Source organism: Perognathus longimembris, chromosome 19, assembly GCF_023159225.1.
Source record: "Perognathus longimembris pacificus isolate PPM17 chromosome 19, ASM2315922v1, whole genome shotgun sequence".
In the NCBI taxonomy this organism is placed as follows: Eukaryota; Metazoa; Chordata; class Mammalia; order Rodentia; family Heteromyidae; genus Perognathus; species Perognathus longimembris.
Window position 1 is genome coordinate 43,896,102 of NC_063179.1, and position 143,378 is coordinate 44,039,479.

Sequence of the window (143,378 nt, forward strand, 5' to 3'; positions counted from 1 at the left end):
CTCGTAGGGCGGCCCTGGGGTTGAGCCTGGCCCCCAGCCGGCTCGGTGCCTTCTGGAGCCAGGAGGTCTGAGGCTCTTCTCGACGGCCACAAGCCCACAAGCCAAGGAGCTGTGGCTCAAGAGATGGAGCGAAACCTCAGGCTTAGGGCCCAGGCCCTGAGTTCAAACACCACAACCGAAAAGAAGGAAAGACAAAGCCAGACACTGGAAGCGGAGCATACGTAGCTCAAGTGGTGGCGTGCAAGGCTTTAAGGGAAGGAAAAGGAAAAGCTCAGGGACGGTGCCCGCGGCCCAAGTTCAAGACCTGGGTAGGAAAGAAAGACATGGCCAGAACAACGGTGTTGTGGAGGGACTTCAGGTTGACTCCAGGTCAGATTAGAGCAGAAGCCCACTCCATCTTCACTAAGCCCTCCCCCACCCTATCCAGGGAAGCTCCCCTTTATTATGATAAGCTATGTAGATTGACCACCTGAGGCCTGGGAGTTTCAAGGTTAAACCCGTGCCCTCCTAGGAGTAGGCGCATCCACCTGCATCACGTGAGCCCCGCCAAGTCCAAGCACCAATTCTAACTAGAATGACAGGTTAGTTCAAACACATACTATGAGACGGACTGTAACCCTATTGGCCACCTGCTTGCGGCCTGCCATGCTCTCTAAGTGCTGTATCCTCATTGGCCGCCTGCGTGTGGCAAGTGTGTCTGTGATGTTTGCCTTATAACCAGGCTGGAAGGCCACATGGTCACGCGGTTCCAGCACACATGCGGGCCTTCCCAGCTCCCGAGTCTGGGCCCTGATCCTGCACACGTGGTCGGCAGTTTCGGCTTCCAAGTCTGGGCTGTGACCAAGGCCGGCTTCCAAGTCTGGGCTGTGACCAAGGCCGGCTTCCAAGTCTGGGCTGTGACCAAGGCCGGTCGGTTCACTTTTTACTTCTGCAATAAATCCGACTTTTTGTCATCTTGTAGCTGGAGACTGTGTTATGGACTCTTGGGGGAACCAGAAATCCCCTCTTGGGACCCCGTTTCATTGTAGCGAACCCCCACTCTACTTCAGTCTCCACAAACACTCCTGTCAACAAAGATTTGTGGTCAACTGTTGGGCTCAGTGGCCACCCCTGGTGCCGAGAGACACAAGGAGAAACTGCTGGAATGGGGGGGTGGGGAGGGGGAATGGCCAGCAATGGACTTCTATGTTATATCCAGGAATAAAGTGCCCCCCACTTCTCTCTCCACAGAGAAAACAAGGCACATGGGGAGGACAGTCTGGAGGGCGTGCACATGGCTGTGCTTGTTACATACGGCTTGAAACTCGGGCATTTGTGCTCTCACTTGGTTTTTAACACTCAAGGCTGGTGCTCTACCATGTGAGACAAACCTCCACTTCGGGGTCTGTGATGGTAAATTTGAATGTGAGTCGTACAGGGGCTTTTCTGCCAAGTTGGCAAACTGCAATCCTCTTATCTCAGCGCGGGTAGCTAGGATTATATATATGCATGAGCCATTGGTGCTGGTCTGTGCTTGGTTCTTATATATTAAATTTCATTACATAAGGAAGGAAAAAACAAAAAGCAAGCAATATTTCAAATGTGTAAGGAAGTCACTTCTTATTCTTGCAAAATCAAAATAACTTTATTAAATTCTTGTTATGAATAAATTCCTCCAGTTATACTTTTATACAAAGTACAGACTACATGTTTAAAAAGTCACCAGTTAGCTAAGAAAATACGTTCAGTTATTTAAAAAGAAAACACAACAAGTGGTATAAAATAACTTTTATTTACATAATTTATATCTATAGAACATAACGGCTTTCTTTAGAACAAGAAAATTTACAAATGACAGGTATTGCTTCTTTTGTCAAAGATGTCGTCAAGCAAGTTACTATACATGGTCACTTCTATTTAATATGGTGGTAAACAGTAGATACTAATCTTTTCATCTGTGCGTCAATCACTTATCAACAATTATAGACTTTTAAACCATTACATTGGTCACTTGGATCTAAGTGTTCAGGAGAAAAGGACAAGAAAAGATAAAGACTTTAAATCACATCTCTTTTAAGATTTATAAAATAAATTATTTGCAACATCTTCCTTGCATCAATTAGACTTAACAAATCTCTTCTACCTTGCAAGGTGAATATACTGATTAAGCTTCTCTTTCTCCAAAGATCTGTTTTAATGATCTAACAATAGGAAAATCTGTTGACTAATTGATTCTCTGAACAATGAATAGCCCTGTATTCTTGATGCAGTAAGAAGTTGCATCTTCAAAAAACCAGAAAATTGGTTTATTGTATATGAACAAGAGACAAGTGGACAAAGAAAAAAAAATACTATAAAGGGATAAACAATAGTTTAGTCATAGCAACCTAATATTCCAACTGACATTACTGATATAATTAATCAAAACAAGTTGTTTCAATTTTACAAAACCTGTATTAAAATAGCAAAGTGATTTACTATCGTGATTTTTGTGACATAAGTCACATGTGATAAATGTATATTTATTAGTTCCACCCAGATTTATAAGCTGCCCCTTCGTGACAAAAAAAAAACCCCAAATACCATAAATTTCACTAGAAGGCAATCAATAAAAAAATAATGTTCTAATCCCAGATTTCAACCAATTTGCATCTCTATTATACCTGCTGAATCATATCCTCTTTTACTAAAGAACTTGAGAAAACTGGCCAACCACTTGTTCAATATACAAATGCTAAAATTTTCAGTTTAAAATGTTTTCCCATTTGAAATACTGATGATTTCATAATGCATTCCATAGCTTTTAGGCACAACTGACAACTTCAATAACAAGTAACTCATACATAAAGACAGCAGCACCTTGTGGTTTAAAAAAAAATACTGTTGAGGGGAGGAATCAAATTTAACACACAATACAGGTGTCGCTAGTTAGTGAAGTACTCTGCTTTCACATGCTACTGAAGGACTAAAAGCACTGGACTGTTGTGTCTATTACCCCCCAAATATGTTTCAGAAAAAAAAAAAAAGTTTCCAACTCCCAAACCAATGTATCAAAGGATTTTTCAACTAAATCCAAAATAAATATGCTCTTTGAGAAATTTTCATTGAACTGAAAATTTTACTTGGGTAGATTTCATACATCTATATGTACACACATGTAGATTATATACGTAAATCAGCAAATCTCAAAATTATTAAACACTTAAATTCATATTGATGATAATCACTGACATTATAAAATCTTTTTAGCTTTTCCTTTGTTTTTTTCTTTTTTTTTTTTTTTGGTGCCAGTCATGGGGCTGAGCTTTTATGCTCAAGGCTAGCGCTCTACCACTTGAGCCACAGCTCCATTTCCAGCTTTTTGTTGGTTTAATTGGAGATAAGAGTCTCACAGACTTTCCTGGCACAGCTGGCTTCAAATCATGATCCTCAGATCTCAGCATCCTGAGTAGCTAGGGTTACAGGCGTGAGCTACCAGCACCTGGCTCATTTTAATTATCTTTAAAATTAAAGAAGGAAAAGAAGACAAACATTAATTGTTAACAGTTCTTTACCCACAATCTGAGACGTGAAAATTAAACTGAATATCCTTTAAAATAAGAAAATTTTAAATAAATAAAGCTCTTTGATCTGCTATCTTATAAATAAATTTAAGTACTGCCTATCCAGTTAGTAATGTTGTATCACCAAGAATTAGAAAAATACGTATTCTCAGTCACACAAATAGCTGACAATAGGAAAATTTCTAACTCTGTCATGCTAAAATGGAGTTTCAATCTGCTTTTGTGTCCTTACAGGCAACTGAAAAGGACTTCAACATATCTCCAGAAAGCAAATTAAAAACAAAAAGTTTACAAAAGAAGTTCACTACACATTAAATACAATCAAACGCCAAATATGTCAGGGCTGTGATGTATACACGTATTCACAACATTCCCATAGGTCCATATGCTCCATTATAGGAAGAGTCAAAATGTAAACAAGAGTTGCTATTTCTGTCTAAAAGAGCAGTCTTTTTTTTTTGTGTGTGTGCTGGTCCTGGGGTTGAACTCAGGGCCTGGGCACTGTCCCTGAGCTTTTCTGCTCAAGGCTAGTGCTCTACCACATGAGCCACAGCTCCACTTCCGGGCTTTTTGGTGCTTAATTGTAGATGAGTCTCAATAGACTTTCCTGCCCAGGCTCGCTTTGAAACGTGATCCTCAAATAGCAGCCTCCTGAGTAGCTAGGATTACAGGAGTGAGCCACCTGCGCCCGGCAAAGACAGCAGTCTTAATTACTTGCTAATTTCCAAAATGCTGAATCAATCAAAATAAAATTCAGCAATATTTTTCACTGATTACAAAAGCTTCCAACGAAGCTTACTATATATTCAAAATTAACCTAAGTTAAAATAGACAGTGATATGTTTTTCTCAGTACTGCATTGACTCTAAAACTCCCAAGCTTAAAAAAGAAAGAAAAAAACAAAACCAATTATTTTATACTATTTCATCCATTTCAATGAATATATCACCAAAGAAATATTCTGAGACTGTGGGTGGCTCATCTTCAGGTGCCCGTTTTTGGCCACTTTTACATTCTCCTTTTAGTGAGGGTTGATCACTAGAAACCTAAAAAGGTAACAAAAATAAATATTGTATAAATATTTATATAACTATTACTAGTGAGGGCTAGGGATGTAGCACAGTGGTATGTGATCGCCTAGCATGCACAAAGCCCTAAGTTTAATCCACAGTCCTGGAGAGGGAAAAAAAAGATATATAGTCCTAAACATAGTATTTCAAGAATATTTGTAGCATTAGTTATAATAATAAAATTGGATGCAACCTAAATATATTATACTGTAACAGGTGACTCAGTGTTATAGTGTATCTATGATAACCTACTGCACCTTAATTTCAATTAATTTTTCGAAACATACAAAAACAAAAACTGTGTATCTGATTACACTTCTTTTATTATCTTTTTTAATTTATTTATTTATCACCAAAGTAATGTACAGAGGGATTACAGTTTCATACGTACGGTAGGGAGTACATTTCTTATCAAACTTGTTACCTCCTCCGTTTCTTTTTATTATCTTTAAGTAGGTGTACAAAGGAGTTGTTAAATAATGAAGCAGGTTATGAAGACAATATATCTTGATCAGTGTCACCCTTTTCAATATTCTCATTGTACTCTGTATGCCTTTTTCCAGTGAAGACCAAAGCTCTACTACTTGAGCCATATCTCTACTTCCAACTTTTTGGTGGTTTACTGGATATAAGAATCTCGCGGACTTTTTCTGCACTGCCTGGCTTCGAACTTTGATCCTCAGATCTCAGCCTCCTGAACAGTTAGAATTATAAGTCTGAGCCACTGTCAACCAGCTAAAACATTCTGAAATCTATAAAATTAAAACATTTAATCTGGTATAAAAACAAAGTGACACATGAAAGAGAATAGTGCTCAAAGGAAACAGCATAAATCAAAGAGATGCTATATTAAAGATTATCACAATCATAAATCTGTAAAAAGAAAAATTGCTGGCATTGTGGCTCAAGTGGTAGAGCACTCATCTAACAGGCATGAGGATCTGAATTGAAACAATAGTACCATCAAGAAAAAAAATAAGATAGCTACTTAGTGACACAGGAACCAACACTGGTATAAACAATCTCGCTACATATGGAAATAGTGTCTGATAAAAGTTACATGTTAAATAAAAATAAATTCTAAATGAGTCAAAGACTTAAATGACATTAAAATAGTAAAACCGACTATAATGTAAAAGGTAAATCACTCTTTTTTTTGCCGGGGGGGCGGGGGGGGGCCTAGTCCTGGGGCTTGGACTCAGGGCCTGAGCATTGTCCCTGGCTTCTTTCTGCTCAAGGCTAGCACTCTGCTACTTGAGCCACAGCACTACTGCTGGCCATTTTCTATATATGTGGTGCTGGGGAATTGAACCCAGGGCCTCACGTTTACGATGTAAGCACTCTTGCTACTAGGCCATATCCCCAGCCCAGTAAATCACTTTTATTTATCCTAGGTGAAGAGGAGAGGGTATCTTTTCAAATGACCTGAAGTCAGAGCCATCAGAAAAAAGATTCCTAAATTCACCTAAATAAAAGCAAAAAATGTCTGCATGGCAAAAGCATCTATAAAATCAAAAACAAATGACATGTTTGGGATTAAAGCTGTAACCTGTGTCAGAAGTGGGTGTTTTCACCCATAGTAACTACAAATCGAAAAGAAAAAGATAGCCCATTTTGTCAAATGACATGAACAGGTGTTTTACAGAAATACAACACAAATGACTCAGACACGATCAATCTCACATAGTTAAGAATATGTAGTTATTAAAAAAAAAACTCCATAAGGACTCAAAAGAGAAAAGGACTGTTAACACATTAGTGTGAGAAAAAGAGACCCTAAGCATAGAAACTGATACATTTTCCCTGGAAAATAATCAGGCAGTAATTACCTAAAGAATAATCACTGCTTTTCACTAAACAATTCATTTCTAGGACTATGGATATATGTGCAAAATGATTCATTTCCAAGTTAGCTATTAACATATTTTGTTGTTGCTTTGCAGAGCCCCATTCATGCTGGGCAAACACTTTATATTTCAGCCGTGCCCCGAATACTAATAAAACTTTACATCAACTCTGGATCAAAGCCAGGGACTCAAGCATGCTAGGCAAGCTATATACCCCCTACCCCCAGACCTGACACATTACTTCAAATAGTTATAGACAACCTAAATGCCTATGAATGGAAGACAAATAATACAAGATGGTACAACCAAATAATGAAATCCTATGTAATCATCAAAATAATGCTAGCCAGGAGCTGGTGGCTCATGCCTGTAATTCTAGCTACTCAGGAGGCTAAGATCTGAGGATAATGGTTCAAAGGCCAGCCTGGGCAAGAAAGTCTGTGAGACTCTTATATATACAATACACAATTAATCACCAGAAAACCAGAATAGCACTGTGGCTCAAAATGGTAGTGCTTGCCTTCAGTGAAAGAGCTCAGGGACAGCACCCAAGCTCTGAGTTCAAGCCCTAGCCCCAGCACCAAAAAAAAAAAAAAAAAAAAAACCCTCAGCTCCTCCTGATAGCCTTCCAATTGCTGGGCTTACAGGCATATAAAACCCTATACACAAACCCTATACACCCTATAAAACCCTAAACACAAGCTATAAATAAAAAATAAATCAATAAAAATATATGAACAAAACCACAAGGGAAAGTAACCATACAAAAGAAAAAAAACAAGTGCAGAATAAGCAATGAAATGCGAATGAAACTAATGAAATGGTATTTCCACTCCTCCTCCACCGTATTTGGTAGAAACTGGAATTAAGAGGAAGCACTTCTATCTAGATAATGTAAGCACGGGCATCATTAGCCTGGCACTGCCACACTGCTGGGAAGTACAACTGTCCTGAAACGTTATTTGGCAATGATAGGTCATAGACACAGGCTCGCTGCTTAATATTTGCATTTAGTGGACAGAAGTGAAATACATACAAATCCTAGTTTTATGGCTCCTGAATTCTTAAGAGAATTAGGATATTTTCCTAGTGCAAATAAAATGCACACAGTGCTTCATTTTGCTTCCGAGTTCCATGATTCTTTGCGTTAAAGGACCAGCAATTAAGTGTCCATTGATGGCTAGTTCAATGGTTCTGTGGGAAGCTAGCTCTAACTTTCTAACTCAATACAGTACCTTTATTTTCTTCTGACTGAGGTTTTGATAAGGAAGAAATGGATAGAAGTTGCTATGAAGTAATTTCTGATAACCAAATGAAAATAAAAATACCAGGTTTTCTCTAGGTAAGTATTATATGCAACTCATTTTAACAATCAAACATAGGAGTTACCACATACCTGAGCTGCTAAACTGCCAGTATTCTGGGACTGAGTATTAACAGTTGTAAGCACATTGGAGGACTCTTGATGTTTTTTGTGGTCTTCTTTAAGTGTACTCGACCTTTTCAAATTTCGTCTTGATATAGGTATAATAGGTTTTAGGCGCTTCTTACTATGTAACTGAGTAGATTCATCAGGCTCCACACTATTCTTTGGACATATTAAAGACAAAAATCCCAGGGGTCTTCTACCAGGTCTAAAAAATACAAACATAAAAATATTCAAGAATATCTAGTAAGACAAATGTTTTTTTCTTTCTTTCTTGTTTTTTGTTTTGTTTTGTTTTTGGACGGAGGATCTCACTGTGGGAACTAGAGGTATAGTTCCAAGTGGTAGGATGCCAGTCTTGAGCAAAAACAGCCGAGAGAGAACAAGAGGAGTTCAAGCTCTAGTACTAGCATAACTCCCAACCCCCCATCCTTCTTTCATACTATTTTTAGCACATAAAGACAGGACTTCATGAAAGCTAGATAACCAAAACAATACATTGTGATTACATACGACTGTTTAAGATGCACATGTCCTTTATCTTAGTGGATACCAGTGCATACCAGCCCCTGCAACTCATCAGTTTACAGTTTTAACACTGCTAATAAGCCAAGAATTGTTGATAACTCACAAGATTGGTTTCTGGAGTATGAAAAAAACTATGGAAAAAGTTGACTTTAGGCCTAAATTCCATTTATTTGTATGGAAAGAAAGCCATGGTGTACCTCATTAGTATAGTTCAAGGGAAGAAAATTAAGGATTATTTGGAAATTTAATTTTAAAAAACTTTGAGAACTGTCTCTGACACTAGCTCTTCATTTTACATCATCCACATGTTACATTAGTTTCTAATATATAACAAAATATAAAATAATAAAAATAATTGCTGGACAATATGCAAAAGAGGGTACCATACCTTCTAAGGATTATCTATCTAAAATAGCCAAAGCTTCAATGCATTTACTTATGGAATGCATTTATCTGGAACACTATTGTGTTTTCTTTGCCAAAGTGTCTTCCCTTTACATTGTTGATGAAGGATATATTTATAAGACACCAAACTCAGTACTGAACTTTATAATGTCCATTTCATCTAGGCTGTACTTAATGAATGACTCAGGGGGACACTTATTAAAGAGTTGCTCACGATACCTGGATAGTGGGGCTTTTGAAGGCAATGCTCCTTTATCTATCTGTTCAGATTTAGAAGCAGTATTAGTTCTTTCTTCTTTATCAGACACAATCATTTCATCTTGAGGCAACTGAACCATGCTCCTTTCTGCACAAAGATCTCTTATATTGTCATATGGAATAGATCCTGTATTCTGAAAAGTTGGCTCCAGTTGTTCTTTTTGAGGTTCTTGAGTTGTATGTGTGCTTCCTGAGGCAGAAAAAATGCCTTTCCCCTTGTAAGACACCCCTTAAGAAAAAAAAGAGCAAGTCATTATATCAAAATAAACACACTCAATTCAACTGCAATACTTGAAAGAAAAAAAAACATAGTATTCATTACAGCACTCCTTTAGTAAGAGAAGGCTAAATTATAATTAGGGGAGCTAATTGGATTAAAAATATCTAGTTAGAAATTTTTTAAAAAGAATATCTAGATAAAAGCTATGACAACAGCTTCTGCAAAATAAATCAATATATAAAATAGCCCTATTCCTGTTTGATATGATATGTCCTCCCCTTTCCCCCCACAAAATCCGTGAAATAGCAAAATATTTCCTTAAAAAAAAAGGCTCCTTAAAAATGTAGAAGTGCTGGGAATGTGGCTTATTGATAAAGTGCTTGCCTAGCACACATAAAACCCTGGGTTCAATTCCTCAGCAGCACATAAACAGAAAAAGCTGGAAATGGCACTGTGGCTCTAGTGGTAGAGTGCTGGCCTTGGCAAATAAATAAACAAACAAACAAACAAACGAATGAATGAAATGAATAAGGGCCATACAGGAGCTGGGAATATGATCTAGTGGTAGAGTGCTTGCCTCATATACATGAAGCCCTGGGTTCCATTCCTCAGCACCATATATATAGAAAAAGCCAGAAGTGACGCTGTGGCTCAAGTGGAAGAGTGCTAGCCTTGAGCAAAAGAAGCCAAGGACAGTGCTGAGTCCCTGACTTCAAACCCCAGGACTGGCCAAAAAAAGAAGCAAAATCAACCCAAAATTACAAGTAGTAACTCCTGAGGATGTATGGTATTTTGAAAAGCCAAACCCCCAGATTCTTTAATACTCAAGTCTAGCTAAAGACTTCCTTTCCATAACTAAACAGTAGACAAAGGCCAAAGCAGAAATTAAGTATGACAAAATAATGAGGAATTTGCTAAATAAAAACTCATTTGTATAATCTTAGCTACTCAGGAGTATGAGATCTAAGGATTGGAATAAAACCTAGGCAGAGGAGTCTGAGAAAATCTTAGCTCCAATTAGCCAGCAAAATAACAAAAGTGGCTGGGCACTGGTGGCTCACACCTGTAATCCTAGCTATTCAGGAGGCTGAGATCTGAGAATCACAGTTCAAATTCAGCCCAGGTAGGAAAGTCTATGAGATACTTATCTCCAATTCGTCACCAAAAATATAAAACAAATAAACACCGGAAGTGGAGCTGTGGATCAAGTGGTAGAAAACCAGCCCTGAGTTCAACGCCAGGACCAGCAAAATAGCAAGGACAGAACAAGTGTATGCATATATGGAAATGCACAATGAACCTCTCTTGTACAACTAATGTATGCTAATAGAGATCTTTTTAAAAAATAATTATTTAGCATCTAATTTATAAAATTCAAATACTGAGCTATATAAGCCAAATTTCCCCATTAATTACAGGATGAAAGGAGCTTCTTTGGCTATAAATGTGCTAAGGTCTAACCTTAGCAAGAAAGAATTGTTCATAACAAAAGTGTTATTTTTAGAAAGAAGTGAGATGCATTAGAAATATTCAGAAGAACAAAGTAAAAAGTCTAAAGTACTTAGTAAATTGCAGCCATGTAAAGTTTCTTTCACTCACCTGCTTCCCGACAAACATCTGAGTCCTTTGAACACACCTGTTTGTAAAAAATGTACAAAAATATTTTAGAGGGCTGGGGATATAGCCTAGTGGCAAGAGTGCCTGCCTCGGATACACTAGGCCCTAGGTTCGATTCCCCAGCACCACATATACAGAAAACGGCCAGAAGCGGCGCTGTGGCTCAAGTGGCAGAGTGCTAGCCTTGAGCGGGAAGAAGCCAGGGACAGTGCTCAGGCCCTGAGTCCAAGGCCCAGGACTGGCCAAAAAAAAAAAAGAAAAATATTTTAGAAATTCTCCTAGTAAATAAAATTGAAATTAAATTGTCCTCTTCCTTCCTTTCTTTCCTATAAAGGGCCACACATCTTATAAGAACTCAACCATTTATGAAAAGATATTGCTCCTAGTATTTAAACTGTTCCTGAATGCACTGTAAGGGGCAGAGCTTCCAAATGCTATTTACCTCAGGGACAATCCCGACATCAACTGAGCAGCAACCCTAACACAAAAAGAAGTCAGGGACAGTGCTCAGACCCTGAGTTCAAGCCCCAGGACTGGCCAAAAAAAAAAAAAAAAACATAACAACATGATTATTTTATATACACATACAAAGATCTAAAGACCAAATGAAATATAGAAACAGCTATGTTGTGATTTGCCATCTCAGTTGCTTAATGGTTCTCTTACCTCAAAAGTGTGTTCTTGACAATCAGCTTCTGAAGGGAGTGAACATTTTTTGGCAGGAGGAACATAATCACTTTCATCATATCTGCAATGAAATCTCTTCCTAGATATAAGATCCAAATTAGCAGGAGGCTTTTCAGAGTCATCTCTTCCACAATTAGATAAACAAGTGGCATCTTGAACAATGGAAGTTACTGGTAAATTCAAACTGCATAGGAAAAACATACATGTAAAACCAGGAAGTCAGAAAGTTTTTCATGAAATTCAAGTCTGCAGAACCAAAACTTCAAAGCAGTAAAGCAATGGCCATAAAATAAAAATGATAACTTGAGGTACATTCACACCCAAAGAATCACAACTTAAATTACACAATATTGAATTAAATCTGAGGTATATATACAGTATTTCTCTTATCAGTAATATTAAATTTTCTTTTCTTTATTATTTGGTGGGTGTTAGAGCTAGTCATTGAACTCAGGGTCACATGCTTGGTAAGCACTCTACCCCTTGAGTCAAATTCGAGTAATAAACTTGCAATCTAAAATGTTCCTTCGTAATACATAAGGCTTAAATTTCTAATAAAACTTGATAAACAATTGTTTTAATAGTCAAGTTAACTTAATACTTCTACAATAAAGAATTCAAATGAAAATATCAACAATATATAAAAATGGAGGTGAAATGAACAAAGATGAAAAATGTCATAATGAAACTCAATATTTTGTGAGATTAATATATACTAATGAAAAACTTTTTTGTTTTTCTTTGTGTCCGTCGTGGGGCTTGAACTCTGGACCTGGGTGGGCACTGTCCCTAAGCTCTTCAGCTCAAGGCTAGTGCTCTACTACATTGAGCCACAGCACTACTACCCGTTTTCTGGTAGTTAACTGCAGATAAAGTCTCATGAACTTTCCTGCCCGGGCTGACTTTGAACCGCAATTCTCAGATTTCAGCCTCCTGAACAGCTAGGGTTGCAGGTGAGCCACCATCGCCTAGAAATGAAAAACTTTTTAAAAGAACGCATAGGTGGTGCCTATACTTATTACATATTATATATGTGGTGGCTCACATATATAATGCTAGAGACTTAGGAGGCTGAGACTTGAGGATTGCAGTTCAAAGCCAGCCGAGGCAGGAAAGTCCCATGAGACTCTTACTACTAATTAGTCAAAACAAAACAAAACAACAACAACAAAAACCTGCTAGAACTTGTAGGCAGGGAAAGGAGGGGAAATCTAGGGGAAAGCAAAAAAAGGAGTGACACGGTCCAAAAAAAAGAAATCCAACAATGCCTAATAACAATAAAATTGTATATGCATATATGTATATAGTTTATTTGCTTTTAAAGAAAAACTGGGAGTAAAGCTGTGGTTCAAATAGTAGAGTGCTCGGGGGCTGGGGATATAGCCTAGTGGCAAGAGTGCCTGCCTCGGATACACGAGGCCCTAGGTTCGATTCCCCAGCACCACATATACAGAAAACGGCCAGAAGCGGCGCTGTGGCTCAAGCGGCAGAGTGCTAGCCTTGAGCGGGAAGAAGCCAGGGACAGTGCTCAGGCCCTGAGTCCAAGGCCCAGGACTGGCCAAAAAAAAAAAAAAAAAAAACAAATAGTAGAGTGCTAGCCTTGAGTACAATAAAAGAGGGACAACGCCCAGTTCAAACTCCAGGACTGGCACCAAAAAAAAAAAAAAAAAAAAAAAAAAAAAATACCAAAATTACTTCTAGACAGGTACCTGTGGCTCACATCTGTAATCCTAGCTACTCAGGTAGCTGAAACCTGGAAGTACATGGTTCAAGGTCAACTAGGGCAGAAAACTACACAATTCTCCATCTCCAGGAAAAAAAAGTCCAGCTAGAAATGTAATTCAAATGGTAGAGAGCCAGCTAAACAAGCAAGCCAAGCAAATGCCACACTGTTCAGTTCAAACTCCAGCTGCACCTCAAATACTGTTACAATGGCCATACTACCAAAAGTGATCTATAAATCTAATTCAATCTCCAAAAAAATACCTATGACATTCTTTATAGAAAAAGAAAAACACAACAGACACCTCACACCTGTAATCCTAGCTACTCAAGAGGCTGAGATCTGAGGATCATGGTTCAAAGCCAGCCCAGGCAGAAAGTCTGTGAGACTCTTATCACAACCACCAGAAAACATGAAGTGGTGCTATGGCTTGAAGTGGTAGAGCACTAGCCTTAAGCGAAAGAGCTCAAAGATATCACCCAGACCTTGCATTAAAGCCCCATGACCCACAAAGAAAAGAAAAAAAAAAAAAAAGAAAGAAAGAAGAAAAGGACAACTATAAAATTTGTATGGCAACACAAAAATATCCCAAACAGCCCAAGCAATCCTAAGCAAATAAAATGCTGGAGGTATCTATCACAATACCTGATTTTGAAATGTACTACAAAGCCATAGTAACAATATCAGCATATAAAACAGACAAAAATATAGAATAAATACAATAGAGGTCCCAGAAATAAAGCCACCCATCTATATCCAACATGCATGAAAAACAAAAACAGCACCTTTGACAAATAGTGCTGGAAAAACTGCATATTCACTTGTAATAAGACCTTATAAGACTAGGGGCTGGGAATATGGCCTAGTGGTAGAGTGCTCGCTTTGTACACATGAAGAAGCCCTGGGTTCGATTCCTCAGCACCATATAGATAGAAAAAGCCAGAAGGGGCGCTGTGGCTCAAGAGGTAGAGTGCTAGCCTTGAGCAAAAGAAGCCAGGGACAGTGCTCAGGCCCTGAGTCCAAGCCCCAGGACTGGCAAAAAAAAAAAAAAAAAAAGACTAAGACTAAACCCCTCATCATGCCCTGTACAAAATTTAACTCAAAATGAATCAAAGATCTTAATGTAAGATCTGAAATTTTCAAAGTACTGGAATAAAACACAGGAAAAATACTTCAAAATAAGCATCCACTTCCTAAGTAGGAATCTAGTGGTCCTGAAAACAAAATGAAGAATTAGCAAATGTGATTATACACTAAAAAGCTACTGTATTAAAAAGAAACAATCACAGCCTGGGAACATGTCTTAGTGGTAGAGTACTTGCCTAGAATGCCCAAGATTCCATTCTTCAGTACCATATAAACAGAAAAAGGCGGAAATGGCACTGTGGCTCATGTGGTAGAGTGCTAGCCTTAAGCAAAAGAAGCTCAGGGACAGCACTCAGGCTCTAAGTTCAAGCCCCAGAACTGGCAAAAACAAAATAAAATAAAGAAAAAAAAGGAAATAATGACAAGGGAAGGGACGACACTGGCTCAAAAGAAATGTACTCTTTATATATGACTTATGTAACCCCTCTGTATATCACCTTTATAATAATTTTTAAAGTCTTAATTTTTTTTAAAAAAAGAAACAATCAACAGAATAAGGAAACAGCCTAAAATGTGAGAAAAATCTTTGCCAGTAGCTAGGATTACAGGCGTAAGCCACTGACTGGCACCTTGCTTCAAGCTATTTTGGGAGATGGAGTCTGGTGAACTTCCCAGCTCACCTCAAACCACAATCCTCTAGGTCTCCGCCTCTCAGGGAGCCAACCCAGGTGTGAGCCAACGACATCAGCATCCTAATCAGTTTGCTTTATATTCTTTACCTCAAGTCACTTCTTCCTTCAGCACTCCCCGATTTGACCAGTATGGGTGCTGGTAGTAGAGGGTTTGGCATTAACTGCACAGAAGCACCAGTAAATTCTTGTGCTTCACTGGCTGGGATTTCCACCAGAGTTAAAATGACTGTTTGTTCATCATCTTCATCTTGAGGGATATTTGTAAACAGATTCACTATAAAAGTTTAAAAATAAAATAAAACTAAGACACAAAATTATTCTTTTCAAAAAATGAAATCTCATGACAACTTATCGTCATAACTAAAAGACTACATTTATAGCCTCTACTCCAGAGAAGTAGTATCACAAGGTAAGCATGCTATATCATAGAAACATTTGTAATTCTAAGTAACAAAGCCGATACACAAAACATTTCAAATTTGCCATAGACTGAAAAATAGAATAGTTTTATATTTTTTTTCAGTTAAGCATAAAAACAGCAGCAGGCTGCTTCACTGAAGCAGACTGTCTTACCTGCTAGGTCTTGAGGATTGGTTACATTCTCCTGTTGGACTTCTGGAATACAAGGTGGTGCACACTGCCATAAAAATTAAGAGTAAGGTTTGAAAGTTTTCCTAAAAACTGAGTATGTAGTAAAAAGTTACTGTTTCAAAACTTATTAACTTATCTTAAACACACATAATTCTCCATGTCCTTGAAATACTGTGCCTTAATAAATTTATGGTTCACTGAAATAAACACAAATGGAAAGAATCCCAACTAAACGGTTAAGTGTGTACTTTATAGGGTGATTTTGGACGTGTCAAAATAGAGACTGACTCCTCACTGCTGGCACAGCAGCCACTCCATAAGCAGGTGATAGGTGAATGACGATAAACACTTATTCCCAGTATGCTTCCCTTAAGTCTGTTTCCCACAAAACTGCTAATATCCTAATTATAGTTCTCTAGTCCTTAAAACTGCAAAACTTTCATTTTGCAACTAATAATGTTGATAATTGATTCAGGAAAGAGATATAACAATGGATACCAAAAGTATTGGATGACAAATTGCTAGATCTCACTGGCCAAATTACTAGTACAAAATAGAACAGATGTCCTTATAATGAAGTAACTGGAAAGGCAATATGCTAGTCAAGTGATCAGTTAATGTCAGTAATATCAGTATATATACTTGATCTGATCTAAAAAGGAGGAAGACGTGATATCACTATTTAGAGATCTTGCACAAAAACTGAATTGGGGGGCTGGGGATATGGCCTAGTGGCAAGAGTGCTTGCCTCGTATACATGAGGCCCTAGGTTCGATTCCCCAGCACCACATATACAGAAAATGGCCAGAAGTGGCGCTGTGGCTCAAGTGGCAGAGTGCTAGCCTTGAGCAAGAAGAAGCCAGGGACAGTGCTCAGGCCCTGAGTCCAAGCCCCAGGACTGGCAAAAAAAAAAAAAAAAACTGAATTGGACATGAGTAGACAGTCAAAAATATATTCAGACTGCAGACTAGCCAGCTCCATCAAAAGTGCCAACTTCACACAAAAGAACTACCTACAACTAGAGAAGAGTAAGAAGAAATAACCATTAAATGTAAGGTAGCAGCTATTATATGGGGTCCTCACTTTAAGAACAAAAAGGGGATAATGGCCATGATTAAGACAACTGGAGGGGCTAAGGGTATGGCCTAGTGGCAAGAGTGCTTGTCTCGTATACACGAGGCCCTGGGTTCAATTCCCCAGCACCACATATACAGAAAACGGCCAGAAGTGGTGCTGTGGCTCAAGTGGCAGAGTGCTAGCCTTGAGCAAAAAGAAGCCAGGGACAGTGCTCAGGCCCTGAGTCCAAGGCCCAGGACTGGCAAAAAAAAAAAAAAAAAAAAAAAAGACAACTGGAGACATTTAATGGAAAACTGCCTACTGAATAATGTTATTGAATCATCAATGCTAAATGGCATGGTAACATTGACTATGAAAATGGTACGTCCTTGTTCTTATTAGAGATGCATTATTTATGAGTTAAGAGGCATATATAAAACTTAAATGGAGCAAGTATTTTTACAACTTTCAACCTAACCACACAGATGAAGACCAGACAGGAAAAATAAAACAAATGAGGCTAATTATTAACAATTAATGAATATAAGAAAGAGGTATGGGTGACTTCTTAAAATTCTTGAAAATTTTCAGAAAGATTGAAAATAAAAAGCAAAAATTTACAAGTTGGGGGTAAGTCTTAAAAGTCTTTCTATGGGACTGGGAATATGGCCTAGTGGCAAGAGTACTCGCCTTGTATACATGAAGCCCAGGGTTCAATTCCCCAGCACCACATATATAAAAAATGGGCAGAATTGGCACTGACAAAAAGAAGCCAGGGACAGTGATCAGCTCAGGCCCTGAGTCCAAGACTGGCAAAAAAAAAAAAAAGAAAAGAAAAAGTCTATGTTGTGTCTGCAAGCAACATTTTCAATTTCAGGTCTAACCACATTCTTTTACATGCTACACCTATTTTATTTTCCTTCCTTCCTTCAATCCTTTCATACTTCTTATTTTCCTTCCTTCCTTTCCTTCTTTCTTTTCTTCTTTGCCAGTCCTGAGACTTGAACTCAGGACGTGGGCACTATCCTTGAGCTTCTTTTTGCTCAAGGCTAATACTCTACCACTTGAGCCACAGATCTACTTTCAGCTTTTTAGTAGTTCATTGGAAGTAAGAATCTTACAGACTTTTTGCTGCTCAGGCTAGCTTCAAACTGCAATCCTCAGATCTCAGACTCCAGAGTAGCTAGAATTACAGTTGTAAGCCATGGGCACCCTAGATCTACATCTACTTATTTATAATGCAATTTCCTCTCCCGTTAACCCCTAATTGATACTTATTCCTCAAGAGCAAGCATTTTCCCATTTAGGGAGCCTTTTAAGGAAAATGTGAATGCCTAGGCCACATTCACAGATTAATATGGCTATGTAGAGGACAATTCTCCTACAAAATTCTCTCTCACTTACCAAATGAGTTACCATTCACTCACTACTTTGTCCAGTACCTTTCAATATCAGACACAGAGTACTGACATCTCAATAAGCACTGTGAAACAAACAACTCAGATTTAGGAACTAAGATGAAAAACACAAATTCTGTAAGCTTCAAAACAAATCTCAGGGCTGCGAATGTGGCTTGGTGGTAGAGTGCTGGCCTAGCATGCATGAAGCTCTGGGTTCAATTCCTCAGTACCACATCAACAGAAAAAGCTGGAAGTAGTGCTATGGCTCAAGTGCTAGAATCGAGCAAAAGAAACTCAAGGGACAGTGCTCAGGCCCTGAATTCAAGCTCCAGGACTAGCAAAAAAAAAAAAAAGAAATCTGAGTACATTTTGTATTACTATGCTTCAGAGATAATAATTAAAATTTTATCATAGGGGCTGGGAATATGGCCTAGTGGCAAGAGTGCTTGCCTCATATACATAAGGCCCTGGGTTTGATTCCTCAGCACCACATATACAGAAAATAGCCAGAAGTGGCGCTGTGGCTCAAGTGGCAGAGTGCTAGCCTTGAGCAAAAAAGAAGCCAGGGACAGTGCTCAGGCCCTGAGTTCACAGCCTAGGACTGGCCCCCCCCCCAAAAAAAAATTATCATAATATTCTTTGGTATTGTTTTGTTTTTGCCAGTCCTGGGGCTTGGACTCAGGGCCTGAGCACTGTCCCTGGCTTCTTTTTTGCTCAAGGCTAGCACTCTGCCACTTGAGCCACAGCGCCACTTCTGGCCATTTTCTGTATATGTGGTGCTGAGGAATTGAACCCAGGGCTTCATGTATGCAAGGCAAGCACTCTACCACTAAGGCCATATCCCCAGCCCTCTTTGGGTTTTTTTTTTTTTTTTTTTTTGCTGGTCCTGGAGCTCAAACTCTGAGCTTGGGCAATGTCCCGAAGCTTCTTTTTGTTCTTTTTGTACCACTTGAGTCATAGTACCACTTGGTTTTTTAACTAAAGATAGTAGTCTCACAGACTTCAAACTTTCCTGCCCGGGCTGGCTTCAAACTGCGATCCTTAGATCTCAGCCTCCTAAGTAGCTAAGATTAGAGACATAAGCCGCAGGTACCCAGCCATAGTATTATTTTATTGTGTTACCCATGCTGGCTTCAAATTCCTGAATTCTGTGATCCTGCTGCCTCCCAAAGACCTTCCCAAATAGCTAAGACTAAAGGCATGTGCCATAACACCCGGTTCACAGTGTTTTCTTGGTAAGATACTACAGGAAATATAGTGATGATCAAGAGCCAAGAAAAGGCAAAGAAGGGAACTATTTTAAAACAAAAACAAAACAACCAAAAAAAAAAATAGGCTGTGCGCCAATGTCTCACATCTGTAATCACAGCTACTCAAGAGGTTGAGATCAAAGGATTGCAGTTCAAGGCCAGCCCAAGTAAGAAAGTCTGTGAGACTCATTTCCATTAACCATCAAAAAACTGGAATTAGTGCCACATGTGGCAGAGTGCTAACCTTGAGCAAAACAGCTCAGGAATAGCACCCAGATCCTGGTGCAAGCTCCACAAACAACAAGAGCAACAACAAAAACAAAACAAAACAAAACAAAAAAAAACCTAGGGAATTATTGAGGTGTTAAAACTATTCAAGGATTGGTTATAGGAATCTGTATATTGGCGCAACCATGTTAAACTACAAAGAACAAAGTATATTGTATGTATATCATACTTTAATTTTTATTTTAAAGTGGGGAAAAATATTTGCTACCCCTTGTTATAGTCTGCATTCTTTTACCTCTGGTGCATGACATGTGAGCATGCTTTCTCCAGTAGAGCCTTTTCTCAAAGTCTCTTCCATAGAATTCTCACAAAGACCCCAACTCGAACCAACTGTATGAGGAACTGTCTCAGGAGAAACAACTGAGGTAACCGACAGAACCTGAGCCACCTCAGCTCTGTCTTCTTCCTCTTCATTTCTGAAAGAAAATTTAATTATTGGAAATCAGGAAACCAGGGAATTCACTTTAGAACTCGATGCATCTGGGATAATATAATTCACCTGTTTTTCATCTATTTTCTGTCAGTTGTGGGGCTTGAACTCAGGGCCTGGCACTGGTCCTTGAGCTCATTTGCTGCAGGTTACCACCACTTTAAGATGCCTCCAGTTTTTAGGTGGTTAATTAAATTTAAGAGTCGTATGGCCTTTTCTGCCTGGATCTTCAAACCGAAATCAGAGTTCAGCCTCTTGATTCGTTACGTTTACAGGCATAAGCCACCAACACCTGAGAGTTTTCAATCTTTTAATGTAACAGAACTTAAAATCAAATTCTTATAGCTGAAACTGAAAACAGAAGATAAACTAAATGTCAAAGACTCTTTCCAGTTTTACCTTTTTGTTAGATTTGCTTCTAGGGGAATACTGTTCTCTCTGACATCGGAGACACTTGTCAATTGGTTCTGCTCCGTACTATTTGCTGTTGTAACTGGCCCAAAGCTTTTATCTTCCAATTCTGTTGCTTTGGGAACATTTTGCTCAGTTTCTTAAATAAAAAATACATTTAAGATAGTATTCAAGCATACATTTAAGATGTACTACAGCTAAAATATGTATATCTTAAAAACAACACATTCTCTCTTAAAAACATCAGGTTACTGTATATGATTCCTTCCAAACATCTCTTAATCCAAAAGTCAGATAATTCACATAGCGAAAGAATAGTCCTTGCCAGGGAGACTTTTCAACATAAGACAGAAAATTAGTAAACCCTACACTGCATATATTTCATTTTTGACTACCAAAGCAACTACTTTCTGGAAATAGTAATGCCGTGCCATAATTTAAAAGAGTATTATAATTTGAAAGTCCCACTCAAAAAAGTTTAGAAGTGACTATATTTGAAGTCTAGATGTTTCGAGGTTTTAGAGAGAAAAACATTACTGATGACAAACAGGAAGAAAAATATTTTTATAAAAAGAAGCAATGATAAGGCACTGGAGGCTTATTAGGCCTGTAATCCTAACTACTCAAGAGTCTGAATTCTGAAGACCACAGTTCAAGCTGAAGAGGTAAAGTAAACCCCATTTTCAGGCAGCCCCCGTTTTTGTTGTCTGTTTAAACTATGAGTAACCCAGGCCACCAATTATCCCGGCTAGCAGGACAAGCTTATTAGGGCCCAGCCAGTCAGGATACTCCCTGCTTAACTCTAACCGCCCCGGAATACCTCGAGCCCTGAGCCAATCAGATTTGTGCCCATATCCTAATCTTGCTTGAACACCTGATTGCTGTAACTTTGGGTTTTTGCCTTTATAAGCTCTGTGAAATCTCAGCTCGGGGCTTCCTCCTAACCTCCGCTGTGGCGGTGGGTAGGACGAGGCCTGAGTTGCAGCTCGCCTGAATAAAGCCTTGCTTTTGCATTTCAGGACATCTGGCTCTCGGTAGTCTTCTTGGGGGTCTTCTCGCGACATGGGCATAACAAAGCCAGCTCCGACAGGAAAGTCCATGACACTCTTATCTCCAATTAACCAGCAAAAAGCCAGAAATGGAGCTGTGATAATGTAATAAAATAAAATAGCTGGGTGCTGGTGGCTCACTACTGTAATCCTAGCTACTCAGGAGGCTGAGATCTGAAGATCGTGGTTCCAAAACAGACCATGCAGGAAAGTCTGTGAGACTCTTATCTACAATTAACCACCAGAAAACAAAGTAGTGCTGCGGCTCAAGTGGCAGAGTGCTAGCCTTGAGCTGAAGAGCTTAGGGACGCCACCCAGGCCCAGAGTTCAAGCCCCACAACCTACAAAATAAAATAAAATAAAAGGACAGCACACAGACTCCAATTTTAAACTCCAGCACCAGCACAAAAAATAAATGAGTAAAAGAAAATACTCACAAATGCTACCATAGGAATGAACCCTAGAAACAAAGTGATAGGGGAATAGTTGAAGTTGCCAGGCTAGAACACATAGCAATATGATTTTATTTAGAAGAAAGCTTAAGAATTGGCAACTTAATAAAGACAGGAGAGTTGTGGTTGCTCAGAGTTGAAAAGAGCCAGAGATCAACTACAATGTGGTGAAAACAATAAACACTACTTAGTTGTATACTCTAAGTTGGGAAACTACATGGTATCAATTATAAATCTCATTAAAGCTGCTTAAAAACACTTTTGTAGGGCTGGGAATATGGCCTAGTGGCAAGAGTGCTTGCCTTGCATACATGAAGCCCTGGGTTCGATTCTCCAGCACCACATATATAGAAAATGGCTAGCAGTGGCGCTATGGCTCAAGTGGCAGAGTGCTAGCCTTGAGCAAAAAAAGAAGCCAGGGACAGTGCTCAGGCCCTGAGTCCAAGGCCCAGGACTGGCACCAAAAAAAAAAAAAAAAAAAGCTGTTATTTGTTAAACTGTTTAGCAATATGATATGGCATGCATACAGATTTGTTCTTCAAAAAATATACATTATAAATGCAGTCACACACATTATGCATGGTAATACACATGGGAATATATACATACCCTATTTTGATGGAAATACTGAGGTTTGAACTTAGGGTGTCCAGCTTGCTAGACAGGCACTCTACCACTTGAGCCATAATCTCCAGTCCCTTTGCTTTTAGTTTGTTTGTAGGGAAATATCTAGCTTTCACTCAGGCTAGCTTCAGACTCCAATCCTCCTGTTTTTACCTCCTGAATAACTGGGATTATTGGTGTAAATCACCACATCCAGCTTGTTTAGAAATGAAGTCTCACTAACTTTTGTCATCGCTCACTCAAACACATGATCCTCAGTGGACTCTCGAGTAGGTGGGATTGTACAGGCGTGTATCACCTCACCCAGCCCTCATGGATCCCTTTCTAATAGACGCTTGTAAACACAGACACTCATCAGGCAAATACAAGAAGCAAAAGAGTATCAATGACTAAACAAGTTAGATTTATGGATATTTCTTTTATAAATCGTTGTACCTTTTTGTAATCTTTAAGATTTTTATATAGAATGTTCTACTGAATATTCCTTTGAAATGCTAATGGTATTTTTTAGATCAATGTAATTTTGCAACTTATGAAAACAATAAAATTTACCTCTTTGATTTTGTTCTTCTTCCCCTTTAGTTATACAAAAATTGGGAACTTCTTGATGAGCATCAAACCTGCTGGTATCTGAAATCTTCTCAAAATTTGCCTTAGGCTCAGCAAAACTACTACTCATTCTTAAACTGCTGGTCACTTGAGAAACTGTATTTCTGGGAGTAAAGAAACATAAGAAACTGATCAATTATATAAGCATTCCCTTGCTTTCTTCCATTGTCACATTCTGTCCAGCACTAGAGCAGGCAATGCACCATCTATTAAGTACCACACTGCATACACATGTTCTCTTTTTCTCTACCTATCAATCTATCAATCTGTCTATCTATCTTTTTTATTTTTGTGCCTATACTGGGGCCTGAAAGGTGTCCCTTAGCATTTTCATTCAACAATAGTGCTCTACCACTTAAGCCACAGGTCCACTTTCAACTTTTTGGAAGTTAACTGGAGATAAACAGTCCCATAGACTTTCTTGACTGAGCTGGCTTCAAGCCAAGGTCTCAAGCTATCAGCCTCCTGAATATCTACAATACCAGGCATAAACCACTGGCACATGCCTCCCTTTCCAAAACAAAAGAAAATGAACACAAAAACAGATTCCTTAAGAAGAGCCTCAAACTATCAATCCTTCTGCCCCAGGTTCCCACACACTAGATTACAGGCACAGTAAATACCCATTTATTAATGCTGAAGTTATACGATACTAAAGGTATTAGGGGGGAAATCTAGACAATATTTATGAAAATTTATAAAAATTAAATTTATTAAATTTATAAAAATCAACTTTTTCAAAGATATACCACAAGACCAATGATACCTAAATCAGACAAATATTAATCAAAGAAATCAGCATGGCCTACTTAATTGAATACTAAAGTAATAAACCTGGTTGGTGTCGTTTCCTTTATGTCCTCCATTAAACCAGCGTCATCTCTAATATTCTGTTCCTCTGACACAATCTTGTCTTCCAAGGATGCAGCAGACCCACTTGTAACAAGTGAGGTAAGCTCCTGATATTCATCAACAGGTTTGTGATTTACGTTATCTGTGCTAAAAGGAATATGACTCCCATCCTCTGAATGAAATATACACACACCTACTGCACACACAAAAAAAAGAAAATTAAAAATGAACTCAACATGAATCAGTATCTGCATAAACTCTTCAAAGATCAGTAATTGTCAAATTCTACATTATTATTACATTAAAGTTAGCTCTTTTTGGCTCTACATTTTAAATTCATGATTGGCTATTTCATGACTAGGTCTTGATCTGTAAAGCTCATGATGAAAATTTATTCTATCTAATAATTACTTCCCTCATCATTCATTCATTCATTCATTCATTCATTTATGCATGCCAGTCCTGGGCCTTGGACTCAGGGCCTGAGCACTGTTTCTGGCTTCTTTTTGCTCAAGGCTAGCACTCTGCCACTTGAGCCACAGCACCACTTCTGGCCTTTTCTATGTATGTGGTGCTGAGGAATTGAACCCAGGGCTTCATGTATGCGAGGCAAGCACTCTTGCCACTAGGCCTTATTTCCAGCCCCCTCATTATTTCTTCGGGAGGTATGGGGTACTACTGTGGTTTATGCTTGCTAAGCAAGTGTTTTACCACTGAAATACCTCCAACTCTTGATTATTTAGATAGGATTTCATGGTTTTGTTGACTTTGTCACTCTTACCATCACCCTGCTCAGTACTGATCTCTGACTGTAGGACTATATCTCCCATTGTCAGCAAAGTTATGGCAGCTTCGGTGCTTCCATCACTGGAACCTTGAGGAAACAAGGAATACACAGAAAAGTAAATCTAGAAATCTTTTTACTTAAAACAGATTGTGCGCATGCGTGTATATGCGTGTATGTGTGTGCACACACCAGTGCTAGAGTCTAAACTCAGGGCCTTGTGCTTCTGCTTAGCTTCTTTGTTCATGGCTGGTGCTCTACACATTGTGCCACACTTCCACTTCCAGCTTTTTGCTGGTGTTTTGGAGAAATTTTCCTATTTGTCTACCTCAGGTCACAGCCTCCTAAGTAACTGAGCATGAGCTCAGGCATGAGGCACTGTTTTCACTCAGGTGTTTACCTTCAGGGATAGGTTTCAATCTCCTCTATACCACTATTCCTTAATCATAGACTAAAAATTATAGACTACAGATTTCAGATTATACACAGCATATATTTTTAAAGCATCTATGCTTGAACTCAGGGCCCAGACACTGTTCCCGGGCTTTTTTGGTCCATGCTAGTGCTCTACCACTTGAGCCACAACTCCACTTCTGGCTTTTCAATGAGTGGCTGGAGATTAAGTCTTACAGACTTCCTTGGTTGGGCTGGCTTTGAACCGTGATCCTCAGATTCTCAGCCTCCTGAGTAGTTAGGATTACATACGTGAGACCCGGGCACTTGGGCTCATTAATTGGCTTTTACTTAATAACAACACTTCCTTCCCATTAAACAATGCCTTCAACAAAAAAATGTTCTCAGGTATGCAGAGCCAGAGGAAATGCCCAGTTCTTTATCTAACATTAAAACTCAACTCACCTGCCACAGTAACATCCAGTAATCTTAATTTCTCATGAAGACCACATATTTAACACATGAATCTTTTTGTTCTGCTCCCTAAGAAACAACCTCTTATACCCGCTACAGTAACTGTGCTACTACAAACAAGAATGATAACCGATTAGCAGATTGATAACTATTACCTGTTATACTCCGAGCCTGTTCACTTGAGACCATTTCCTAAAAGAGGAAAAGATAACAGTAACATCTTCTGTTTCTTCCAAACACATTTCTCAAAAGGTGCTGCATTATATGGTTCTTCCAGAATTTCACTTACCACAATATAACTTAATGTGTAATTATTCATAAAATTCCAGGCATAAAAGACAAATTCTTTTTAATCTTGCTCTGGTTTTGTTTCCTTATGTGCAAATTTTACCTCTAAGCACTGGCTATGTACATCTAACCATACTCCTTCATTTCCAGTTACTCAACTACAGTTAAATCTACTTGCACATAACAGAAATAGTTTGAAGACTGTCCCAATTCTTATACTAAGTGAAATAAAACAAAAATTGTTTTCTTTTTTTTAATTTTTTGCCAGTCCTGGGGCTTGGAGTCAGGGCTTGAGCAATGTCCCTGGCTTCTTTTTGCTCAAGTCTAGCACTCTACCACTTGAGCCACAGGGCCATCTCTGGCCCTATATATATGTGGGTGCTGAGGAAATGAACCTAGGGCTTCATGCTAGGCAAGCACTCTACCACTAACTAAGCCACATTCCCAGACAAAAAACAAAATTAATTTTTTTTCTGTTTTGTTTTTTGCCAGTCCTGGGGCTTGGACTCAGGGCCTGACCACTGTCACTGGCTTCTTTTTGCTCAAGGCTAGCACTCTGCCACTTGAGCCACAGCACCACTTTAAGTTTTTTCTATATATGTGGTGCTGAGCAATCGAACCCAGGGCTTCATGTATATGAGGCGAGCACTTCTGCCACGAAGGCCATATTCCCAGCCCCCCAAATTTTAACAAATGAAAAAGTTACAGAATCAATGTCTACAGAGCTCTTTTATCTGCTCCCCAGTGATGGCGGTGAAAATAATCTTAAAAATAAAATATTTAAAGCCTATGGAAATTTTCCTAAGGGCAAAAACTAAATAATAAACACATATTCAAAAAATACCTATCAAGGCATGTGTTTATTGGCAATTTTTACTTCTGAGAAGTTTCTATTTAAGTTCTTTGCCCATTTATTATTTGGGTTGATTGGGGCGGGGGAGGATTAGTTTCTTTAGCTTCTTGTGTATTTTGAATATTAGGCCCTTGTTGGATATATGGCTGGTAAAGATCCTTGGACAAGAGTGCTTGTCTCTGGACTGGGGATATGGCCTAGTGGCAAGAGTGCTTGCCTCTTATACATGAAGCCCTCGGTTTGATTCCCCAGCACCACATACACAGAAAATGGCCAGAAGTGGCGCTGCGGCTCAAGTGGCAGAGTGCTAGCCTTGAGCAAAAAGAAGCCAGGGACAGTGCTCAGGCCCTGAGTCCAAGGCCCAGGACTGGCAAAAAAAAAAAAAAAGAAAGAAAGAAAGAAAGAAAGAAAGAAAGAAAGAAAGAAAGAAAAGGAAAAGGAAAACAGACTTAACCATAAGAAAGGGCAAAATTTTTATCTTCCTATTAATAGATTCCTACATGAGATACATTATCTGACAGAAAACCTAAAAATATCAAATATTCCTTTAGTCTTTTAAAAGTAAGCAAAGAATTTTAAAAACCATTAAAATGATACTTACAAATGATGATGTATATAAATCCCTTCCTTGCCTCGCTTCCAGAGCAGTCACGTCCATGTTTGGAGGCTGAGGCTCCACAACAGTGAGGCACCCGACATCTGCAACATTCTCGGTGATTTCAAGCTGCCGGAATAAAGGCTCGTCATTTCATTGTCATTATCACTTCATTTCACTTTATATGCGTCAAAGTACAATCTCATTTTCAACTGAATAAGTAACACTGAATGTCACAATGAAAAATAATACATATTCACTTATAATGTCAAAAAGAGAAATATAGTAGTTCAAAATGACAATTTGGCAAAAGTAGTATGTTTAAGATTCTTAAGGAGCCTGTGACTATTATGACCAGTAATGAATTTCTTCCTTTTTTTTCTTTTTTTGTTCATGGGGCTTGAAACGACCAGTAACACATTTCTAAAGCTACTCTTTAGTGTAGGGAACCATCAGCCATTCTCCCCACTTTGTCTCTACTCGGCCTCAAATTCTTTGTCCTATCTATTGAAAGTCAGATAGTGCTTTCTGAAAACTAGAGAAATATGAGCATAGGAACATAACATCCATTAAGATGTATTTGACTGATCCCTCTCCTCAATGAACTCACAATTTAAGAGAAACTCATAATCAACTAGACACTGTCATAAATACTTTAGTAGGTAACAATCCACTCCCACAAGCCCAATGTTTGCATGACTCTTGAAACCTATGAGAGCAGGTTCATACACGTTTACTCTTCATTTAGCAGTCCTACTAGTCAAAAGTCCCGTAACGGGCTGCTAAGTAGATACTGCTATGTTTCCTAAAATATGCACATACCACCTGACTTCTTTAACTATATTAAGAGAAAAAGGAAGGGCTGGGAATACAGCCTAGTAGTACAGTGTTTGCCTCATATACATGAAGCCCTGGATTTGATTCCTCAGCACTACATATATATAGAAAAAGCCAGAAGTGGCGCTGTGGCGCAAGTGGTAGAGTGCTAACCTTGAGCAAAATAGCCAGAGACAGTGCTCAGGCCCTGAGTCCAAGCCCCAGGACTGCCCCCCCCCCCAAATCAAGTCTCACAATCTTGCTTCAAAATATATGTATTATAGTAACGTGTATTCTGATATTTCAGATGCAAAGATAAGGGAAAAATTTTACTATCTAATGAGCCTCAAAAAAAATTAAAAATTCCAATGAATTTAAAGTATTTTTAGCTAGGTGCCAACTCATGCCCGTAATCTACTCTAGAGGACAGATCTGAGAACCACAGTTCACAGCCAGCCCGGACTGGTAAGTCCATGAGACTCTAATCTCCAATTAATGACCAGAAAACTGAAGTGGTGCTGTGGCTCAAAGTGGCAGAATGTTAGGCTAGAGTGAAAAAGCTCAGGGATACCACCAAGGCCCTTAGTTCAAGGCCCACAATTGACCAAAAAAATATATAAAATAAGGTATTTTCACAAAAGTTGTGATTATGTGGGGAAAACTAATAATCTAGACAGATTTTTTTAAAAGACCTAGATCTTTATAAACTATACAGCTTCAATACTTTATGGTTACTTAAATACTGAGATATAATTCATATACCATCTATTGCTATACATACACTATTTTCTGCTTTGGAGATAAAATCTAATGTCTACGGTATGGTAGGCAAAAGCTCTACCACTGAGCTCCACTCCATACTTCAATTTGCCCACCGAAAGTGGACAACTCCATGCATTTAGAAACATCTGCAGGTATATGCAACCATCACCACATTAAATTTGAGAACATTTGCATTGCCTCAAAAAGAAATCCCCTCTTAGACATCACTCCTTTAACCTCTCCTTCATCTCCCAATCCCTAAACAACCACTGGTGTACTTTTGTCTGCACTGATTTCCCTATTTTGAATATTTTATACAAATAGAATCATTAATGTAATCTTGGAACTGCCTTCTTTCACTTAATAATGTTTGAGATTCTCTATATTGCCACATGCACCACTACTTTATATTTCACTATGACTAAAAACCATTCCATCGTACTACAATGCTGGTAACTAGTACTTGAAATCAGGGTTTCATGTTCTAATTCTTGCTTGGCTTTTTTGCTCAGTATTAGTGTTATGCCAAATGACTCACACCTCCGCTTCGGGGGTTTTTTCCTGGTTAACTGGAGCTAAAAGTCTCTTGAATCTTCTGTTTGGATTGGCTTCAAACCTCCTAAGTAGCTAGAATTATAGGCATGGACCATTAAAACCCAGTTTCTATAATGAGTTCTTTTTGGTGTGTGTGGGGGTGGGGGGGAGGTTGTCTGTTTCTTTTTATTGGCTATGGAGCTTGAAGTCTGGGCCTGAATACTGTCCCTGAGCAATCTTAGGCTCAAGGTAGCACTCTACCATTTGAGCCACAGAGTCACTTCTGGTTTTCTGGTGGTTAAGTGGAGGTAAGTCTCACAGATGTTCCTGCCAGGCCTGGCTTTGAACTTCGATCCTCAGATCTCAGCCTCCTGAATAGCTAGGATGACAGGCGCTAGCCAGAGGCGCCAGGCTTATTTTGTTTTGTTTTTGTTTTTGTGTTTTGTGATGGTAGTGGGGCTTGAACTGGGCCTGGGGCTGTCCCCGTGCTTTTTCACTCAAGGCTGGCACTCTACCTTGAGCCACAGCTCCACTTCCAGCTTTTTGATGGTTAATTGGAAATAAAAGTCTCACAAATTTGTTTGCCTGGACTCGCAGCTCTCAATCTCCTGAAAAGGTAGGATTACAGGCATAAGCCACTGGAGGAGGGGGAGGGGGAGGGGGAGGGGAGGGGGAGGGGAGGGGAGGGGGAGGGGGAGGGGGAGGGGGGATGAGGAGGGGAGGGGGAGGAGGGGGAGGGGGAGGAGGAGGAGAAGGAGGAGGAGGAGGGAAGAGGGAAAAGGGAAGAAGAAAGAAAGGAAGAAGAGGAGGAAGAAGAAAGAAGTAGTAGCAATAGTAGTAGTAGATGACTAATGGCTATTGATAAGGATATGAAATATTAAAATGCTTGAACACTATGTGGAAAAAAATACTTTTGCAAAAACCTTACATATAGCCAGGCATCAATGGATCACATCTATAATCCTAGCTACTCAGGAAACTGAGATCTGAGGCTTATAGTTCAAAGCCAGCTTGGGCAGGAAAGTCTATGAGACTCGTATCTCCAGTTAACCACAACAAGCCGGAAGTGGAGCTGGGGTTCCAGGGGTAGAGCTAGACTTGCCTTGAGCACAAAAGCTCAAGGACAGCAGCCAGGTCCTGAGTTTAAGCTCCAGATGGGGGAAACCTTGCCAATAACTTAATAATTCTACTATATATATCCCAAAATAAATAAAATAAATATTACCATGTTCACACTAGCATTATTTGCAATACCCAAAAGTGTCCACTGCTGGGTGAAGGGGTAAATGTGATATACACACATGTGCATACATAACTATCATACCACCTTAAACTAGGAAAGATATTCTGACATATAATACAATTTTAAAATTGAACCTTAAAAATATACTACACAAAATAAGGGAGTCACAAAGAAGACAAATTCTATATGATTCCAATGATTTATATGGTAGTCAAATTCAAAGTCAAAAATTAAAAGTGGCAAGTAGGTGCTGGTGGTTCAGAACTGTAATTCTAGCTACTCAGGAAAATGAAATCTGAGGATCACAGTTCAAAACCAGTCAGAACAGACAAATAAATCCTCAAAACTCTTTTATCTTCTAACCAACAAAGAAAACCCAAAAGTGGAGTTGTGGCTCAAGTGGAAGTGCGGCACTCATGAAAGAAAACGCCAAGCGAGAGTAAGAGATCTGGAGTTAGAGCTCCAGTCACGCACAGCTTATACACAATCCACACCACACCACACACTCACACACCAATGGTGGTTGCCCAGGTCTAGAGAGTAGGAGAAATGGTGCTTTATTATCAGAATCTAGTTTTGGAGGATGAAGAGTTCTATGGACAAGGTGGTAATGAACATCGCACTGAATCGTACATTTTAAATTGACTAATATGGTAAACTTTATGTTACATTTATTTTATAACCATCTAAGCTGGAGAGAGGATGCCAGTACTGGAACTTCAACTATAGGACTACCATTCTTACTTGGTTCTGCCACCCATACCCAGGCTGGTGCAATCTACCACTTGAACCACACCTTCATTTCCCATTTTTTTGTTGTTGTTGGTAGTGGTGGTTAACTGGAAATAATACTCTCTCAGATTTGTTAGCCCAGACTAATCCAAACGGAAATTCTCAGAACTCAGCCTCCTGAGTAGCTGGGAATATAGACACCCGGCTTACCACCACCTTAAAAAAGAAGAAAGAAGCATATTTCACCTCTACCTTCTCTGCTGGTCAAAACAGAGCCTGAGCTTATTAAAGGTAATACCTACCAGCCAAGTATTTTTCAGGCCAGACTACTACATAGTAAGTTTGAAGCCAGACTATATGATAAGCCCATGTCGAAAAAACAAACAAAAAATAATAATAAACCAAGAAAGAAAATATCTAAAAACAATTAATATGAAAAAGTAGACTAATCAGGCATGAGTGGACTCACTCTTGTAACCCTAGTCACTCAGAAGGCTAAGAGTCAAGGGCAGCATGAGCAGAAACGCTTGGTAGACTCAATCATCAAAAATGTATAATTGGCTGAAGCCAAATTCCAGCCACAATTACGGAGGCCGATTTCAAACCCGAATATTAAAAAAAAAAGTGGGGGGGCTGGGGATATAGCCTAGTGGCAAGAGTGCCTGCCTCGGATACATGAGGCCCTAGGTTCGATTCCCCAGCACCACATATACAGAAAACGGCCAGAAGCGGCGCTGTGGCTCAAGTGGCAGAGTGCTAGCCTTGAGCGGGAAGAAGCCAGGGACAGTGCTCAGGCCCTGAGTCCAAGGCCCAGGACTGGCCAAAAAAAAAAAAAAAAAAAGTGGGGGGGGAGGGGTGGGAGAGACAGAGACAGAGAGATTAAGCAGCATCCAAATATAAACATAAAGAAGTTTCTGTCGTTCTTATTATAATGAGTTCCTTGCTTGGCCAGGGTGGGAAGGGCTAAGTGCCTACAAGAGATTATAGTTACTTCCACTGATTCCTTAATTCATTAAGGCCCCAAATCAATCACATTTAGTAATAGATATTTAGAGAATTAACTCTTCAACTCCTCAATTCTTTTTTTTTTTTTTTTTGTCAGTCGTGGGTCTTGAACTCTGGGCCTGGGCACTGTCCCTGAGCTCTTCAGTTCAAGACTACTGCTCTACCACTTGAGCCACAGTGCCACTACCACTTCTAGTTTTATGGTCGCTAATTGGAGATAAGGACTTTCTTGCCTTAGGTGATCCTCAGAATTCAGCCTCCTGACTAGCAAGGATTACGGGCTGAGCCACTGGCACTCGGCTTAACCCTTCAAATATTAATAATCACTAAAAGGGAAATAAGGACCTACTAAAAGAAAAAACAAGTATGATAATGTGACAAGGATTCCAAAAAAAAACAAACTACCTCTTCCATTGTTTCCTCAATCTGAGCAGAAACAGGTTCAGGGGATCTGAGACCAACTGGTACAAACACTGGTGCTTTGTTTAATTCTTCTGGGGCAAGATGATAGGTCTCTTCTTCATAATCAGGTTCAAAATCCTCAGCATCATCTTCATCCTCTTCCTGGGAAGCCCGAAGAGTCACCAGCATGGACTTGGAAGCTCTAGGTTCCTTCTTAGCAGTCTTACCTCGAATTCGTTTTGATCCTCGCCCTTTGGTGACATTTGGTTTGCTCTTCCTATGTGTTCTCTTCCCACTATGATCTATTTCACACTCAGATGTAGAAGAGGTTGTTGTTTTTTTATCCAAATTAATTTTAGAGTAACTTGATCGTTTCAGCGGTTGTGGATGACTAGATGTTTAAGCAAAGTAACAATTATTGTCACATATGCACCAGGATACTGCTTATAAAAAACCAAACTGCTTCCAGGCACTGGTGGCTCACGCCTGTAATCCTAGCTACTCAGGAGGCTGAGATCTAAAAATAGCAGTTCAAAGCCAGCCAGGGCAGGAGAATCTCTGAGATTCTTACTTCCAATTAACCACCAGAAAACTGGAAGTGGTGCTGTGGCTCAAAGTGGTAGAGCACTAGCCTTGAATGAAAAAGCTCAGAGACAGCGCCTACTCCCTGAGTTCAACACTCACAACCCAAAAAAAAACAACCCTAAAAACTGAGTGCAGTGGGGCCAGAAGTTTGGCCTAATGGTAGAGTGCTTGCCTAGCATGCACAAAGCCCTGGGTTCAAATCCTTGGTACCACATACACAGAAAAAGCTGAAGTGGCGCTGTGGATCAAGTGGTACAGTGCTAGCCTTGAGCAAAAACAGCTCAAGAACAGTACCCAGGCCCAAGTTCAAGCCCCAAGATGGGGGGGGGGGGGGGGGAACGGGGGAGCTAAGTGCCGTGACTCAATCCACTAATCCCAGTTATTCAGAAGGGTGGGATCTGGACATCACAGTTCAAGGCCAGCTCAGGAAAAACAGTTCTTAAAACCTTATATCTCTACCAAAAAAGGTTAGTCACAGTAGTATGCCTGCCATCCCCATTATACAGGAAGCATAAACAGAAGATAGAGACAGGCCTGAATGAATACAAAATGAGATTTTTATAAAAATACTGACAAGTAAAAAGGGTTGGTAGAGCATTAAGCCTAACAAATATAAGGCCCTCAGTGCCACCAGAAGTACATAAGACAGGAGACTTGTAATAAAAAAAAACAACTGCATCCATTTCCACAAGCCAATTTCTTTTTCTTTTTTTTGCTCTTATTGAGGTAGGATATCCATAGGCATAATGAAAATTTACTTCCTATTCTGTTTGTTAAATAAAATGTTACCTGGTAGGTTTACTAAGTTGTTGCTCGTCAACAATGGAAGACACAGAATTATCTCTTCCAGTTTCCTCTTCAACACTTTTCGCTGGTCCAACATCTAGTTGAGCATGTTTTTGAGCCAAACTACAGTCCTCAGAACCTACAAAATCTTTTCTTGCTGAAACTTCCAGAGACGTCAAAATATCTGTCTTTTCCTTAAATTTAAGAAGAAACAGCTAATATTTTCAGGAACAACTTCTATATTAATTTGGTTTAGCAGTTTGGTTGAATCTTCTAATTCACACACATATACAAGTGAACAGTTCCTAAACTGCTGGCATAATGGAAAGTCACTCATTTTCACGAAATATTTCCAGTATAAAACTAAAACTAAGTTTACTATTTGTTCTGCTTCATGATCCTCACAAAACAGTTCACCAACAATAAAGTTATCTTTTCTAAACTTACTTTCACAAGGAGCTGGGTGTCAGAATCTCCTTGCTGCAGCAAATTATCTTCTGGTTTGCAAACCTTGCTTTCATCTGTTGTGCCTTTTTTCATACTTGCTCCTTTTTTACTGTTTGCTCTGCCCAAATTTGGCTTAGGCTTTTGGAAGAACCTTCTTATCAACTGTGCTGGATTAGGAACATGTGGCTTATTTTCTCCACATCTAGAAGGAAGTATAAATAATAAAATTAGAACTTCCAGATATAACTCTTGAGGAATTTTGGATACAAAATGGCTCAATGGATTATGTATAAGCTGGAGATAATACCAAGCATGTTTAATGAAACCATACATTGACACAAAAGAAACAAGATAAAAAGCTTTATTTTCTCGATTCCTGGCCAGGGAACCAAAAAAAAGCTTTATTTTTTTGTGCCCTACTGAGACTTTTTTTTTGCCAGTCCTGGGCCTTGGACTCAGGGCTTGAGCACTGTCCCTGGCTTCTTTTTGCTCAAGGCTAGCACTCTGCCACTGGCGTCACAGCGCCACTTCTGGCCATTTTTTGTATATGTGGTACTGGGGAATCGAACCCAGGGTTTCATGTATGCGAGGCAGGCGCTCTTGCCACTAGGCCATATCCCCAGCCCCCCTACTGAGACTTTTAACTCAGTGTCTCACACTTTCATTTAGCTTTTTTTCCCAAAAGATGGTGCTCTACCATTGAGCCACACTTCTACTTCCTAGAAAAGTTTTTATACCTTCTTTTTTCTGCATAGCCTGAAATGTTTAATATTAATCTATTTTACTGTGACTCACTCGCTCTGATCTGTGGGTTGTCACTTTAAGTAATTTTCAAAGAAATAACTAGATACTCCAAAGTTACCAGTAGGTAAAAGTAAGTTTCATAGTAGCCCATTAAATAAATGCCTTCAACTGAACTACAAAGTATGAGCTTTACACATGGTCCCAACACCAGATCTGGCTCAAGAGCAGGTCTTGAGAACAAGTCTATTCTGCTATCACATGTCTAATCCAGAATAAAATTCATTTTTAAAAAGTTACACAAAGGGCTGGGAATATGGCCTAGAGGCAAGAGTGCTTGCCTCGTATACATGAAGCCATGGGTTCCATTCCTCAGCACCACATATACAGAAAACAGCCAGAAGTGGCGCTATGGCTCAAGTTGGCAGAGTGCTAGCCTTGAGCAAAAAGAAGCCAGGGACAGTGCTCAGGCCCTGAACACAAGCCCCAACACGGAAGGAAGGGAGGAAGGGAGGGAAGGGAAGGAAGGGAGGGAGGGGAAGGAGGGAGGGAGGGAGGGAGGAAGGAAGGAAGGAAGGAAGGGAGGGAGGGAGGGAGGGAGGGAGGGAGAGAGGGAGGGAAAGAGGGAGGGAGGGAGGGAGGGAGGGAGGGAGGGAGGGAGGGAGGGAGGGAGGGAGGGTTACACAAAAGCCCAACTTTTATCTTCTCATGCCTGTAATCCTAACTACTCAAGAAGCTGAGATCTGATGACTGCAGTTCAAAGCCAGCCTGGGCGGGAAAATACTTGAAACTTTTTTTTTTTTGCCAGTCCTGGGACTTGAACTCAGGGCCTGAGCACTGTCCCTGGCTTCTTTTTGCTCAAGGCTAGCACTCTGCCACTTGAGTCACAGCGCCACTTCTGGCCATTTTCTATATATGTGGTGCTGGGGAATTGAACCCAGGGCCTCATGTATACGGGGCAAGCACTCTTGCCACTAGGCCATATCCCCAGCCCCTACTTGAAACTTCTATCTCCAATTAACCACCAGAAAACTAGAAGTGGGACTATGGTTCAAAGTGTCTAGTAGAGCACTAGCCTTGAGCAAAAGAGTCAGTGCCTGGACCTTGAGTTGAAGTCACACAACCAACCAAAAACAGAAAAACGAAACCAAAAAATGCAACCTTACCTCATCTTTTCCTCCAAAATATTTATTTTGTCAACTTGGTGGCTTTCAGCAGGAACCACATGACTTGCATTTTCATCCATTCTGCATTCTGAAACTTTGGAGGACACAACTTCAATTTCACTTTCAATTTCAGCATTTGACTGAAAGACAAAACCATTTTATTTTGTAGCAGTATCTACTTTCTAAAATACTAAGATCAATAAACAGGGCATTCATTTTTACTTTTTTTTTTGACCAGTCCTGGGGCTGGGACTCAGGGTCTGAGCACTGTCCCTGGCTTCCTCTTGCTCAAGGCTAGCACTCTATCACTTGAGCCTGAGCACCACTTCCAGCTTTTTCTGTTTATGTGGTGCTGAGGAATCAAACCCAGGGCTTCATGCTTGCTAGGCAAGCACTGCACCACCAAGCCATATTCCCAGCCCCTTACTTTTACTTTCTTCCCTTTTTCTTTGCTTGTTTATTTGTTGTCCTGAGGATTAAGCCCAGAGCCTTACAACTATTCTACCACTGAGCTTCATCCCCTAGCCCAGAAGTTATTTTTTTTTTAATTAAGATTCAAACTATGTAACCAATGTTCATTTTCTTCAGCTAAAACATTGCCTGGTTCACAGTGAAAAGTTGAAATGACTGTTTCCCTATCATGTTTATATAATGCACTCTATAAAAGTCAACAATTAGAGGCTGGGAATATGGCCTAGTGGCAAGAGTGCTTGCCTTGTATACATGAAGGCCTGGGTTTGATTCCCCAGCACCACATATAAAAACAGCCAGAAGTGGCCCTGTGGCTGAAGTGGTAGAGTGCTAGCCTTGAGCAAAAAGAAGCCGGGGACAATGCTCAGGCCCTGAGTCCAAGCCCAGGACTGGCCAAAAAAAAAAAGACACTGCTAAAAAGTCAACACTTATAAAGTTAAAAGTTACAAAGAGCTTGGGGTGGATGTGTATTGCACGGAGAGAACATAGTGGCTAGATAGCATGCATAAGACTTTCGGTTTGTTCCACATTAAAAAAAAAAGTTTAACGGATTGTCAGTATTAAGTTATTTTATTCAAATAAGGATTCCAGGATATGACTACAACCTGTCTGCATCATCTGTCACCTCACTGAACACCACTGTTGATTATGAAGATCTAGCTAGCAAGGATGGTAGCCGCTTCCTCTTCTCACGGCTCCATGTACATCTCTCCCAAAGCTGTGTTTGGCACAAGAGACAACCATTCTTTGATCAAGGGTATGGTTAGCTGTGTTCTCCTCCAGGATCTACAAACGGGCTCTCAAATAAGAATTCTTTGGTTATACTTTGACACACACAAAAAAATAGGACACAGGGGGCTGGGGATAGGGCCTAGTGGCAAGAGTGCTTGCCTCGTATACATGAAGCCCTCGGTTCGATTCCCCAGCACCACATATACAGAAAATGGCCAGAAGTGGCGCTGCGGCTCAAGTGGCAGAGTGCTAGCCTTGAGCAAAAAGAAGCCAGGGACAGTGCTCAGGCCCTGAGTCCAAGGCCCAGGACTGGCAAAAAAAAAAAAAAAAAAAAAAAAAAAAGGACACAAAAATAAAAGGTGGCTGAAATGGGCATTTTTTTAGGAGTTATACTCTTGAACTATTTCTTCCTCAACAAAAAGATCTATTAAAAACTTGTTTGAGATGGGCGCCGGTGGCTCAAGCCTATAATCCTAGCTACTCAAGAGACTGAGATCTGAGGATCACAGTTGAAAGCCACCCAGGAAGGAAAGTTCACGAGACTCTTATCTCCAATTAACCACCAGAAAACTGAAAATAGCACTGAGGCTCAAATGGTAGAGCACTAGCCTTGAGCTGAAGAGCTCAGGACAGTGTCCAGGCGTAGAGTTCAAGCCCCATGATCAAAAACAACAACAAAAAACTTGATTGAGCTGGAGGTATGGTTCAAGTGGAAGATCACCTGCCAATTACACTGTAAGCTCAAGCAATGCCTTCTTAAGTTTTTTTTGTTTGTTTTTGCCAGTCCTGGGGCTTGAACTCAGGGTCCAGGCATTGTCCCTGAGCTTCTTTTGCTCAAAGCTAGCACTCTACCACTTAAGCCACAGCACAACTTGCAGCTTTTTAAGTACTCTACCTGACTTATGCAACTGTAATCACTCTGTACATCACCTTTATAATAATGATTTTTTTTAAAGGGAAGAAAGGGAAGGAGAAGAGATAAAGAATAGAAAGAAGGGAAGAAGAGAAACAGGAAAGGATGGAAGGATATAAAGAAAAAGGAAGGAGGGAGATAAAACATTTGAATCAATAGGTTAAAACATCATGCAGCCAATGCACCAGTAGCTCATACTCATAATTCTAACTTTTTAAGGTAGTTGTCATCTGAGAATCAGGGTTCAAAGTGAGTCTGTGAAGAAAAGTCTATGAGACTCTTATCTCCAGTTACCCTCCTAAAAGTCAGAAGTGGAGCTGCAGCTCAAGTGGTAGAGCAGGGATGTGAACACCTAGGCCTTGACTTCAAGCCCCGATACTGGCATGTGTGCACGCATGCAGGCACGCACGCAAAAATACACACACACACACAGAAATCACATACATGACTTTAACTTCATATAAATGCATATACATGTGTACTTGATGATACTCAGTAAGATATGGCAATATTTGGAGTAGTACACTCTTTTAAACTGACGTTTCAGAATGAATAGCATCATTATTTACGTTGAGGGTCTCTTTTAAGTTAAAAAAAAAATCCAGAATAATAAAATTGGGAACTGTATGTACTAGGTAGAGAGTGAGATAAATTATATACTAATCAACGTCTATACTATCACTCACTCTCTTACTTGGATGAAGGAGACAGTACTGGGGTTTGAACTTAGGGTTTCATGCTCCCTAGTCAGGTGCTCTACCAGGTGATGAATCCCAGTCCGTTTCGCTTTACTTTTAAAAATAGGTTTTTATGGTTCTTCCCAGGCCAGCCTGGACAGAAATGCATTTTTTTTCTTCCCAAATAGCTGGGATCAGAGGCATGGTCTACTATAGCCATCTTATTTACTGACATAAGAACACTTACCCAAGCTAAACTCAAACCTCAATTCTCCCTTATCTCTACCTCCCAAGTAGCTGATTACAAGTCTACACCATCCAGCTAATCCTACCTCTTGATTTTTTTTTTGGGGGGGGGGGAGGGGTCAGGCATGGGGCTAGAACTCTGGGCCTGGGCCCTGTCCCGAGCTCTTCACCTCAAGGCTAACATTCCACCACTGTAGCCACAGTACCACTTCCGGTTTTCTGGTGCTTAACTGGAGGTAAGAGTCTCACGGGGACTGGGAAGGTGGCTTAGTGGTAGAGTGCTTGCCTAGCATGCATGAAGCCCTCGGTTTGATTTCTCAGCACCACATAGACAGAAAAGGCCAGGAGTGGCGCTGTGGCTCAAGAGGGAGAGTGCTAACCTTGAACAACAACAAAAAAAAAGCCAGGGACAGTGCTCAGGCTCAGGCCCTGAGTTCAAGGCCCAGGACTGGCAAAAACAAAACAAAAGCCTGGCTGGGCTGGCTTTGAGCTGGGACGAATCATAGGCTTGAGCCTCCAGTGCCAGCCCTCCTGATATTTTAAGACGTACTAATATGCTCAATTTAGTTACATAAAAATAACACACCAAAGCTAGGGATTTCTTCCTTTCATCTTTTTGTGCTATTGTTCCTTCTTCCTTGGTTTTGTCTTCTGCTTCACCTTTTGCCATTATTTGCCGCTTTCTAGCCTTTTGGACATTTGGTTTTGGTCTCTGAAGCCGGCCTCTCAGTGGTAGAACAGTTTGGATAACATTTTCCTTTGTTTCTTGTTGGAAATTAGTTTGTTTTTCAGTCCTAGAAAAAGAAGAAAGACAGGGAGCTATTGATTGTAAAACACTGAAACTATGATAAAAATAAAAATACATAATATGAATTTAATCTAATACACTTTTTAATCACTTAAGGAACAGAATCTGATTACAAAAATATTTTATAGAAGTTATTTTGGAGCTGGGGGTGTATTTCAATAGTAGACTGTTTGCCTAGAATGTGAGTCCTTGGATTTCACCCCTAGAACTGCAAAAGGGGCAGAAAAGGAGAGGGAAGAAGAATCAAAAAGGAAAGAGGGGTGGGGAGGGAGGGAGGAAGGGAGGGAAGAAAGAAGGGAGGGAGGGAACGAAGGAAGGAGGGAGGCAGGCAGGCAGGCAGGCAGGCAGGCAGGCAGGCAAGCAGCCAAAAAGGAAATAAAGGGAAGAAGGAAAGAAAAGGAAAAAGTTATTTCAACTCTTAAAATAGTAATAAACATTTATGATGTTCCTAACACAATCAAATTTATTGAAACAGAAAACAGAATGGTGGGTGGTTGCCAGAGAATGGAAAAAGAGGGTAATGGAACTTAACTATGGGGGGAGGTACAGAGTTTCAATTTGGAGAAATTAAAATTATTCTGGAGATGATAAGAGTGATGATTGCACAACAATGTTAATAAACCAATAGACTGTATAGCTAAAAGTGGTTCAAAAATTGGCAAATTTTGGGCTAGGAATATGGCCTAGTGGCAAGAGTGCTTGCCTCATATATATGAAGCTCTGGGTTTGATTCCTCAGCACCATATATATATGAGGCCAGAAGTGGTGCTGTGGCTCAAGTGGCAGAGTGCTAGCCTTGAGCAAAAAAGAAGCCAGGGACAGTGCTCAGGCCCTGAGTCCAAGCCCCAGGACTGGCAAAAAAAAAAAAAAAAAAAAAGGCAAATTTTGTATTACATATATTTTATCAATTTTTTAAAGTAATGAATATGTAGTATATACATAGATCTATCTAGACAGACCTAGCTATATATAGGTATAGATATATCTATGGATATATATGGTTTGAGTATATTGTGTTCTATAAATTTTAAAATTGTAACAATAAACAAAAAACAGAAACCACTGATTTTCTATCTTACATACACTATCAACTAAAATAAACCAAGTATTCTTTATATCAACTTCTAAAATATACTAACACATTCTTTTAATCTAATTAACCACCCAAATCCCAGAAGTGGAACTGTGGCTCAAGTGGTACAACACCAGCCTTGAAGACAAAAGCTAAACAGTACCAAGACCTTCAGTTCAAACCATAGTACCGGCAGCCAAAAGAAAATGTTTCAAGTTTATCTTATTTTAGATTGACAGGGAAATATCACTGTTTACCCCATAAAGATAACTAAGTCATTTTCCTGGGTTTGTGTTAACTGAGACTCCTCTTTAGTGTCACAAGAATTTGAAGGTGAAGGATCCTTTCCAGTCTGTGAACATGACACTATTTCAGCCTCCTCCTCATGAAGCGACTTATCTTTTTCTCTTGATGTTGTTAGAGAATCCTAGGGAACCAAAAAAAAAATAATAATAATAATAATAATCCATGGTGGGTACACATATTGGAAAATAATAGCTATCATATATAATTTCTAAAAATTCAACTTCTACAAACTCATCTCGTAAAACAGCAGAAAAAGCGGGTAGATGTATATATCAACTAGGATATTTATAGTGCCATTAAAGAGTTCTCCAAAGACATATCAATAAATCAGTAAAGGATTAAAAAGCCTGCCCAAAAAGACAACCAACACATTGGAAATATTGCAAAACTACCATAGGTAGATTAAATAAATCTTAATTTCTTTACACAGAATCAGTACCCACCCTTCTGGAGGTGGGGAAGGCAGGGGACAGGGCCTCACTATGTTGCCCAGGCTGGAATCGATCTTGTTCCATTCCCCAGCACCACATATACAGAAAATGGCCAGAAGTAGCGCTGTGGCTTAAGTGGTAGAGTGCTAGCCTTGAGCAAAAGGAAGCCAGGGACAGTGCTCAGGCCCTGAGTCCAAGCCCCAGGACTGGCACAAAAAAAAAAAAAAAAGAACAAAAGGATCATGGTTCAAAGCCAGCCTAAGCAGAGAAACTCCAAGAGATTTCATCTTCAAAATAATCAGCAAAAAGTAGGACTGGAAGTGTGGACTGAGTGGTACAACAAAGCTGAGCAAGCTAGCTGACAAGTGTGTGTGATACACTGATTTTAAACACTAGCAATATCAGGAAGGAAAAAAAATGTGTTAAGTAGAAAAATCAGAAGGCATGGAATGATGTATTATCTTTTAAAAATTTAAATCCCTTCACAATGTTTTATTCTATAGTATCTACACAGAAAGTCTAAGTGTATGTGTCTAAGTGTATTTATTCCAAAAGAGAGAGCCTGGCACCAGTGACTTACACCTGAAATCGTAGCTACTCAGGAGGCTCTGAGATCTAAGGATCGTGGTTCAAAGCCAGCTTGAGCAGGAAAGTCCATGACACTCTTTATCTCCAACTGACCACCAGAAACCAGAAGTGGTGCTGTGGCTCAAAGTAGGACAACACTAGTCGTGAGCAAAAGAGCTAAGGGACAGCTCCCAGACCCTGAGTTCAAGCCTCATGACCAAAACAACAAAAAATGTATAAATTGCATGTATGTTAATACTAATGTAGTTCTAAAAAGCACTTCATATGCATAAAACTCAATTTATGATAATTAGCATTTTATTCCAAAGTTTTTGATGTTGTATCAAAAAATTATGAGCCAAGTTAATAAAATAAATGTTTTAATTTCTAAGCATTTTTTTTTATTTCAACATCAAACTAGAATGGAATAAAGAACTATTTTTCTCCTAATTACTACGAAGCAAATAGGTACATCAACTGGCTATGACTACACAGCCAGAAATTCAGCTACAGTGCAGACTTCCTAAATAATCTTTCCACAATACAACAACACACTACACATTTGCCTATGAGACATCCAAGAACTTAAACTACATTAACTGTTAATGTAGTGTATGTAAGCACATGGTCAATATCACACACAGTAAACATTATGTGAACCTGGAAAACCTTAGTAACCATAGTAACACAAAAACCCACAACATTTCACCTTATCACTCACATGTTGAAAAGAGAGAACACTAGGTGGCTCACTGTCTTGCTCTACCACAACGGTCTCTCTTTCATCCACTTCTGACTTCTTTTCAGGCACATATTTTTCTGAGTCTGTAGTCTCTCTCTTTAAAGATGCCCTTACCAAGTTTGGTTTTGGCCTTTTGAATCGACTTCTCACAACCGGTGCTGGTTTAGTTTCAACTGGCTTCTGTTCTTCAGGAAGAGATTTGCTTTTGAAACAAGGATTATCAAATTTTAGGATGAAGTGAAAAACTGGAATTTAGGATAATCTAACAAGACTGATAGTAAACATGTAATTGGGGGATAGTACAGGGGACAATAATGTTGAGCTTGTGCCTTTGCTCTTGCTAGATATACAGTTTACCACTTCAACCACATTCCCAGTCCTTCTACTCTTGAGGTTATAAAAGCAAAATGGTTTCATGCCTTTGCCCATGCTGACCTTAGCTAATAATCCTAATTCTTCACAGGAATATAAATCGAACTGGGGTCTGGCTCAAGTAGTAGGGTGCCTGCCTGGCAACTACAGACTTTGAGATCAATTTCCCGTACCAACAAAAGTAAGAAAAAGAAAATACAGCAAACTATTTGATGGACCCCTAAAAACTCTAAGTGGTTACCCAGGTGGCAGTGGCTCACACCTGTAATGCTAGCTACTCAAAAGGCTGAGATCTGACGATGCGGTTCAAAGCCAGTCTAGACAGGAAAGCCCATGAGACTCGTATCTCCAATGAACTACTCAGAAAAAGCCACAAGTGGTACTATGACTCATGTAGTAAAGCACTAGTCTTGAACCCAGAGAGGCTCATGCACAGCACCCAGGTGCTGAATTCAAGCCCCAGGACTGGCAAAAACAAAAACATGAGTGGTATAAAGCAGTACTACACTGATAATTTTTGCACAAAGAAAACACTAGCCTAGAGCCAGATACCAGTGGCTCATGCCTGTAATCCTAGTTACTCATGAGGCTAAAATCTGAAGATCGAGGCTCAAAGCCAGCCAGGGCTTACTAAAAAAGCCACAAGTGAACTCTGGCTCAAGTGGCAGAGAACTAGGCCTTGAGCAAAAGAAACTTGGGGACAGTGCCCAGGCCCTGAGTTCAAGCTCAAGGACCAGGACAGGACAAGAGAGAGAAGAAGAGAAAAGGAAGGAAGGAGAGAAAGAGAGAGGGAGAGAGAAAGAGAGAAAGAGAAGGGGGGGAGGAGGGAAGGAGGGAAGGAGGGAAGGAGGGAAGGAGGGAGGGAGGGAGGGAGGGAGGGAGGGAGGGAGGGAGGGAGGGAGGAACGAAGGAACGAAGGAAGGAAGGGAATGAGGGAATAAGAGATAAAGAGAAAGAGAAAGAGAAAGAGAGAGGAAGGGAATGAAGGAAACAGGAAAATGCCAGTCTATAAAATCCATGCAAACTTATGACTATTCATCACATGTAACTTTGTAGTTGTTAGTAATTCTCATGACCAACTGTCAGAACAGCCTCAATCCTCTCTCCAGGTCTACCCCAAAGTATCTTAAAATCTCTCATATTACTGGGAAAACATGATTTATATAACTTTTCTTTAAAAGTCCGTGTGTACTCCGCGTGTACATACACCTTTAATATCAGACTTTTTAATACTGGATCATTAACTATAGCAAATTTACCATATATAAGATTCTAATAATAGTAGAAATGGTGTATGTATATATAGGAGTTTGTAAGTCTTCACACACTTTCTGTAATTTTTAACATTGTTCTAAAATAAATACTTGAGGAATTTTTTAAGTCCATGTATACACACACACACACACACACACACACACACACACACAAACTTGTACCTTAAGTTACTAGTTGGCAACTGTTCTCCATTATCTGTAGGTCGTACTACCTGATCTGCTTCACAAAGCCCAGAACTCTGTGAAAAAGTCTTCAAATTATTTAAGTGACTTGGCACTTCCTTTTCAGAATTTTCTTTCTCTTTTGTAGACATACACATCACCGAGGCTGCTTCAGTTCTAATGTTCTACAGCAAAAACCAAAGTAAAACAAAAAATATACAACTTCCATAAACATTTCAAACAAAGCCCTACAATTTTCTAGACACAATCCTTTAAAAACTTAAGTTTGGGGCTGGGAATATGGACTAGTGGTAGAATGCTTGCCTCTTATACACGAAGCCCTGGGTTCAATTCCTCGGCACCACATATATAGATAAGGCTAGAAGTGGCACTGTGGCTCAAGTGGCAGAATGCTAGCTAGCCTTGAGCAAAAAGAAGCCAGGACAGTGCTCTGGCCCGGAGTTAAAGGCCCAGAACTGGCCAAGAAAAAAAAAAAGGAACTTTTATTAAGTGTAGAGAGTGGAGTAAAGAAGGAAATAAAGGAAGAAACAGACATAATCATGGGCAAGAGAAATAATTCCAGATTCCTAAAGGAAGTACATACCAGTCCAATTCTATATATTTCTTTTATCTAAATAAGTAACACCAGACTGCCATGAGGAATAGTACACATTTAAGTATTTGTTTGCTTTGTTTTTAAATAATATATATAACTCATGCTAGACACTAGTGGCTTAGAAGCATAAAAATTTGTGACACACTTATTTCCAATTTTAACCAGCAAAAAGCCAGAAGTAGAGGTGTGGATCGAGTGGTAGAGTGCCAGTCTTGAGTGAAAAAGTGAAGAACACAGACCTTGAGTTTAAGTCCCAATACTGGTATGTACATGTGTGTGAACATATAAACAAATCTTAACAGTCCTGAAACAGAAATTTTAGGCTAGAAAAGACTTCACACTTTCAGAGCCTTTAAGTGCTGTTAGACTTAAAGATAATAATCATGAAATATCGATTCCCGGCCAGGAAACCAAAAAATAATAATAACAATAATAATAATGAAATACCGTGAAGTTATTTTGGCAATCTGGAAAAAGTATTCAAAATTTTTTTTTGTTTTGCCAGTCCTGGGACTTGAACTCAGGGCCTGGGCTCTGTGCTTGAGCCTATCTGTGCTCAAGGCTAGCGTTCTACCACTTGAGCCATGGCACTACTTCCAGCTTTTTCTCAGTTTATTGGAGATAACAGTATCACAAACTTTCCTGCCCGGCTGGCTTAGAATCACAATCCTCAGATCTCAGCCTCCTGAGTAGCTAGGATTGCAGGCCTGAGCCACCAGTGCCTAGCTTCAAAAAACTTTAAAGAAGAGAAAAATACATACTTCCATATCACATGAAGGCATAGGGTTGCAGTCGCCACCACCACTCTGTGATACAGTTGTCTGATTTTGCCTTGAAGTACCAGATTCCTCTGCTGCACTTTCCTTTGGAGACATGCCTATGTTTCCAGCTTTTTCCAAATCTGCCATTACTTCTTTAGTAACAGTGACTTCTTCAGAAATGTCTCTTCCTGTGTCTTTGAAATCTGCCTCAGTTTCCTCAATGGCAGTCAGCCTTCCTGATACTGTCTCCACCAGGGAAATGTCTTCTTTTCCAGTTTCTCTGAAATCAATTTCTCTTTCCCCTGTAACACCAGCCTCCATTAATACCTTTACTCTTTGGGATGGTTCTCCGCCCGTTTCTTTTAAATACATTCTCATTTCATCTGTAGTTTTGGTCTCCTCTTGGGCCTTTAGCAGTGAAGAGCTTCCTCTTCCCTCTGTTTCTTCTAAATCTCTTTTGTTAGTAGTGCCAATCATTTCTGGTGTCTTCTCTTTTCCACTTTCTTTCAAACAGATCTCCACCTCAGCCACAGGCTTGTCTACATTAGGGCCATCTTCCTGTGGAACTATTTCTCTTCCACTTTCTTCCAAATTTGTGTCATTTTCCTCAGTGGCGTCAACCAACTCAGGTATTGTCTCCTTTGAAGAAACCTCTTTCCCAGCTGATCTCAAAATAGCCTCCGTTTCCAAAATGGTATCAATCACTTCTCCTGTCTCTTTTGGGGAAGTCTCTCTTTCAATTCCACTCAAACCTGTCTCCATTTCTCCACTGACATTAGTCATTTCTGGCATGCTCTCATTGGGAGAGATGTCACTTCTTCCAGTTGTTTTTAAATCGGAGTCCAATTCCTTAGCATTAGCAGGTGCATTTGGTACCTTCTCCGTAGGTGAAGTATCTATATCTACTTTTACAGTTTCTCTCAAAGTTGGTGTTAATTCTTGAGAGGCAAGACCCTCCTCTGGCACCCCTCCCTTTGAGGAGATTTCTCTTTTTCCATTCCTTCTTCCTATATTTGGTTTTGGCTTCTGAAATCGAGTCCTTTGAATTGAGACTTGTTTGAGTACATTTGTCTCATTATCTTCTTGAATGCTTAGGGGGCAGAAAAAGACAAGTCTTAGCAGACTGGAAGTTGAGATGATGAGTGAGAAATAACTATGGAAACACAAGAAACCCTAAAACTACAAGCAATTACAGCCAGCCATGGTAATGCATACCTGTAATTTCAGCACTCAAGACACTGATGCAGGAGGATACTGAGTTTAAGGCTAGTGTGAGCTCAACAGAGAGGCTCTAACTATGAATAAATGTATCAGTGGACGGAAAGGAGGAAAGGAGAAAGGAAAACAGGGAGGAAGAGAGCAATCTCAGGAGGCTGAGGTCTGAGGCTAAAGGTTCAAGGTTTGACGCCAATACAGGAAGAAAATTCAATGAGATTCTTTTAGCTAGTTAACCACCAAAAAACCAGAAGTGGAATTGTGGCTCAAGTCGTAGAGCCACTAACCTTGAGCGAAAGGGCCAAGGAACAGAGCCCAGCCCCTGAATTCAGTATTAGCACAAAAAAAGAAAGGAAGGGAGGAGGGAGGGAGTATGGATAGAAGGTCCAAAATGGGATTCATAAAAATTTATATGAAAATGTAAAATTACATGAACAAAAAATTAATGCTTACCTTAGATTTTTATTAAGACCTTTGGACTCATCTAGCTGCACATTTTGAAAAGGAGTATCATTCTTCTCAGGTTCTGATGTGGTATCTTCACACTGGAAGTTTTTACATGTCTGATCTGTTGTTTGAGTAATCTTAACACCAAACAAAAATGTTACTATTTTAGATTTCATCATGAGTACTACAGGTATTGTTTAAGGGGCATAATCCTTGCCTGTGTGAGGGCCTAAGTTTGATGTTCACAGAATACAAAAGACAAAAGTAAATTTACAACGAAACAAGTAAATTTGAAATTTATCAATGAAAATTGTTAGCCAAGCTTGTTTGTGCACTTATAAATCCAGCTGCTAGGGAGTAAGAGATCAAGAGGAACAAATATGACAATTAAAACAATGAGAACTCCTATCAACAAGTAGGCATAGATATGGTGGCTCATGTCTGTAATCCTAGCTACACAGAAAGACTAAGTAAATGGATTATAGTCCAAGTGCAGCATAGGGCAAAAAAAGCAAGATCCTATCCAATAAAAAGACATGGCTCGGGCTGGGAATATGGCCTAATGGCAAGGGTGCTTGCCTCAAATACATGAAGCCCTGGGTCCATTCCTCAGCACTACATATATAGAAAAAGGCCAGAAGTGGTGCTGTGGCTCAAGTGGCAGAGTGCTAGCCTTGAGCAAAAAGAAGCCAGGGACAGTGCTCAGGCCCTGAGTTCAAGCCCCAGGACTGGCAAAAACAAAAAAAAAACATGGCTCAAGTGTAAGACCCCTGTCTGGCACCACGTAAAAAAAAAGTTCTGCCTTAATTAGATATAATAAAAATGTTTAAAGTTTAAAGTTCATTGTTACAAAATGATATTCAAAGAATGCTTTCTAATGTTTTTGTTTGTCCCCTTTAGGTACTTAAGAAAACTCCTTAAGGGACAACTATATCTCAAAGCCTTCACCTTCACTGTTCTCTGACCAATCAGAAAGCAATGTTTCAGTCTCATCCTCAGAATTACACCATTACACATCTTTCCAAATTCTTTTCATTGTTACAATTGTGTTACAGACCATAGGAATTATACCATGAAGAAATAAATCCTCATAAGCTGAGGACGTAGCATAGTGATGAAGTATTTGCATAGCCCTGAATTCAACTCCCATCACCACAAACAGAAAATAAAACAAAATTCATAATCTTGTCCTTAGAATTATGCTTTGGGGGGACGCTTTTAACTTTTTAAACTTGTTTGGAACAAATATCAAAAACAAATAATTACCTATCTCACTTTGTGAGGTGGGAGTAGTGACTCAGCAGTAGAACGCATAAAATCTCCCGTACCACAAAAAGGATGGTTAATTCACAAATATACTTACCAAGAAAAACAAGCCCAAATATGAATACATGGAGAGCAAATTAACAATCATGTAAAATGCTCAAAAAAAACTTTTAAAATTAGCAAAGCTGCTGATACGAACCACAAATATGTTGTGTTCACACAAATTATGTAGCAATGTTGCTTTTAAAGCTCTTAAGTTTCAGTAAACCTTATGTATTTAGCAAAATGTAGGATAGGTTCAAAGTACTTACATCTCTATCAACACAGGATTCATTTCTAGTCTTCTCTATATTGACCCCAATTTTTTCCTGTGATGGAATAATTTTTCTTTCTGCAGCTTTCCCTACATTTGGCTTTGGCCGTTGGAATCGACCCCGCATTGGTCGTACAGGTTTGCAAGTCTTTGGCTGATTATCTTCCTGTAGACAAGTTTTTTCACTCAAACTAGAACCACAAACAGGAAAAAAAACAAAACAGTGTTTATTTAAAAGTAACAGCATTGCTTCTCTTTCAGTATTTCCTTACCCTGGTTTTATAAATAATTAAACTAGGTAGAATATAAGATAATTCTCAAGAGACGTCAAGAATACCTTCAAGTGGGCTGGGGATATGGCCTAGTGGCAAGAGTGCTTGCCTCGTATACATGAGGCCCTGGGTTCAATTCCCCAGCACCACATATACAGAAAATGGCCAGAAGTGGCGCTGTGGCTCAAGTGGCAGAGTGCTAGCCTTGAGCAAAAAGAAGCCAGGGACAGTGTTCAGGCCCTGAGTCCAAGCCCCAGGATTGGCCAAAAAAAAAAAAGAATACCTTCAAAAATACTCACAGACACATATGGTACTATTTTGAAGAGATGTAGCTGTGAAACTTGACTAAAGTATTTGTATGCCAGGTAAACAGTGTCCAACACCAGTAAGCCTAGCTAATAGGGAAGTAAAGAACGAATGGCCAAAGGATAATATTCATAAAACCCCATCCTAACTGGAAAAAAAGCCACATGTGCTAACAGATGCTACATGGGAAGCATAAACAGTATTCCAGTCTAAAATAGCCTGGGCATAAATGCAATATTCTATCTGAAAAATAATTAAAGTAGAAAGGACCAGGGACATGGCTAAAGTGACAAAGCACCTATCTAGGAAGCACATGGCCCTGAATTCAAACCCCAGTACTAGAAAAAAATTTAAAGCAAATTTTCATTGCAAATTTAAAAAATCTTGTTTGATAATCACATGATACTATTATTCGTCATGCATTCATGCAGAATACTACTGTATACTGTACAACTTCAGAGGATTAGTTCCAAATAATGAAAAAGTACTTCCTTAACTGGACCTAAAATCTACTATTAAATTCACATTGGAGTCAGTGTCAGTGGCGCCTGCCCATAATCCTAGCTACTCAGGAGACTGAAATCTGAAGATCACAGTTTTTTGTTTTTTGTTTGGTTTTTTTTTGGCTAGTCCTGGGCCTTGGACTCAGGGCCTGAGCACTGTCCCTGGCTTCTTCCCGCTCAAGGCTAGCACTCTGCCACCTGAGCCACAGCGCCCCTTCTGGCCGTTTTCCATGTATGTGGTGCTGGGAAATCAAACTAAGAGCTTCATGTGTAGGAGGCAAGCACTCTTGCCACTAGGCCATATTCCCAGCCCCATGAGGATCACAGTTTGAAGCCAACCCATGAAGGAAAGTCTCTAACCACCAAAAGAGCCAGAAGCAGAGCTATGGCTCAAGTGGCAGAGCAGCTAGGCTTGAAATAAAAAGCTCAGGGAGAGTGCCCAGGACATGAGTTCAAGCCCCAGAACCAGCACAAAAATAAAAGAAAACAACCGTAAGAGTCATTCCTATGATTACTCCTTTTACATGCCTTTACAAGTACTTACGTAGATACAGTGTCAGCTTCTGAGTCCTCTCTTCTTACACTCTCTAATTCTGAATTATCAATTACATTCATCTTCTCCTTTTCCATGGAATCCTATGAATTCAATTTTTCATATTTTAATCTCCTTTCCATAAAAAGACAAGGATAGGATAAATGTGAAAACATTGATTATATCTAAATAATAAAACTAAGTAATTTTTGTTTCCAACTGTAGGTTAAGAAGAGTTTATTGGGGGAGAGCAAGCTGCCAGCCCGCACAAGATGGAGGCATGGGAGACAAGAGAAAAAGAGAGCAATGGGGGCTGGGGATATGGCCTAGTGGCAAGAGTCCCTGCCTCATATACATGAGGCCCTGGGTTCGATTCCCCAGCACCACATATACAGAAAATGGCCAGAAGCGGCGCTGTGGCTCAAGTGGCAGAGTGCTAGCCTTGAGCAAAAAGAAGCCAGGGACAGTGCTCAGGCCCTTAGTCCAAGGCCCAGGACTGCCCCCCCCACAAAAAAAAGAGAGCAACGTCTATTTCTTAAGTCATAATGAAACACATCTTGTAATACAAATTTTAAAAAACAATAAAAATCTGTATTTCTAAATAACAAGTAATTTTTGTTTTCATCTTTGCAACAATCTGTATTTCCAAATATTTAGAATAAACTACAAGAATAATATGTATATATACTTTTAAAGAAATAAAAATAAAGCCAGGTCCTGGTGGCTGAGATTTGTGTATCAAGGTTCAAAGCCAGCTCACGCAGGAAAATCCAATAGGATTCCCATCACCAGTTAACCACTAGAAAACCAGAAGTGGCACTGGGCTCAAAGTGGTAGAATAATAGACGTGAACAGAAGAGCTCAAGGACAGAGCCCAAGCCCAGAGTACAAGCCTACAAGCAACCTTAAAATAAAAAAATAAATAGAGGGTCTGGGAACGTGGCATAGCGGAAAAATGCTTGCCCAGCATGCATGAAGCCCTGGGTTCGATTCCTCAGTACCACATAAACATAAAAAGCCAGAAGGGGTGCTATGGTGCCTAACCTTGAGTAACAGAAGCTCAGGTACAGTGCCCAGGCCCTGAGTTTAAGCTCATGCCTAGCACAAGGAAAAAAAGAATCATAAAGAGCTGTGAATGTGGCTCAGTTGTAGAAGCATTTGCTTATTAATAAGCTTGAGGCCTTGGCTTCAATTATCAGAACCATCAAAACAAAGTATGATAAAGATATTTTACACAAGAGAAAACAATTGTTTTTCGTTATTTAGCAAAAATGAAAATACAAATTGAAAGAATGTAATTCTCAGAGGGACAGACAGGACATTTACTTAATGTTTATAGCAATGAATGCAAATAGAATTTTTCCTTCTGTATGAATACCACAGAAATATTTAAAATAGCCAAGCATGGTGGTACAAGCCTATAATCTAAGACTCAGGGAGGACAAGAAAAGTACAAGCATAAATGTGACAGCCTATGTTTAAAGAGATTGTGTTAATAACTTAATGTATAGCTACTTTAAAATAAATATTTGGGGGCTGGGAATATGGCCTAGTGGCAAGAGTGCCTGCCTCATATGCATGAAGACCTGGGTTCGATTCCTCAGCACCACATATACAGAAAATGGCCAGAAATGGAAGAGCTCAAGTGGCAGAGTGCTAGCCTTGAGCAAAAAGAAGCCAGGGACAGTGCTCAGGCCCTGAGTCCAAGGCCCAGGACTGGCAAAAAACAAACAAACAAAAAGAAATATTTGGAACCATTTATGTTAAAAAAGAAGATAAATACTGAGAATCTTTCAAATGACATGTCCTAGATCTAATATGCATACAAACAGAGTAATAAGATAAGAAACATAATATTTAATGCCTTAACCTTTTGCATCCATTTTAATATCAGTTAGCAGTTGGTAAACATTTCTATCTACTTAGGAAAATGTTTTCATAACTTTAATATCCACAAAATATCTTACCATACCTTTTCAACTGAATTGTCTGACTGTGAACTCTTGCTCTCAGCATCGGTTTTGCCTGATTTCTTCCCAATTGCCCTGGACAGATTAGGTTTAGGTCGCTGGTGCCGAACTCTCAACAATGGCTTAACACTTTCTGCTTGATCAGTTTCCCTAAGAAAAGTCAGTACTATTTAAATTGAGAACAATATTCAGTCATACACAAATAAAACTATAAAACACTCAAGTGCTGAGGATGTAGCTTAAAAGTAGAGCACTTGGGGCTGGGGATATGGCCTAGTGGCAAGAGTGCTTGCCTCTAATACATAAAGCCTGGGTTCGATTCCCCAGCACCACATACACAGAAAACTGCCAGAAGTGGCGCTGTGGCTCCAGTGGCTGAGTGCTAGCCTTGAGCAAAAAGAAGCCAGGGACAGTGCTCAGGCCCTGAGTCCAAGGCCCAGGACTGGCCAAAAAAAAAAAAAAAAAGTACAGCACTTGAAAAAGGCAAAAAAAAAAAAGGGGGGGGGGGGAGGGGGAAGCGTGGGAGAAGCAGGGCATCAGTGGCTCACACCTGAGGATCACAGTACAAGGCCAGCCCAGGCAGGAAAGTCCAGGCGACTCTGATCTCCAATTAACCAACAGAAAACTGGAAGTGGCACTGTGGCTCAAGTGGTAGAGCGCTAGCCTTGAGGTAAAGAGTGACCAAAAAAGTAAATAAATAACCCTCTCAAAGTGTGTTAAAAAAATTATTTAAAGGCCTCCATACTGGGGGCTGGGAATATAGCCTAGTGGCTACAGTGCTTGCCTCCTATACATGAAGCCCTGGGTTCAATTCCCCAGCACCACATATACAGAAAAAAAAAACGGCCAGAAGTGGCACTGTGGCTCAAGTGGCAGAGTGCTAGCCTTGAGCAAACAGAAGCCAGGGACAGTGCTCAGGCCCTGAGTCCAAGCCCCAGGACTGGCCAAAAAAAAAAAAAAAGCCTCCTTATTTTAATGCCAAAGAAAACTGAAAAAAAATCATACTAGATAGAGTCTAAGTTGTTTTTACCAATGGTTATCACAGAATTAGAGGCCTGGCTCAGGTCAGAGGATGCCTGGCAATGAGCATAAAATGTCAAGTTTATAACAAGTTAAATCCCAGCCAACCACCCACCAAAAAACAAAAAGAGAAGAACAGTTATAATCATCTCTCATTAAAAACTACCCAGGAGTTGGAGGCATGGACTCGAGGCATTCACACAATGAGACCAAAGGAGGACACTCTTAGAGGAGGAATGCAAAGGCAAAATGCCTACGTGCCTCTAATCACATAAAGAAATATTATTTATCAAAATGAATCCTAGGAAATAGAAACAGAGGTTTTGTCTTTTTGTTTTCTTTTTGCCAGTCATGGGACTTGAACTCAGGGCCTAAGCACTGCCCCTGGCTTCTTTTCGCTCAAGGTTAACACTCTATCACTTAAGCCACAGCGCCACTTCTAACTTTTTCTGTGTATGTGGTACTGAGGAATCGAACCCAGGGCTTTATGCATGCCAGGCAAGCACTCTACGACTAAGCCACATTCCCAGCCCCAAGGTTTCATCTTTGTTAGGGTATTTTTATTTTCATTTTGCCTTACTTGTTTATCTGCCTTAGGGAGGATGAGGGGAGGAGGGGTTCACAGAAGTGAAGGACAAAGGGTCAATCAATGCAACAAAGGTACTCACTGGACACTGCTGAAAATAAACTATACAACTCATAGGTGGTGATCGGAGGAAAAACTAGGAGAGAGCAAGGGAAGGGGTAATACTGTCCAAAAAGAAATACACACTACCTGACTTACATAACTCTATCACACTTTTATAATAACAATTTTTTTTTATTTGAACTACCCAAGGGAGGTGTGGCTCAGTTGGTAAAGCACTAGCCATTGAGCAAAGCAACAGGTACCAAGTTCAAGTCCCAGTCTCAGTCCTAAAAAAGAAAAATACTACCCAAAACTGAAGGTGTACCTCAGCAGAGCACTTGCCTACCATGTACAACACCTGGATTCAACTGTAATACCACAAAACAGAAGAGGTGGGAAAATGTTTAGGTACAAATACTTGAAATAAATCTTACCATGTAAAATACTTACACAGATTTTCTCTCTAAGTCTTCATGTTTTTCTTCTGTACAACTATTCTCAGAATTATTCACTTCACATAATGCTACAACTTCTGATGGGAGCAAATCTGAAGTGCTTGATTCTGAAGACTTAGGAGCTATTGGCATGGTATCTGGTTGACTACTAAGGACAGGAAATTAAAATATATTATCACAGGGGAAAGAATCCCAAGTAACACATGTTTTTATCCAATTTAAAAGATTTTATTTAAAAGATTTTTTAGGGCTGGGCATGTAGCTTAGTGGTAGAATGCATGAATCCTGGATACCACATACATAGACAAGGCCAGAAGTGGCACTGTGGCTCAAGTGGTACCATGCTAGCCTTGAGCAAAAAGAAACCAGGGACAGTGCTCGGTCCCTAAGTCCAAGCCCCAGGACTGACAATTTTTTTAAGTGCTAGGCACTAGTGGCTCAAACTTGTAATCCTAGCTACTCAGGAGGCTGAAATCTAATGATCATGGCTCAAAGTCAGTCCAGACAACTGTTATCTGCAATTAGCAAAAATGTTGGAAGTAAAAATGCTAAGGGAGAACATAAAGCCTTGAGTTCAAAGTCTCAATACCAGTATATACACACACAGTCATATAAAGTACAATTCACACTAGCACAAGCTGAAATCAGAATGACTATATTATGAAATATTTCCACAGGCTGGGAATATGGCCTAGTGGCAAAAGTGCTTACCTCCCATACCATGAAGCCCTGGGGTTCGATTCCCCAGCACCACATATATAGAAAATGGCCAGAAGTGGCGCTGTGGCTCAAGTGGCAGAGTGCTAGCCTTGAGCAAAAAGAAGCCAGGGACAGTGCTCAGACCCTGAGTTCAAGCCCCAGAACTGGCCAAAAAAAAGTGAAATACAGAGGACAGTGCACAACAGTAAAGGGCAATTTCAACAAAACACAATACTAGGTATATATCAACCAAAGCTTCAATATTAATTAAACAAAACCAAATAGAAGTAAAAGAAGAAACACAAATCTACCATTGAATAATACATTCTTCCCCAGTAACCAGTGAAAGATGTCGGTTAAGCTAATAAAGACCTACAAATACCTTGATGAAAGGATGGGCTCAGTTCTCTTCTCAACTTTTTCATTAGACACTAACCCCACAATGTCATCTATGTTTTCCGGACAGGAAACCTGTGGTTCACTGCGTTCATCTTCTCTTGCCTCAGCACATAAAACCTCACTGTTACCTAAGAATATAAATTATATGTTATTCTATAAAACAAAATAAAACCCATCTTTTTTTTTTCCTTTTGGTGGTATCAGTCTCAACTCAACGCTTCATATGTGTTAGGCAGGTACTCAATTGCTTGAGCCACACCTCCAAAATATACTTTTTTAAAGCAAAAGGAATTTACATGTAACATCTAATTTCTTACAAAATATTAATCTATTCAACATTCAAGTTCTAATTCCTAAGGCATAGATCTGCTTTAGACCACAGCAAGGATCAGCCCTGCTTCCCATAAAGTTATAGCAAATTCCTTTTGTTTATTTTTCCTCTGCTTTGTTTTTGTTTCTCTGAGACAGGGTCTAGCCATGTCACCCAGGATGGCCTCCAACTGGAGATCCTTCTACCCCAGCTCCCAAGTACTAAGACTACTAGGAGTGTTACCAAACTAAGCCACAACTTTCCTTTTGTCTTACTTAACTTTTAATAATTAAATTGATTTGGTTTATATTATTCAGGAAATTAAAAGCAGACATGGCTAGTCTTTTGCACTATCACAAGCATAGTAATTGAAAATACAATGATAGCTATCACTTACTGAGTACTTAATAAATGGCATGAACTCAAGTCCAATAAACTTATTATCTCATTTAATAATCAAAACAATCCTACTAAAAGGTGCTACTATTAACCTCCGCATACAGAATCATCATCTGAGAGCATACAGAATCATCATCTGAGTATAAAGATCTTTTTTTTTTTTTGGCCAGTCCTGGGCCGTGAACTCAGGGCCTGAGCACTGTCCCTGGCTTCTTCCCGCTCAAGGCTAGCACTCTGCCACTTGAGCCACCGCGCCACTTCTGGCCATTTTCTGTATATGTGGTGCTGAGGAATCGAACCCAGGGCCTCATGTATACGAGGAAAACACTCTTGCCACTAGGCCATATTCCCAGCCCTGAGTATAAAGATCTTAAAGTCACTTACTCATTGACAGTCACTAACTATTTGTAAGTCACATACAACTTGACTTACCTTAATGAAAGAACTCAGACATAAAGCCATCTGTGTGATTTTTTTTTTTTTTTTTTGGCCAGTCCTGGGCCTTGAACTCAGGGCCTGAGCACTGTCCCTGGCTTCTTTTTGCTCAAGGCTAGCACTCTGCCACTTGAGCCACAGAGCCACTTGTGGCCATTTTCTGTATATATGGTGCTGGGGAATTGAACCCAGGGCCTCATATATATGAGGCAAGCTCTCTTGCCACTAGGCCATATCCCCAGCCCCTTCTGTGTGATTTTTTAAGTTCTGATTTCTGAATCACTAAAGTATTCTTCATTATATGATTTGTCTCATAAAAGTCTCAAAAAAGTAAATACTGTGGAGCTGGGAATATGGCCTATTGGTAAAAGTGCTCGCCTGGTATACATGAAGCCCTGGGTTTAATTCCCCAGCACCACATATATAGAAAATGGGCAGAAGTGGTGCTGTGGCTCAAGTGGCAGAGTACTACTCATGAGCAAAAAAGAAGCCAGGGACAGTGCTCAGGCCCCGAGTCCAAGGCGTGTCCAAGGCAGTCCAGGACTGCCAAAAAAAAAAAAAAAGTAAATACTGTAATATGTATACATCACACTAATTCAATTAACAGGACATGGTATGATCTATTAAAAATATATAGATGAAATGAACAAGATAAAATTTAAATTCCATAGGAAGCCTATTCTGTCATCTTTACTTTTCTATTTGATTTCTTTTTAGATTGTCATTATTATTTGGTATTAATGAGTGAACCCAAGCATTCAAGCATGCTAAGTACACACTCTGACACTAAGCTATATCTGCAACCTGAGTTTATCTTAACTAATCCATATAAATGAACCATTGAGGAAAAGGACAAAGCCTTTCCATCAAATTCTTTTTTTTTTTTTTTTTGGCCAGTCGTGGGCCTTGGACTCAGGGCCTGAGCACTGTCCCTGGCTTCTTCCCGCTCAAGGCTAGCACTCTGCCACTTGAGCCACAGCGCCGCTTCTGGCCGTTTTCTGTATATGTGGTGCTGGGGAATCGAACCTAGGGCCTCGTGTATCCGAGGCAGGCACTCTTGCCACTAGGCTATATCCCCAGCCCTCCATCAAATTCTTGATGATCTCCTAGCAATTCATAAATATGTTTATATTCTAAGATTGAAAATGAAAAAGGAAAGACAAATTCAACAAATTATTTTACAAATTAATTATGGGTTCATAGAAATACTCCATAGAGGTATACCATGAAAAGCTGTAATTTATTAAAAAGACATGTTCTTGCTCATTATTATTAATGGCAAAATAAAACCAGGCTCTGATGGCTCATGCTTGTAATTCTGCCTACTCAGATCTCAGGATTAAGGCTCAAAGCTAACACAGACAAATCCTTGAGCCTTTTTTTTTTGGACAGTCCTGGGGCTTGGACTCAGGGCCTGAGCACTGTCCCTGGCTTCTTTTTGCTCAAGGCTAGCACTCTGCCACTTGAGCCACAGCACCACTTCTGGCTATTTTCTATATATGTGGTGCTGGGGAATCAAACCCAGGGCTTCATGTACATGAGGAGAGCACTCTTGCCACTAGGCCATATTCCCAACCTTCCTTGAGATTCTTATCTCAAATTAACCAGCAAGAAGTCAGAAGGTATGACTCAACTGACAGAATGCCAGCCTTGAGCAGAAAAAGCCAAGAGAGCATGTAAGGCCTTGAGTTCAAGCCCCAGTGTTGGTATTTAAAAAAAAAAGAAAAACCATGGGGCTGGGGATATAGCCTAGTGGCAAGAGTGCCTGCCTCGGATACACGAGGCCCTAGGTTCGATTCCCCAGCACCACATATACAGAAAATGGCCAGAAGCGGCGCTGTGGCTCATGTGGCAGAGTGCTAGCCTTGAGCGGGAAGAAGCCAGGGACAGTGCTCAGGCCCTGAGTCCAAGGCCCAGGACTGGCCAAAAAAAAAAAAAAGAAAAACCTAATAAGTCATACATCTCAGAAATACATTTCAGAGAAAAATCTATCTACTTTTGCTCTTTTAATAAATTTTTTCATTACTCCAAAGTAAAATTATTTAGCATAGTATTATTAGTAAGCGTTATTAATTGCTAGAATATATAAATATTGTATATATTACTGTACATGTCTTCTCAAGTAAATGGAGGCTTTTAGAATTCATAATAAACTTACTATTGTGTACTTCGCTTTCAGGTGGACTTGAGTGAACAGTGACATTTCCTAAAAGGTTTTCTACTTCCTGTTCATTAGCCTCATCTTGATTCTTCCTTTTCCTTTTCTTTTGATTTTGGTCTTGTTCTAATACCACTTGTTCTGAATCCTGTCCTGATGAAATCAGAGATTCCTCTTCTTCAACTGTCTGAGCATCCTTCAGAGATCTTTCTGTATCTGAAATTTTAGTACTCACAGATTCATCTGGATCATCATTCACTCCTTTGCTAGTCACTTTTTTCACTGAAAACAAAAGAATTAGCCATAAACACATGAACAACCTATAGAAGCATTTTTGTTTGCTTTGTTTTGTATGTCTTTCTTGTGCCAGTATTAATGTGCCTGGGCACTGTCCCTTGGCTTTTTCACGCATGGCTGCCACTCTGATCACGAAAGCCACAGCTCTACTTCTGACTTTTTTTGGAGATAAGTCTCATGGACCTTTCTGCCCAGCTGGCTTCCAACTGAAATCCTCAGATCTCAGCTTCCTGAGCAGCTATGATAACAGAGTGAGCCACAGGCACCTGGCCAGAAAAACTCCTAAAGAGGAAAAAGATATGTATTCAAGGGTGTCCTCTGTAATATTATTTGTATTAAAAAAAAGAAAACTGAAGAGAAAAATAAAAATAAGAATAAATTTTAATACACTCATGAAATAAATGTCCTATTAGCATGTAACAGGTGTCACAAGTTCTATCTCAAGCACATATCAATTCTTTTTAAGTTTTACAAGTCTATACAGGCAGTAACACTAGGTGGTTTTCATATATGTATACATATGCATATATGTACATACACAAACATATACACAAAAATATAGACACACATATTACTGTTATATACATATATACATATGAAATAAGTTTCTATATAGTAATAAGAAGCCCTTCAGCCAGGTACTGGTGGCTTATGCCTCTCAGGAGACTGAGATCTGAGGATCACAGTTCAAAATCAGCCCAGGTAGGAAAGGCCAATAAACTACCAAATGGCCATAAATGAAGCTATGGTTCAGGTGGTAGAGTGCCAGCCTTAAACAAATGAAGCTCAGGGAAAAAGTACCAGGCCCTAAGTTCAGTCAACCAGGACTGGCAGGCAGGCAGGCGTGCGTGCGTGCATACACACGCACATACACGCACACGTGTGTGCACGCGCACATGCATGCACACGCTCGCACACACACGCACACTATTTTTGTATTATTAATATGAAGTGGGTATGGATTTAAGTGGTAGAACACATGCCTAGCAAAGCCATCTGCACAACGCCTTAATAAACAACGATAAAATTACATTTTTTAAGAAATCAATACTTTTGGGAATGTGGCTCAAATGGTAGGAGCACCAGCCTAACAAACACATAGCCCAGAGTTCAAACCCCAATAGCAGGAAAGAAAGAATAAACCAATGAATGAATACCTTTTACGTTTTTCCGTGGTTTGGAGGACTTTTCCTTCAAACTCTGATTTTTAACAGATTTTTGTTTTCTTTTCTCTTCTTCAGCAAGAACTTTCTGAAGCAAATGAGCAAAAAAATCGAAGTCAAAAGGACGTTTTTCCTCTGTTTAAAAAAAAAATAAAAGGAAAACAACCTTCAAGTTATTTTTTTAAGGAAGGAAAAGAACTTTGTCATTTATAAAGAATCATACATACAAAACAAGTAGAGTTATCACTAGGACAATGGATAAACAGACAACAGAACACTAATCAGCAATAAAAGAAAAAAATTGCATTAGAGATATAGCTCAGAAGCAGAGCACTTGTCTAACATGTGCAGGACCCTTGGTTGTAGAACATGCTAAGTGAATTTGTGGGAATTCAAATGAAAATAGTAGTTGCCTTGGGCCAGTAGGACAGAATTTGCTTGACTGGAACAGAATCCAGGGAATCTTCTGAAATAGCAAAAATATTCCATATATGATTTAGAGCGATAGTTATACAAACATATTCTTAGTCAGTTTCAAACTATACTCTGAAATGTCTATAATCTAAAGGCAGATAGGTGATAGTGCTCATCCTTACTAGCTAGCACAAGACACTGGGTTTAATCCCTAACATCAAATAACAAAAAAAGTGAAGACTAGGTATATAGGCATATTCAATCATTTCATTCTTTACTCACTTCTCAAATAGCAGTAAGTAGTAACTATAACATGTAAATAAGTTTAGTAGACTCAGGAATACATTTAAATACTCAGCAACAGCATTACATCGAAAAGAATAATCAAGCCAGGCACCCAGGGGCTCATGCCTGAAGTCCTAGCTATCAAGAGGCTGAGCTCTGAGGATCATGGTTTGAAATCAGCCTGGGTAGGAACATGTAAAACTCCTATTTCCAATTAACAACCACAAAGCTAGAAGCTGAGCTGTGGCTCCAGTGGTGGAGCACTAACCTTGACCACAAAAGCTCAGGAACAATGTGCAGGCCAACTTCAAGCCCCAGGCCCCAGGATTCCCAATTGTCCTGATTGCCACCCTATCTTCAGCACTTAACACAATGACCTCAACACAGCAGGTGGTCAGTGCTGCTCACTGAATAAATGATGACTTGACAGCAGAAAGGATCCACCCGTAGTGTTCTAATTTCCACAAACAATCCCTTAAACATAGTTCATCACAATAAATACCTAGCAGTGGTATCATCAGATACTTGGTAATCTCTCACTCAGACTCAATCTGCTTCTGGTTGTTTTAAGGAATCCTTTGTCTACAGATTTGTTCCAATTGCTAAACCCAGAATGTTAAATAGAAAATTTCCAGTCTTACCAGGCACTGGGTGGCTCATGCCTGTAATCCTAGCTACTCAGGAGGCTGAGATCTGAGGATGATGGTTTGAAGCTAGCCAAGGCCAAAAAGTCCCCTGAGACTCTTATCTCCGATTAACCACTCAAAAACTAGAAGTGATGCTGTGGCTCAAGTAGTAGAGCATTAGCCTTGAGCACAAAGAGGTTCAGGGACAGTGTCCAGACCCTGAGTTCAAGCTCCACAACCAAAGGTGGGGGGCGGGGGAGGAAAAGAAAAGAAAAGTTCCAGTCTTATTCTTCTTCTACCAATATAAAGGCAAATCTAGAACACACTAAAGCCAAAGAAAAATACTGGACATTTTTAGCCTCTCCAAATGATAAATGAAGTGATTATTACTTACGGAATGCTTTGTCTATTCTCCATCCATTTGTTTTCTCTTCACGTTTAAATTTATTCTGTTAACAGAAAAAAAAGTCAAGAAGTATAGCAATTTTTCTCAAATTATTGGAGAGTATTTGGAGGTTCATACCTCCAATTGTAACTACTTAGGAAGCTGAGATCTGAGGATTGAGATTCAAGTAGATTAACTAAGACAGAGAAGTCCATGAGACTATTATCACCAATTAACCACCAAAAAGCCAGAAGTGGCGCTGTGGCTCAAGTGACAGAACACTAGCCTTGAGCACAAAAGCTAAGAAAAAACATCCAAGCCCTGAGTTAAAGCCCCACAGCTGGCACAAAAAAATAAATAAAGTTACTCTTTCCTTTAGTAGATACAAATATACAGTAAAAGTCTGATTCATTCTGATTGCCATAAAAATAATGTAACACTAGTGGATGATACTCCAATTTTTTTGCTAAAAATAATGCTTTAGAGATTGTGGAGAGACGCTGGTTGGAATTGACTGATGAACAACGAACAAATATCACACCTAACTACGTTAATCTGTATAATTTTTACATTTTGAAAAAGAAACAATGCTACAACTAAAAAAAAAAGTTTAAAAAGCCGGGTGTGGTATCATATGGATATTATTTGTAAAGCAGCAACAGGAAAATGACAATCCCAGAGTGATTTTGCTCCAGGCTGGCACTCTACCACTTCAGCTAAAGTTCTCCCTCTGGCTTTTTGGTGGTTCACTGACTGGAGATAAGTTTCATGGACTTTCCTGACCAGGCTGTCTAGAAACCACAATCCTCAGATGTCAGCCGCCTTGAGTAGCTATGATTGCAGGCATGATCCAGAGTCACCTGCACTCAGCTATTTCTGCTATTTTTTCATTAATGTAATGTAACATTATGGGGTGGGAAATGAAGAACATAGATCTCATGAATTCAGAACACAGTACAGCAACATAACATGATACTCTCTAACACAAGAAAAGTTTCCTGGCAAAGAAACTTTGAGATGTCCTCTCAGACATATCACAACTCTAAGTGGCATTACTTCTATTGCTCAGAGTAAAGGGTAACTCTCAAAGTTAAGATGTAAGTATGGGCTGGGGATATAGCCTAGTGGCAAGAGTGCCTACCTCGGATACATGAGGCCCTAGGTTCAATTCCCCAGCACCACATATACAGAAAACGGCCAGAAGCGGCGCTGTGGCTCAAATGGCGGAGTGCTAGCCTTGAGCGGGAAGAAGCCAGGGACAGTGCTCAGGCCTGGAGTCCAAGGCCCAGGACTGGCCCAAAAAAAAAAAAAAAAAAAGATGTAAGTAGAAAGGCAAGCTACTTCAGTTATATGGAACTCAGTATTCTTTATTTGTTTTGTTTTTCTTGCCAGTTGTAGGGCTTGGACTCAGGGCCTGAGCACTGTCCCTGGCTTCTTTTTGCTCAAGGTTAGCACTCTACCATTTGAGCCACAGCGCCACTTCCGGCTTTTTCTGTATGTGTGGTGCTGAGGAATCAAACCCAGGGCTTCATGTATACTACGCAAGCACTTCACCACTAGGCCATATTCCCAGCCCGAACTCATTATTCTTATTATATGTCTTTCTAGAAAACTCAGAAACACTTTTTTGTTCAGAAATTACTCTTCTGCCAGGAGCTACTAGCTCACACCTATAATCCTAACAATGACTCTGGGAGGCTGAGATCAAAACCAGCCCTGGTAGAAAAGTCCCCATGAGACTCTTATCTCCAATCAACTACTCAAAAAAAGCTGGAAGTAGAGCTGTAGCTCAATTGGTAGAGTGCTAGCCTTGAGCATAGAGGCTCAGGGGCAGTGCCAAAGCCTGAATTCGAGCCTCAGCAACAACAAAAATACTGTCTTTTAAACCAGACAGTGCGTGTATATGTGTGTGCTCATGCGCATGCATGTGTATACATATATAATTTACCTTCTGTATATAAAATATATTTTATATTATAAAGTACTATATATACATACATGTATGTATACACACTTAAAACTCTGCAGATTGTTTCCAACCAACAAGCATGTTAAGTTTACTTTACCTTAATTTCTATTCTTGCTCTGTGAGGAAAAAGTTGTCCAATCATAGAAAAGTCTGTTCCCACCATGCTGATGGCTAAAAAAAACATATCTGTTTCTGTAAAAATAAAAGATTTAAAATAACTGAAAAGTAACTTTCTTAAAGAACAAAGAAAATTAAGAGCAATATCACGTATAAGTTTAAAAATGCACAGTACTTAATTTCATGGGATAGAACCTCATGGGATGTATAAAAGCATCTTTTTTTTTTGGTCAGCCATGGGGCTTGAATTCAGGGCCTGGGTGCTGTCTGCTGTCTGAGCTCTTTTTGCTCAAGGCCAGAGCTCTACCACTTTAAATCACAGAGTCACTTCTGGTTTTCTGGTAGTTAACTGGAAGTAAGTCTCATGGGCTTTCCTGCAAGGGCTAACCAGGATTACAGGCGTGAGCCACCAGTGCCCAACTACAAAAGCATCGTAAGGGGCTGGGAATGTGGCTTAGCAATAGAGTGGTCACCTAGCATACGTGAAGCCCTGGGTTCAATTCCTCAGCATCACATACACAGAAAAAGCCAGAAGTGGGTGCTGTGGCTCAAGATGTAGACTGCTAGCCTTGAGCAAAAAGAAGCCAGGGACAGTGCTCAGGCCCTGAATCCAAGCCCTAGGACTGCCACCCCCCCACCCCACCCCCGGCAAAAAAAGGCATCTTAATCCAAAACATAGTATATGTAATTTTTATTTATGTTCATACAAAGCAGCTAATTTTTTTTAACTTTCTGTTATCTTCCCTCACTTTAAGTGCCTTTAAAAGAGCATGGCCAGGGGCTGGGAATATGGCCTAGTGGCAAGAGCGCTTGTCTTGTATACATGAAGCCCTGGGTTTGATTCCCCAGCACCACATATATAGAAAATGGCCAAAAAAAAAAAAAAAGAAAATGGCCAGAAGTGGTGCTGTGGCTCAAGTGGCTCAAGTTTGAAAAAAGTAGCATATGAATGAAGTAGCTATGGATGGGACTGGTTGTGCATGCCTGAAATCCCAGCACTAGGAAGTAGAGGAGGATTTTGAGTACAAAATCATCTAAACTACACAGACAGATCCTGTCAAAAAGAAAAAGAAAGCTGGGTGCTGGTGGCTCAAGCCTATAATCATAGCTACTCAGGAGGCTGAGATCTGAGGATCACAGTTTAAAGCTAATCCAAATAAGAAAGACCTGGAAACTCTTATCTCCTCCAATTAACCACCAGAAAACTGGAAGTAGTGCTGTGGCTCAAAGTGCTAGAGTACTAGCCTTGAGCAAAAGAGCTTGGGGAACAATGCCCATGCCCTGAATTCAAGACCCATGATCCACAAAAAAAGAGAGAGGGGTGGGGGAAAGAGAAAGGGAGAGGGAGAGAGGGGGAGGGAGGGAGAGAGGGAGGGAAGGAGGGAGAGAGGGAGGACCAGTGGCTCACACCTAGAATCCAGCTACTCAGAATACTAAGATCTGAGGATTGCAGTTTGAAGCCAGCCTGGGCAGGAAAGACAGACTGTTATCTCCACTAAACTAAAAAAAAAAAAAAAAAGCCAAAAGTAGCTGTGGCTCAAGTGGTAGATTGCTAGTCTTGAACACAAAAGCTCAGGGTCAGTGCCCAGGCCGAGAGTTCAAGCCCCAGGACAGGCCAAAAAGAGAGGACAGGGAGAGGGAGAGAAACAGAGAGACGGAAAAGAGGAGGAAAAGGAGGGAGGGAGGGAGGGGTGACAGAGCAAGAGGGTAAAAAGAAGATAGTAAGGAATGTGTAACAGGAAAAACTTGAGAAACCATGAGTGACAAAATAAACTTGATAAAAGTGACATCAAACTTGAAAATCTTGATGAAAGTGTCAGAAAATATAATTATAAAATCTTTTTATTCTATATCCTCTACCACATTTGAATTTTTCCACAAAGCTCTAATACTTTTTATATGTGTGTACATATACCAGCACTGAGCTCCCACTTTACTGTTTAGCTCACAGCTAGTGCTGTTGACATAGGCCTCCATTTCCACTTTTTTACTAGTGTATTAGAAGATATGAGCCGGCCTGGCTGGTTTCCAATCTTAATTTTTTAAGTTTTTTGGTGGCAGTGCTTGGCTTCAACTAAGTGCCTGGGCACTATCTCTGAGCTGTTTCTTTGCTCAAAGTCTACCACTAGAGGCACAGCTCTACTTCTGGCTTTTGGATATAATTAAAGGTAAGAGTTATTGGACTTTCCTAACTGGGCTGATTCTCAGATTTCAGCCTCCTTAATAGCTAGGATTACAGAAATAAGTCACTGGTGCCCAGGTCTAATCTCAATTCGCAAAATCAGCCTTTTGCGTAGCTAGGCTATAAGGTGTAAGTAACCAGCATTTCACTTCTACTGCTTTTTATTTTTTTTTTGGCCAGTCCTGGGGCTTAAACTCAGGGCCTGAGCACTGTCCCTGGCTTCTTTTTGCTCAAGGCCATCACTCTACCACTTATTTGAGCCACAGCTCCACTTGTGGCCTTTTCTAGATATGTGGTGCTGAGGAATCGAACCCAGGGCTTCATGCATGCTAGGCAAGCACTCTATCACTAAGCCACATACCCAGCCCTTCTGTTTTTATAAAAGAAAAGATTTGCCTCACCAAGCACTAAGTTCTCTAAGATTGTTTTGGTTTGTCAACAGTAGGGCTTGAACTCCGGATCTTTCGCTTGCTAGGCCTGTGCTCTACCAGTTGACACAAGTACACACACCCCACCCATATGTGGTGGATTTTTTGAGGCAAAGTCACACTCTGCTGCCCAGGATAGCCCTCAAAGTTGCAATCCTCCTACACCATTCTCTTTTCCTTCTTTTTCTGTGCCTCCACCTGCTGTATACTGGATTATGTATTTATAGGTACAACCCACAGCCCTGTATTTTTTGAGGAGGTATCTATGTAGATCAGGCTGAACTTGTATTTCTACTTTAGCTGCTAGGATTACAGGCAACTGTCACAACACTTGGCTAAATAGCCTAATTTGTATCTAGACAGATTTTATTATACAATGACTTTAGAAATGTTAATTTTCTATTTAAATGCCATTTCTTCTGTTCTTTCTTTCTTTTTTTTTTTTTTTGCCAGTCCTGGGGCTTGAACTCAGGGCCTGAGCACTGTCCTTGGCTTTTTGCTCAAGGCTAGCACTCTACTACTTGAGCCACTGTACCACCTCTGGCTTTTCCTGCATATGTGGTGCTGAGGAATCGAACCCAGGGCTTCGTGCATGCTAGGCAAGCACTCTACCACTAGGCCACATTCCCAGCCCTTAAATGCCATTTTTTATAGGAGGATCTGACAGAGGAAGATTTCAACCAAAATAACCAAAAAGCTAATTCTGAAAATGATTTCTGAGATACAGAGATATAGCTGCACAGGAATAGATGGAAAGTGTCAATATTAGCTCCAGAGAAAACAACGTATTAATATACATATTACTTAAGGGAGATCTAATCAGGAACATCAAACTTTAGTTCATCTCAAATAAATAATTTTAATGGAAATTAGTTACCTTTATTTGACCATGGTTTAGAATAACAGTTTTTTCTAAAGCTGGAATAGGTAGTTGTAGAGCCTCGCTCAAATATAGGGTCATTTTCCTCAACAACACAGGGGCCTTTCGTCCTTAAAACTTCTACAGTTAAACTGAAAAAAAATTTTTTTTCAAATAGATTCACATTAAAAATAGGTAAAGAAACAAACAGTGAATTAGAGTTAAATACTTAGATGTTAAATTTACGTCACCTAAAAAGTACACTAATATACCTTTGAAAAAACATAATGTACATTTAAATGTATATATTCAAAATATCTTCTAATTTCCACATGATATTTCCCAAAATATAGAAATAAAGTGTAAACCTGGCTATGAACATGACTTAGTGGTAGAGTGCTTGCCTAGCATGCATGAGGCCCTGGGTTCGATTCCTCAGTACCACATAAAAATAATAATAAAACTTAAAAAGAAATGTAAACCTGTTCTTAAAAAATCCCTTACCTATATAAAATTTACAAAACATTCTTGCATTACTTAAAATGTGTGTGTTTTAGCCAGGCGCCAGGGCTCACGCCTATAATCCTAGCTACTAGCTACGCAAGAGGCTGAGATCTGAGGATTACGGTTCAAAGCCAGTCTGGGCAGAAATATTTGTGAGCCTCTTATCTCCAATTAATCGCCAAAAAGCCAGAAATGGAGCTATGGCTCAAAGTAGTAGAGCGCTAACCTTGAGTTGAAAAGCTCAAGGACAGCGCCCAGGCTCAAAGTTCAAGCCCTAGGACCAACGTGTGTGTGTGTGTGTGTGTGTGTTGCCAGTTGTGTGTGTGTGTGTGTGTGTGTGTGTGTGTGTTGCCAGTGGCTCACACCTGCAATCCTAGCTACAGAGAAGACTGAGATATGAAGAACAAGTTTCAAGCCAGCCAGGGAAAGAAAGTCAGTGAGTCTTTCTCTCCAATGAATCATCAAAAATCTGGAAATGGAGCTATGGCTTAAGTGGTAGAGCAATAGCCTTAAGCCAAAAAAAGAGCCTGAAATTTAGAATTAAAGTTCAAAGCCAGCCAGCCAAATCCAAGATTGTTACCTCCAATTAACCAGGAAAATGCTAGAAATGGAGGTGTGGCTCATATGCAAGATCATTAGCAGCAAGGGAAAGAGCAAGAGGTCTGGAGTTGAAGCACCAACATCAGGAAAAACAAAACAAAAGCAGTATTATATTTGTATATCCTTATCACCAAATTGAATTGTTGTATGTTTTATTAATACACAAAGCAGTCTTTTTTTTTTTTTTTTTTTTTTGCCAGTCCTGGGGCTTGAACTCAAGGCCTGAGCACTGTCCCTGGCTTCTTCTTGCTCAAGGCTAGCACTCTGCCACTTGAGCCACAGCGCCACTTCTGGCTTTTTCTGTATATGTGGTGCTGAGGAATTGAACCCAGGGCTTCATGCATGCAAGGCAAGCACTCTTGCCACTAAGCCACCTTCTCAGCCCCGTATGTTTTATTAATAAAACTGTCAAAGGGCTGGAGGTGAGGCTCAAGTTGTAGAGTACCTGCCTAGCAAACTTGAGGCCCTGAGTACAATCCCAACTACCATCCAAAGAAAAAAAAGTAAACTGGCAAAAGTTGTTTTCATTTTCTTGATTATCCTATTAATTTATATCTTTTGAAAAATGTACATAAGGGGGCTGGGAATGTGGCGTAGTGGCAAGAGTGCCTGCCTCGTATACATGAAGCCCTAGGTTCGATTCCTCAGCACCACATATATAGAAAACAGCCAGAAGTGGCACTGTGGCTCAAGTGGCAGAGTGCTAGCCTTGAGTAAAAAGACGCCAGGGACAGTGCTCAGGCCCTGAGTCCAAGCCCAGGACTGGCAAAAAAGAAGATGAAAGAAAGAAAAGGGCTGGGGATATGGCCTAGTGGCAAGAGAGCTTGCCTTGTATACTTGAGGCCCTGGGTTCGATTCCCCAGCACCACATATACAGAAAACGGCCAGAAGTGGCACTGTGGCTCAAGTGGCAGAGTGCTAGCCTTGAGCAAAAGGAAGCCAGGGACAGTGCTCAGGCCCTGAGTCCAAGGCCCAGGACTGGCCAAAAAAACCAAAACAAAACAAAACAAGAAAGAAAATTGAATGGCTTTAAAAAAAAAAATAGAAAAGGAAAGAAAAATGTACATAGGACTGGCTGGGAATATGGCATAGTGGCAAGAATGCCAGCCTCATATACATGAAGCCCTAGGTTCAATTCCTCAGCACCACATATGTAGAAAATGGCCAGGAGTGGCGCTGTGGCTCAAGTTGGCAGAGTGCTAACTTTCAGCAAAAGGAAGCCAAGGACAGTGCTCAGGCCCTGAGTTCAAGGGCCAGGACTGGCAAAAAAATAAAAAATGTACATAAGGACTGGCTGGGAATGTGGCTTTGTGGTAGAGTGCTTGCCTAGCATGCATGAAGCCCTGGGCTCAATTCAGTAGCACATAAAAAGAAAAAGCTGGAAATGGAGCCGTGGCTCAAGTAGTAGAGTGCTAGCCTTGAACTTCTAGAAGAACTCAAGGACAGCACCCAGGCCCAGAGTTCAAAAGCCCCGGGACCTTCAAAAAAAAAGAATGCACATAATAGTAGAGGGCCAGAAATAGGATCTCTCTCCTTAGACAACATAAATGTGTTATGAAATGACCATCTTTTCAACTTCTCTTTCTCCTCTTTCTCTACCCCCAATCCCATTCTATTCCTTTCTCTCACTCGAACTTACCTTTCTTCATCCAAAATAATAGAGCCATCTTCAGCCACTTTTACACGAGGGACCAGCAATGGCCCATCATCTATCTCTTCTTCCGCTTCTTCATGTTCATCAGCATCAAGAGGACCCTTATTTTCTTGCCTACTAAATATAAAGACAAATTAATCCATGTAACTATGTAAGTATTTCCTAGGACAGGAGAACTTGCGTTCAAAGCCAGGCTAGACTACATAGTAATCCTAAAAATAAAAAAAAAAAAGCCTGGCACTGGTGTCTCATACCTATAATCCTAGCTACTAAGAAGGTTGAGGATCTGAGGATCACCAAAGCCAGCCTAGCCAGGAAAGTCCATGAGACTCTTGGCCTCAATTAACAAAATATTAGCCAAAAAAAATTAGCAAAAAGCCAGAATGAAAGTGGGGCTCAAATAAGAGAGTGGCAGCCTTAAGCAAAGACCTAAAGAGGTATGAGGTCAAGTTAAATCCCCAATACTGACACACGCCCCAAAAAGACAAAAAAACCGGCAGACACCAGTGGCTCATATCTATAATCTTAGCTACTCAAGAGGCTGAGATCTGAGGAAAACAATTTGAAGCCAAGTTGGGCAACAAAGTCATGCGACTCTTATCGGCCATTAAACACCAAAAAAGCCTTAAGTGGCATTGTAGTTCAAGTGGCAGAGCGCTAGCCTTAAGCAAAAACAAAACAAAAAACACAAAAATCCTCAGGGATAGCAACAGGCCTTGAATTGCAGTCCCAGGACCAGCCCAAGAAGGAAGGGGAGGGAGGGGGGAGGGAAGGAGGAAGGGAGGGAGGGAGGGAAGGGGGAGGAGGGAGGGAAGGGGGAGGAGGGAGGAAAGGGGGAAAAAGGAAAAGAAAGGAAGAAAAGAAACGGAATCAAAAGAACAAAAAAGGCAGGCGCAGGTGGCTCACACCTATAATCGTAGCTACTCCAGAGGCTGAAATCTGAGGATTGTGGTTTGAAGCCAGCCTGGACAGAGAAGTTCCCATAAGACTCTTATCTCCATTAAACTACTCGGAAAAGTCAGAAGTGGAACTGTTACTGAAGTGGTAGAGTGCTAACCTTGAGCACAAAGAGGCTCAGGGACACTGCCTAGGCCCTGAGTTCAAGCCCCAGGTTAACCAAAAAAAAAAAAAAAAAAAAAACCTATCAGAAGCGATCTGTAATAATAGAAAGTACCACTGATTTTACTTTTCAAAATGAGAAGAAGTTGGAGGTAGTTCAATGTGTGTGAGGCTCTAACTTTGATACCTCGTACTGAAAACAGAAAAAGAATACGCATGAATGACAGAATATAAGATGAGGTGCTTACTCTCTTGTTTGGACTGAAGTCAATGATTTTTCAGTTTTCTTTTCTTGTTCCAGTGAAGAACTATTAAACACAAATAACAAAAATTTTAGGGCTGGGAAGGTAGCTCAGTGGTAGAGTGCTTCCCAACATGCATAAAGTCCTGGGTTCAATTCCTCAGCACCACATAAACATAAAAAGCCAGAAGTGGTGCTGCGGTTCAAGTAGTACAGCACTAGCCTTGAGCATAGAGAGGCTCAGGGACAGAGCCCAGGCCCTGAGTTCAAGCCCCAAGAATGACACAAACATTTTAACAAATTATTAACTTACATTTATTTTACGAGTTTTACTTGCTGGCCAGAGGGAAATTGTATAATAAACCTTCCCTGTTTTGGTTTTTTTTTTTGGTCAGTCCTGGGGCTTGGACTCAGGGCCTGAGCACTGTCCCTGGCTTCTTTTTGCTCAAGGCTAGCACTCTGCCACTTGAGTCACAGCACCACTTCTGGCCATTTTCTATATATGTGGTGCTGGAGAATCGAGCCCAGGGCCTCATGTATATGGGGCAAGCGCTCTTGCCACTAGGCCATATCCCCAGCCCCTACCTTCCCTGTTTTGTTTTAATATGGTATATCATAACATTTCAATTTTGCAGTCATAACCTGAGAAATTAGTCCAGTTTGTGTTTACCATGCACATCCTAGGATTTTATCCCCAGTACCAAAATTAGCTGGGGCACTGTAGCAGCTCATTCCTATAAATGCTAGCTACTCAGGAAGCTAAGAACTGAGGATCATGATTCAAAATCACCAAAACTGTGCTGGCAGGAAAGTTCATGAGAAACTTACCTCCAATTTACGATCAAAAACCCAAAAGTGGGGCTGGGACTATGGCCTAGAGGTAGAGTGCTCGCTTCGTATACCTATGCTCACTGTTACATGTCCTACATGCATGTAACATAGTTTAAGTTTACCCCCCTCTGCAATGTCTTTAACTACAAAGTAGGACATAAAAACTAGACAAATGGGGCTGGGAATGTGGCCCAGTGGTAGAGTCCTTGCCAGTCACGCATGAAGCCCTGGTTTCGATTCCTCAGTACCACATAAATAGTAAAAGCTGCAAGTGGTGCTATAGCTCAAGTGGTAGAGTGCTAGCATTAAGCACAAAGAGGCTCAGAGAGAGTGCCCAGGCCCTGAGTTCAAGGCCCAGGACTGGCAAAAAAAGAAAACTAGACCATCTCTGCCTCTTCATATTTACATAAAATAATATACATACTGAAACAAACTCCAAGATATGGAAACAAGAGACTGCTTCCCCTTTTTATTAGTTTAGTTTTTAGTTCTTGATGATTCTGTCTTCTTTACCTTATGTATGGAGTATTCAAGTGTACATCTTCAGAAGGGTTGGGGGGAGGGTACAGAACTCAAGGGAAAAAGAGCAGTAGTGGAGCTCACTGATGAAACGTGAACTACACAAATCATGGATGGAAACAGGAGGGAGGGACTGAGAGAGGAGGGAACAGAAGATGCTGTACAAGAGGAAATGTACTCATTAGCTGACTCATGTAATTGTAATCCCTCTGTACATCACCTCTATACTAACAATAAAGTAAATTAATTTCTTTAAAAACTAGACCAAACCTTCAGCCAGATTATAGTAAGAAACAAACTGCAATTTATTAGAAAAAGGTGCTTGGCTGATTTTACTTAATACTGGTAATTAGTATAACTAAATAAACTTATTTCTAATCTTAGCAATAAGTGGCACCATTAACCATTCAGACAAGCAGTTACTTGCTGGAAATGGAGCTGAGCAGTAGTGTCAGCAATATGGTGTGTATTTAACACAAGTAGAGCCTTGAGCTCAATTACCAGCACAAAAAGAAGAGAAAAATAAAATTTTGCTTTAAGAAATATATCTAAAAAGACAGCATAAAACTATAAATCTTGCCAATATCCTTTTGGAAACAAGAAACTGAAATAAAAGTAAGTATTTTACTTACGCCATTGGATTTTTATCTGGAAGATAATATATGAAGTCTCTCATTGTCATTTTTGAACGATCTGCTATCTTCTGGCTTTCATTTATACCATATTTGTTTTTCCATTGTTTCTATATAAACAAACATACACAGTCTCGTTTTTATAAAACATAGAAGAAAATCAGATACATTATGCTCATTATTGCCAAAAAAATATTTTTTTTGGCCAGTCCTGGGGCTTGAACTCAGGGCCTGAGCACTGTGCACTCTGCCACTTAAGCCACAGCGCCACTTCTGGCTTTTTCTTTATATGTGGTATTGAGGAATCGAACCTAGGGCTTCATGTATACCAGGCAAGCACTCTACTACTAGGCCATATTCCCAGCTACCCAAAATAATTTACATAATAAACATTAAAAAAGTTGTAGCAAAGCCAGGTGTCAGTGGCTCACACCTATAATCCTGGCTACTCAGGAGGCTGAGATCTAGGGACCATGGTTTGAAGCCAGCCCAGGCAGGAAAGTCCATGAGACTCTTATTTCCAATAAACTGCTCAGAAAAAGCCAGAAGTGGCCCTGTGGCTCAAGTGGTAGAGCACTGGACCTAAGTACAAAGAGGCTCAGGGAAAGCACTCAAGCCCTGAGTTCAAGCCCCAGGACGAGAAGAAAAATAAATAAAAAGTTGTAGCAAGCCTGGCACTGGTGATATTACATCATCTGCAAAGAAATGGAGAGACTTGAAAAAATTTTGGTAAATGAAGTAATTCAGGCCCAGGAAAATAAAGGACACATGTTCTTTCATATATGGAAGCCACAACTAATTTATAAATGTACAAGAGAGCCAGGCATCAGTGGCTCACACCTATAATCCTAGCTACTCAGGAGGCTGAGATATGAGGATTACAATTTGAAGCCAGCCTAGACAGGAAGGTCCATGAGACTCTTATCTCCAATTAACCACCAAATGCCAGAAGTAGAACTGTGGCTCAAGTGGCAGAATGACAGCTTTGAGCACAAAAGCTCAAGGAGAGTGCACAGGTTCTGAGTTCAAGCCCCAGGACTAGCACACACAGACACAAAGTATACAAGTAAGCAGTTATAGGGTTATATGTAAGTATACACAAACATATTAAACAAAGAATGGTAATTGTATGGAAGAACTCAAACTGTGTAATGACTTAGAAAAATAAGACTTTTTTTTGCCAGTCCTGAGCCTTGGACTCAGGGCCTGAGCACTGTCCCTGGCTTCTTTTTGCTCAAGGCTAGCACTCTGCCACTTGAGCCACAGTGCCACTTCTGGCCATTTTCGGTATATGTGGTGCTGGGGAATCGAACCCAGGGCTTCATTTATACGAGGGAAGCACTCTTGCCACTAGGCCATATTCCCAGCATGACTTAGAAAAATAAGAATCCTACAAAATGAATACCAGGAAACCAGCACTTGAAGGGGGAAGGGGAGTTCTCAAGGGAAGGGAAGAAGTCATAATATTCAATGCAAATCCTATGAAAGTAAGAAAATTGAGAGGAGGCAATGGGTTGGAAGGGATGAGAGAATGAAGAAAGAGGTATCTTCTGTCAAGATGCACTGTACTTATAAAATGAGTTGCTGAATGGTTAACTGCTTTATGCAACTATTTAAAAACAATAAAAAATATAATTTAAGGAGGCAACCAATAGTTCATGCATATGATCCTAGCTACTCAGCAAGCTGAGATTTGAGGATAGCAGTTCAAAGCTAGGCTGGGCAGTAAAGTACCTGAAAAAAGGCCAGAAGTGGAGGTGTGGCTCAAGTGATATAGTGCTAATCTTGAGCAAAACCACTCAGGGACTGTGTCCAGACTCTGAGTTCAATCCCCAGGGCTGGCACCAAAAAAAAAAAAAAAAAAAAAAAAAAAGAGCCAGGCACTGGTGGCTCACACAAGTAAGCCTAGCTATTCAAGAGGTTAAGATCTGAAGACCACAGTTCAACGCCAGCCTGGGTAGGAAAAGTTTGTGAGACTCTTACCACCAATTAACTACCAAAAAAACCACACACACACACACACACACACACACACACACACACACACACACGCAGAAATGGAACTGTGGCTTAAGTGGCAGAGCATTAGCCTTGAGAAAAAGAGATTAGGCACAGGGCCCAGGCCCCGAGTTCAAGGCCCCAGGACCAGAACAAAAATACATAAATTTAAAAATAAAACAAGGACTGGGAATGTGGCTTAGTGGTAGAGTGCTTGCCTAGCATGCAAGAAGTCCTGGGTTCCATTCCTCAGTACTACATAAACTGAAAAGGCCAGAAGTGGCACTGTGGCTCAAGTAGTAGAGCGCTAGCCTTGAGTAAAAGAAGCTCAGGGACAGGACCCAGGCCCTGAGTTCAAGCCCCAGGACTGGCATGCATGCACGCACGCATGCATGCACACATACATACATACATATATACATACATACATACATAACATAAAAATAAGACAGTTTAAAACCCATGGGCTCTAAAACATTCATTACACACGTTTTCCATTTGTAATCTTCCACAGTCACCATAAGCCAATTCATACTGCCAAACCATGCTTAATTCAAATAAACATACTGAATATACTTAGATATATTTACATGAATAATCCAAAAGTTATTATGTATTATATGAATAATACACATAGCTTGTCTGTTTATGGAAACTTGTTATCTTGTCTAACAATAATGAAAAATATAAACAGCAATTTAAAATTACTATCAAATGGAAAAAAAACAGTTGCTGAGCCACATTTTTTTCAATCACTATTCTAACAGGAAGAATTTTAGTAACATAAGGGGTACTATTTGGTTTTTTTACCCTACTAATACAGATGTCTATTTCTTTTTCCAAAGTATGCTATACTAGCCCCCCCCCCCCAAATAAAAGGAGAAATCTAACAGGTGACATCAAAATTATGATTTGGGTCACTTACCTTCTCTTTTCTCAGTTCTTCCTTTAACATCTCCCTGAGTTTCTGGGCTTTATATATTCGGTATCTGTCTGAACATGGCTGTTTCTCTCTTGCTGGAATGGGGTTTGGCTGTGAAGTGTCTTGATTAACTGTTGATAAGGGATGAGACTGTGAAGGAACACTGACACTAGGTTTCACTAGACTGCAAGTACTTGATACTCGTTTTCTTCTCTGTGAAACAGTAGTAGACACATTAGTGGATTCTTCAACCTTATGTTCACCACTAATCTTTTCATCCCTGTTGAAATTCAAAAGGAAAAAAGGCACCGTGACTCTTTTCTTATATATGTTAATTTTAATATCTAGTAAATTCTCATACTAAAAAAAATAACATTGAAGCTGGGCACCTGAGACCTGAGGCTCATGCCTGTAATTGTCGCTACTCAGGCAGTTGAGATCTGAGGAATGTGATTCAAAGCCAGCCCAGGTAAGGAAGTCCTGAAGATTCTTACCTCCAATTAAACCACCAGAAAACAGGAAGTGGCCCTGTGGCTCAAAGTGGTACAGCATAATAACAGCTGGGCTGGGAATGTGGCTTAATCCTAGAGTGCTTGCCTAGCATGCATGAAGCCCTGGGTTTGATTTCTCAGCACCACATAAACAGAAAAGGCAGGATGCAGCCCTGTGGCTCAAGTGGTAGAGTGCTGCTAGTCTTGAGCAAAAATAAGAAGCTCAGGGATGGGCTGGGAATATGGCCTAATGGCAAGAGTACTTGCCACGTAAATATGAAGTCCTGGGTTCCATTCCTCAGCACCACATATATAGAAAGGGTCAGAAGTGGCGCTGTGGCTCATGTGGCAGAGTACTAGCCTTGAGCAAAAGGAAGCCAGGGACAGTGCTCAGGCCCTGGGTCCAAGGCCCAGGACTGGCCAAAAAGAAAGAAGCTCAGGGACAGTGTCCAGGCCCTGAGTTCAAGTCCCAGGACTAGCAAAAAATAAAAAAAATATATAATAACAATGAGGATGGGGGTATAGCTCAGTAGTAAAGCATGAGCCTAAGCATATGTGAGACACTAGGTTCATTCCTCAGTATTCCCTGAAAAAAAGAAATTAGTCATTTAGATTTGAAATTTGATTACTATATCATAAGTTAAAATATTTTGTGTGTGTGTTCAAACTCTTACTGGGCTTTTTTGCTCACAACTGGATTTCCACTACTAGTGCCATACCTCCATTTCCTGCTTTTTGCTGGTTAATTGGAGGTAAGAAATAAAAAAAAAGCTTGACAAGGGAGAGAATAGGGAAGGAGTAGCACTGTCCAAAATGAAATGTACTCTTTACCTGACTTAGGTAACTGTAACCCTATTGTACATCAACTTTATAACAACAATAAAAAATAACTTTCGGGGCTAGGAATATGGCCTAGTGGCAAGAGTGCTTGCCTCGTATACATGAAGCCCTGGGTTCGATTCCCCAGCACCACATATATAGAAAACAGCCAGAAGTGGCGCTGTGGCTCAAGTTGGCAGAGTGCTAGCCTTGAGCAAAAAGAAGCCAGGGACAGTCCTCAGGCCCTGAGTCAAGCTCCAGGACTGGCCAAAAAAATAATAATAATAATAACAACTTAAAAACAAACAAACAATTGTTAAGTAACCAGTAGTAGCTCATCCACCAGTCGTGGTATAGTTGCAGCTACTCAAGAGGCTAGGATCAGGAGAATCACAGTTTGAGGCCAGCCCAGGCAAAACAGTTCACCAGACTCCACACTATCAGTAAAAAGCTGGACATGGTAGCCCAGGACCTCCTTATCCTAGATACTTAAGGAAGTATAAACAACAGAATTGCTACTGGGTGCTGATAGCTCATGCCTATAATCCTAGCTACCCAAGAGGCTGAAATCTAAAGATTGTACTCTTGCCTTCAATAAAGCAGCAAAAACAAAGTTACAATTAGACTCATGGTTCAAGTAGCAGAATACTGCAAACTAAAAAGCAGAGCAAGAGCTTGGAGCCTGAGCTAAAGACCCAGCATTGAGCCAGGCACAGGTGGCTCACATGGGTAATCTTAGCTACTGTAGAGGCTGAGATCTGAGGATCATGGTTGATAGCCAACCCACACAGAAAAGTCTGAGACTCTTTTCTCCAATTAACCACTAAAAGGGCCAAAAGCAAATCTGTGGCTCAAGTGGTAGAGTGCCAGCCTTTATCAAAAACACTCAGGGACCCATGCCCCGAGTTCAAGCCCCAAGACCAGTACCCCCCACAAAAAGTAGTAACACTCCCCCCCCCCCAAAAAAGGACCACAGTGTACACAAAGCATGAGATCCTATTTGAAAAATATATAAAAGCCAACAGGTCTGGGATGGGGCTCAAATGATAAGAGGGCCTGCCCAGTTTTTGTTTTTGTGCCAGTCCTGGGGCTTGAACTCACTATCCCTAAGTTTCTTTTGCCTAAGGCTAGCGTTCTACCACTTGAGCCAAGAGTGCCACTTCCCTTTTTTTTCTGAATAGTTTATTGGAGATACGAGTCTCACAGACTTTCCTGCCTGAGCTAGCTTTGAACCACAATCCTCAGATCTCAGCCTCCTGACTTGCTAATTACAGGCATGGGTCACCAGTACCTGACCTGCTTAGTATCCTTAGGGCTCTGAGCTCAACCTACAATGTCAAAGAAAAATGTGTGTGTGTATGTGTGTGTGCTAGAGATTGGACTCAAGCAAAGTCTCACATTCTCAATTGGCTTTTTGGTTCAACTAGCACTTTACGAGTTGAGTCACAATTCCACTGCTGGCTCTTTGCTGGTTAGCTAGAGAAAAGTCATACTTTTCTGCTCCCACTAGCTTTGAACCTCAATCCTCAGATCCCAGCCGCCTGAATAGCTAGAATTACAAGCATGAGCCACCAAGTGCTCAGTTTCTTTACAACGTTTTGTGGTCTTGAACTCAGGACCAGGGCGCTGTCCCTTAGCTTTTTCACTCAATGCTGCTGGGGCTCTCCACGTGAGCCACACCTAAAATTCTGCCTTTTAGATTGTTGATTGGCTGGCTTCACACCATGCTCTTCAGACCTCCCGCTTCCTCCCGCTTCTGAATAGCTAGGGTTACAGGTATGAGCATCCAGGGCCCTGCTTTCTTCCCCCACCCCCACCCCCTCCCCTCTCCCCCTAATCAGATGTAATGCTTGAACTCAGAGCATAGGCATTGTCCCTGAGCTTTTTCTGCTCAAGGCTAGCAGTCTGTCACTTTGAGTCACAGCTCTACTTCTAGTTTTCTGATAGTTACGAAATAAAGTCTCATGGACTTTCCTGCCTGGAATAGCATTGAACTGAGATCCTCAACTCTCAGCCTTTTCTGAACAGCTAGGATTACAGGCACGAGTCACTGGTAACCGACTTTTCTTTTCTTCTCCTTTTTTAGTCAGTGGTGGGGCTTGAACTTGGGCCTTGGGCACTGTCCCTGTACTCTTTAGCCCAAGGCTAGGGCTCTACCACTTTAAGCCACAGCTCTATTTCCAGTTTTCTCATGGTTAGAGATAAGAGTCTTGGACTTTCCTGCCTGTACTGACTTTGAACCATAATTCCTCAGATCTCAGCCTCCTGAGTAGCTAGGATTACAGGCATAATCCACCAGTGCCTAGTCGTTATTTATCTTTTTTAATTTTTTTAATTTTTCTTCTTTTTTCTGCCAGTCCTGGGCCTTGGACTCAGGGCCTGAGCACTGTCCCTGGCTTCTTTCTGCTCAAGGCTAGTACTCTGCCACTTGAGCCACAGCGCCACTTCTGGCCATTTTCTATATATGTGGTGCTGGGGAATCGAACCCAGGGCTTCATGTATACGAGGCAAGCACTCTTGCCACTAGGCCATATTCCCAGCCCAAATTTTTTTATTTTTTTATTATTTCTCTTTTATCAGATATAACTCAGTTATCAGAATAAATTCTTCATTGTAAAAAAAAGTACTCCAAATTGCATATTAAATATATTAAATATAAATAATTCAAGAATAACCTACCCAGATACCTGTGACTCATGATTATAATCTTAGCCAATCAAGTTGCTGAGATCTGAGGATCTTAGTTCAAGACCAGCCCTGGCTATCAAATCTTTGAGATGCTCACCTTCAGTGAACCAGCATAAGGATATAATTGAAGGCAGCCTCAAGTGGTAAAGTTCCAGCTAGTAGGAACAGAAGCAGAAAAGGCCAAGCTACTAACCCTGAGTTCAAGTTCCAGTACTGACACATACCAAAAAGTTTATGTTCCCTTTTGGTCTCTTTCTGTCACACATACACATAACACACACAGAGGAAATGACCCAAAAAGTCCAGTTAGAATGCATGTGTTCAAGCCCTAGTACTCACACAAAAAACCATCTATTCACATAGATAACATACCAATGACTTAAAAGCAAATTAAGTCAAGAAAAGAATATGAATGCAAAATAGGAAAAAAAAATATTGGAATTGGAATTCTCAAACTGGGTACAGGTAACTCATGCCAGGAATCATAGCTACTTAGGAGGCTGAGAGTTGAAGGTCATCATTCAAAGCAAGCACAGGCAAGAAAGTCTGTAAAAAAAACTCTATCTCCAACGAACCACCACTTGGCTCAACTGGTAGAGCACTGGGCTGGGAATATGGCCTAGTGGCATAGTGCTTGCCTTGTATACATGAAGCCCTGGGTTCCATTCCTCAGAACCACATATATAGAAAAGGGGAGAAGTGGCGCTGTGGCTCAAGTGGCAGAGTGCTAGCTTTGAGCAAAAAGAAGCCAGGGACAGAGCTCAGGCCCTGAGTCCAAGGCCCAGGACTAGCAAAAGAAAACAACAACAAAAACAAAAAATGAACTGTGTAACTTATAGGCATGGACTGGAGGAAGCTGGTAAAAAAGTGAGGAAAAGGGTGACATTGGCAAAAAAAGAAAAATGATTGGATGCTGGTAGCTCATACCTATAATCCTAGCTACTCAAGAGGCTGAGATCTGAGGATCACAGTTCAAAGCCATCCTAGGCAGGAAAGGCTGTGAGATTCTTATCTCCAATTAACCACCAGAAAAACAGAAGTGGCACTATAACTCAAAGTGGTAGAGCACTAGCCTTGAGCAAAACATCTCAGAAATAGCACCCAGGCCAAGTTCAAACCCCACAATCACCCCCCCCCCAAAAAAAAGAACTCATTACCTGACACTGTACAACATCTTAATAAAAGTAAAATTATATTTTTAAAAAATAATTTAAATTTGGGCTGGGAATATGGCCTCGTGGGCAAGAGTGCTTGCCTTGTATACATGAAGCTCTAGGTTCAATTCCTCAGAAAAGGCCAGAAGTGGTGCTGTAGCTCAAACTGGCAGAGTGCTAGTATTGAGCAGAAAGAAGCAAGGGACAGTGTTCAGGCCCTGAGTTCAAGGCCCAGGACTGGCTAAATAAATAAATAAAGTAATCTAAATCTACTTTTCTCCAATTTCAGTTACTTCTGTATAAAAGTGGAAAATATATTAACCTATAGAATAACCAGAAAGTCTTCAATTTATTTATCTTTGTGTAGGTACTGGGGCTTGAACTCAGAACCTTAAGTTCTTAACTTTCATAGCTGGTGCTCTACCACATGAGCAACCATTCCTCTTGTCTTGCATCTTACTAGTTAATTAGACTTCTTCTCACCAAGCTGAATTCAAACCTCCATCTTCCAGGTCTCAACCTTTTGTGTAGCTAGAATTACAGGTGTGAACCTCTTCTCAGGGCTGAAGACAGGTCAATGGTACAATGTCTATTTAGGATACACAGTGTTTCATTCTCAGCTCAAAACTCCCCCTCCCCCAAGTTAGTCCTTGTACAATGTGATACATACACCTTTTACATTGTGTTCCATTATATTAAATGCATACGGACAGAACATACACACTATTGGCTTTTACAACTAGCAAAGACCTACCAAAAAAAGAAAAAGTGGAGTGAAAAAAGAGAGGAAAACAAATATTCTAGAGCATAACCTCTCAAGACTAGTTTCTGATCAATTTACTAATTACCAATCACAAATTCGTATCTATTACTAATCCTCTAAGAACTTTTTTTTTTTGTCGGTGATGGAGCTTGAACTCGGGGCTGTCCCTGAGCGCTTTTGCTCAAGACTAGCACTCTACCACTTTGAACCACAGAACCACACCTGGTTTTTGAGTGGTTACTTGGAGATAAGAATCTCACAAAGTTTTCTGCCCATGATGGCTTTGAACCATGATCCTCATATCTCAGCCTTCTAAGTATAAGCATGAGCCACCAGCATCTGGCTAAGAACTTTATTAACAGTAATCAATTAGGCACCTTCATATTCGGTCAAAATTCTGTAACAGGTTCCTCTTAAACTTGGAGATTACTGAGCACTACTGAGATAATAAAGTAAGCCTATTCCCAGCACCAGTTCATGCCAAAGGAAAAATTATACCCTCCTTTTCAAAAACTTTTTTTTCAATCTTCTGTAACAAAATAAACAACTTATACAACCTCATTATCAGCAGGGCTGGTGGTTTACTAGCTTTCTCCTACATATAGTACAAAAGGGGACTATCTTATTAATCTGGTACGTCTTAAATTTAACTACTCTGCAGTCTCATCTTTTTTGCCAAGTAATAACTTTTAGGAGTCATGTATTTGGCTGTGTCTTGCACAAAACAGTGCATATAAATCATCTCTAATCTCCATGATGCAATTTCAAAGGAAATATTACCCTTATTTAACAAAAGAATAAATTCTTCCTCCTAAAAGTCTACTTCAGTTGGGGGCTGGGAAGGTCGCTCGGTGGTAGAGTGCTCGCCTACCATGCACTGGGGTTCGATTCCTCAGTACCACATAAAACAGAAAAAAAAAAAAAACGCAAGTGGTGAGGAGTAGCCTAGCGCAAAAGAAGCTCAGGGACAGTCAGGCCCCTGAGTTCAAGCCCCAGGACTGCAAAGAACAAAGTCTACTTCAAGTTGGTAAATATAAATAATGTAAAAAAAAAAAAAAGAAAAGAAAATACTGACTGCGAATGTAGTACATAACGCTAAGCCCGTGCTTCCTGGTCTGGGGAACATGATCACCGGGGCGCACGCTTCCAGCCAGGGCGAGCAGCCCGACCCTCCTTTCCACGGGCATCCATCCGCAGCAGCACCGAAACGACGCTGAGGACGTAGCTCCGCGGCCAAGCGCCCGGCGCCCGAGAGCGAAGGGTGTCGAGGGCAGCTACGGGGTGCTGTCTCCTTAGAATGGCATTTCCTTAAATGAGACGACTGGCTCACGCGGGGCACTCAAGTGGTAGCCTGGCTATTCCTGTCCTCAGCACCGTGGTGGCGGGGCTCCCCCAGACAGAACGCGAGGGAGCGGCGCGTTACGGGTCGCCGGGAAGGAGGGAAGGGGGGACCGCGGTTGGGGGTGGCTTCACCAGACTGGAGGGAAAGAAAGGCTGACGGGGCGAGCGAGCACGGGCGCGCCCCCCGAACCCAGGGCGTGCGCGGAGCTCCCAACGCGCGACGCCGGCGCTCACCTGCTCCCGGGAGCCTTTTCCTGGGGCTCCGAGGCCGGGGGCTCCGGCGCCGGCCCCGGCGCGGACTCGGCCGCGGGCTGCGGCGGCCGGGGAGACTCGCGTCCACGCTGGGGCTGCGGAGCGGCGGAGCCGCGGGCGCCCACGCCGGGCCTCACGTTCGGCTTCACGCTCAGGCGCGCCCGGCGGAACATGGCGGAGCCGGGGGTGGGGGGGCCGGCCCGGGACGCGGCTTCGCCCGCCGCGCCCGGCCCAGAGCCCCAAGCACGGCCGGAAACCGCGTCAGGACCTCCGCCTTCCCCGCGGAGCCGGGACACACCCAGCGGGCCGGGCCGGGCCGCTACCGCCGTTCCGCGCCGCCGCCGCCGCCGCCCTGCTCCCGCCGCCGCCTCTTCCTCATGACCCCGCCACACGGTTGCCTACATCGCTCCCCCCGCCCGGATCCCCGGCCCGCCGCGGGCGCGGGCCCGGCGCGTCATCACGCGGCGCCCGGCGCTGACGTCACGCGCGGCGCGCCGGCTGCCATGGCAACTCCACGCTGCCCCGGTCCGCGCTCTCCCTCCCGCGCACGCGCACGGCCTGCGTCCTGACCGCCGGGCTGCGCGCGCAGCGCGCCCTGAGCCCCCGCCGGAGGGACGCGGTTCAGGTCGCGCCCTGTGGGAGCTTGGGGAGCTTGTTGGCTTCCTGCCCGTGCAGGGACTGAACTCGGGATCCACGCCTCGTGCCTCTCGGGCGGGGTGGGCGGGGGGCGAGGGGTGCTTCTTCAGTGCTGCTCCCGGACCGTCCGTGCTCACCGCTCCGGCTCTGCTCCTGGGTTGCTGGTGGCTGATTGGAGATGACAGCCTCGTGGGTTTTCCTGCCAGGGCTGGCCTAGAACCACTGACCTTAGATCACAGCCTCCTGAATAGCTAGGATTGGAGGTATAATCCACCTGAGCGGGCTCAGCTGCTGGTAAAAAAAAACCTTCAAAAATTGAAGAAATAAAGCCTGTCAAGCCCTGGTACCAGCAGGACAAAAAAAAAAAAAGAGCAGTTAAAAAGGATAAGAGCAGTGGGCCGGGGGTGCGGCCTAGTGGTGCAGTGCTGGCCTAGCACGCATGAAGCTCTGGGTTCGATTCCTCAGCACCACATACACAGAAAGACGGAAGTGGCGCTGTGGCTCAAGTGGCAGAGGGCTAGCCTCCAGCAAAAGCAGCTCAGGGACAGCGCCCAGGCCCTGAATGTAAGGGCAGAGCCTGCTTACTTGTGTTGTTATGCCCAAGTTGCAAGAAGACCACCGAGAGCCAGACATTCCGAAATGCAAAAGCAAGGCTTTATTCAGGCGAGCTGCAGATCGGGCCTCGTCCTACCCACCGCCACAGCGGAGGTTAGGAGGAAGCCCCGAGCTGAGATTTCACAGAGCTTGTAAAGGCAAAAGCCCAAAGTTACAGCAATCAGGTGTTCAAGCAAGATTAGGATATGGGTACAAATCCGATTGGCTCAGGGCTGGAGGCATTCCGGGGCAGTTAGAGTTAAGCAGGGAGTTTCCTGACCAACTGGGCCCTAATAAGCTTGTCCTGCTAGCCGGGAGAATTGGTGGCCTCATAGTTTAAACAGACAACAAAACGGGGGCTGCCTGAAAATGGGGTTTACTTTACCTCTTCAGTGTATCCCCAGAACTTAGAAATTCTAAGTAGAACATAATTAGAAATTGTGATGGGAAGCAACTGAAAATGGTCATCTCCTGGGAAAATAAAACTACAAAACACATCAAGGAAAAATATTTTCTATATAACCTTGTGTGTTTTCGAATGTGAAGTATTGCCCATGCAAAAATCATTACAAACTGTGCAAGTGTTTGTTTTTTCTCTCGTTTTTTTTTTTTTTTTTTTTTTTGGCCAGTCCTGGGGCTTGGACTCAGGGCCTGAGCACTGTCCCTGGCTTCTTTTTGCTCAAGGCTAGCACTCTGCCACTTGAGCCACAGCGCCACTTCTGGCCATTTTCTGTATATGTGGTGCTGGGGAATTGAACCCAGGGCCTCATGTATATGAGGCAAGTGCTCTTGCCACTAGGCCATATCCCCAGCCTCTCAGCCTCTTTAGTCACTAGCATTACAGGTATGTGCTAAAGGGCCTGATGCATAATATTGGCCTTATTAAGCATGAAGGAATGTTTAAATCTGTGAAAACAAATCCACTCCCATGAACACATAAAGGCCTAACTTCCTTCTAAGAAGGAAAGAAAAAAAATCTGTGTATAAAAAATAAAGAACATGGGGGCTAGTAATGTAGCCTAGGGGGAGAGTACTTGCCCCGCATACATGAAGCCCTGGGTTCAATTCCTCAGCACCACATAGACAGAAAAAGCCAGAAGTGGCACTGTGGCCTAAGTGGTACAGTTTTAGCCTTGAGCAGAAGTGAGCCAGGGACAGTGCTCAGGCCCTGAGTTCAAGCCCTAGGACTGGCAAAAATAAATAAATAAGCAAATAAGTAAATAACATCCTACCAGCCAGGCACCAGTGGCTCATGTCTGTAATCCAAGCTATTCAGGAGGCTAACATATGGAGATCAAGGTTCAAACCCAGGGCTGGGAATATGGCCTAGAGGCAAGAGTGCTTGCCTCCTACACATGAAGCTCTCGGTTCAATTCCCCAGCACCACATATATGGAAAACGGCCAGAAGGGGCGCCGTGGCTCAAGGGGCAGAGTGCTGGCCTTGAGCAAAAAGAAGCCAGGGACAGTGCTCAGGCCCTGAGTCCAAGGCCCAGGACTGGCCAAAAAAAGAAAAAAAAAGAAAACAAGGTTCAAACCCAGCTGGGGCAGGAAAGTCCATGAGACCTTTATCTCCAGTTGACCACCCAAAATCCTGAAGAGGAGCTGTGGCTCCAGTGGTCAAGTGCTAGCCTTGCGCAAAAAAGCTCAGGGACAACCCCTAGGCCCTGAGTTTAAGCCCCAATAATGGCACTGACATGCGCGCGCACACACACACACATCCTGGCAAATTAGTAACAAATAATGAAATGAATAAAATCCTGAACTGAATGGAGAAGTGGGTCAGTCATCTAGAAGGAGAAAGGAAAAAGCTAATAGTAGGAAAGCATTCAGCACTGGTAGCTCAGGCCTATAATCCTAACTACTCAGGAGGCTGAGATCTGAGGATCACAGTTCAAAGCCAGCCAGGGCAGGAAAGTCCATGAGACTCATTTCCAATTACCAGAAAACTGCAAGTGGAGCTATGGCTCAAGTGGTAGAACATTAGCCTTGAGCTAAAGAGCTCAGGGACAGTGTCCAGGTCCAGAGTTCAAGCACCAGTACTGACAAAAGGAAGCAAGGTCGAAAGAAGAGAGAAAAGGGGGAAAAGAAAACTTAGGTATGTTAGTTCTATGTGCTCTCTTCAGTACTCTGGAAAATGAAGGGGGGCAAAACTCAGATGTATTCAAAGCTCAAGAGTTGAGGGCTGGGGATATGGCCTAGTGGCAAGAGTGCTTGCCTCGTATACATGAGGCCCTGGGTTCAATTCCCCAGCACCACATATACAGAAAATGGCCAGAAGTGGCACTGTGGCTTAAGTGGCAGAGTGCTAGCCTTGAGCAAAAGAAGCCAGGGAGTCCAAGGCCCAGGACTGGCCAAAAAAAAGAGTTGGGTACATGAAAAATCCCCGAGTCTACTGAGAGAAAAAAAGGCTATGGAAGGAAAGAAAAAAGCAGAGAGGACATTGTTGAAAAGGAACACCCTGCCAAAGATATCGCAGGAATCTGGGACCAACTGCCAGGACAATCCAACTATGGGCAGTATTAATGTTTGGGGTTGCTTTTTTATTAAGTTTTGTGTAGTAGCACTGGGGCTGAGATCTGAGGATCCTGATTCAAAGCCAGCCCAGGCAAGCAAGTCTGTGAGACTCTTATCTTCAATTAACCAGCAAAAAGCCAGTGGAGCTGCAGCTCAAGTGACAGGACCTTTGAGTGAAAAAACTAAGGGATAACATCCAAACCCTGAGTTCAAGTACCAGTACCAACACCACTAAAAAACTGAAGCAGGTTCACTAAACAAAAACAGACATATGACCTCTAAACTGAGGAAGACAGGCATGGGAATGGGAAAGCAAAGCAGGAGTACAACTCTAATAGCTTAATATATTAAGAGCTACATGGGCAGGAAGCTATTCTTTTTTTCCAATCCTTGGGCTTGAACTCAGGGCCTGAGCACTGTCCCTGGCTTCTTTCTGCTCAAGGCTAGCACTCTACCTATTGAGCCAGAGGGCTACTTCCGGCTTTTTCTGTTTATGCTGATTCCTCAGCATAAACAGAATCAAACCCAGGGCTTTGTGCATGCAAGGTGAGCACTCTACCACCACTAAGCCACATTCCCAGCCCGCAAGAAGCTATTTTAAGTGTGTGTCGGTACTTGGTCTTGAATTGGGGCCCCAGGCTCTTGCCTGGCTTTTTTCTGCTCAAGGGTGATGTTCTACCACTTGGGCCACCCCCCATTTCCAGCTTTCTGCTGGTTAATTGGATCTGTCTGCTGGGGCTAGCCTCAAACCTGGGTCCTCATTATAGACTCCTAAGTAGCTAGGATTACAGGTGTGAGCCAAGGGCCCTGGGCAGGCAGGAAGCTTGGGGGGGGGGCGGGGGGAGGGAGCAATGGGCCTAGACCTTGAACTCAGGGACTGGGCCCTGAGTATTGGGCCCTGAGCTTTTTTTTTTTTTTTTGGCCAGTCCTGGGCCTTGGACTCAGAGCCTGAGCACTGTCCCTGGCTTCTTTCTGCTCAAGGCTAGCACTCGGCCACTTGAGCCACGGCGCCACCTCTGGCCATTTTCTGTATATGTGGTGCTGGGGAATTGAACCCAGGGCCTCATGTATAGGAGGCAAGCACTCTTGCCACTAGGCCATATCCCCAGCCCTGTCCCTGAGCTTTTGTGCTCCAGACTAATTCTCTTAATACTTGAACTACAGCTCTACTTCCCACTTTCTGGTGGTTAATTGAAGATAAGAGTCTGACAGACTTTCCTGCCCAAGCTGGCTTCAATCTACAATCCTCAGATCTCAGCTCCCTGAATAGCTAGGACTAAAGCAGGAGCCATGGGTACCCAGCTCAGGAAGCTTCTAACGTAGTGAAATAGTATGTCCAAGCTCACAAAGGAGCTAACTTATAGATCAGGACTTTCAACCCAGACATCCTATATCCATTTTTCCACCTTCTCTAAAAATACGCAACTTTATAAGGTTACAATTGCTGAAGTGTGAAAATATGTACTTGGGAATACATGCACACTTTTTCGGGGGTAGAAGGGGCCTCCTTGTTAGCCTAGGTCTCTATCATGTCGGTCAAGCAGATGACCTGTACTTTTTGTTTTGGTTTGTTTTTTTTTCCCAGTCCCGGGGCTTGGACTCAGGGCCTGAGCACTGTCCCTGGCTTCTTTTTGCTCAAGGCTAGCACTCTGCCACTTGAGCCACAGCGCCACTTCTGCCCTTTTCTGTGTATGTGGTGCTGGGGAATCGAACCCAGGGCTCCACGTATAGGAGGCAAGCACTGTACCACTAGGCCATACTCCCGGCCCCTCCCCGGTACTTTTAAGTCTTTTTAAGTGTTCCTCGGGTGCCGGTGGCTCATGCCTGTGGTCCTGGCTACTCCGAGGATGGGATCTGAGGATCACGGTACCAAGTCGGCCCCAGCAGGAACGTTCAGAGGGAGACTCTCCCCTCGCCGAGGAACCACCGGAAACCTGCAAGTGGCGCTGTGGCTCCGAGTGGTGGAGCGCTCGCGAGCCCCGAGCCCAAGAGGGCAGGGGCGGCGCCCAGGCCCCGAGTTCAAGCCCCGTGACCGACAAAACTAGATACTCCGCAAGGAATGCTTTCTGAAAAAGAAAAAAGAAAAGAAACACCACCACCCGGGTTAAAGGAGGTGCTGGGGTCTCCCTGCGGAAGCGGAGGCCGGCCCGGCAGGCCAGCCGGGGGCGCTCGTCCCTCCCGCCAGGCCAGAGCGGAGGCGCGGAGGGGCGGCGAGCGTCCGGCCGGGTTCACCCTCCACCGCCCCCACGAAACACACCGGGGGTCGGGCCAGCCCCCCGGGACGCGCATGCGCTCCGGCTCGCCGGCCACGCCCGCCGCCGCCGTAGCCACGCCCGTGGGCGGGGCCGACTCTCGCCCGGCGCTCGCACGCCCCGCCCCCCCCGGGACGCGCAGGCGCCCCAGCTCGCCGGCCACGCCGCCCGCCGCTGTCAGGCCCGTGGGCGGGGCCGACTCCCGCCCCGCCCCCCGGGACGCGCACGCGCGCCGGCGCGCCGGCCACGCCGCCGCTGTTGTCAGGCCCGTGGGCGGGGCCGCGAGGCTGAGCGGGCGGGCGGAGGCGTCGCCCGGCCGTGGCGCTGACCCGGCGGACGCCCCCCGGCGGCGGGCTCCACCTGGCCGATCCCGGGGCGACCGCAGCCCAGCCGGCCGCGGCCGCCGTCGCCTTTCCGAGCCGCCCTCCTGCGAGGCCCGTCGGGCGGTCGGCATGGCCCGTGAGTGCTCGGGAGGCCCGGGGAGGCGGCGGGGACGGGCCCCGGCGCGGCGGGGGCGGCGGGGGCTCCGCCGGAGCGGGGACGCCGGGCTCGGGCCGCCGAGGGCGGGGCCGCGGGCCGGGGCTGGGGCGGGCGGGCGCGGGGAGCCGGGCGGGCGGGCGGGCGGGGGCCCCGAGGTGGGCGCGGCCCCCGGGCCTGGGGCGGAGCGGGCGGCCCGCCCCCCTCGGTCTTTTGTTCGGCGCCGGCTCCCCGGTGATGCCCGGGCCGGCCCACCGTGCTCCGTCGCCCCGGGTCCCGGGCGTCGCCCCCGGCCCGGCCGGCACCTAGCTGGCTCCCCCGGCCGGCGCGGACGCCCCTGGGGGTGCGGGGGGTTGGCGGGTGCCGTGGGCTCACACCTGAAGTCCTAGCGACTCGGGGGGCCCAGCCCTGAGGATGGGGAGCGAAGCCAGCCCGGGACCCTCAGCCCCAGCCCGCCGCTCCCGGGGCGGAGAGGCCGGGGACAGCGCCCAGGCCTGGGTTCAAGCCCCACGAGGGACAAAAGCAGTGATTGATTGACGGGTGCAATCGTGGAAGACCTGGCGTCCATGCCTAGCAAACACCAAGACCGGTCCGGAGATGCCCTCCAGTCCAGGTTTACCCTTAAGCTCCCTCGCCTTCAGGTCCCGGGACCCTTCCGTGCAGCACTGCGCTCGCCTGTGAAAGGAAAAGCTTCATGCACGTCTAAGTTATTAGCACGTTAAAGAATGGGGGAGAAAGCACATCTGGTTATCTTTACAGGTGGAAATCAACGAGAGCTGGCCCGCCAGAAGAATATGAAAAAGACCCAGGAAATAAGCAAGGGGAAAAGAAAAGAGGATAGCCTGACTACCTCTCAGAGAAAGCAAAGGTGAGTGTGCTAAAGGGAATTCTGGGGCTGGGGATATGGCCTGGTGGCAAGAGTGCCTGCCTCCCATGCATGAAGCCCTGGGTTCGATTCCCCAGCACCACATATATAGAAAAAGGACAGAAAGTGGCGCTGTGGCTCAAGTGGCAGAGTGCTAGCCTTGAGCGGGAAGAAGCCAGGGACAGTGCTCAGGCCCTGAGTCCAAGGCCAGGACTGGCAAAAAAAAAAAGGGAGGGGGGCTGAGTAGTGCACTCCTGACATCCCAGTCATGAAGGAAGCAAGCCCGAGTCAGTGTCTGGGCTAGGTATAATACAAGTGATAGAACCCTAGCAAGCATGAGGCTCTAACTCCAGTAAGAGCTGAAAACTAAAGAATAGAGATGGAACAAAGGACCTTAGGTATTACTTTACACTTTCAATGACAGTTATTAAAGTGATGAGCTTTGCCTGAAATGTCTTGTTTACTTACCCTGAATAAAAATAGTATATAGATCAATAGCCCAACATTACTCCCAGCTATCCTCTTGGCTCAGAAATAGCCATTGTGTACTGAATATCCAATTCTTTTTTTTTTTTGGCCAGTCCTGGGGCTTGAACTCAGTGCCTGAGCACTGTCCCTGGTTTCTTTTTGCTCAAGGCTAGCACTGCCAACTTGAGCCACAGCGCCACTTCTGGCCTTTTCTATATATGTGGTGCTGGAGAATTGAACCCAGGGCTTCATGTATAAGAGGCGACCACTCTACCACTAGGCCATATTCACAGCCCCTGCATATCCAATTCTTATAAAGGTCTTTGTAAGACATTCTATAGATATTATTTCTTGAGAAGTGGTATTTGCACCAGTGTATGAATTAGAAACATGGAGCTGTTTTTGTTTGAGACCGAGTTTTGGTTTTTTTGTTTTGTTTTTGTTGCCAGTCCTGCAGCTTGAACTCCAACTCAGGGCCTGAGCTCTGTCCCTGATTTCTTTTTGCTCAAGGCTAGCACTCTGTCACTTGAGCCATAGCGCCACTTCTGGCTGTTTTTTATATATGTGGTGCTGGGGAATCGAACCCAGGGCTTCATGTATATGAGGCAAGCACTCTTGTCACTAGGCTATGTTCCCAGCCCCTCTTTTCTTTTTTGTCAGCCATGGGCTTGAACTCAAGGCCTAGGCACTGTCCCTGAGCTCTTTTGCTCAAGGCTAGTGCTCCACTACTTTGAGCCACAGCTCTACTTCCAGTTTTCTGGTGGCAAATTGGAGATAAACGTTTCACAGGGTTTCCTGTCCAGGCTGGCCGTGAACTGCAACCCTCAGATCTTAGCCTCCTGAATAGCTAGGACTATGGTAGTGAGCCGTCAGCACCTGACTCACACTTACTTTTCTATCCCTACTTGATTTGTACTTCTATCCCCCAAGTCTCAACCTCCCGAGTAGTAGCTAGATTACAGGCATGATCATGAGCACCTGGATCCAAGGAGACTTCTTAAAAAAATCCTCCTTCAAGAAAAGAAAGTAAGGGGCTGGGGATATGGCCTAGTGGCAAGAGAACTTGCCTCGTATACATGATGCCCTGGGTTCGATTCCCCAGCACCACATATACAGAAAACGGCCAGAAGTGGCGCTGTGACTCAAGTGGCAGAGTGCTAGCCTTGAGCAAAAGGAAGCCAGGGACAGTGCTCAGGCCCTGAGTCCAAGGCCCAGGACTGGCCAAAAAAAGAAAAGAAAGTATGGGCTGGGAATATGGCCTAGTGGTAGAGTGCTTGCCTCATATGCGTGACTCCCTGGGTTTGATTTCCCAGCACCACATATATAGAAAAATTCAGAAGTGGCGCTGTGGCTCAAGTGGTAGAGTGCTAGCCATGAGCAAAAAGAAGCCAGGGGCAGTGCTCAGGCCCTGAGTTTAAGACCCAGAACTGGCAAACAAGAAAAAAGAAAGTAAATTAAGCTTGTTGGCAACCTAGTGTAATTGCCATTATTTCTGCACTCAGCTGCCTAATACCAGGCATAGGTATTCATAATTATTCCTCAGAACAAGTGTGATATGTTTTCCTGCAATTTTGAAAGAGCTCTGAGATTATTCATCCAAGGTCATGATAACAGTAGGGTTATCATCAGATAGACATAAAAGCTTTACCATTCTACCTCCATCCATAAAAGGTGACATTTGAGTGTTTATATCTTCTTTGAAATTATCTTTTAATGCAGTGACTAGGACATGGATAGAGAACAAATGAAACTAGAAAGTCAGTTATTCCTAAAACCTTTTCCCCTTTTCTAGGGACTCTGAGATCATGCAGCAAAAGCAGAAGGCAGCTAATGAGAAGAAGTCAATGCAGACAAGAGAAAAATGATGACTGGCTCTTTGGAAGACCTGGGTGCTACTGCCCTTGAGGTGCATCATAAGCTCTAAGGTCAAGATTTCTTAAATAGTCATTACCTGTGTTATAACTTATCCTTACAAAACTGTCTATTTTAAACTTTGCTTCTCAATTGGACTGTTATGCATTAAAGCCACCCTTCAAAAATAAAACACTGACCATGCATGTATCCTACTGGTGACTTATTTTTTATCATCGGTGAATCTTTATATATAGTTTATTAGATAGGTAATCAGAATCAGAGTGGGGACTCCTATCTAAACCTGGTTTTATACACTTTATTAAGACAGATCTTTTAAAGTGAATCTGATCAGCTGAGCACTGGTGGCTCACGCCTGTAATCCTAACTACTCAGGAGGCTGAGAGCTGAGGATGGAGGTTCAAAGCCAGGGAAGGAAACTCTTATCTCCAATTAACTACCAGAAAATCAGAAGTGGCACTGTGGCTCAAGTGGTAGAGTGCTAGTCTTGAGCTGAAAAGCTCCAAGCAGAGTACCACTACCACAAGGGGAAAAAAAAGGTGTGTGTGTGTGGGGGGGGGAATCACCATGGGGTAGAGATGGGACTCAGGAGTAGAGGTTTCACCTAGCACGCATGCAGCCCTGGTTCATCTCTCAGCACCACACACACAAAACTATTGTCTGAAAGAACTTTTTAGGTCCCTTTCTTCACAATGGACTTGTTTTTTTGTTTGGTTTTGTTGTTCATGGGACTTGGACTCAGTGCCTGGGCGCTGTCCCTGAGCTCTTTTTGCTTAAGTGCTCTACCGCTTTGAGCCACAAGCACCACTTCCATTCATAATCGATTTGTCTGCTTGAAGAATTTACAATCAGTACAAACCGTTTTGCATGCCAACTAAATGGATGTCACCTACATAGAGGATTCAGTAAGAGTCGGACTTAGGAAACGGAACTTGCTAGGCACCAGTGGCTAACACCTATCATCTTAGCCGCTCAGTAGCCTGTGATCTGAGGTCCCTGTTGAAAGCCAGCCTGGGGAGCAAAGTGTGTGAGACTCATCTCCAGTGAATCACCAAAAAGCAGTGGTTCTGTAGCTCACGTGGTAGAGCACAAGTCTTGAGCACAGAAGCTCAGGGATGGCACACTGGTCTTGAGTTAGAACTCTAGGACCAGCACACATACAACATCATTTTTCTGAGCTGGGATCTCACTGTGTCCTCCTGGCTGGCCTTTAAGCAGCAGTGCCCAGGCCCCAGCGTCTTGAGTAGCTAGGATCACGGGTGCGCGCCACCTGCGCCTGGAGGGGTCCCATCCTGAGTGCCGGCCATAACCCTGAGCGGGGCCCCCTTGTCTTGGGAAAGACATCCTTGTTCAGGAAGGCTTGGTGGAGGTCTACGCAGGACGCCACTTACACCAGGGTGCTTGTTTAAGTGCAAGAGAAAAGACAACCCAATCAATGCTCTCTACGTTGTTAACAAACGACGCAGCCCTCGATGTTAGGAGGGTCAGTCAATAATGGACGGCTTCCGCTGTGTGTGTGTGAGCGCGCGCGCGCGTGTGCCACGCCCAGCGTCTACAGTTCGTAACTTCTAAGGAAGTGTCGTGCTCGAGCCGCCATAAAGAACAACAGTGGAACGAAAAGATGATGAAAATTAAAAAGAAAAAGAAACAACCACGCAGCGGGCGTGGCCGACCGCTCGGGCGGACGCCATTGGCAGCCAGCGGGGGCGCCCGCGCTCTGCCCTGCCGGCCGCCGTCCACTTCCGGTCCCGGGAGCGGAAGTCGTCACTCGGGCGCGACGCGGCGGCGCCGGGCGGAGCGGAGCGGAGCGCGCGTCCCGCGGGAGGCCCGCCATGGCGATGAGCGGCGGCGGCGGCGGCGGCGGCGGCTCGGAGCCGGACGACTCGGTGCTGTTCCGGCGCGGCACGGGCCAGGTGAGCTCGCGGTCCCGGCGGCCTGGGGAGGGGGGGAGCGGGCGCCCGCGCACCCCCGGCCGCCCCCGCGCGCCAGACCCCGGGAGCCGCCGGGCCGCGTGTCCCGGCCGCCCCGCCCGCCCCGCCCGGAGCCGCGGCTTCGCGGAGGGCACGCGGGCGCCCCGGGCCGCGCGGGGAGCCCACCCCGCGTGTCCCTCAAGAAGCGGGAGGGTCGGGCTAGCGGGGGGACCGGCGAGGGGGCTTCGGAAGCGAGCGATCCTGACGCACGCGAGGGGGTCGGCCTTCGAGCTTACACACAAGTGCCCGCACCCGACACCCGAGAGCCGGCGAGCGGACCCTGAGCGCCGTGCCCGGCCTGTCACGGCCTATTTGGAGATGCAGTCAAACCGAGGCTTTCTGTTTTGTTTGTTGTTTTTTAACCTGGGCTTGCTTCCAACTGTGACCCACCAGATCTTCACATTCTGAGTGGCATGGACTACAGGCCCGCTCCACCCCCTCCCCTAGTTTGCGCGTGGGTGCCCACGTCTCCGAAAAGTTGTCCTGGAAGACATGGAAATAGGAAGTTTCTTTTTTTTTTACTGAGATAGAGAAGAAAGAGGACTTCAAATAGATCAAGTTCAGTAGAGGGAAGGTCCGAGTTGTGCTTGGTGACACGCGTCTGTAATCACTCCAGGAGATTAGACCAGACTGGGCCATAGAGAAATATCCCATTTCGGGGCTGGGGATATGGCCTAGTGGCCAGAGTGCTTGCCCCGTATACATGAGGCCCTGGGTTCAATTCCCCAGCACCACATATACAGAAAATGGCCAGAAGTGGCGCTGTGGCTCAAGTGGCAGAGTGCTAGCCTTGAGCAAAGAGAAGCCAGGGACAGTGCTCAGGCCCTGAGTCCAAGCCCAGGACTGGTCAAAAAAATAATAATAATAAATCAAAGAAATATCCCATATCCACATTGAAAAAAAAAGTCATCACCTTAATCTTGAGGATCACGTGTTGAGTGTGAAATTTGAACTTCAGAGTGTGAGAAGAGAGTACCTGGCAAACAGTTATTTCAAGACTGGTTCAAGTAGGAAGAGCAGTACATTGAAAAATTGTCTGGAATATGTACAGTGTATTCCAGTCAAGCTCACAACTCCCTTACCTACTCTTTTTCCTAAAACAATTTCAACAGGTTCCATTGTTGTCTCTCTCTCTCTCTCTCTCTCTCTCTCTCTCTCTCTCTCTCTCTCTCTCTCTCCCTCCTCCTCCTCCCTCTCTCCAGTAAGCTTATTTGAAGGTGACAGGAAGGGCATGGGAGAACAGAAAGAGCTAGCAGACTCCCCTTGTGGGGGGTGAACCTCCCTGTGACCCCATGAGGCAGAGTTTGTTCCTGTCACTGTTGTGTTTTCATACATGCAGACAAACAATTTAGAGCACATTCGTACCCATTCATCCTCCCTTCTTTTACTCAACACCGCTGTTTTGAGTTATATCCATTTTGTGTTTTAACAGATGGTGAGTAGTGTTCCATTGCATGTAAATTATATGCAGAGCTTCCATGAATATTAGTGAATGAAACTTTGAAGAGACAAGTGGTTATTTTTCCTGGGTACACAATTAAGTCAAGGAATAGATGTACATTTAAGTTTTTAAGGAGCTGCCAATACAAAAGTCTTCATCAGAGGGGGAGTTTACATTACATACAGTAGTGTATAAAAGGTCCATTTCCTCCACATACTTGCAAACATTGGGTATGGTCAGTTTGTTTGTTTTTTTTTTTTTTTTTTTTTTGTCAGTCCTGGGCTTGAACTCAGGGCCTGAGCACTGTCCCTAGCTTCTTTTTGCTCAAGGCTAGCACTCTACCACTTGAGCCACAGCGCCACTTCTGGCCGTTTTCTGTATATGTACCTTCTGCCTTTTTTTTTTTTCTTCTGTTGATGTAGTGCTAAGGAATCGAACCCAGGGCTTCATGTATACAAGGCAAGCATTCTTGCTACTAGGCCATATTCCCAGCCCTGGTCAGTCTTTTTAAGTTTTAAATGTGGTAATGTTTGGTAGCATCTTGTGACTTCAGTTATCATTCCCATTTTGCCTGATGATGTTGATCATCATTGCAATCCCTGTTTCCTGTACACCTGGGATTATTGGTACAGATCATAGTGCCCAACCTATCTAATATACACACATATATATTAAGGTTTTTGAAATTTTATTTTGGGGGCTGGGAATATGGCCTAGTGGCAAGAGAGCTCGCCTCGTATACATGAAGCCCTGGGTTCGATTCTCTAGCACCACATATATAGAAAATGGCCAGAAGTGGCGCTGTGGCTCAAGTGGCAGAGTGCTAGCCTTGAGCAAAAAGAAGCCAGGGACAGTGCTCAGGCCCTGAGTTCAAGCCCCTGGACTGGCAAAAAAAAAAAAAAAAAAGAGAAAAATTTATTTTATTTTTGTATCGGTCGTGGGGGTTGAACTCAGGACCTGGGTGGGCACTGTCCCTGAGCGCTCTTGCTCAAGTGTAGTGCTTTACCACTTTGAGCCACAGCCCCATTTCTGGGTTTCTGGTGATCAATTGAAGGTAAGAGTCTCATGGACTTTCCTGCCCAAGCTGACTTTAAATCATAATCCTCAGATCTCAGTCTCCTGAGTAGATAGGATTATAGGTGCCCGGCTGTATATATTTAAATTTTTATCTTACCTTTTTTTTCTTTTAAAATTGTACTAGGGTTTGAATTTAGAGCCTTGTACTGTGCTGTAATACTTGAATTACACCCTCAGCCCAAGTATACACTTTGGTGAAACCTATCAGAACATAAATTGTTTTTATTCTTTTCCCTTCCCAGAGTGATGATTCTGACATCTGGGATGATACAGCATTGATAAAAGCTTATGATAAAGCTGTGGCTTCTTTTAAGGTATGAAATGTGCAATCAGTATTCTTTATTTCCTTCCATTATTCTTTTGGGGAAAAAGCCTAATTACAGCATTAAAGTTTACATGACTTAGTTTTCATTTTGAGGTTTGGATAATACTGTTGGTTAGTTAAATCAGATATCTTTAGAAGTTAATAGTTCATATATCAACTTTGTTGCAGAGGCAATTTAAGACTTTTAAACATTTATTCCTTTTAGTCCTTTACTATGTATAAACTATAGAAAACCTACTCAGATGATTAAGACAAAACTGAATTTTAGGCATTTAATAAGACTAGAAAATAATGATGGGGTAAATAGAAATAGCTTAAGTACAGAAATTAATGTATGTACAGTGTTGACAGTAGGTTTGTATAGTTCTTAGCATTTTATGTACATTAATTTTGTATGTCTTTTTTTTGTCAGTTGTGGGGCTTGAACTTAGGGCATGGATGCTGTCCCTGAGCCTCTTTGTGCTCAAGGCTAGTGTTCTGTCTACTTGAGCCACAACACTACTTTCAGTTTGTTGGGGACAAGAGTCTCTTGGGGACTTTTCTGCCCTGGTTGGCTTTAAGATCCTCAGATCTCAGCTTCCTGAGTAGCTAGGATTACAGGCGTGAGCCAGTGGCACTGGCATAGTTTTGTAGCTTTGACCCTTAGTACATGCTAGGGAAATGGCTTAACCACTGTGCTACCATCCTGACTCATTTCATTATCCCAAATTCTATGAGGTGGGTGTTAAGCTAAGCATTTTGCTGAGGTTATTCATGTCTTTTATGAGATGTTCCATGGCCCACAAAAGATGTTATACACTTTCCCCACTATCTGAGATTTTTAGTCTTAGTGAACCCCACGAGCCATCTGTCATCCAGGGTAGGGTGAATACACAGCATACACTCGCGCAAGTTGCCACAGTATGGAGTCCATTTCCTGCTCGTGATCATTGTTTCAATGTGAGGTAATGAGCCCACCTCTGTGTCATTTTTGCAGCCAAATTCCAGATTTTTTTCATCTGCTTTCCATTATATACTGAACCTAGAAGTTAACTAAGGAAAAGTTATCTAGATGTTTCCTTGAAACATAGGTAACATCATTAAAATGAAGATTATAGTGAAGCTTTCTCTGGGTAGGATTAGAGATGTAATCTGAGTTAAGCTGAGAAATAACTGGTTGGCAGGACAGATGGTTTGATTTTAATTGTCTTGAATATGAGGATAAAAATGTGAATGAAGAGGTCAGGTAGAGTGCCATAATTATGTAAACCCACCTACTTAGAAGACAAGAAAGGAAGATCACAGTCGAAGGCCATTCTAGGCAAAAGCATGAGAACCTCTCTGAAAAAAGACTAAAAGCAAAAGTATTGGGGACATTGCTCAAATGAAGGGTAGAACACTAGCTTAGCAAGTATGAGGCCCTGAGTTCAAAGCTAAGTACTACCAAAAAAAGATAGAAATTAGAAATGTTGAATCTAACTGAGAAATTTCAGAGCTGTAAAATAGTTTGGAAGTCTGTTTTTGTAGAGGTTATAGTTGAAGTAATAATAACAGAAGGCCTTTAGCGGGTCAAGATGGTCAGCCCTTTTAGAATGCTAACTGTAAGGCTTGGTCAGAGAAGTAACAAAAGCATTGGGACATTAGGTTGCTGTGCATCTAGTGTCACAATATCAAGGAAGAGATAGTTGGGCACATTAGCCCCATATTTGTGATCCTAGCTACTTGGGAGGCAGAGATTGGGGCATCATGGCTTGATACCAGATCCCATCATAGTGAATGATGGGACACAATGAGACACCTCTCTGATCCCAGTTTAGATGCAAAAGGTAAAATAGGATGTTCTCAGTTCCTGCCAATCCCGGCAAGCTGAGCACGGTACTTTAAAACTATAATTCTTGCTACTTGGGAGGAGCAGATGGAGGAAATCACTGTTCAAGGCCAGCCTGGGCCAAAAGATATTCACAAAACTATATCTCAACCAATCACTGGCATGATGGCTGGCATGTGATACCCCAGCCTCAGGGGAAGCACGTGTGTATTACCCAGCAACATGGGGGAGCACAAGTAGGACTGAGATTCCCCTAGGCCCCAGCCTGAGCGGAAAGCAAGATTCCTCCTCAGAAATAATCATGGCAGGCTGGGAATATGGCCTAGTGGCTAGAGAGCTTGCCTGGTATACATGAAGCCCTGGGTTCGATTCCCCAGCACCACATATACAGAAAAAGCCAGAAGTGGCACTGTGGCTCAAGTGGCAGAGTGCTAGCCTTGAGCAAAAAGAAGCCAGGGACAGTGCTCAGGCCCTGAGTCCAAGGCCCAGGACTGGCCAAAAATAATAATAATAATAATAATAATAATAATAATAATAATAATCATGGCACCAAGCCCTGCAGGCGCATACTTGTAAGCCTAATCACCCAGGAGGCTGGTTCAGAGCCAGCCTGGGAAGGAAAGTCAGTAAGACTATTATCTCCAATTAACCAAGAAAAAGCTGAAAGTGGGTCTGTGGCTCAAGAGGTAGTCAAGAGGTGAACTTGTAGTAGTAAATAAAGTTATTCTACATAATGTGTGTTTCTCTTCATGTTTTTGTAGCATGCTTTAAAGAATGGTGACGTTGGTGAAACTACAGATAAGCCAAAAAGCACCCCTAGAAGAAAACCCATTAAGAATAAAAGTCAAAGGAAGAATAACACAACTCCTTTGAAACAGGTTATTTTTTTTTTAATTTACAGATAGGCTATTGCTGTTTGTATATATTCTGGGCTGTCCCAAAACTATATATCCCTCTTGATCTCAAACTTGAACCCCAAATCCTCCTGCCTAAGCCTCTCAAGTGATTGGACTACAGATATATGCCACAAGAAACAAAATTTTATTTTATTTTTTTTTGTCAGTCATAGGGCTTGAACTCAGCCTGGGCACTGTCTGTGAGTTTTTTTGCTCAAGGCTAGTACTCTACCATTTTGAGCCATAGCTCCACTTCTGGTTTTACTGTGCTTAATTGAAGATAAGAGTCTCACAGATTTTCCTGCCCAGGCTTTGAACCTCAATCTTCAGATCTCAGCCTCCTGAGTAGTTAGGATTACAGGTATGAACCACCAGTGCTTGGCAAATAACAGATTTTACTTATTTATTTCCAAGCTTTAGCAACTGAGCCATATGTCCATTTCCAGGAGGTTACTTTATAACAGAGTCAAGAAATCTTTTATAACAACATTATAGGCCATTAAAAAATGATGAGTACAGGGAGTTGGGCTGTTCACAGGCAAGAAGCATATGTGAGCCAGGCTCTGGTGGCTCAAACCTGTAGTACTGGCCGCTCAAGAGGCTGAGATCTGAGGATCACAATTCAAAGATTGCCTGGGCAGAAAACAGTTCATGAGACTCTTTTGTCCAATTAGCCAACAAAAAAGCTGGAATTGGAGTTATGAGTCAAATGGTAGAGTACCAGCCTTGTGGAAAAAAGCCAAGTGTGAGCAAGAGCCCTGTGTTTAAGGCACACACACAAGAAAAGAAGAAATTTGTGTTCTGTGGTGTGCCAAATGATTTAATGGGTCTTAATTGCCTGCACCTGGATGTTTTCAACCCCCTGAAAACATTGAGGTTTAACTTCAAAGAGTCCCTTTTTTCTTTATCCGATACTGGGCATTTATTCCATAGCTTATACATGTGAGAGAAGTGTTCCACCACCGAGCTGCAAAACGGCGTCACACGTATTAAGCACATACTGCAACTAAGCGATACTCCTGATTTTTTTTCTTTCTTTTTGCCAGCTCTGGGGCCTGAGTGCTGTCCCTGAGCCTCTTTGTGCTCTAGCACTTGAGCAACAGCACCACTTCTGGCTTTTTCTGAGTAATTTATTGGAGTAAGAGTCTCATGGGTTCGACTCTTCAGCATCACATTTAAAGCCAGAAGTAGAGCTGTGGCTCAAATGGTAGACTGCTAATAACCTTTAGTAAAAAGACGCCAGGAACAGTGCTCAGGCCCTGAGTTCAAGCCTGTCAAAAAAAAAAAAAAGGAAATGATGTATTTTTTTATTTCTTTTGCAGTGGAAGATTGGTGACAAATGTTCTGCCATTTGGTCAGAAGATGGCTGCATTTACCCAGCTACCATTGCTTCCGTTGATTTTAAGAAAGGAACCTGTGTGGTGGTATACACTGGATATGGAAATAGAGAGGAGCAAAGACTGTCTGATTTACTTTCCCCAACCTCTGAAGTAGGAAATAATACAGATCAGAATGCTCAGGAGGTAAGAATAGAAAACATTTCAATTCCTGGAAGGAAAGACTAGATGAGAAGCAAAGTAGTAGAACAAGATGTCATTTTGGTATGCTAAGTGCATTCTCTTTTTTTGTACTCTGGTTCATGCCCTCCTTCCCTCACACCCTCCCTCCCTAATCCCCTTCTCTCCAGTGCTAGGAATCAAACCCTGGCGCCTTGCAAATGTTAAGCGCATGTACCACTGAGCTATAACCCTAATGTTAAATTTTCTTAATGATACCTTTATATTAAAATCTCAAGGATTTGGGCTGGCAGTGGGCCTAGCAGTAGAGTGCTCACCTCATAAACATGAAGCCTTGGGTTCAATTCCTCAGCACCACATATGGCAAAAAAAAAAAAAAAAAAAAAAAATCCCAAGGATTTGAATTCTCGATCTCACTGAGCATTGTCCTGGCTCATGGTATCTTCATAACAATTTTTGTTTTTTTTTGTTTTGCCAATCCTGGGGCTTTGAACTCAGGGCCTGAGCATTGTCTTGGCTTCTTTGTGCTCAAGGCTAGCACTCTACCTCTTGAGCCACAGCACCACGTCTGGCTTTTTCTATATATGTGGTGCTGGGGAATTGAACCCAGGGCCTAATATATGCGAGGCAAGCACTCTTGCCACTATGCCGTATTCCCAGCCCCCTAACAATATTTATTTTTTTTCCTTTGGAAGCATGAACATGAAAGTCAAGTTTCAACTGATGAAAGTGAAAGCTCCAGGTCTCCTGGAAGTAAGCTGAATAACAACGCGTCAAAAGCTGCTCCATGGAGCTCTTTCCCCCCGCCGCCACCCCCAATGCCAGGATCAGGATTGGGACCAGGAAAGGTAAACTTCCTGGCTTAGAAAAGGTTTCCAAGGAATAATACTGGGACATTTAACCCTTCCCTTAAGTGATTTGTAGCGTTCCCATGAACTTTGTGTAGGTATTATAAGTAAACATGTGAATTCTTTGAAAGAAAAGGGTAATGTTGAGTCAGTGGGTGCTGGTGGCTCCTGCCAGTCATCCTAGCTGTTCAGGCGGCTGAGATCAGAGTAAGCTGGACAGTCCATGAGACCCTTATCTCCACCAGAAAACCAGAATTGGCGCTGTGGCTCCAAGTGGTAGGAGTGCTTGGGCAGAAAAGCTCAGGGGCAGCGCCCAGGCCTGCAGTTGAAGTCCTGTGACCCACAAAAAGAAAAACCAGTCTGGAGGTTGACTTAATCTACTGGACTTTAGTTGTTTCCATATGTATAATACCTATAGCCTGAGTAATTACTCTAACTCTTTTTATTTTTTTTTTGTCAGTCCTGGGGCTTGAACTCAGGGCCTGAGCACTGTCCCTGGCTTCTCTTTGCTCAAGGCTAGCACTCTGCCACTTGAGCCATAGCCCCACTTCTGGCCGTTTTCTATATATGTGGTGCTGGGAGTCGAACCCAGGGCTTCATGTATAGGAGGCAAGCACTCTGCCACTAAGCCATATCCCAGTCCCTAACTCTTTTGATTTTTGAATCCTTTTCCTACCTTTCATTGAAGTTAGTAAGTTAATTTTCGTTTCAAATGTTCTTTGCAGCCAGGTCTAAAATTCAATGGCCCACCACCACCACCTCCACCACCCCATTTCCTGTCACGCTGGATGCCTCCATTTCCTTCTGGACCACCAGTGAGTTTTAAAAACAAATTACATTTTGCTGTCATATCTGCTTTAGGAATTAGCAGATGCAAGAGATTAGGAAATATCATCTTAAAACCATCCTCGAAGGCTGGGAATGTGGCCTAGTGCTAGAGTGCTCGCCTCGCATAGGTGAAGCCCTGGGTTCCATTCCTCAGGACCACATATATGGAAAAAGCCAGAAGACAGACTATCCTTGAGGCTTGATTCTAATGGGTCAAAGTTAAAACTAAACTTGACTACTTTGTTTTGAATGTGCTTTCCCTGAGGTGCAGGGCCTTGTAGCCCAACCTGCACTAGTGGCTGCCTTCCTGATGGATGTTGGTATCATTTTTTAAGAGGAGGTGGCTTCTGTTAGAAAGTATGTTAACTATACCATATGTAAGGGATGAATCATTAATCTCCTGGATGTTAGATCTGACCATGTAAACTGAGTTTTGTTTTCTTTTTTCATTCCTGGGGCTTTAACTCAGAGCCTGGGTGCTGTCCCTGAACCTCTTTGTGCTCAAGGCTAGTGCTCTTCTTCTTTTTTAAGGTTTTATTTATTTATGTTTTTGACCAGTCCCAGGCCTTGAACTCAGGGACTGAGCACTGCCCCTGGCTTCTTCTTGCTCAAGGCTAGCACTCTACCACTTGAGCCACAGGGTCACTTCTGGCTTTTTCTATGTATGTGGTGCTGAGGAATCGAACCCAGGGCTTCATGTATACGAGGCAAGCACTCTACCACCAAGCCATCTTCCTAGCCCTAGTGCTCTTCTTGAGCTATAGTGTCACTTCCAGCTTTTTGGAGCAGTTTATTAAAGAGTCTCACAGGGATTTTTCTGCCAGGGCTGGCTTCGAACCATGATCCTGATCCTCAGATCTCAGCCTCCTGAGTAGCTAGGATTATAGGCATGAGCCTCTGCACCCTGTTTAAGATGAGTTTCTTATAATAGATATTTTAGGTACAGAGATACATTTAGATAGTTTTTAAGTATTAACAATAGTGTAAAGGGTAATTTTGGGGAGAGGGTAGGGCAGGTTTTTTCTTTTTGGCCAGTCCTGGGGCTTGACCTCAGAGCCTAGGCACTGTCCCTGGCTTCTTTTTGCGCAAGGCTGGCACTCTACCACTGTTGTGCCAAGTCACAAGACCACCCCCAAGAAGACCACCGAGATTCAGACACTCCGAAATGCAAAAGCAAGGCAAGGCTTTATTTAACGAGCTGCCAACTCGGGCCTCGTCCTCCCCACAGACACAGCGGAGGTTAGGAGGAAGCCCCGAGCTGAGATTACACAGGGCTTATAAAGGCAAAGAACAAGGTTACAACAATCAGCTGTGCAAGCAAGATTAGAACACAGGTACCAATCTGATTGGCTCAGGGTTCGATTCTAAAATAGGGTTCACGTGGTGGGGCCTGTCTTCAAAGTCTGGCACCTCACCACTTGAGTCATAGCACCACTTCAGGCTTTTTCTGTGAATGTGGTGCTAAGGAATTGAACCCAGGGCTTACATGCATGCTAGGCGAGCACTCTACCACTAGGCCACATTCCCAGCAGATGTTGTATCCGAGACCTTTAGTTACTCTGGCCCTTGGCATGTTTATATGCTTTTTGTAAAAACAAAAGTGTTTATGCTTGGTTTTGTACTGATAGGTTTAAATGGAACACAGAATAGGCCAATCAAATGAAAATGTTTACTATTTTATGTCACCTTTTTTTATCCTTGCTAGGTTTAGTTTTGTTTTCTTTTGTTGTGATTTAAATTTGTTTTGCTATACTGGGCATTGAACCTAGGGTCTCATGCTCTTATTATATTCTTTTCCCTGCATGATGTAGGGAAACCGAATTAATAGCCAGAATGCTATGTGTAAAGTAGACTCTCCAGGCTTGGGATGTTTTCTGTTTGTTGCATTTAAGGTACATCTCTTTCCATTTGCAGATAATCCCCCCCCCACCTCCCATCTGTCCAGACTCTCTTGATGACACGGATGCTCTGGGGAGCATGTTAATCTCATGGTACATGAGTGGCTACCACACTGGCTATTATATGGTAAGCACTCGCTGGCGTTTTCTTTGGGGTTAAGTGGCCATCCATTTTCTTGAAGTTAAGTGATTTGTAAACTGGGGGCATCACACATGCTGGGAAAGCACTGTGCTGTTAAACAGTCCCCCTAACTCCGGTGTCACGTCTTTATTTTGTGATTAAAGTGTCATTTGTTAGCATCAGTACTAACAGCTGGACATTTCCTTATGACTGTCTTCTGGGTAGAGGGGCGGGCACTTGGTAGAACGCAGCACTTGGTGCTCCTTTTTTTTTTTTTTGCCAGTCCTGGGCCTTGGACTCAGGGCCTGAGCACTGTCCCTGGCTTCCTTTTGCTCAAGGCTAGCACTCTGCCACTTGAGCCACAGCGCCACTTCTGGCCGTTTTCTGTATATGTGGTGCTGGGGAATTGGACCCAGGGACTCATGTATACGAGGCAAGCTGTCTTGCCACTAGGCCATATCCCCAGCCCACACTTGGTGCTCTTGCTTGGCTTTTTTTTTTTTTTTTTTTTTTTTTTTTTTTGCCAGTCCTGGGCCTTGGACTCAGGGCCTGAGCACTGTCCCTGGCTTCTTCCCGCTCAAGGCTAGCACTCTGCCACTTGAGCCACAGCGCCGCTTCTGGCCGTTTTCTGTATATGTGGTGCTGGGGAATCGAACCTAGGGCCTCGGGTATCCGAGGCAGGCACTCTTGCCACTAGGCTATATCCCCAGCCCGGTTCATTTATTTTGATTACATATATTATTTTTTTTTTTGGTTGTTGATAAAAAAAAAAAGTTGTTTTGGTGGGGCTGGGAATGTTGCTTAATGGTGGAGTGCTTACCTTGCATGCATGAAATCCTGGGTTTGATTCCTCGGTACCAGAAAAATCCAGAAGTGGCACCATGGATCAAGACTACAGTGCTGCTAGTCTTGAGCAAAAGAAGTTCAGGGACAGTGCCTAGGGCCTGAGTTCAAGCCCCAGGACTGGCAAAAACAAAAACAAATACCCAAAACCAATGTGCTGTCCTAGGGCTCAAGGCCTGGGCCTTGTCCCTTAGCTCTTTGTGCACAAGGCTAGTGCTCTGCCCCTTGAGCCACAGCTCCACTTCCAGCTTTTTTGGTGGTTAGTTGGAGAGCATGAGCTGCTACTGGTCCTCGCTTGTTACCCTCCCTCTTACTCAGAATCACGTAGAGAAAGCCTCTACGCTGTCATCCTGCCCCCAGTCCTGTTTTCTTGAGACAAGCTTTTAATATGTAGTCCAAGCTGGTCTCAAACCCTTGATCTTCTTGCCTTAGCCTCCCCGATGCTAGGACTAGGGGCACATAGGACTACATCTGTGCCCAGCTTAACGTGTTTATTGTTATCTGTGTAAAATATGTACATTATTCTTACAACTTGTTTTGCTTTATAGGGTTTCAGACAAAATCAAAAAGAAGGAAGAAGCTCACATTTCAATTAAGGAGTAAGTCTGCTATCACAAAAGTGAACTTTTGTGTAAACCTTAAAGTTTGTGGGAAACAAATGTTTTAGACATTGAAATATTGACAAGTTAATTTAAAAACCATGTGAAAGTCAGGTGCTGGTGGCTCACTCCTGTCATCGTAGCTACTCAGGAGGCTGAGATCTGAGGATTGCAGTTCGAAGCCAGCTGGGACGGGAAAAATCCATCTTATTTCCAATAAACTACCCAGAAAGGGCCAGAAGGAAGGCTCAAGTGGTAGAGCTTTAGCCTTGAGCACCAACGCTCAGGGACAGCCCCCAGGTGCGGAGTTCAAGCCTCAGGACCAGCAAAAAAAAAAAAAAAGTTTTGGGCACAGGGAGACTGAGGAAGGTAGCATGAGTACGTATTGGATTTTACATTATAGCAAGGTTTACAGGCACGAGCCTCCAACCGGCACCTGGCTTCTGTAGTATTTAAATTCTGGTAGGACACCCAGGCACTGAGAGCTGAGGATCCTGGTTCAAAGCCAGCCCTGGCAGGACAGGAAAGTCCATTGGACTCTTTTATCTCCAATTAACTACCAGAAAAGCTGGCAGTTAGAATTGTGTTTAAAGTTGTAGAGCCCTCTCCTTTAACAGGAAGGCTTGGGGCCTGTGCCCAGGACCCTTACACGTGCGTGCACGCGCGTGTGCACACACAGCGTTTGTAGTTTGGATCTGCACCTAGGCTTTGTCTTCTCCCCTCACACTGTGTTCTCTCCCCAGGGGGCGGGTGGTGATCTTCCCTGGCACCTCCTCGGGACGGAGGGGGGGCTGCCCCCTGGCACCCCCTGCCGGGCGTCTGGTCAGGACGGGCCGGGTCCTTGGGCATGCTGAGTGAGAGCGACTCCGCTGTGGAAATGTGAGCACTTGGAAGAAGCGCCAGGTTCCGTTCAGTACATGAGTTGGGCTGTCAAAACTGCGATCAGCACTTTGTATAACTGTGACTTTCTTAGTAAATATGGTAAGCTTTTTACTAATGCCTTTCAAAATAAAAGAATTTTTTTTGAAACCTTGAGCATATAAAGTTGAATCTGTTCAAAGATAAGAAAAAACAACTCAGGCCTATTGGGGTCAGTGAGTAATATTGTAAAGACGGAATGAAGTAATTGCGGGTGCCACTGGCTCACTCGTGTGACCCTAGCTACTCAGGAGGCTGATATCTGAGGGTCACGGCTTGAAGCCACCCTGGTCAGAAAGCCCATGAGACTATTTCCAATTAATCACAGAAAAATCCGTAGTTGGAGTTGTGGCTCAAGTGGTAGATGCTAGCCTTGAGCAAAAGGAGCAGGTAAGTAAACTTAATTGAAGGCAATCTTCCAGATAGTCCAAGCTTAGGAAACAGAGGCTTGGGAGGTTGGGTGTTACAAGGATCAGACTACCAGTCAGCAGCCACAGCAAGGTTCTATTTCTTTGAAGTATTTACCATGTGCACAGTCTGGCCTTCAATTTGATGGCCTGCTTCAGCCTCCCGAGTGCTGGGATTACAGGCATGTGCCACTATATCCAGCCTATGTTCTATTGCTGCGGAGTTGTGTCATTCTCTGTGCCTTCCTTGGTGTTCTTCCCCTCACCTGACTTCTTTATGTCCTCATGTTCAGGCTCTCCTCTATAACTCCATGTACCTTTTTTTTTTTTTTGCCAGTCCTGGGGCTTGAACTCAGGGCCTGAGCCCTGTCCCCTTTTTGCTCAAGGCTAGCACTCTGCCACTTGAGCCACAGCACCACTTCTGCCCTTTTCTGTGTATGTGGTGCTGGGGAATCGAACCCAGGGCCTCATGTATGCAAGGCGAGCACTCTTGCCACTAGGCCACATCCCCAGCCCCTCCGTGTACTATTTAACTGTAGAAGAGGAGTTAAGTGTGCGTGCCACTGGGCTGGGTGCTGAAGGTGGGGCACTATGGTAGAGAGCCTGCCTAGCATGCTGAGGCCCGGGATTCCACCCCGAGCTTTGCAGAGACACGCACTCACTTTAACATACAAGCCATGTCCAAATCATAGCAAGGGGGAAAGTCCCAAGTAAAGGAAACAAAGGAAGCTACGGCTGGTGGCGCACACCTGTAATCTGAGCCACTCGGGAGGCTGAGATCTAAGGATCACAGTTGAAAGGCAACCCAGGCAGGAAAGTCCATGAGACCTTTAACTCCAGTTAACTGTCAAGCTGGAAGTGGAGCTGTGGTTCAAATGGAAGAGCGCTATAGCCTTGGGCAAAAATGAGCTCAGGGACAGTGCCCAGGCCAAGTCCAAGCCCCAGGACTGCCCATCGGCCGCCCTCCATACACACGCAAAGCACGAAGGTCCTTACACAAGACCATGTGCGGGACATGCAGGGGTCTAGAAGCAGGGGCTGGTGAGCGGAAGGACGGCTGGAGAAAGGAGGTAGGGGCCCCGTGGAAGCCTGTGAGGCCCTCAGCGCTCACCTGGAGCTGGGGGTCCAGTGGGAGATTCTGTAACAATCTGACTTACAGCCCACGGCAGCGCAGCGGTAGACACGCAGAAGCACGGTCTCCTCCCGCAGACTGACCTTTAGGCTGGGGTCGGCCTCGGGTGAGTGGCCTGTTTGTTCCAGCTTCTTTTTACTTCTTACTGTCCACTCTCTGTTCTAATTGACTCGCTCTTTTCTTTTTATTGGCTGTGTGGTAGGACTTGAACTCGGGGGCAAAACTTGGTAGGCTTTTTTCCACATAGGGTTTCACACTGTGTGTAGACAAGTGGGGGTACTGGGCTCGACCTTGATGGGGACACTGTCCCTAAGGAGGGCGCTCCACCACCTGAACCACAGCTCCATTTACAGGCTTTCTGGTGACGTTCTTTTTATTCAAAGTGTCATTGACAGAAATGAGGCGTGTAAGGTGTGCCAGCAGTGTCCTCACTGAGTGATATTTTGATACACTGTGAAGTGATCAATAATTACTACAAGGAAGCTAATGAGTAGATGGTATTCAGAACTTGTTAATGCATCTCGTCCCGTTGGCTTTCATAAAACCCACGTGTTCCCGCCCTGGGTTTCCATCGAGTGAGTTCCTGAGGAAAAGGTAAAGACGCGATAACAGGGTGAACCCTTGCAAGCCGCTGGAGTAGAAGCAGTTTTCTCGGGACGTTCTTTGTTCTTCCCATCGGCAGTGAGCGAACCCGGCCGAGGTCCTCACAGGGAGCACAGCAGCTTGGAGGAGAAGCGTGCGGATCCCAGTTCAGATCCACTGTGGTGTGATCTGCGCGAGCTATTTCTCCATTGGTAATAGCCACTTCCAGGGCATAGTGAGGCGTTCAGCCTGGGGGTGCCTTTCTCTCATGGCGGGGCAGGGCGGCGTCCTCTGCGTCCAGGAGCCGGCCTTTCACGCTGAGAGCGGTGAGGCTCGGCAGGCCCCGCGCGCACCGGCCCAGCGCTCATACGGTGTGTGAAGTACCTGGAGATGCCCAGCTCCTGCAAAGCTGGCAGGGTGTCCAGTGCCTGGAAGAAAGTTCTGTATCCTTCTGTGACCTTGTGATTGAGTGAAAGATTTAGCTTCTCGAGTTTCTAGAAACCTCCACTGGTGGCTGCTTTGGCTACAAAGAGGAAACATTAATGAGACCAGAATCCTGCGGACTTGTGTTGGTGGCCCCTTCTCCAACCACTGCCACTGACCAAAGCTGGAGCTGCCCAATACAATACGTATCTGTTCGGTTTTGTGCCAATATTGTTCCAGTGTTGGGCTTGAACCCAGGGCCTTGCACCCCGGCTTTTGGCCCAGGCTGGTCCTCCACCACTTGAGCCACACCCCAACTTCCAGCTTTTTGGTAGCTAATTGGAGATAGTGTCATGGACTTCACTGCTTGGGCTGGCTTCGAACCTCTGCCTCCTGAGTAGGCAGCATTACAGGCGTGAGGCACTGGTACCCAGCTTTTTTTTTCCCCTCTAGGTCTGAGACAAAGACCCCAGCACCACATATACAGAAAACGGCCAGAAGTGGCGCTGTGGCTCAAGTGGCAGAGTGCTAGCCTTGAGCAAAAAGAAGCCAGGGACAGTGCTCAGGCCCTGAGTTCACGCCCCAGGACTGGCCAAAAAAAAAAAAAAAAAAAAAAACACTGCTAGAGTTTCAGTGACAAGAATTAAGTGTAAAATAAACACTTTCGGTCAGTATCTGTGTCAACTGCCACAAAGAACTCTCAGCATGCTTAGAAAAGTAAAGGTGAGAACATACAGGAAATTGGATAGAACAAGTGTATGTTTAACCAGAGCCCATGAAAGCCAACTAAAAATTAATATAAAAGGATTAAAAATAGCCAGGTTGCTTGTGGTAGTGAATGATATATGAGAAGTGTAAATAGGAGGATCACAGTCTAGACTAGGCTAGGCATAAATGCAAAACTCTATCTGAAAAATAATAAAAACAAAAGGGCTAGAGGCATGCCTCAAGTGGCAGAGTACCTGCCTGGCAAGCCGATGGCCCTGAGTTCAAATCCCAATACTGGAAAAAAAATTAAAACCCAATTTTCATTACAAAACTGAAAAAAATCAGCGGTGTACCAGCAGCTCAGGATGCTGAGATGTGAGGATCATGGTTCAAAGCCAGGCTGGACAGGCAAGTCTGGGAGACTCTCATCTCTAATGAACCACCACAAAAGCAAACACAGAGCTGTGGTTCAAATGATAGAGCGCTAGCCTTGAGCAAAGCAAGTCCAGGAGCAGTGCCCAACACATGACCTAAGCATTCAGATTCTAAGTCATTCAGGATACTACTGTACACTGTGCAATTTCAGAGGATTAGTTCCAAATTATGAAAAAGTACCCCCTTCACTAGCCCAAAACCTAGTCAGATTCTCACTGAAACAAGGCAGCTATACATCTTCAAATCAAGTATTTTCTTCCAACGTACTTAATAAAATTAAATTGTACATACATACACACGAGCGACTCATTACACAAGACATTGTTAAAAAGCGTGTTTAGGACAAGCACTGGTGGTTCATGCCTGTAAGCCTACTCAGGAGACAGAGATATGAGGATCATGGTTACAAGTCAGCCCAGGCCGGAAAGTCTGTAAGACACTTATCTCCAATTAACCACCAGAAAACCGGAAATGGAGTTGTGGATCAAGTGATAGAGTACTAGCCTTGAGCAAAAGAGCTCACGGACAGAAAATGACAATAATGGGATAAATGAATGACAGAGGAGTTGGAAACACCTGGAGGAATTTATGGGACTGGTACTAAGTACATAACAAACTAAATAGATGGCTATACTGTAGTTTAAAAAAACAACAACAACAGGAAGTAAAGATATAGAAAAACTGGAGCTGGGAATATGGCCTAGTGGCAAGAGTGCTTGCCTCATATACGTGAAGCCCTGGGTTCGATTCCTCAGCACCACATATACACAAAAAGGCCAGAGGTGGCGCTGTGGCTCAAGTGGCAGAGTGCTAGCCTTGAGCAAAAAGAAGCCAGGGACAGTGCTCAGGCCCTGAGTCCAAGGCCCAGAACTGGCCAAAAAAGAAAAGAAAAGAAAAGAAAATTCTGTGAGACTTGATCTCCAATTAACCAGCAAAAATCTGACTGGAAGTGTGGCTCAAGTAAGTGATAAAGCATCAGCTCGAGCAACCAAGTGAGGGCGAACATGAGGCCAAGTTCGAGCCTTCGTACAAGCAATAAATGAACAGTAAGCACGGAATGGGGCTGGGTGGTAGAGTGCTGGCCTAGCATGCATGAAGCCTTGGGTTCGATTCCTCAGCACCACATAATCAGAAAAGGCCAGGGGTGGTGCTATGGCCCAAGTAGCATAGCCTTGAGCCAAAGAAACTCAGGCCGAGTTCAAGCCCCAGGACTGGCAAACAAACAAACAAAAGTGTGATGAACACTGGGTACTGGTGGTTCACACTTACAAGCCTGGCTACCCAGGAGGCTGAGATCTGAGGATTGAGGTTCAAAACCAGCCCAGGCAGGAAAGTCCGTGAGACTCTTATCTCCAATTAACCACCTAAAAGCCAGAGAACTGTGGCTCAAAGTGGTCGAGCACTAGCCTTAAGCAAAAAAGCTCAAGAGTCAGCTCCCAGACCCAGAGTTCAAGTCCGACAACTGACAAAAAAAAAAAAGGTTCATGAGTGCATTTTACTTAAACAACAAAATACATATACTAACAAGACAATGACTTGTACAAAAAAAGATCAACATAAAGGGACAACGAAGCAGAGCACACTACCAGCTTCTGTCAACATAGCAGTTATGTAGTTCTGACGACACAAACACGTAATATAAAAATACTGATCTAGAACCAAAACCCCAAGACGGAACAACAGCGAGAACACAGCTGTACAGGAAGGCTTCTGTGCGTGTAGGAGGAAGAGACACACACAGACAAGTTCCGTCTAAAGCCGAGGCTAACTGGAACACTTAGCCTCGGCAGTTACTGCGACGCCTCGTTAGCACACTAACAGGCCCTTGGGAACATATTCCCAGTAAGGAATTTCTTTGTGTCTGCAGGCCATAGGAGCCACTTTTTGTCAGGAGAATCCCCCTTCCCCCTTACAAAGTCTCCCAGAGGAGACTGTGGGAGACTGGTTTGACCAGCTGCCTTCAGTGATAGATTCTCATTACAAGATAGGATAGTCTCTCCTTAGTAAATAGCAAAGTCCCTTTCACAGTAATCAGGGCAGTCTCAGTAAGTAGCAAAGTCTCTTTACAGTAATTAGGATAGCATCTTCATAGTAAACAGGGAAGTCTCTTCTAGGTTAATAGAGTCTTGGTCAAAGTCCTGAGCAAACAGTAGCTAGGTAGGAAATAGTTCAGCCCTTAATAGTAAACTCTTTGAAGCAGCAACCTTTTGTAGTAGATAAACTTTTGTATTAGTTTCCTTCCTCCCAGTAATAGCATCCTCAATTTTTGTAATTGTAATGGATCACATGCTGTGTTAACCTTTACCTTGGAAATTTTAAGTTCTAACCCTATATAACCCTGGCCCTCCTGAAATAAAGCATGCATTGCTTCACTGGCCTTGCATTCCCCTTGTCCTGACTATAGCTGCAATTACCCGGGTCCAACAAAGCGCTAGCCTTGAGCACAGAGAGGCTTAGAAACAGTGCCCAGGCCCTGAGTTCAAGCCTCATAACCAACAAAAACAAACAAAACTGCTCAGAAAACCCCCAAAAAGTCCTGGGGTTCGAGCTCTGGGCTGCTAAAGCCAGCCTGGGCAGGAAAATATGTGAGACCCTTATCTTCAATTAATCACAGAAAAGGCTCAAAGTAGAGCTGTGGCTCAAGTGGTAGAATGGTAATTTTCAGCACAAAAGCTTCGGGACAGCGCCTAGTCCTGAGTTCAAGCCCCAGGACCAGGAAAAAAAACAAAAACTAGGTATTAATCTAACATATTAATGTATGCACATTGAGGTTTTTGTTTTTGGCCAGTCCTGGGGCTTGAACTCAGGGCCTGAGCACTGTCCCTGGCTTCCTTTTGCTCAAGGCTAGCACTCTACCACTTGAGCCACAGTGCCACTTCCGGCTTTTTCTGTGTATGTGGTGCTGAGGAATGGAACCCAGGGCTCCATGCATGCTAGGCAAGCACTCCACCACTAAGCCACCTTCCCAGCCCCCCCTCTCCAACCCCCGCCCCCTGCAATAGGATCTTGTATGTTTTCCCTAACCTTAATAGCTACAGAGCTTGCCTCGTATACATGAGGCCCTGGGTTCGATTCCCCAGCACCACATATACAGAAAATGGCCAGAAGGGGCGCTGTGGCTCAAGTGGCAGAGTGCTAGTCTTGAGCAAAAAGAAGCCAGGGACAGTGCTCAGGCCCTGAGTCCAAGGCCCAGGACTGGCCAAAAAAAAAAAAAAAAAAAGATAAATAAAAACCAAAGTAAAATTATCCAAGTTGAATTCTAATAAGATAATGCTATCTAACAGAACACAATTAACAAGTGAGAGACAAATCATAAAATATTATAAAAAGCAACCATACCATGCTATCTAAAGATAGCAGAGAAATCACTGGGAAAAGGGTTTCAAGATACCTGTGAAGGCAAAGCCAGCTTGAGAGAAGCCCCCAGCGGGATCTCCTGGACGTAGAATGGCCAGGTGTGGGAGGATTCCAGCCTGGCCTCCTCTTCTCTGTACTTAGCTTTGTCGCCTCTCAGCTCACAGGCTGAGCTCTTCCTTCATGTATCTTCTTTGGTATTTACATCTTGTGCTCATTTTAAAATCAGGTTGCTGGAAATGGAGTTTTAGATTAACAAGTAGTGGGCCAGTCTTGAACAAAACAGGGAGAGAAAGGCGGGAGACAGTGACTCATACCTGTAATCCTAGCTACTCAGGAGGCTGAGAGCAGAGGATCTTGCCCAGCTGGGGCAAGAAAGTCTGTTAAGACTCTTATCGATAATTATTCACCAAGGAAAAAACTGGAAGTGGAGCTGTGCCTCAAAGTGGTAGAGCACTAGCCTTAAGCAGAAAAGTCTGTGAGGCTCTTATCTCCAAGAAACTACTCAAAGGGGCTGGGAATGTGGCCTAGTGGCAGAGTGCTTGCCTCGTATACCTGAAGCCCTGGGTTCGATTCCTCAGCACCACATACATAGAAAACGGCCAGTAGTGGCGACGTGGCTCAAGTGGCTAGCAATGGCAGAGTGCTAGCCTTGAGCAAAAAGAAGCCAGGGACAGTGCTTAGGCCCTGAGTTCAAGGCCCAGGACTGGCAAAAATAAAAAATAAATGGAAACGACTCAAAACCACCAGAAGTGGCTCCAAGGCTCAAGTGATAGAGTGCTACCCTCAAGCAAAAGAAGCCAGGGCCAGCATCCAGGGCCAGAGTTCCAGCCCCAGGGGGAAAAAATGTGGAGTATTTACTTCACAGCTCATCCACCAATTCCATTTCTACGTAGGCACCGAAGAATAATAAAAACACAGAGCTTTGTAAAGAAATGCTTGTAGCAACTTTATTCAAACAGTCATGAAAACAGAAACAATCCAAATGTCGATTAGGAATAGACAAATATGTTAACAAGGAATTACCAATGGTGGTACTGGGCTTGAACTCCAGGCCTAGCTCCTGTCAGGCAGGTGCCATGCCACGTGAGCCACGCCCTCAAGCCCTCCAATCGATACGATGGAATATTCCACATAAGCAGCAAAAAAGGAACAAATTACTCACTTACACGGTAATATAAATAAATCTCAAAAGCATAAAAGCAGCCATACACAGTGTATGACTTAATGTATAATAATCATAATAACTCCTACATAACCGGCAAAACCATACAGTGATACAACAGAGATGGATGTGTCCTGGTACAGGAAGTCCTGGTTGAGTGCTGACTGCAAAGGAGCCCTTTGGGTGAGGAAATGTTTTCTCCCTTGATGGTGAAATTATTACATGAGCATATACATTTGCCAGAAGACAGAATGACTTGAAGGCATAGAATTACTCAGGAGCATTTTAATTTATATTAAAACAATATCAATATTTTGGTTTCTGATGTTGTTTTGGGGGCCTGGATACAGTCCCTGGGCTGTTTTGCTCAGAGACAGCACTCTACCACGTTCAGCCACAGCTCCACTTCCAGGTTACTGGGGGAGTATCACAAGGACTTTTCTGCCTGGGCTGGCTTCAAACTGCAATCCCCAGATCTCAGCCTCCTGAGCAGCTTGGAGTACAGCTCTGAGCCACCAGTGCCCGGCTAATAGACATTTAAAAAACAACAACTGCAAATACATAGAGCAAAGGAAACATCAATTCCATGTCTGGGATCTTTTCCATAAAGGTGCTTGAGTTGAGTTTTCTGAAAGTTCAACAGAATTCCGTTATCAGGATCTATTTGTATTTTTACAGATGAGGCCTTACTAGGCTGTCCAGGCTCGTCTTGTTCCAGTGATCCTGACGATGTTCTAAGCTGCCTAAACATCTCTGCAATAGGATCAGCAGCAGTTCTTATTAGTTTAGCGTTTATCATAACCACCTACAGTCCCAGAAGGAAACGGTAGGTTGTGGCTGACCCAACTTTTATTTTTTGGACTAAGCAACAAAAGCCTATGCACAAAACTCAAAAAAGTAGAAAGCACCCCTCCATGTCCTCTGATTGCGCATGAGGCCTTTTGAGCTGTGACAAGCTCCTTCCAGAGCTCACCCCATGCTAACAGGGCCCGTTGCTCACCTGCCTTCCCTGCCAAAGCCCAGGCTGCACATCTTCCGACTGGTGCACCGGACACACCACTAGCACCTCCACACGGACTCCTGCATAGGTCTGCTGGTGGTTTCTGTGCTTTCTTATTACTTTTGGTGGTACTGGAGTTTGAATTCAGAGCGTTGTGCTTGCTATGCAATTGCTCTACCACTTGGGCCATGTTCCCATCCGTGGGTCTGCTTTATTTTTAGGCTCAAAGGTTCACACGTGGATTGGGCTTGGGCTTATGTAGCATTCTGTCAGATTTATAGCTGATGGACAAGGTTTGATGAGTGAATAATCAGGGAATCTAGAATCTGCGTACTCTTTTTGGCCTGTGGCCTGTAAGGTGAATAGAGTCCTCAGTCCATTCTGTAAAACTTCTCCCAAGAAAAGAATTAGACAACATTCAATTAATGAATCCTCTACCCTTATAGAATGGAACTCAAAAGGAGTTCCAGGGCATTGCACTCCTAAGACTGATTCCAAGAAGTGTGCCACTTCCTGTGCCCTTCTCTGCTTTGTTACAAGCCCCAGGCACGAGAACTTCTTGCCTTTTCTTCTAAACACAACCATTTACTAAGGCTGTGGGATTCCACCAACTCACACCCCAACCTCTACCTGTGCCCTTGTTCCTCATCATTCATGACACCATTTCATCACCCCACTGGTTCACCATGTTAGAGACAGAGAGAGCCAAACACAGACATGACCACAGACATGAAGACGTCACAAACTACTAAGCAATCCTAGAAAAGCCCACGTTCCTTCCAGACACCAGCAAGATCCAACGGACCCCACTTTTAGTGCTTTGTTTATTAAAACAACAAACAAGCTAACGTGCTGGTGTCTCACACGAGCTACTGAGTGAAAAAAGCCAAGTGAAAGCTGGAGGCCCTCAATTCAGGGCCAGGACACACACACACACACACACACACACACACACACACACACTCTCTCTCTCTCTCTCTCTCTCTCTCTCTCTCTCTCTCAATTCAAGGCCAGGACACACACACACACACTCTCTCTCTCTCTCAAAAGGAGTACTGCAAACTAGCAGAAACAGGAAATAAATGTTAATATGTTTGGAATTTCCTCTGAGATGGATATGTGAATTGTAATGTTTAGAATGTCATCTCTTCTTTTATTTCATATACAAGTAATTTGAGTCTTTGTTTTCTTGGTCAACCTTTCTTAAAGACTAAAAAATTCTGAATCAATATTTAGATTTATTGGGCTGGGGATATGGCCTAGTGGCAAGAGTGCCTGCCTCGGATACACGAGGCCCTGGGTTTGATTCCCCAGCACCACATATACAGAAAACGGCCAGAAGTGGCGCTGTGGCTCAAGTGGCAGAGTGCTAGCCTTGAGCGGGAAGAAGCCAGGGACAGTGCTCAGGCCCTGAGTTCAAGGCCCAGGACTGGCCAAAAAAAAAAAAAAAATTTAGATTTATTGATTGTCTCTACAGTTCCTAAGTGATTTTTGGCTTATATATTTTCAGTTCTTCTCTTTCCACATAATAGCTTATACTATATTCTAAGGGAATGTACCTCATCCTCTTAGAACAGATCTGAGACACAAGAAGAAATGAAGAGTCAAGAAAGTGGCACAAATATGAATACATCTTAATATGGACGGATTAGAACAAACATTAATATCATATGATATGGAAAAATGTAATTATATATGTGAAGAAGGAGTCCTTGTGTTGTCTGCAAAGAGGTGGAGGTCCATTTTGATAACTAATTAGGATAACTAATGAATGAATACAAACAAATAATGCCTTTCAGATTCCCTTTGGTTAACCATTCATTCATTCATTCACTCATTCATGCTGGGGCTTAAACTCAGAGCCAGCAATCTGTACCTTGACTTTTTCCACTTAAGGCTTAATTGGAGATAAAGAATCTCTTGGTTTTGGCACAAGAACAGGCCTGAGAACCAATGGAACAGAACTGAAGACACAGAGGTAAACCGCAGACCTATGGCCATTTAATCTTTGATAAAGGAGCAAAAAAATAGAATGGAAGAAAGACAGCCTCTTCAACAAACGGTGCTGGCAAAACTGGTAAACACCTGTAACAAACTAAAGCTAGATCCTTATATATTACCCTGCACCAGAATCAATTCCAAATGGGTCAAAAGACCTTGTAAAAGCAGATACCCTGAAAACATTGCAGGGAAGAATAGGAGAAACACTAGGGCTCCTTAGCAGAAGTAGAAACTTTCTTAATAAAGTCCCAGAAACACAACAAATCAAATAAAGGTTGGACAAATGGGATTGCATCAAACTGCAGAGCTTCTCCTTGGCAAAGAACATAGTTTGCAAGATAAATAGAAAGCCCACAGATTGGGAGAAGATCTTTACTTGCCATACAACAAACAATCTATGGCTGTTCACTGCCAGCAGGATTTACCATCCCTAAAATATGGAACCAATCCAGATGCCCCTCAGTAGATGAATGGATTAAGAAACTGTGGTACATATACAATGGAATTCTATGCTTCTATCAGAAAGAATGAACTTGCCCCATTCATAAATAAATGAAAGGACTTAGAAGAAAATCATACCAAGTGAAGTGAGCCAGACCCAAAGAAACAGGAATTCTATGGTTTCCCTCATTGGTAATAATTAGTACATGTCTAGGATAATCCTAGCAGAAGATCACAATAGCTCAATAGCTAATATGAACACCTAAGATGATGCTAAGCAAAATGAACTCCAAGTTATGGAAATAAGTGGTTTATCATTGTTGTTATTTTCAATGCACCATATGAAATTATGCCTTTTTCTTTTGACTTTCTTCCCCATGGTTTTACCCCTGATGTCACTGTAAGTGATTTTGGTACCCTGGGTATTTGTATATGTTTATCGTAAGTAGGGTAGGCAGTAGGGTAGGGAGACAAAAGGTAAAAGGCGAACCCATGCAACAGCAATACTTCCAAGATAATATGCTGTAAACCAACTGTACAGTGGGAGGGGGACTGAGGCCGGGGGAGGTGGAAGAAAAACGAGGGAGGAGGTAACAAGTTTGATAAGAAATGTACTCAGTGCCTTACGTCTGAAACTGTAACCCCTCTGTACATCACTTTGACAATAAAGAAATAAATACATTAAAAAAAAAAAAAGAGAGAGAATCTCTTGGATTTGATAGCCTAGGCTAGCTTCGAACTGTGATCCTCAGATCTGAGACTTCTGAGAACTCGGATTACAGGCATGACACACTAGCACAAAGGTGTGGTCTGCTCCACTGCTGACTTTGCCCGGCTTCCTGGACTAGCCACCAAAGCTTTCCTGATGGGATTTGCCCAGCACCTTCCAGAGCTGGATGCGATGGGATAGCTCTCCTTCATAGGGTCAGGCTTCCTGAGAAGTCACCAGAAAACTACTGAATGACAGACATCCGGTGGGTAAACTTTAAGCAATGGTTAATGGGAAATGGAAGGAGTTAGGAAAGTTACCTCTTCTCCCTGTGACAGCTCAGAGAATGTTCTCCTGGAAAGCCACCTTCTCTAAGGGAACACACCAATGAGAGACCCCTTAGCCTCCGCTCCACGAGTCCTTGCTTTCCCTTTGCTTCTTCAACCTTACCTCCCAGATCAAGCAACAATACTTCTATCTGTGCAACTGTCTCTACTTGCTAGCAGACCCAAGCGAAAATAGCCTGGATAATTTCTGCTATTAAAAGAATAAAACAGGCTGGGAATATGGCCTAGTGGCAAGAACGCTTGCCTCGTATACATGAAGCCCTGGGTTCGATTCCTCAGCACCATATATAGGAAATGGCCACAAGGGGCGCTGTGGCTCAAGTGGCAGAGTGCTAGCCTTGAGCAAAAAGAAGCCAGGGACAGTGCTCAGGCCGAGTTCAAGGCTCAGGACTGGTAAAAAAAAAAAAAAGAATAAAACACAGCACACAATGTCTTAACTAGATGGAAAATTATCAATTTTTAAAAAAGCAAGAGAGAAAACTAAAGATGGAATAATTGAAACTAGTTAACAGAAATGGACAGATTAGACCAAAAATGTATTAGAGATAATACATGCATTACATATAAATACATTAAACATATAATTACATACAATTTAATTTACAAATGAAATGTGAGAAAATGTAATGTTTTGGTTAAAAGACAAAGATTGTCAGACTGAATAAAAAGAGTAGGAAGTATAACTTAGTGTTAAGTATTTGTTTAGCAAGAATGAGGACCTGAATTCAATCCCCAGGACAGAAAAAGAAAAGAGCCATCAAGTAAAATCAAGTAAAAATGTACACATTTAATACCCTAAATTCAATCTCTAGCACCACCAAAAAAAATTTACACATTTGGAGCCTTAAAATATGTTTCATGCCTTAAAATAAAGGCTTCCTATACGATGCAGTTTCAAGAAATGAAAGGTCTCAATCATTGTGCTTATTTCTGCAAGCCTCCTCTTCCCTCCAGCCCGGGGACGGGGCCCAGAGCCGCGTCTGCGCCAGGCCAGCGGGCTACCGCTGCGACACGCCCAGCCTTCACTTCTAAAAGCCTTACACCAACCGTTATTTTTCTCTATTACTGTGAAAAAGGAAATTTCCACAAAAGTATGACTAAAATACTTATTTTAACATTATCAAGTATGCAAATGAGATCCAAAACCCAGGAAAGAGTTAAGGCTGTCAAATTGACACTGGAATCTCTTTCACAGCTTATGGGAAGGTTCTAGTAAGTTCTCAGGAGGTGGCTGAAGCATTCCATCTCAGCCAGGTAGGGAAGCAGATGCTCTGACAGCCTTAGAGCAATCTCCTGCAAGTCACTGTTTCCTTATTGGTATGCAACTACTTAGGTCACATTATGCCTTTGTTAAGAAATACATAATTTTGGGCTGAGAATATGGCCTAGTGGTAGAGTGCTCGCCTCGTACACATGAAGCCCTGGGTTCCATTCCTCAGCACCACATATATAAAAAAAGGCAGAAGTGATGCTGTGCCTCAAGTAGCAGAGTGCTAGCCTTGAGCAAAAAGAAGCCAGGGACAGTGCTCAGGCACTGAGTTCAAGCCCCAGGCCTGGCAAAAAAAAAAAAAGAAATACATAATTTCTGGGATTTGTCCAAGACTTTAACTGAATAGACTTTTCAGGACAGGGTTCCATTATCTTTGTTTATACTGGGCCTGTGCCCTGTCCTTGAGCTTCTTTTGCTCAAAGCTAGTGCTCTACCACTTGCGCCACAGTGCCATTTCCGGCTTTTTCTGAGTAGTTTATTAGAGGAAAAAGTTTCATGGACTTTCCTGCCCTGGCAGGCTTCGAACTGCAATCCTCAGATTTCAGCCTCCTGAGTAGCTAGGATTAGTCATGCACCACCATTGGCAAGCATTCTTATTTATAAAATCACAATTCACATGGAACTCAATCTAGAGTGACTCAAGTTTACAGATATAAAATACACATACCTTTGCTATGGAAGCTTTATTCACTCAATAGGGTATGCCTGGAAAGGCGTCCTGCCAATTATGAGACATCTGCACTGAACCTAAAACACAGACTTCATCATACATTCTCACCTAAGTTTCTTTGATGATTCAGGGTTGGAAAGTTGGAAAGAGAAAATGAAATAATCCCCGGAGCTGAAATTAAGCAAGGCTAACAAGGACAGAGACTACATTACCTTCACAAGTCTCAGATACCAAATAACAACAAAATGCTGGAATCAGATATAACCCCGCAAGTAAAATATTTTAAGCTATAAGCTGAGCATACAAGAGTGCAAGACTTAAATAAGACTTTTGCCCTCATTGCATCTGGATCTGAGATTCAGTTAGCTCTCAAGCTCTGTTGCCAGAAACAGACCTGCCTTTGAATACACTGGTGTGGCCACAGTATCGTGTGTTTCACGTTTAACCTAAAAGATCCCTGTGGGTCACTGCCAATAATTCCAGATGTATTAATTTTCTGGATTCCAAATATTTAGTTAAATGTAGCAGTATAACCTTTCATATGTGTATGTATTCATATGTATTCATAACTATGGGGTAACTTCCACTTTACACTAAACTTTAATCTACACTTAATTTTTCCTAAATGTCCTTAATTTTTACTAAATCAACACATTAAAAAATCATATTCTGCATTTATTCCAATTATAAAGCCATGAGATTACCATATCTATTTCATCATTTTTAGTAATTTATACATCATAATGCCTAATGACCAAAACCATTATGACTTAAAATTAGCTGGGTTCTAAGCATTTCTGTGACAGTACACAAATAAAAAAATACCGTATTTTCTTGATTGAAAAAGTGTAAATCGTATTTTCCTCTCAAATGGTTCTTCCCAACTTAATTGGAGAATCAATTTAAAGAGTCATTTATGTACAGGTGCATGTTTCTTCTTAACCCACACGTGGGGATCAAATACCTGAAGAAGTTGGAATCTTATGAATACAGCCGGGACAGCAGTGCAGAGACTCATGAACAAACACGTCACAGTCCACACAGAAAACATTTTGGCATACAGCACAAACATACACCTGTAGTAGAGAAGGCAAAGTTAATAGAGAAAAGCTAAGCCCAGCCTAGCCTGCTGTGTCTTTACATTCCAGTCACTTCTGCTACCCACCCACCTATCCATTTCTAAGGCAACTGATTTCCCCTACTTTTAGAAAGAAATGACCACCTTTCTAAGACCTTAAAGTTTATCGTTGTAGGACGTCGAACTTCCTTCCTGTGTGTGCGTGTGTATATGTTGACTTGAACTCAGGGCCTAGGCACTATCTCTTAGCTTTTTTTGCTCAAGGCTGGTGGCCAACCAATTCTGGCTCTTCTGTTAGTTTTGTGGAGATAAATATTACACAAAAGGCCATTTCTGGCCTTTTGCTGGTTAATTGGAGATAAAAAGTCTCATAGACTTGCATGCCCAAGCTGTCTTCAAATTTTGATCCTCAGATCTCAGCCTTCTGAGTAGCTAGGATTATAGATATGAGCTACCAGCACCAGGCTACTATTCATTTTGTTCTCAATTTAGCTTTATCTGCTGTAATTATACTTATGGGAAATAACCTAATAAAAGCCTGGTCTTTAACAACCTACTGAAAATTTAATTACACTGTTTCCTCAGTATTTCTTACTGTCCCTGAGCTTCCTTTTGCTCAAGGCTAACACTTCAACACTTGAGCAACACAGCTCCACTTGCTGGCTCTTTTGGTAGTTTTATGGAGTCACAGAGACTTTCCTGCTTTGAGCCATGATCCTTAAATTTCAGCCTCCTAATAATTACAAGTGTGAGCCACCTCTGGCCTGCTTCAGTATTTTATTTATTTGTTTGTTTGTTTGTTTATTTCTTTGGTGCTGGTACTGGCTTGAGCTACTGGCACACAGCTCTTAGTATCTTCATATACATTACATACTATTTAGATAACCAATGCACTTACATGTTGGTCTTTCAATTCCACCTGACATCCATAACAAAACCTGAAAAAGCAAGGTTAGGAATCATTTTCTAGAACTCACTCATTAAAAATAATAAAGTAATAGCTCGGGTGCCAACAGCTCATGACTGCAATCCTAGCTCAGGAGGCTGAGATCTGAGGATCATACTTCAAAGCTAGCCCAGGCATGGAAGCCCATGAAACTCATTTTTTCCCCCAGTCCTGGGGCTTGAACTCAGGGCCTGAGCACTGTCCCTGGCTTCTTTTTGCTCAAGGCTAGCACTCTACCACTTGAGCCACAGCGCCACTTCTGGCCTTTTCTATATATGTGGTGCTGGGGAATTGAACCCAGGGCTTCATGCATACGAGAAAAGCACTCTACCACTAGGCCACATTACTTTTCATTCTGGGATATTTCTTCAGGTTTATCTTCTACTTACCTAGAGGTACTTTGATTAATTAGATTAATTGTGTATTCCTGCCCTTATTTTCAACAATGTGGTAAAGCTCAAGATAATCAATTATTAAATAATGAGGAATTTCAGATCTAGTTGTTAAACTGTTGACAGCAAAAAATAGGTCAAGGTGGGGCCATTTTAGAAATACCAAAGTATGTTCTTGGAGACTTTTTGTTTTTGATTTTTTTTACCAAAATATCATTTACCACAAATAGTTCAGCTTATAAAATCAGCAGACGTCTAAAGAAGCAGTCATTCCAGTCATAACCAGGCTATTCTACATCTCATTTTCTACATGAGAAGTAATCATACTGAAATTAACCTAACTTTATGTGAACGGTATCACTTATGACAGAAATAGATTAATTGAAACGTATATACCTTTCTCCTTTATATTCTTCTAGAGGAATTTCTTGAAAAGCATCCAAAGGAAATAAATGGTGATAAGACCGTGCCAAATGGGGAGCAGACACCAAAGTGAGACCTATCACATAAAACAGAGACATACTGAATAACCAAGACTCATACAAAGGCTGAAAAGCTGAACGGTAGAGCTTAAGTCAAATACTAAAAAAATTCACCTCAAGTATTTTCAAAACACCATTACTGAGCTACAGTCTCAGAATGCAACTGTTTCTGAGACTGCAGCTTGGGCCTTAGCATTGTCCCTGGCTTCTTTTTGCTCAACTAGCACTCTACCTCTTGAGTCACAGCACCTCCTGTGGCTTTTTCTGTTTATGTGGTGCTGAGGAATCCAACCCAGGGCTTCATGCATGCTAGGCAAGCGCTCTACCACTAAGCCACCTTCCCAGCCCCGCAAAGGTATTTTATAAAGGCAAGACTCAGACTGTTGTCTACCGGACAACCTTTGTGCCTTTGTGATTATACTGTACTTTTATTGGCCATGGGCTTGAACTCAGGGCCTAGGCTCTGTCCCTTTATTTCATTCAAGCCTATTACTCTACCACTTTGAGCCACAGTGCCACTTCTATTTTCTGGAGATAAGTCTCATGGACTTTCTTGCCAGGGCTGGCTTTGAACTACAATCCTCAGATCCCAGCCTCCTAATAGCTAGACTGACAGGCACGAGTCACGAGCGCCAGTGAAGAAACTCTTTTAGAGAAAGAGAATGAGGAAGCGCCTTTATTCTTAGAAGTGGAATACTGGGCATTCAGTGAGATTATTAATCTTACTCTTTAAAAAGATGATTTCCATAAATCCAGGCAGAATTCAGGCTATCTTTATTTCAGCTACAGAAAGTGATAGTCAAGTCCTTACCACATATTTTACATTCAACTGGAAGCTCACTGTATTTTGCCCGACACTGTGGGCAGAAATAGCCTCCTAATGTAAGCCCAGGCTCAGTGCTGTTATCCAAATGCCTGTGGAAGTGAAAAAGGAAAAACTGTAAAGAGGTGAGATATTCGTGTATGTACACATTCACACATGTGTGACATAGGCATGTTTCCCTTCATATACATGTGTACTCAGTGGGGGGAGCAGGGGAGAGGTGGGGAGATGAAAAGCAAGAGCTAAAGAAATTATGTTGCCTCAATCTAAACTCTGGGTTCTATTTTAAAATTTATTTGAAAATATATGTGCCAGATGAGCAAAAGAAACCAAGCAGGAGAGCGTGGCCCTGAGTTTGGGCTCCAGCACCAGCTCAGACACATAAAATGTATTCCTTATAGCTCATTTATGCTGTTCAGGATTTTTTCTCTTTATTTTGAAGTTTCTCTTGCTGTCTTTTAATTCATTCGTCTTTTCTTCTCTCTCTTTTTTTTTTTTTGGCCAGTCCTGGGGCTTGAACTCAGGGCCTGAGCACTGTACCTGGCTTCTTTTTGCTCAAGGCTACCACTCTGCCACTTGAGCCACAGCACCACTTCTGGCCGTTTTCTGTATATGTGGTGCTGGGGAATTGAACCCAGGGCCTCATGTATATGAGGCAGGCACTCTACCACTAGGCCATATCCCCAGCCCCCACTTCCAATTTCTTGGTGGTTAATTGGAGATAAGAGTGTCATGGACTTTCCCCTCCCTGCTGGCTTTGAACCTCAATCTGCAGATCTCAGCCTCCTGAGTAGCTAGGATAACAGGCGTGAGCCACCCACACAGGCTTAGCCATTACTTTTCAAGGGCTTCATTGAAGGTAATTTTGTGTGTGTGTACGTAGGTCCTGGGGCTTGAACTCCAGGTCTGGAAACTGTTCCTGAGCTTTTTTTTTTTCTCTAGTCAGGCACCCTACAACTTGAACCATAGCTCTACTTCGGGCCTTTTGATAGTTAACTGAAGATAAAGGTCTCTCAGACTTTCCTGCCTGTGGTGGCTTTGAACCATGATCCTCAGATTTCAGCCTCTTGAGTAGCTAAAGCATGGGCCACCAGCATGCAAGAGAAAGGTAATCTTTCATAAAGTCTATTACATTTCAAGCCCATTTTGAAAAGTTGTAACTTAAGCAAATGAACTTAAATTATTAATGTATTATCATAGACTATGACTCTTTACTTACGCCATGCTGAAAGAAGGTTTTGCATCTTGATCAGACAAAGAAGCAATGGTGTGTTGAGGAAATCCTTCATGGATAAAAACAGGTATTGATTATTTTTCCAAGCAAGTCTAGGACTATAAAACTAAAACTATTGCTACCAGAAAGCTAGAAAAGTTGCACACAAGCTCTTTCCTGCCATATACATAAATACACATATATATTTATGCATGTCTGCACATGTATACACACACACACACACACACACACACATATCTGATGAAACTGACTGTAAATCCAAGCTACAATAACAAGTAGGGAAAGTTGGGGAGAGATTTGTCTATGCATAAGGCCTCAGAATCCAAAGTGTATATCTAGGAAGTAGAGCTATGGCTCAAGAGGTAGAGGACTAGCCTTGAGCTGAAGAGCTCAGGGACTGCACCCAGGCCCAGAGTCCAAGCCCTACCAATGATAAAAACAAACAAACAAACAAAAATCCCAAAATGTTTATTTACATTTTCTAATTTAATAACAAATGTTGCTAATACAACTGAAGTTTATATTACAAGTGTCTGCTTGTACTTTAAGCATATTTTTCTAGGTTTAACTTTTTGGAACAGCCAACTTTTTTTTGTTGTTTTTTTTTTTTGGCCAGTCCTAGGCCATGAACTCAGGGCCTGAGCACTGTCCCTGGCTTCTTTTTGTTCAAGGCTAGCACTCTGCCACTTGAGCCACAGCGCCACTTCTGGCCATTTTCTGTATATGTGGAGCTGAGGAATCGAACCCAGGGCCTCATATATATGAGGCAAGCACTCTTGCCACTAGGCCATATTCCCAGCCCCAACAGCCAACTTTTTATATAACTTGCTCTCCATATATGTTCTAACTTCAGAACATGTGTTCAGGAAAAGCAGAAACTAGTATGAACCGTCAGCCAGGGGACACCTAGATTCCTAGCTACTGATGAGGCTGAGATCTGAGAATAGTGGTTCAAAGCCAACCCTGGCAGGAAAGTCTGTGAGACTCTAACTCTCCAATAAACTACTAAAAAAAAAAAAAGCCAAAAGTGGGGCTGTGGTTCTAAGTGATGGAGTGCTAGGCTTGAGTGAAAAAGGGACAGAGCCTAGGCCCTGATTTCAAGCCCATGATAAGGAAAAAAAAAAAAAAAAGAGGAAACTCCATTACATAAAAAACTTTAAATTTAAAAGAACAAAATTTATCTTATATGTGTAAGCAAATAAATATTTTAGGATATATCTAAGAGGTAGAATATATGCTTAGTATGCAAAATGACCTGAGTTGTTCACCAGCAAAAGGAAAAAAAAATAACAAAATGAATATATAAAGATAAGGTAGGGCTGGGAATGTGACTTAGTGGTAGAGTGCTTGCCTAATATGCATGCTGGCAAAAAAACCAACTGTTTCAGCATATGAAGTTTTTTTTGTTTTTCCAGTCCTGGGCCTTGCACTCAGGGCCTGAGCACTGTCCCTGGCTTCTTTTTGCTCAAGGCTAGCACTCTGCCGCCTGAGCCACAGCATCACTTGTGGCTTTTTCTGTGTATGTGGTGCTGAGGAATCGAACCCAGTACTTCATGCATGCTAGGCAAGCACTCTACCACTAACCACATTCCCAGGCCCAAGCAGTATTTTTTCTTAAACAAAAGAAAAACCTCAAATGTTAAAATATCATGTTTGGACCAGTATGTGCATAATTTAAATAAGAAAGTAAACACATACCCATACGAATTAGTGAGCATTCAGAACTTGAGCTGGCAGGAGGAGGACTAACATGATGTGTTAGCAGTTCTTTATAATGGCTTTCATCTAAAATAACATGGTATGTACCTAGCAACATGAAATGGAAAAGAGGAAAAAAAATTAACAGCTTAAAAAAAATTACAAAATTTACATAAATTCTGTAAAACATTCACTATCTTAAAAAAATGAAAATTTCAAAATAATTTACCTAAATTATCAGTTTCAAAAGTCTTATTTGGGGGCGGGGGATATAGCCTAGTGGCAAGCGTGCCTGCCTCGGATACACGAGGCCCTAGGTTCGATTCCCCAGCACCACATATACAGAAAACGGCCAGAAGCGGCGCTATGGCTCAAGTGGCAGAGTGCTAGCCTTGAGCGGGAAGAAGCCAGGGACAGTGCTCAGGCCCTGAGTCCAAGGCCCAGGACTGGCCAAAAAAAAAAAAAAAAACAAAAAAACAAAAAAAAAAAAAAAAAAAAAAAGTCTTATTTGGCCGGGCGCCAGGAACTCGTGACTGTAATCCTACCTACTAAGGAGACCGAGATCTGAGGAACGTGGTTCAAAGCCAGCCCAGGCAGGAAAATCTGTGAAATTCTTTAATTAATCACCAGAAAACCAGAAGTGGCTCTGTGGCTCAAGTGGTAAGTGCTAGCCTTGAACTGAAGAGTTGAGGGACAGTGCCCAGGCCCAGAGTTCAAGCCCCACAACTAACCAAAAAAAAGGTCTTATTTAAGTAATATTCTAAACTTGCTTTTCTTGGGATGACAGTAGTTATAGTTTAAAAAGTCTTGTTTAGCCGGGTGGTAGTAGCTCACGCCTTTAATCCTAGCTACTCAGGTGGCTGAGACCTGAAGACTATGGTTCAAAGCCAGCCCAGGCAGCAAAGTCTGTGAGAATTTTAGCTCCAGATAATTACAGAAAAAGTTGAAAGTGGCACTGTGGCTCAAACGATATAGCGCCAGCCAGCCTTGAGCAAAAAGGAGGTCAGCAACAGTGCTCAGGCCCAGAGTTCAAGGCCCAGTATCGGAAAAAAATACGTATATATATAAAATCTTTACAAAATATTACATATAGTGAAACTACCAACTTTTCAAGAATTACAGTAGTTTCTCTCAACACTGACTTTACCACTAGAAATTCCTTGCTTTACAAGTAAGATGATTTCTTTTACAATCAAAAATACAAATGACTGTCCATATGTTGTTGCTGTTGTCTGTTGTGGGTCTTAAACTCAGGACCTAGGTACTGTCCCCGAGCTCTTCTGCTCAAGGCTAGCACTCTACCACTTTCAGCCGCAGTGCCACTGTTTGTTTTCTGGTGGTTAATTGGAGAAAATAGCCTTTCCTCCCTGAAATGGCTTCTCATCAGGATCCTCAGATCTTAGCCCCAAGTAACTAAGATCACAGGTATGAGCCACCGGTGGCCAGCTATCCATTCTTTGGACTACAGAATATAAAGTGTTTTCAGTCTGTTGTTATAAAACAAAATGACCAGATTCAGTAACAATTTCTACACAGTAAGGATAATAGAAATATACCGCCAGTTTCACGAGCAAGAACGGTGCAAACCCGAACCTCTGCAGACAATCCAATGACAGACACTCTAATTTTAGCTGCCTTGATGGTCTTCATAAATCCAAGGAAAAGAAGAGTTTTAAGAAAAGAAAGAAAAAATTATTAATGTCTGAAAAATAATGCTCAGAAAACTAGGGACAAATTTACTTAAGAATTGTCTCGAGTTGACACTTTAATTCTGATGCATTTGTTCTACCTTGATTAGATCATAAATGTTAGACGGATCACAAGTCGTGAGGCTGCTAAAGATGACTAGGACTTCTCTACTTGTATGTCCAGGCATGTGTCTAAAGAAAGGTAAACACACTCCAATTAGGCACCACGGTTTATACAGCAAACCATTTAGAGGTGGTCTATGTTCCCACTATAGAATAGCTCACCTGCTTCAGTACTGCAAGGAAATATAGAACCCTGGGCCTTGTTCATGGAGGGCACGCGGTCTACCACTGCACTACATTACAGCACATCTCCAGCCCTAATACATAAAACTGCAAGAAATACACTGCAGACTTTATTTGGGAGGCAGAAATGGGGATGATTGTGGCTCAAGGTTAGTCCAAGCACAGAATTTCGTCGTATCTCAGCCAATAGCTAGCTGGGTACAGTAGCACGCACCTGTCATCCGAGACAAGTGGGAGACTGAGATTGGGCAGACCATGGGTGCAGACCAACCCAGGCAAAGAAGTTCTGCAGAGGGAAGCTGGACATAGGGGAGCATACGACTTCTCTCGGTAACTACCAGAAGCCTAAACTAAGTGGATTAAAATTCAAGCACCAACAGGGGCAGGAAGCGGGAACTTATCCTAAAAGTAACCAGGCAAAAAGAAGGCTGAGGAATGGGAATATGGCTTAGTGGTAGAGTGTTTACCTTGCATGCACGGAAGCCCTGAGTTCAATTCCTCAGCACCACCTACACAGAAAAAGTCAGAAGTGGCGCTGTGGCTCAAGTGGCAGAGTGCTAGCCTTGAGCAAAAAGCCAGGGACAGTGCTCAGGCCCTGAGTCCAAGGCCCAGGACTGGCAAAAAAAAAAAAAAAAAAAAAAAGAAGGCTGAAACCATGATTCAGAAGTAAAGCACTGGTCTAGCAAGAATGATGCCCTGAGTTCAAACTTGATTATCACCAAAAGGAATTACCACAAAAATATATTATTTATTGAGTTTTCATCTAAGTTTTTTTTTTTTTGCTCAAGGCTAGCACTCTGCCACTTGAGCCACAGCGCCATTTTTGGCCATTTTCTACATATGTGGTGCTGGGGAATTGAACCCAGGGCTTCATGTATATGAGGCAAGCACTCTTGCCACTAGGCCATATCCCCAGCCCCACTCATCTAAGTTCTTGAGATAGCATGATAAACAATACTGATACGGTTCCTGACATCATAAAGTTGATACTGTAATAGGTTTGTTTTATACAAATTCTAAAGTGGACAATGTACATTGAAAACTGAAAAATAGCCAGGTGCCAGTAATCCTATAATCCTAGCTACTCAGGAGGCTGAGCTGTGAGGATCTCGGTTCAAAGCCAGCCAGGGCAGGAAAGTCCAATTAACCACCCAAAAACCAGAAGTGGTGCTATGGCTCAAAGTAGTTGAGAACTAGCCTCGAATTGAAGAGCTCAGGGGCAGTGCCCAAGCCCAGAGTTCAAGCCCCACAACTGTGTGCTGGCCTGAGCTTGAACTCAGAGCTTAGATACTACCACCGAGCTTTTAAACTCAAGCCTAGCACTCCACCACTTGAGCTACAGTTCCAACATGCATATGATACATACAATGTCCACATGTGATGTAAGTATTAATACAGCTCTTTCTCTCTGTGTCTGTCTTTCGCTCTCTTGTTTTGGGACTAGTACTGGGGTCTTAGTGCTATCACTTAGCTTTTTTGTTCAACGCTAGTTGCTCTACCACTTGAGCCTCAGTTACACTTCCAGCTTTCTTTGTGTGTGTATATGGTTAATTAAAGATAAGAGTCTCAGGGACCTCCTGCTCAAGCTGGCTACAAATCTCAATCTTTAAATCTTAGCCTCGGGCTGGGGTTATGGCCTAGTGGCAAGAGTGCTTGCCTCGCATAGATGAAGCCCTGAGTTCAATTCCCCAGCTCCACATATACAGAAAATGGCCAGAAGTGGCGCTGTGGCTCAAGTGGCAGAGTGCTAGCCTTGAGCAAAAAGAAGCCAGGGTCAGTGTTCAGGTCCTGAGTTCAAGCCCCAGGACTAGCAAAAAAAAAAAAAAAAAAAAAAAAAATCCCTTAGCCCCCTAGTAGCTATGATGATAGGTGTGAGCTACCAGCACCCAGCACATTTTCTTTTTATCAAAGAGTCTTATTATTACATAGACAAGGTTAGCCTCAAAGCCATGACCCTTCTGCCAAACCTCCAGAATGTTGGGATTATAGGCATGCACTACCAAGCCCCGCCACGTACTACCAAACCCAGACACACAATCAATTTTCAGCAAGTATTTTTGGGTGTGTGTGCTGGTCCTAGAGCTTGGATACTGTTCCTCAACTTTTAAACTCAAGCCTCGCACTCTTATCACTTCAGCTACAGCTCCACTTCTCAGTTTTTCTTTTTTAAAAAAAAATTGGAGATACAAGTTGCATGCCTAGACTAACATCAAATTGCAATCCTCAGATCTCAGTCTCCTGAGTAGCTAAGATTACAGACAGGACCCCTCCAGGGCCTGGCTTCAGGTATTTACTTTTTTTAAAAATTTTTAATTTTTATTTTTTGGCCAGTCCTGGGCCTTGAACTCAGGGCCTGAGCACTGTCCCTGGCTTCTTTTTGCTCAAGGCTAGCACTCTGCCACTTGAGCCACAGCACCACTTCTGGCCATTTTCTGTATATGTGGTGCTGGGGAATCGAACCCAGGGCCTCATGGATACAAGGCAAGCACTCTTGCCACTAGGCCATATCCCCAGCCCCCCAGGTATTTACTTTTTAAATCACTGTATTACTGATATTGTTGACACTTCTATTATATTCTTCTTTTTTTTTTTTTTGATACTGGGAATCAAACTCAGGGCCTGCATATGCTAGGCAAGTACTCTATATCTTGCCTACATAGTTTCCTAAAAGCCTCTCCCCTCACCTAACTTGGTGCCAGTGACTTATGCCTATACTCCTAGCTACTAATGACGCCAAAATCCAGTGGATTTCAGTTTGAAGCCAGCCTGCATAGCAAAGTCTACAAGACTCTCTCTCTCCAATTAACCAGCAAAAAGCTAGTTTAGAGGTGTGGCTCAAGTGGTAGAGAGGGTGCCAGCTAAGCAAGCTGAGCCAGAGTAAAGTGCAAGGTGCTGAGTTTAAGAAAATACTGGGGAGGGGCTGGGAACATGGCCTAGTGGCAAGAGCACTTGTCTCGTATAAATGAAGCCCTGGGTTCGATTTCCAAGCACCACATATATAGAAAATGGCCAGAAGTGGTGCTGTGGCTCAGGTGGCAGAGTGCTAGCCTTGAGCAAAAACAAGCCAGGGACAGTGCTCAGGCCCTGAGTCCAAGGCCCAGGACTGGCAAAAAAAAAAAAAAAAAAGGAACTACACAAGAAAATACTGGGGGAAAAAAAAGATTTTAACTAGTAAAATATAAAGTAAAAAATACCAAAATAAATGCTATACATGACACTAGATATTTTTCTACTTAACTCTTTGCTTCAGTGGGCTTTATGAAAACCCACGTTAAACTATTAATACAACTTAACTCATTAAAAATAATTTGGGGGGCTGGGAATATGGCCTAGTGGTAGAGTGCTCGCCTCGTACACATGAAGCCCTGGGTTCTATTCCTCAGCACCACATCTATAGAAAAGGCCAGAAGTGGCGCTGTGGCTCAAGTGGTAGATCGTGACTAAAAGGAAGGCAGGGACAGTGCTCACGCCCTGAGTTCAAGCCCAAGGGCTGGCACACAAAAAAAGAAAAGAAGAAATTCCGTGTCAAGAATAAATAATAAACCACGCAGTACTAACTTCAGAGTCTGCATAGCCATGCTTAAGGAATTATAGAGCGATGGCTCTCCATGGCAGGTCATATCCACAGCTTTCTTCAGAGATGTTATGTGCTTCCTTGGGTTTCCTAAAACACAAAGGAAATAATCATTTAGTTCAAATGAAAGGTCATCGATGCAAGGTGGAAACATGTTTCTTCTAAAATTTACATATCTAAGATACTAAGGAACAGAATGCCTTCAGTTTAGATTTTTATCAGAAATGTTTGGGAGACAGTCTCAGTTCAGACTGAAAAACAACATAAGTAATCTCTTTTTATTGTCAGGCACGGTGGCTCACGCCTGTAATCCTAGCTATTCAGGAGGCTGTGATCTGAGGATTGTAGTTCAAAGCCAGCCTGGGCAGAAAAGTCCCCATGAGACTTGTATTAACCACTCAACAACTGGAAGTGGCACTGTGGCTCAAGTGGTAGAGCACTAGCCTTGAGCACAACGAAGTGCAGGGACAGCAGCCAGGCCCTGAGTTCAAGCCACACAACCAACTCATGCCCCCCATATGTATTTATGTATATAAGTGTGTGTATATATATTTAATATCCATTAGCATGCTTCCCCCCCAACCCAGGTCCAGGGGCTTGAACTCAGGGCCTAGGTGCTGTCCCTGAGCTTCTTTTGTTCAAGGGTAGCATTCTACCACTTTCCTGCCAAGGCTGGCTTCAAACTGCAATCCTCACATCTTAGCCTCCTGAGTAGCTGGATTATAGGCATGAGCCACTGGCAACCAGCTAGCACACATTTTGTAATAGTGTAAACCTAGAGTACATGATTTCTATCCTCAGTATTTCCATATTTCATTATTTTGTAGGCCGCATATCAATATCTGTGAAATGGGCATATGTCACATAGTCACAGGCAGCCAGAGGTGGCGCTGTGGTTCAGGTGGCAGAGTGCTAGCCTTGAGCAAAAAGAAGCCAGGGACAGTGCTCAGGCCCTGAGTCCAAGGCCCAGCCTGGCAAAAAACAAAACAAAACAAAAAAAAGAGGCTGAGGCAGGAAGACTGTAAATTCAAGGCCAATCTAGGCTATACCGGGGCTGAAGGGGGGGAGGGACCAAGGCCCAAGTGGTAAAGCACTTGTCTAACTGGCCCGAGGTTCTAAATTCAATCCCCCAGAACCACCACCAAAACAAACAAAAACAAAGAAACCGACAAGGCAAAGCTCTAGGAGTCATTCCTACAATCCCACCCACTTGGGAGACAAGATTTGGGAAAATCATGTCTCAAGGGCCCTAGACAAAACAATTAGCTAGAAACCATCTTAGTTGAAGAAGCCAGGCACGGCGGTGAGCACCGGTCATCTCAGCGGAGTGGGAGACATAAAGAGGAGGACCGCAGTCGAGGACGGCCTGCGGGGAAAACTTAGGACTTTCTTCAAAAAATAACTGAAGTAAAAACGGCTGGGATGTGGCAAAATCCAAACACACAAAAAGGTTTTACCTACGTAAACAAAGGCTTCCCACGTCCTGTGGCAAATCACCACAAAAATGGTATAAGCAATTCACAGATTATTTAACAGTGTGTAAAGATTTAATACAAGAGCTTTCTGAAAAGTCCATGAGACTTTTACCTCCAATTACCCACCTGAGAACAGGAAGTAGAGCTGTTCCTTGAGCAAAAAAGCTCAGGACAGCACCCAGGCCCTGAGTTCAAGTCCTAAGACTAGCAAAAAATAAAATTTAAAAAAAAAACTTAAAAAAATATATATATTCATATGTATTTAAGATAGTGGACAGATCCAGAAATTCTAGCTAATCAGGAGGCGGAAACCTGAGGATAGTGGTTCAAAGCCAGCCCAGGCAGGAGTGTACAGGAGATTCTTATATCTAATTAACCACTAAAAAGCCAGAAGCAGAGCCAGGTGCCAGTGGCTCACGTCTGTAATCCTAGCTACTCAGGAGACTGAGAATTGTAGATTGCAGTTCAAAGCCAGCCTGGGCAGGCAAGTTCAGGCAAGTTCTTATCTCTAATTAACAACCAAAAACTAGGACATAGAGCTGGGGTTCAAATGCTAGAGAACTAGCCTTCAAGGGAAAAAGTTCAGGGACAGCACCCAGGCCCTGAGTTCAAGCTCTGGGACAGGCACATGCACACTCCCCACCCCCAAATGTCCCATCCTTCTAAAAATACAAACCTACATGCTCTATGCATACACACACACACTGACTAAAGGATGGGTGTATGGAGGAATCCCAAGTTACAATTCCTCTGAACAATTAATGTACTATTTATCAAAATGAATACCACACGCAAGGAGAGGGTAAAAGGGGGACGCCAGAATGGAGGTACGGTGAGCAAATGCAGTCATCACATCCAATGTACACTACATAAAAAAATGAACAACATAGCTTAAGGATAGGGACAAAGAAGGGAAACGGGGAGAAAGATGGAAGGGAGGACACTGATCAAGAAGCATGTAGCTATAACCTGACTTTTGAAATTGTAAACTCTTTGTACAACTACTTAATAAAAAAGAAAAAAAGCTCTCTTGAAGTGCATTCAATTTAACACTATTCACTGTGTAGATCTCAACTTGGGAGATTATTATTTAATGGTTTCACCTGAAAAGCATAGAGAACACTTTACTTATTAAGCAGTCATGCCAACAAGGTCACACGTTGAATAATTAAAGCTAAGTCCTTGAGTCTTGTGAAGGTAATCTTATGCATACCTGAGAGTTCAGTCAGTTTTTCAGCTCTTTTACTCTTGGTCACAATTATTCCAATCTTAAAAGCAAAAACAATTCTTACTTTAATATAACTAGTTATTTTCTCTTGACAAGAATTTAGGTAACAAAACTAGTAATTACAAAAGAAATAAGCAATGTATAAACCCTTTTTCTTTTCTTCTTTGTTTGTTTTTCCAGTCCTGGGGCTTGGACTCAGGGCCTGAGCCCTGTCCCTGGCTTTGTTTTGCTCAAGGCTAGCACTCTGCCACTTGAGCCACAGCGCCCCTTCTGCCTTTTTCTGTGTATGTGGTAGTGAGGAATGGAACCCAGGGCTTTATGCACACGAGGCGAGCTCTCCTGCGGTGCACGAGGCCATCTTCCCAGCCTCTATATAAAAACTTTTTCTCAAAGTGTTTTTCACAAATTTAGCTATTAGTAAACACTAACATACATATTTAACTTTAAATGATTTTCTTTAGTCAGTCATGGGGCTTGAACTTAGGACCTGGGTGCTATCCTTGCACTCTTCTGCTCAAGGCTCATGATCTACGACTTTTAGTGACAGGACCACTTCTAGTTTTCTGGTGGTTAACTGGATATGGATATAAGAGTCTCAAGGACTTCTGTGCCCAGGCTCGCTTTGAACTGCATCATCAGATATCACCCTCCTAAGGAGCCGGGATTATAGGCATGAGCCACCAGTGCCCCAGCTAAATGACTTCTTAGAGCTATTCTGTTTATTATTGATAAGTCTACCAGAAATAGGTATATAGTCTGAGCTAATAATTCATAGAAAATATGATTTATTTCTAAAAAACTGTATTTGACAGCAAAATATAAATCTAATTCTGAATTCAATCACTTAGCTACATACCTGACTGATTGGATTTTGGTCAAAATATTCTTCTACGAAGTATTCCAGTAACTGATGAAAGAAAATACACAAAGAAATATTACACAAGAGTAAACTACAGACATGTCTGATCGGTATTTATGAAACCTATCTACTGAATGGCACTTCTCATGATGTTTATTTATCTTAACATTTCAATATTGGGCTGGGAATATGGCCTAGTGGTAGAGTGCTTGTCTTGCATGCATGAAGCCCTGGGTTTGATTCCTCAGCACCACATATATAGAAAAAGCCAGAAGTGGCACTGTGGGGGGCTGGGGATATGGCCTAGTGGCAAGAGTGCTTGCCTCTTAGACATGAGGCTTTGGGTTCAATTCCCCAGCACCACATATACAGAAAACGGCCAGAAGTGGCGCTGTGGCTCAAGTGGCAGAGTGCTAGCCTTGAGCAAAAAGAATCCAGGGACAGTGCTCAGGCCCTGAGTCCCAGCCCCAGGACTGGCAAAAAAAAAAAAAAAAAAAAAAAGAAGTGGCGCTGTGGCTCAAGTGGTAGAGTGCTAGCCTTGAGCAAAAAGAAGCCAGAGACAGTGCTCAGGCCCTGCCTGAGTCCCAGCCCGAGGACTGGCAAAAAAAAATTCACTATGTTTTGTTGTTGTTGTTTATGTGGTACTGAGGAATCGAACCCATGCCTCATGTATGCTAGGCAATCCCTCCACAAATATAAACCACATTCCCAGGCCCTCTCAGATTTTTAAACTCACAGATTTTCAAGAAATGTTCAGCTCTAAAGCTACTAAATAGTAAAGTCTTGTAGTTGAAGTGGTAAGCGATAAGACATGATTGAGCTAAGTTTAAAAGATGGATCTGAGCCAGGCAGAATACAGACCACCTTTAGCTCTATATACTTGGAAGGCTAAGGAGAGTTTCTGAGGTCATGAGTTTGGGGCTAGCTGTGGCTATCTAGTGAGACTCCATCTCATAAGATAAAATAAACAACAGGATGGATCCATTTGGACATGTCAAAGACAATGTACACAAGAAAATAACCAGAGCAGAACCAGAGCAGAGAACAGCAGAACTTAAGAGTTCTTGACAGGTCAGGAACACAGATGCAAGGCACACAAAGGAAAATGAAGATCCAGCTAAAGAAAACCAAAAGGATAAGTTACAAATCAAGATCTTTTTTGAGGTGAGTGGGGACAGACTGGGGCTTGTACTCTTGACTGGCTTTTCTGTGCAAGGCTGACACCCAATTGCTTAAAGACCACCTCCATTTTTGTTTTTGTTTTTTGGTACCAGTATTGGGGCTTGAACTCAGACCTGGGTGATGTCCTTCAGCTTGTTCTCTCAAGGCTGGTATTCTACCACGTCAGCCACACATCCACTCTTAGCTATTTGGTGGTTAACTGGAGATAAGGAGCTCACAGATTTTCCTGCCTAGGCTGGCTGCGAACTCCACAGTGATCTTCAGATCTCAGCCTCAATCCACAGCTGGGATTGCAGGCCTGAGGCACAGGTGCCTGGCTCATTTCTAGATTTTTGCTGGTTAATTAGGGTAGGTGTCTCAGGAATTTATCTGCCTGAGCTGGCTCTGAACTGTGATTCTCGGATATCAGCTTCCAGAGTAAGTAGAATACAGGCATGAGTCACCAGCACCCAACTTAGAACAATGAATTCTTTAAAAAATACAGTAAGTTTTTATTTTGTTCTGTTCTTTCTGTTAATATAAACTATGTGTGGGTAGAATTACTGCCAGATCACTTGGGGGAAACAATGAAACAAAACAGCTTTTGTGGCTTTAATTTGTCACCACCCATGTCAAGATATCTTGCTTTGTGATCAGTACAAAAAAAAAAAAAAAGAGAGAGAATTCCACGTGCTTCGTTACATTTAGGTGATGCTACTATACCTTTAAAGTACATGTCAGTCTGTTAGGCTTTAAATCTTGGTCTTCCATTGTTCTTGATCCATCCACTACCACGTAAAGGTGGCGCATCTGGCAAAGGAGGGGGGAAGGGCATGACACAATCTCCAGAGACAGTTTTTATGAAGAATTAAAAATAACATTCAGTAGTCATACATTGTACACATATATTTTACTATATTTTAAAAAAAGATTACTGGTCTACCAAGGCAGAATATTTCTCTAATCCAAAATAGTTCAGTATCAGTAAAAAGACCAAAACGTACCATTCCGAGTCGAACCTGTCCATGGTGCTCAAATACTCTGCAAAAATAATGCAGACATTTAAATGAAACACCACGTAATAACAAAAAATGAATAAAGCCTTCTAACTAGTGTTTCTTATGTAGTCACGTAAATTATCCCCTTTTGGATACAGGTAACATTGGGCGCTGTGGTAGTCTGTGGGGAGCACCTCCTTACTGGGGCAAGGCGAGGCTGCTAGTTCTTTCTCCCTATTCAGACCACTAGGAGGGCAGTTTTCAGACACACTCGGAAATGAAGCACTCAGGGTGGTTAGAGAAAGAAAAGCTTACAAGTTTTCCCTAGGAACCTATTATTAGAGTTTACATACCTTTTCCTCTTTGCCTTAAAGAGAATATCTTCTATTGTGGCTTTAAGAGAGCCAGTTTCATCTTCTTTAAGAATTTCCCTGTAAGAAAAATTGTTTGAAAAAATAAGCTAAAAATATTAACCCAAAAGAAATAAAAACTTATGTACAAATATTTGTATATGTATGTTCATAACAGCATTATTCATTAAGTAAAAAATTATTTTTAAAAAACTTTAATGTCCACCAACTGGTAAATAGATAAAAATGTTATACTGAGGGGCTGGGGATATGGCCTAGTGGCAAG

General features: G+C 42.5%; 4 protein-coding genes across 5 annotated transcripts in view; 2 read left to right on the forward strand and 2 right to left on the reverse strand.

The window, feature by feature from the left end:
- Positions 1–4,147: 4,147 nt before the first annotated feature.
- Bdp1 (B double prime 1, subunit of RNA polymerase III transcription initiation factor IIIB) lies at positions 4,148–85,735 on the reverse strand. The gene is made up of 39 exons (XM_048368500.1): positions 85,372–85,735; positions 77,885–78,161; positions 74,962–75,071; positions 72,987–73,046; positions 71,665–71,793; positions 68,940–69,073; positions 65,433–65,527; positions 63,376–63,430; positions 61,651–61,791; positions 60,197–60,478; positions 56,878–57,022; positions 55,792–55,944; positions 53,696–53,843; positions 51,736–51,827; positions 50,109–50,301; positions 48,538–48,668; positions 46,870–47,959; positions 45,493–45,677; positions 43,664–43,886; positions 41,896–42,065; positions 40,345–40,552; positions 36,720–36,859; positions 34,813–35,014; positions 34,369–34,559; positions 32,998–33,385; positions 27,507–27,629; positions 25,920–25,956; positions 24,895–24,987; positions 24,096–24,309; positions 23,205–23,365; positions 20,516–20,666; positions 19,922–20,102; positions 15,675–15,738; positions 15,189–15,375; positions 11,580–11,784; positions 10,896–10,932; positions 9,038–9,305; positions 7,856–8,093; positions 4,148–4,588 (listed from the first exon to the last, which is right to left on the reverse strand). Exons 1-39 carry the CDS (start codon positions 85,560–85,562, stop codon positions 4,457–4,459), a joined length of 7,224 nt encoding a protein of 2,407 aa, XP_048224457.1. The 5' UTR covers positions 85,563–85,735; the 3' UTR covers positions 4,148–4,456.
- Positions 85,736–91,702: 5,967 nt separating this feature from the next.
- LOC125367644 (small EDRK-rich factor 1) lies at positions 91,703–95,257 on the forward strand. The gene is made up of 3 exons (XM_048368324.1): positions 91,703–91,845; positions 92,623–92,731; positions 94,989–95,257. Exons 1-3 carry the CDS (start codon positions 91,839–91,841, stop codon positions 95,059–95,061), a joined length of 189 nt encoding a protein of 62 aa, XP_048224281.1. The 5' UTR covers positions 91,703–91,838; the 3' UTR covers positions 95,062–95,257.
- A 1,619-nt stretch (positions 95,258–96,876) lies between these two features.
- Positions 96,877–110,267, forward strand: LOC125367723 (survival motor neuron protein-like). The gene is made up of 9 exons (XM_048368419.1): positions 96,877–96,981; positions 99,799–99,870; positions 102,450–102,566; positions 103,907–104,107; positions 104,797–104,949; positions 105,675–105,764; positions 107,692–107,802; positions 109,188–109,238; positions 109,982–110,267. Exons 1-8 carry the CDS (start codon positions 96,901–96,903, stop codon positions 109,233–109,235), a joined length of 873 nt encoding a protein of 290 aa, XP_048224376.1. The 5' UTR covers positions 96,877–96,900; the 3' UTR covers positions 109,236–109,238; positions 109,982–110,267.
- Positions 110,268–124,634: 14,367 nt separating this feature from the next.
- Positions 124,635–143,378, reverse strand: part of Gtf2h2 (general transcription factor IIH subunit 2) — a 20,274-nt gene continuing 1,530 nt past the window's right edge. The window contains exons 2-16 of one of the 2 annotated variants that reach the window (XM_048368121.1): positions 143,096–143,173; positions 142,749–142,785; positions 142,468–142,554; positions 140,581–140,631; positions 139,710–139,764; positions 137,006–137,111; positions 133,243–133,333; positions 133,010–133,097; positions 131,454–131,561; positions 129,741–129,804; positions 128,510–128,613; positions 127,613–127,715; positions 126,777–126,816; positions 125,765–125,876; positions 124,635–124,877 (exon numbers count right to left, since the gene is read on the reverse strand). In XM_048368121.1, coding sequence (XP_048224078.1) covers positions 124,822–124,877; positions 125,765–125,876; positions 126,777–126,816; positions 127,613–127,715; positions 128,510–128,613; positions 129,741–129,804; positions 131,454–131,561; positions 133,010–133,097; positions 133,243–133,333; positions 137,006–137,111; positions 139,710–139,764; positions 140,581–140,631; positions 142,468–142,554; positions 142,749–142,785; positions 143,096–143,173 — 1,180 coding nt within the window. In that variant the 3' untranslated portion in view covers positions 124,635–124,821. Of the gene's footprint in view, positions 125,877–126,776; positions 126,817–127,612; positions 127,716–128,509; positions 128,614–129,740; positions 129,805–131,453; positions 131,562–133,009; positions 133,098–133,242; positions 133,334–137,005; positions 137,112–139,709; positions 139,765–140,580; positions 140,632–142,467; positions 142,555–142,748; positions 142,786–143,095; positions 143,174–143,378 lie in introns of both variants that reach the window. The other variant, XM_048368123.1, reaches the window with a different exon arrangement.

What these genes read in the sequence shown, in the direction of transcription:
- Bdp1 (XM_048368500.1), bottom strand. Translation starts at nt 85,562, where the DNA reads ATGTTCCGCCGGGCGCGCCTGAGCGTGAAGCCGAACGTGAGGCCCGGC. An exon ending in AATCCTGTGTTGATAGAGAT is followed by an intron (nt 48,669 to 50,108) that starts GTAAGTACTTTG and finishes TTTGGTGTTAAG; the next exon opens with ATTACTCAAACAACAGATCA. An exon ending in GTCAAGAACACACTTTTGAG is followed by an intron (nt 10,933 to 11,579) that starts GTAAGAGAACCA and finishes TTTTACAAACAG; the next exon opens with GTGTGTTCAAAGGACTCAGA.
- LOC125367723 (XM_048368419.1), top strand. Translation starts at nt 96,901, where the DNA reads ATGGCGATGAGCGGCGGCGGCGGCGGCGGCGGCGGCTCGGAGCCGGAC. An exon ending in TCCGGCGCGGCACGGGCCAG is followed by an intron (nt 96,982 to 99,798) that starts GTGAGCTCGCGG and finishes TTCCCTTCCCAG; the next exon opens with AGTGATGATTCTGACATCTG. An exon ending in ACCACACTGGCTATTATATG is followed by an intron (nt 107,803 to 109,187) that starts GTAAGCACTCGC and finishes TTTGCTTTATAG; the next exon opens with GGTTTCAGACAAAATCAAAA.
- LOC125367644 (XM_048368324.1), top strand. An exon ending in ACCTCTCAGAGAAAGCAAAG is followed by an intron (nt 92,732 to 94,988) that starts GTGAGTGTGCTA and finishes CCCCTTTTCTAG; the next exon opens with GGACTCTGAGATCATGCAGC.